This window comes from Gouania willdenowi, chromosome 18, assembly GCF_900634775.1.
Source record: "Gouania willdenowi chromosome 18, fGouWil2.1, whole genome shotgun sequence".
Classification (NCBI taxonomy): Eukaryota; Metazoa; Chordata; class Actinopteri; order Blenniiformes; family Gobiesocidae; genus Gouania; species Gouania willdenowi.
Window position 1 is genome coordinate 26,866,916 of NC_041061.1, and position 144,179 is coordinate 27,011,094.

At 37.8% G+C, this 144,179-nt stretch overlaps 3 protein-coding genes and 1 pseudogene across 8 annotated transcripts in view; 3 read left to right on the top strand and 1 right to left on the bottom strand.

Moving 5' to 3' along the window:
* Positions 1-1,140, top strand: part of LOC114480399 (dynein regulatory complex protein 11 pseudogene) — a 1,775-nt pseudogene extending 635 nt beyond the window's left edge.
* A 24,711-nt stretch (positions 1,141-25,851) lies between these two features.
* ehbp1l1a (EH domain binding protein 1-like 1a) lies at positions 25,852-87,409 on the top strand. 5 transcript variants are annotated; one of them, XM_028474503.1, is made up of 33 exons: positions 25,853-26,107; positions 38,910-38,967; positions 40,773-40,868; positions 40,953-41,006; positions 41,977-42,155; positions 46,816-46,964; positions 47,752-47,811; positions 47,923-48,126; positions 48,625-48,747; positions 50,691-50,792; positions 50,869-50,988; positions 52,109-52,231; positions 52,313-52,372; positions 52,446-52,533; positions 57,027-57,449; positions 57,527-61,057; positions 61,136-61,201; positions 65,005-67,673; positions 67,754-67,805; positions 69,566-69,763; positions 69,909-70,400; positions 70,552-72,426; positions 72,585-72,759; positions 75,993-76,147; positions 76,232-76,280; positions 79,828-80,316; positions 80,435-80,459; positions 81,719-81,762; positions 85,481-85,592; positions 85,665-85,764; positions 86,666-86,739; positions 86,909-87,023; positions 87,099-87,409. In XM_028474503.1, exons 1-33 carry the CDS (start codon positions 26,004-26,006, stop codon positions 87,190-87,192), a joined length of 12,258 nt encoding a protein of 4,085 aa, XP_028330304.1. In that variant the 5' UTR covers positions 25,853-26,003; the 3' UTR covers positions 87,193-87,409. The 5 variants fall into 5 exon arrangements, with proteins under 5 accessions (XP_028330308.1, XP_028330304.1, XP_028330306.1 ...); XM_028474505.1 differs by lacking the exon at positions 47,923-48,126 and having other exon boundaries at positions 87,099-87,192; XM_028474507.1 differs by lacking the exons at positions 57,027-57,449; positions 57,527-61,057; positions 61,136-61,201 and having other exon boundaries at positions 25,852-26,107; positions 87,099-87,192.
* A 12,986-nt stretch (positions 87,410-100,395) lies between these two features.
* Positions 100,396-119,208, top strand: rab1ba (zRAB1B, member RAS oncogene family a). Its single transcript, XM_028474548.1, has 6 exons — positions 100,396-100,705; positions 112,214-112,286; positions 112,372-112,467; positions 116,519-116,614; positions 116,704-116,835; positions 117,504-119,208. The coding sequence occupies exons 1-6, from the start codon at positions 100,692-100,694 to the stop codon at positions 117,696-117,698; spliced, it is 606 nt and encodes a 201-aa protein (XP_028330349.1). The 5' UTR covers positions 100,396-100,691; the 3' UTR covers positions 117,699-119,208.
* A 3,508-nt stretch (positions 119,209-122,716) lies between these two features.
* peli3 (pellino E3 ubiquitin protein ligase family member 3) overlaps positions 122,717-144,179 on the bottom strand; it is a 27,760-nt gene continuing 6,297 nt past the window's right edge. Inside the window, exons 2-7 of one of the 2 annotated variants that reach the window (XM_028474530.1) lie at positions 127,479-127,676; positions 126,195-126,324; positions 125,837-125,938; positions 125,546-125,770; positions 125,245-125,433; positions 122,717-123,410 (exon numbers count right to left, since the gene is read on the bottom strand). In XM_028474530.1, the coding sequence (XP_028330331.1) occupies positions 122,811-123,410; positions 125,245-125,433; positions 125,546-125,770; positions 125,837-125,938; positions 126,195-126,324; positions 127,479-127,651 (1,419 nt within the window). In that variant the 5' untranslated portion in view covers positions 127,652-127,676 and the 3' untranslated portion in view covers positions 122,717-122,810. Of the gene's footprint in view, positions 123,411-125,244; positions 125,434-125,545; positions 125,771-125,836; positions 125,939-126,194; positions 126,325-127,478; positions 127,680-144,179 lie in introns of both variants that reach the window. The other variant, XM_028474529.1, reaches the window with a different exon arrangement.

A 144,179-nucleotide genomic window follows, 5' to 3' on the forward strand; every position in this document is an offset into this window, starting at 1 on the left:
ATGAGACGAGAGCTTGATGAACTGAAGGAATCCTTGAGCGGAGAGAAGAAAGGAGCTAAGGGTGGCAAAAAAGGGAAGAAAGGTGGGAAGAAAGGTGGCAAAAATGAAAAGAAAGGTGGCAAAAAGAAGCAAGAATTGACAGCTGAGCGGACTCTGGAGTCTCTGTGTGATGAGCTGGTAGAGCAGGGTTTGTTGAAGCAGGCGAGGGATGTGAGCCTTGAGGATTACTTAGGTGACTTCAGTTACCTATTGAAAAGACTTGAAGAAGATGATACTGAGCGCATTATCAAGTTACCAAACGTCCGACACGTTTTGTCATTATACGCAGTTTTAGCGTTTGAATCAGAGATGGTGCATGAGGACGCCCCTCAGGTAAAGGCCGTCCTGCTGGCTGGGCCGGCAGGTGTGGGTAAGAAGATGTTGGTCCATGCGGTCTGCCAGGAGACGGGAGCGAACCTCTTTGATCTGTCTCCTGCAACCACAGCAGGAAAGTACCCGGACAGCGCTGGCCTCGCGTTGATGATGCACATGGTGTTTAAGGTTGCAAAGCTGAAACAGCCCTCTGTGATATGGATTGGAGAAGCAGAGAAAATGTTCTACAAGAAGGTTCCCAAAGAGGAAAAGAAGCTAAATCCAAAACGGCTGAAGAAACCTTTGGCCAAGGCTGTCCAACAGATCAAAGAAGAAGACAAAGTCCTGATAATAGGAACAACTAATGACCCAATGGTTGTTGAAAAGGCTTTGTTTAAAACATTCGAGCAAATTCTCATTATCCCACGCCCGAATTACAGCTCCAGACGTATCATATGGAGGCAACTCATCAAAAAACATCGGGGCGAAGTAACCATAGAGGAACTAAGTAGTCTAGCAACGATTTCTGATGGCTACACCCAGGGTCAGATAGTTCAGGTGATTGAGACTGTTCTCACCCAACAGCGAGTTCAGGCCAACAGTCCTTTGATGGCTGTTGAGTTTGTGCCCCACTTGGCTAAGCTCAACCCAGTTCGCGAGGAGGAAGAGAATTCCTTAATAAAGTGGTATGAACAGACACCTCATGCAGAGAAAAGGATGGAAGTTGCCTCGAGAAAAGAGGAGCCGCCAACCAAAGGCAAAGGTGCAAATAAGAAGGGAGGAAAATAACAACAGCAAATTTTATTCTTATTTTTTATTGTGTTTCTGAAGCTGTAAAATTCAAACATCTATCATCTAATTTCTTTCCTATCGATTCGTTACCGATAGGCTTCCTAGTCACTGAAAATATAGGTTTTAATATTTTTAGTCTGGGCGTCTGAGCCTTTTCTGTCAGTATGTTTCTTTTTTTTTTTAAATGGTAAAATGTGGGAAAGCTTGATCTGAAACATAATTTAATAATTGTTAACTACGTATGTGTAGAACTGTACATAGGACTGTAACATGGTTCAACAGTTTTGCGTTAAATTGACAATGCGTTAAATTGACAATGTGTGTTTTTGGAGTCAATAGCTCCCAGACGCGGTATCTGTTCGACCTAAAACCTTGTCAACGGCTTCGAAATACCTCAAGTGTGTGCATCTGTAATTTTGGAGTAATATGGTCATTTCAAAACCAATTTGGTGGTCATCTCAAAACCGATTTCAAATGACCAATCCACACTGTGGAATCAGAACACTGATGATGTCATCTACAGTGATGTCACCAGAGTTCCAATTAGATTGTTCCAACCGATGATGTCATGATAAACGCAGGTTAAACCGAACCAGTTGTATAAAAAATCGACGTGCAGAGAAAGAGCGGAAACTTGAGGCAATGCGCCAGGCACATGATGCTGAGTCACCTAAAGTACAAAATTCCTGCCTGGCCAGCAACGCTGCACAAGTGACAAGACGGCATGCAGCTCAAACTGGTGAAGAACAGTGTCTCTTCTCTATAATAGTATGTTGGATGTACATGGCATATTTGTGAGTAATTAATTTTCCCACTGGGTTTTGTGTTTTTCCTTACCGAAGGAGGGTCTAAAGACAGGGATGCTCCGGTACATCTATTATCCATTTGCTTAAGTACAACATTGGTGCAACCTTTATCAATTTATCATGCGCATAGAGAATTAAACCAGGGAAATGACGTACACTATTTTACTTTGCACCCGCAAATAAACTCCTTTAACTCTACAGAGTATGTACACCTCTTTGTACATCCAACCTTAAAACACACTCATTTGACCATAAATGACAACTCTACTTAAGGTCCCAAATAAATACATACCTCCAACGGGCACTGTACTAGTTATTGTAATTAAATTAATGATCAGTTATGTGGTTCAAATTATAATTGGCCTCAACCCTGGTGGGGGGTTTCTTACATACTGTATATAGTTGGCACCCGCCAGTGTTGTGTAGGTTAATTTCAAAATGTAATCAGTTACAGAATACAGATTACATGCCACAAAATGTAATTTGTAACCTAATCAATTACATTATTAAATCTGTATACTATAATCTGATTATTTTGATTAATTCCACATTAAATAAGAAAATTTAAGTGTAGGAAAGCAGCCGTCCTCTATAGGTGCTGATGGTGACACTACACTTAACAGTATTAATAGACCTACAGGCAGAAGCAATAATATGTATCAATAATAAATGTGAACAACCGTATCGGCATCTATACAAAAAAATAAAAAATAAATCAGTTATCTGAATTACAGTTGAACTCTCACTAATGACATGTTGAGGCATCACATTTTAATAGTGAAATGTAGAATAAGAGAAGTGTGTGATGTCCTCCTGTTACTGAACACAAAATAAAGCTTTGATTACTTCATCATGCAAACAAAGCAGCCATGGAATCATTAGCAGGTAGTAAACCGTCACGTTAAAAACACCTGATATAAAATACACCCCTACCTTTTCAGGCACATGGTTCAATCTCTGGTGTGGACATTTATGTTCTCACCGTGCTTGTGTGTTTTCTCCGGGTACTCCGGCTTCCTCCTTCATTCCAAAAACATACTTAGGTTGTCTCAGAGAACGGGCTTTTCTTTAATCTACCTTGGATCTCAAAAAGGGACTGGAGAAAAACGTGTTGAATTTAAACGTGCCAGCACCATAAAATCTGCCAGACACTTAAGTAGTCAAGCTCTTTTTATTTGATGCAATTGAGTAGTGATGGGCAGTTGAAACTTCATGAAGCCTTGAAGCCTTGAAGGCTTTCCTCCTATTGGTTCACTCTCGCACAAAGTTTAAGCCACAGCCACTATTCGTTGAAAATCACATTCCCATTACAAATAACGTTTTTCAAAGCTTCTACATGACCTACATGGCTAATTTTTGTTCAGATTGAAGTAGGACCCTTTGTCGTTACAGATTATGTTATATTTTGGAAATTTATGATAGAGTGACAATAAATCATGTATTGAATACAGAGATCTGTAGTCCGCCCAAAAAAACTACAAATTTACATCAAATATAAAGTCAATTCTCATTATCGAAGGCAATAAAACCAGGAATAATTGAACTAATGTATGGACATCAACTGCAGTAAGTTTGGTGATAATAATAAACATTAGGCCAAAAATACATATTTTTGTACAAGGCGAAAGCCCACTTTACCACAAATGTGCCAAAGTTTTCCACAAGTTTGGAAACAAGTTTATAACTGTAATCTGTCAGTCAAATTGATTCCAATTATTATTAGTCTTATGTTTGACCACTTGGTGTTGCAATTTGGCTTGAAATAAACACATATCCTTTTTTATTCATGTTTCTGTAGTGCCATGCACAATGCTGATTTTGGATCCACTCTTTGGTGCTGTTCAGCAATGCTTTGACCAATCAGAATGTTTGACACAGCATTGCATAGCTGAGAGGCTGTAGAAATTGTTGTTATAAAACACTTTGGGACCGGACTTTAGCCCTGGCCAAGCGGAGCTGGGTAAATGAGCCACCGGCCATTTTACGCACAAGCACTATGCGCCTCATTGGATGAATTTCTTGGCTGAGAAGTACTCAGATGTGTGTAATGTCTGATGACATGATTTGGATTTATCAAAATATAAAGTTTAAGATCAAGTTCAAGTTGAATTTATTTGCCATTTGCGGTGAAAAGAAACCATATTGGAATATTTGTGCAAAAATATGCCACCAGAGACAGCGGCAACAAACACCAAAATAGACAAAATAAATTAACACAGTAAAAGTTAAAAGGGAAATATTTGACACTATGAAGCGAGGTGATAAAAACACACATAAAGCCTACTTAGAACAATACAATAATAAAGCAATACAACAATAAAAGTGCAAGAACAGCCTTCAGTGCTTTGTTCAGCTGACTAACAGCTTGTGGGAAGTAGCTGTTAATGTGGCGAGATGTCCGACATCTCAACAAACAATATCTTCTCCCGGAGAGAAGGAGCTGGAACATGGCTTTACGAGGGTGGCCAATGCCAGAAGAGTCAATGATGATTTTCAGAGCTCGATTTAAGTCTGTAATCATAGAGGGCCTTTAGAACAGGCAGCTCACGACTCACAGTCCATTTTGCAGAGCAAACCACCTTGTTCAGAGCTCTCTTTTCTTTGGCTGCGATGTTACTGAACCACACAGTCATAGAGCTAACAAGCAGACTTTCTATGGTGCAGCAATTAAAGTTCAGCAGAGTCTTAGAGTTATTTGTAAATTCCCTAAGTTTCCGCAGAAAGAAAAGACTCTGACGAGCTTTCTTGACAATGCGATTCTCACATTGTGCACATTGTGTCAATACACAGAGCAACTTTTGATAAGAAACAACAAAGGTAAGACACCATTTGTCATCATTGCTGATTATTTCTGCTGTGTATTTTCTGATTTTGTGGAATTGATTGTAAGTCACATACTTGACCGGTATATCAGTGGATTCAGTTCAGGCTGTAATTTCACTTACTCTCTGTTAATTTTGTGACTCACAGCAGTGGAAAAAAGTCCCAGTTTGCCGAGTTGTCGACTTTTCCCTCTTTGAACATAATGGCCTGGTGTGTGTGCCGTTGTCTCTTGTTCTGAATGTGGGTTGGCTACAGTTTTAGCTTCTATAGTTTCTGATGATTACAGAGAGGTTTAGAATGTGTGATTTCATTCATTCTTTACAATATTTAGACACGTGAGATCCACGGAGCCTGGTGCTGCCCCCGCCGGCAGGTCTGATGGGGTTGAAGAGATTAAGGCTTAATTTGCTCTACTATGTCATCTACTGGACACTCAATGTATAACAGGCAAATATATCAGTTGATATCAATTTTGAAGTGTGTGAAACTTTGCAGAAAAAAGTCTGATATAAACTGTCAGTAAAATATAGAAGTATGCAATGCATGTATTTTTCTGTCTATGGTCATGAGCAGCATTATTGGAATGAAAAGTACCAGTATTCACTTTTTGTTATAAGTACCCCAACTCCCCTGGCACACAACAGACACTTGATTTGATTTGATTTATTTATTTTTGAACATGTAAAAACATAAACAACACAGATAAAATAAAAGGAATGTCATAAAACAAGTTAGTGTTCAAAACAAGTCAAAAATACTAAGTAAGATTTCAATAAAACATTTACACTTTTTAAAAAAGGAGTAGGAAGAAATATAACTTATCTAATCCTACCCCTCTTAAAACCAGTATAACTAATTTATCTATAAGCTACTTATATATATGCACACATACATATATATATATATATACAGATATACATACACGTATATACATAAACAACGTACATACAGTAGGGATGTAACGATTAATCGTAAGGCAGTTAAAAATCGATTCATAGGTATCACGGTTGACATCAATACTTTGAAAATTGAATCGCAGTACTTTTTTTAAACAGCATATATATATATTTATCCCTTCTCTTGTCCATCAGTGTACACGGCGGGCAGAATCTGCTATTACTTTCTTTCTAGCCGTTTTCTACTCTTAAACATGTTCATAAATTATTCCTTACCCCTTTAGCACCGAAAGAATATCTGTAATATGACCTGAATATCTTTAAAAGTCACATTTTTCTATTAGCTCTGTCTGCTAGAATAGCAGCAAGTATCTGATGTAAATACAGTTTAATGACTGTTTTTTTTTTTTTTTAAGTCCAATTGTTATGGCGCAAAATACATTTTCAGTTGCACTTTTAAAAAGAAAAAGAACTATTATGCAGTTTTGTTTACTATAGAACCAGAATTTAAATTAATAGGCTTCTTCTTCATTTGTATTATTCCTTTATTTATTTCATTCAAGATTTATTTTTAGTTAAATTGCTTTGTTTTGAATAGTTTATCAAGGGATTCTTTTGACAATGAAAAATAAAGGAAAAGGGTACAGTAATTTCTAATTTCGTCCCCCCCCCCCCCCAAAAAAGGAATATTTTTCAGTGATTTGTCTACAGTCCCATTTTGTAAAATAAATTGTGAGAGAATCATATCGTGAACCCAGTATCGTGAATCGAATCGGGGGTTGAGTGAATCGTTACATCCCTAACATACAGTAATATTATATACTAAACATATACAAGTAATAATTCTAATATAAGCTATCTATATATACTGTATATGAACACTAGAGCTGCTACTAATGATCATTTTCATCATCGATTAATCGGTCAATAAATTCATCAGTTAATCGATGAATCAGATTTTTCTTTTAAACACGATTTATCTATATCTGATACTGTATCTGAGAGAGCACCTCCATGGTTCCCTCTTGATTATCAACTAATCTTGCTTCTCAAAAGGGAATTCAGTCTAAGACCTGTCTTTTCCCCGCACCCCTCTCTCTCCTCCTGTTCTTGTCCCACTTTTCACCTAAACATGACGCAAATGGACGCTGCGGTGTGTTGATGTGTGTTCTTTCCGCAACTACCAACTTAAATTCCTTGTATACTGTTCTAAACTGTACCTGGCAAATAAAATCCTTTCTGATTCTGATCTAAATCAGTCATCCGGTATATGGTGTCACGGTTTGCTGTTGTTGTGGACCCAAATGCAAGGAGAGACGGAGGCAGGATAGACGCATAACGTTCTTGGAACCAGTCCATGTTTATTCTCAAAATCAAAATCAAAACTTAAATCCAAAAACAGGAGGGGAGCAGGAACAGGGAGCAAGACCAGACACACGAAGAGAGACCACAAACCTGACAACATAATACAACGAACCAGCAACCACACTGTGACCAAGCACTCATTAAATAGTGGAGGAGGCCTGATTAGGAATGGGCCACACCTGGGTGCAAACATGAGGGAGCTACTCAATCACCAAGCACTCACACAGACATCACTGGGGGGTGGAGCCACAAGCAGGAATCCCTGAAACACAGACAAGAGTTAACACACAAGACAAGACTCAAAATAAACAAAGACAGAATAACTAAACTTAACCAACAGAACATGACATATGGTATAATCCTATACTATGTATAAACAAAGCACCTTTTTTTAAGTCATTGTTCCTAAAGGGCATACTAGTATTAGAAGATTTATTAGACACAATAAAACAATTTAACACAATAGCTAAGAAATTTTCACTGCCTCGACAAGATTTATGGACGTACTTCCATATATGTCACTTATTAATGAATATTTTTAGCTCAGTTACTACTGTTCCTTCTAATTATAACACCCTGAAAGACATTAAAAAGGCCTTTGGGTGTGGACATGAAGTGTCAACCTACTACAAAATGTTACTAATAACATCTGATGCACACTCAAGGTCCCTTAAGTCATTCTGGAAGACAGATTTAGATGTTAGTAAAGGAGTGATATGGAATACTCAGGAACATTAAGAAAATGTCAAGGATGCTACGAACACATTTAGCGAAGTTTAAAATTGTACACATAGTATATTGGACACCTGATAGGTTGCTTGACCCACAAAGCGAGTCTGGCAGATAATCACACCTGCTGGAAATGCCAGGAGAATATTGGCACACTGGTTCACATGCTCTGGGAATGCCTGAAAGTGTAGGAATTGTGGTTGTTCGTCCATTCAGTGGTAGAGAAGGTTGCTGGTTCTGACCTCCCCTTCTGTATTAGGCTGCACATTTTCAGGGATCCTTTGTTGCTGAATATTTTACCATCGTCTCTTTCACAATGGGTACAAACTGCTATTATGCTAGTGAGTAAATTACTGGCGAGTGAGTGGAAATCCCCTTCAGCCCCTTCTGTTATTAATATTATTCAATGGCAAACCTCTCTTGGTCAACTAAGCATTAGAAAGACTATCCTACAGGTCGTTTAATAGAATCAAGGATTACAATAGTAAAGGGTCACATTATTTATTATACCTGCAACGAAGTACATACATTATGATATTGATTTGTATTGTTGAATTTATGCTGGGAAAACTATCAATATATAAGGCATCTCAATAAATCATAGAAAAAAGCTCAAACTGCCAAAATCTTGCGTCTTTTAACGTGATCTTCGAAGGTCTTAAAAGTAACAAGCTTATTTTTCAAATGTAAGGAGTAGAAAGTACAGTTATTTGTTTAAAAAAGTAAGGAGGAAAAGCAAAAAGTCACCAAAAAGATAAAATAAATACTCAAGTAAAGTACTGATACCAGAAAAAACTTAAGTACAGTAGCTTCACTCAGTCAGCTGCAAGTTTGTTGCATATTGTGGCCACAAGATGAAGCCATTAGGCAATAAATCTGTCACCTGCAGTTATAGAGGTCAAAAATACAAGATTGAGTTTGAACTAAGGGTAATGTAGACTCAAAAATGTATCTCAATAAGTTCTGGTATTTATCACGTAATGATAAAAATGACAACAAATACAAACAATAAATAAATAAATGAAACATTTCCAAACTTAACGTGTAAACAGGTTCCTTACAAACACAAATTAAATTTAATCCATCAACTCTAGAATATGCTTCAGTAATAACATTTATACATTTAAAAAAAGCTACAATAGCTGCTGACTCATAGAGCTGGGCTGATATTTTATACTATATATTAGTGCACGTGGGTCACTCTATTAGTGTTATTGTAAGAAATTCATGTATTTCCTCATTTATAATTGAATTATTTTCTAAAAAAAAAATACGAAAAAGAAGGAAAAAAAAACATGAGTGAAAAGGAAAATTAACTCCAATAGTGTTTTTACTGCTGCTGAATCTTGTTTATTTCATATGTGATTATGAGTTACATAAAGTTATTGTTGATAAATATCTCTGTGATTTCCTATTATTAAACCAGATCAGACTTGATGATTTAATCATTAATAACTGAAAGCAGAACTAACAGGATTTTTAATTGTAATAATCACAATAGTTACATTACTGTCTAATAGGACCAGCTTAGTCGGTGTACACGTTAAATATAATTATAAAATATTGGAACTAATTTATTGTTGCTATCATGGGATGACATATTCTTACCAGTGGGAATGTTTTTGATGATAATCTCCCACAAAGATATATAGAAGGTGAGATGAGCCAGTCCTCATGAAACACAATGTTCAGCTCCATCCACAGCTTGAAAAAGACGGTGATGACGTAACCGACAATTGTCAACAAATACATTTGTCGGTGACTAATTCTGTTATCAATTTTTCTCGACAATGTCGACTAATCGTTGCACCCTTAGTTAGGCTGGCTAGATTTTTAAAATTCAAATTTTGAGAACCGGGACAGTAATTTAACCAAAGACGACAGGTTTTAAAAACACATGCTTTCATTTGTAATGAAAAATGGTCACATAAGTCACATTTCTTTCATTTTGGATTAAATGTATTATTGCAACGATTGACCCAAATTTAAAGTGATCATCAGTCAAAAAAAAAAAAACCTACAAAAAGACCCGACATTTTAAGTTAAACATAAAATTTTGAATAATAAAAAAAAAACTTCTTACGGATCATATTACTCCGCTGTAAATCTGATCTAAACACCGTTAATTACCGTTACATCTTGGGCTACACTTAATGCACAATTCAGATTTATTTTCGAAAACTCCAATTTTTTTGTGTGTTATCTTTCATATTACATATTAAATAATAATATTACATATTCAATACGTCTTCAATCAGTTTGGAGTATGAACAGAATGTGACCCTGAAGTGACTCACATGCGCAGAAAAGGTCCTAAGGTGACCCATGACCCCACTGTGTATACATTAGTAAATATGGTGGCGTCCAGTGTAGAACTGTGTGTCCAACAGAAGTCAGCACTTCATAACTTTAAGGGGGGTAACATGTAAAAATCACTTTTTCAAGCTTTATATCATGTTTGTGTGTCATTCCCTCCGGAAAAACATACCTCCAGTGTTTCTCAGATTGATTCATCTATTTTTGAGTAATCTTTAAATCTCCTGCCAGCAGCCATTTTCCTGCTGTTTTGCTCGAGGGGACGAGGCTCCACCTTGGGGACGAGCCCCCTCCTATGTGCTCTTCCTTAGTTCAGCCCACAGCACCGTCTCTGGAGATTAAGTTTTTAATTTACTTATTAGAGTTTGAAGGCCATACTGGCCGTAGGAACCTATTGTTCTTGCTTTTCTTGGGTATTTTTGGCTTTGCCCCTTAGAATGCCCAAAATCTCACCAAAATTTGCATGCCCCTTAGGCCTGCTGAACAATTAGATATTTTGGCGCAATGAAAAAACTTGCTAATAAAATGTGCGCACGGCTGTAAATCTTTTCAAAATTAACATTAAAAACATGTACATATGTTTTTTAAACCTGGTTTGTTGCAAAATGTTGCAGTTTATTTTAGCATGTGCAACTTTACAATTGGCGCCCCATAAAAATGTTACCAAAAAAGGTATATACTGTATGTTACATGCCTTTTGTTACTGATTTTCTTAGACAACAATTATTACTGGAGATGTAGTAATAATATGTGTAGTGAGTACATTAAACCAATAAACGGTGCTGTTGCACTAAATGTTTTTGCCTGGAACGATGAATAAACGTTGTTAAGACGCATCCTATGTGGTTTTGATGAATGTGTGTTAGTAAGTAGGTGGGATGTTATACTCTGTGACAAAAATGGTTAAAGAAAAGACAAAAATTGGATAAAAGTGTAAAAAAAAAACAAAAAAAAAGCACAAATATATATATATATATATATATATATATATATATATATATATATATATATATATATAAGTGAAAGGAGCTAAAATCTGAAAAAACTAAAAAAAAACTGTCAAATTTTTTTTGGAAAAGGGGCAAACATCTAAACAAAGAGTTAACGGTGTTGAATAAAATGACAAAAAATGAGTAACAGGCAGCAAAAAAGAGGAAATAGTAGCTTAAATGAGCAAAATGTGCATGGCAAACAATATTGAAAAAGGACAAAAAAGGTGGAACAAAAAGGAAACAAGTGTAATTTATTGGGCTAAAGGAACTTATTTGGATGAAAAGTGGCAAAAAATAATTAAAGAAAGGACAAAAGTTGTATAAGTGTCAAAAAGAACTGGCCAAAAAAACAGTAAAAGGCAAAAAAAAAACTAGTCTGAGAAAACAAAAAAGTGTCATATTCTTGTGAAAAAGGGTCAAAATGGGACAAAGGAAGTTGCCAGGGCTTTCATTCTGACATTTTACAACTAAATACGACAAATGTTGCGAGTTGGACCGTGGCTCAGGTGGTCGTGGGTCGTCTTCTGATCGAGAGGTTGGGGGTTCGATCCCAGTACCTGACTATGTGTCGAAGTGTCCTTGGGCAAGACACTGAACCCTAAGTTGCTCCCAGTGGTCGACTAGCGCCTTGCATGGCAGTCCTGTCCCACTGGTGTGTGAATGTGAGAGTGATTGGGTGAATGAGCTGATATGTAAAGTGCTTTGAGACTGCTTCAGTGTGGTGATAAAGCACTATATAAAATCAAGTCCATTTACCATTTACCATTCAGTCAACAGCACTACGTATTATGGCAACTATGTTTGATTTCAGCAGAAAAAAATGGTTTTGGGCTTTATTAACTCTTTAAACAGCAGCAAAAATGAGCTGGAGCAGAGAAATTATTCAGATGTTTTTGTTCCACTGGGATCAGTCAAACTGGTTCTTTAGGTGTGAACTAGAATCTCAAGTATGTCAAATATGAGCCTGTCTTTGACCAGTTACAGGCTTTCACCTCTGAGCGGCGCTATACAATCAAGGGCGTCAAACTCATTTTAGTTCAGGAGCCAAACTCAGTACTTTGATCGTTTTAGGTGAAAAAAGAGCAATTTCAACATTAATGTCATCAAGTTTGCACTTTACACGCAGTATAAATGATACGTAAAGTATGTACGGCACCCACGATATCCAGGAAAATAAGTGATAGATTTCAGTCCCAGCAGGATTTTCTACGGTGGCTGTATCAGGCGCCGATTGTAAAGTTGCGCCTGCTAAAATAAACAGTAACTTTTTACAACTTTTAGCAACAAACCACATTTAAAAAAACATATGTTAATTGTTTATTTTAAATTCGATCAGATTTACAGCAATATTTATGGAATTTGATAGTTTTTTCTCGTAAAAATATGTCATTGCAAATTTTCAATCTAAAGCTAAATGTCAAAATCTAAATGTTGAATCTAAATAGTAAATCTTCAAAGTAAATCTTCAGTGTTATCTAAATATAAATGTTATATCAAAATGTTGCAGGTGAAACTACATATTTTGCTAATATACAAATTCACCAGAATGAGCTTTTATTTTGGTACTCACAGGGAATTTGCATATTAGCTATATATTTACTACTAGAACTAAGTAACTTTATCACCTTAATAAATCATTTATGTTTATGGGGTGATTGGGGGGTCTTTCATTTCCCCCTGCTGTCTCTGGCCATGAAACCACACTTGCAACTTTTCCTGCCTCTGACCCGGTGGCAAGACGTACTGCTTTACGGCAGCCCAATACAAACTAATGCTAATTTATGACCAGCCCCGTGACTGCACACGATTGTCTACAAATTCACTTTTCTCAAACTTATATCATGGCAGAGCCAGCAATAAAAACAAGGCAGAAAAGACCTTTGTCTGAGGAACGGAGCAACTCCATGCAGTGACAGCTCAGCAGCAACCCATAGCAAACACACACACTATCGTCACGGCACGCACACACACTCACAACCCAGTACTCCATCAGGCAGTACACACACATCCATCCATTTTACACATTTCCACACTACCTTCCGTATTACTCCCACATCATTCATTTAGTTTACTTGTCTCCAGTGACGTTCCGTCAGGGTAGGCAAGGTAGGCAGTGCCTACCCAAGGGTGAATTTATATTTTGATTATTTGTTTTAATTATAATATAATTATAAATTATTTATTTTTCCATTTCCAATAGCCTACAGTACCTATAAGTTTGAAAGTGTCAGCATTTTGTGCATTTCATAGCCCAAATTACTAAACAGCGCTATTTCCTGGAACAGCTGCACAGTCTCACTCCGATGTAAGGCAGAGGGAGGCCACGCCCCCTCCCAAAGGCACGTTGCTGCTCTGCCTCTGTTCCCATTGCGTGTTTTTACGTGTTTGCGCATGCGGAGTCAGTTCCCCAAGATGACAACCATTTATGTCCAAAGGCTGTGTAGAGAGCTCCCTTTGGACGTAACTGTGCTATGCTAAATGCTATACGTAAGTTCACAGTGCATTAGTGATTTGATTCCATGTGACCGCTGCTGCTACGTTCTCTAGCTAGTGGGCGGGATAACACTACAGTCAGGATGACAGCACTAGAGATGGTAGAGAAACTTTTTTTTAGGAAAAACAACAGCTTTTAAAAGATGGGAGACCAACACCTGAGTTACCAGAGCTTCAGCAAAGGTAAGGTCAGAAAATGTTTCATACTTTTCACAGTGAATGGAACAAAAGGAAGGATTGACTTTGTGGATGCGCCACACTGAGGATGTTCTACTGAGTTGTTGTTGTTGTGTTTTTCTCCATGTTTCTGTGTTTCCAACACGCGTCATGTGGATCTTGTTGGGTTTTTTCTTTCTTATTATAAATTTTATATTTTGATGAGCGCATTGAGATGACTGTTGTAAATTGCTTTATACAAATAGTTATACAAAAAGTTGATTTGAATTGAAATTGTCATTGGTGGTCTCGATTTGCAACGTGCCTACCCAACCCTAGTGGTCACGGCACGTCACTGCTTGTCTCTCTTCCTCATACTGTTCACATGGTCACATGGGATTATATGTGTGAAAGCACCCTTAGTGTCACTGATGTATTTTCAGTGATCGGTTGCTACCGTCTTGCGAGAGCAAAGGTGCACGTGTAACTGTGGGGTGGGGTAGGCGGCGGGGTGTGTGGAGTGTTTATGACAGTGACATAACCAAAAGGGAGCTTTAGGAGGAACACTAAGAGCAAGTTACTTAGTTCTGCTTTGAATGTGCTTTAAAGATGAAATTCTGATATTTTCTAAACATCATCTATAATGAACATTGAAAATGTATTTAGCAATAATTTGCTAGTATATGTTTACACTCAAACATTTTGATGCACTGAAGGATCAACTAGAATATTTGCATTCCCTTAAGAGAATGCAAGTGACGATGCAGGTGCTGGCCCGCGTTGCACGGCATTAGCTTGGCATTAATCTTGTGTAAGCATTAGCCTAGCATTAGCATTAGCCCGAGCTTTAACATTATCATTAGCCCAGCATTAGCCTAATGTTAACATTAGCATTAGCCTAGCTTTAACATTATCATTAGCCTAGCATTAACATTAACCTAACATTAACATTAGCCTAGCTTTAACAATGTAATTTGCCTAGCATTAGTGCTAGCGTTTGCCGAGTATTAGCATTACCCTAGCATTGGCATTAACCTAGCATTAGCACTAACCTAGCATTAGCCAAGCATTAACCTAACAATAGCCGAACATTCGCAATAACATTGAACGTGAATTTAATATTTATTTATTTATATTGTTTTTTTAGGTTATTGGCCTTTAATGAAGTCCATGACCCAAGTTTGGGTCCTGGTCCACAAGTTGAGAACCATTTTTGTACAGAACCATTAAAATACAGTACGTAGGTACTGTAAGTACCTATTTTTCTAGAAGGTTTAAAAACTAATTTGCTGTGATTTTCCTCAAATCATTCCACAAAATGTCCCCAAATTAAATTAAAATTGGTCCAAGATGGAGAAAATATAATGCAGCTGGAGACACGATTTTTTTCTCAGATAAAGGCATAAATAATTTAGTTGGTATCATCTAGTGAAGTTGTTGTCACCAAATGTGATGACTAACGGTGCAGCTGCAGGTGTGCCGCCGGTTGCCATGGTCAGCCAAGGTACTAGTGCGTGAGCCGCGAGGCACGCACACGATGCGTATTGTGGTTACCATGGTTACCATGAAAAAAGAGGGAATCACATTAAGCTCGTCAGACGTTTCACAGTTAATACTCCAAACATAATGATTGTTTGTCATTGTTTGCGCTTGTAGACGCTGCACTGTTCCGCCATCTTGGCCATGATGTCCCTGGCTGGAGACTGTCTCGGCCCAGCAGCGCTACGCTTCGTTGACATAATGCAAATGAGTGGATTGCTACAGACAGAGAGGCAGTCAATCCATCCAATTGCACCGGTGTTTTAAATATGGCCAGTGTTCTCAATATTGCCCTTTGGCAGATTTCCCCACTGCTTATGCTTTCGAGCCAGAAGTGAGGGGAAAAGTAGAGAAAAATCTGCATCGTCCATTGGACCAGGGAGAGCTAAACACTACGCAGATAGAAGCTAATCCAGGGTTTATTAGCTAGTATTAGCATTAACTAGATTTAACCTAGCATTAGCATTAACCTAGCATTAGCAAGCATTTGTCTTAACCTAGCATTAGCTAAGCATTTACCAAGCAACAGCTTAGCATCAGTCTAACATTAGTATAGCATTAGCATTACCTAGCACTGAATTTGCATGTGTCTAACATTAACACTAGCATAGTATTAGCCTAGCCAATGAACCCTCTTTGAAATAATCAATCAATCAATCAATCAATCAATCAATCAATCAATCAAATGTATTCTTCCATGTAATCCTATTTACAGTTTCTACATTGTAATTAATGGTCTGTACTTTCACATGTCAGAATAGGAGCATGTTGAAGACCGAGTCTTATTATACATGTTTACTTTTTGTTCAGTAAAAGAATGTCCAAGTAGATGGTCGTCGATCACTTCTGAGAGATTTTTTTTAATATTATAACAGGCACAACATTACCAAAAAACAAACAAAAAAAGAAAGAAAACAACAAAAAAACAGAAAAACAGTTTTGTTTGTGACAGATGTCAATAGTTTAACACATATTTGATTTACAGATGACTGTAGTTTTTAATCAACAACATTTTGTAAATGTGTTTAATTTGAACAATAGTGTGACAAGTTTTTAAATTGTTGTCCAATGAATTCCACAACCTAATTCCAGTGACAACAAAACCTCTGTTTGAGTGAAGTGCGAGCAAATGGTACAAAAGTTTCCTTTCCTCCTGCTGTTTTCATCTGTGATTAATATAAATTTATTATAAATGTGCTCTGGAACTAATTTTTTTTTTGATTTTCCACATGGCCAAGACAATTTTTAACTGAAAAAAAATCTGCCTTCGATGAAAAGTTCATTTGTGTGATGTCTTGGACCTTTGTGATTTATAATTCTTATGGCTTTCTTTTGGAGCAGGAAAACTTGGTCAGTGAAACTTTTGCCTGCATTACCCCAGATCTCAATGCAATATGTGAAATATGGGACAATTAGAGATGTATAAATTCTAAACATTGCTCTTTAATCAAAAGTATACTTTACTTTATGTAATATCCTAATACATTTACTTACTTTTTTCTTTATGTATTCAATGTGACTCTTCCAATTCATTTTATCGTCTAGCATGACTCCCAAAAATTTTATTTCTGAAACATATTCAATAGCTGTATCGTCAATGGTAATCTTCTGATCCCCATGGTGTTTTGTCCCAAAAATCATACTTTTTGTTTTTTTCCAATTTAAATACATATCATTCCTGTCAAACCATGTTTTTAAATATGTCATTTCAGTTCCCATATCACTAATTAATGTTTCTGGATCAGATCCGGTTTTGTACACGGTAGTGTCATCTGCAAATAAAAGAAAATCTATGTTTCATAAATATCATTGATAAATAAAATGAAAAGTTTTGGCCCAATTACTGAACCTTCTGGAATTCCTGATATAACTGCTTTACACTCAGATTTCTGATTGTTTATTTGAACATATTGTTGTCTGTTGTTTAGATAGCTTTCCAACCATTTATACACATGCCCTCTTATACCATAATTATTTAGTTTTGCCAACAATAATTTATGATTTACGGTATCAAATGCTTTCTGTAAATCTAAAAAAATACTAACTATATATTGATTTTTATCAATTGCTGCTAGTATTTCGTCTGTTAAATGGGTGAGTGCAAGAGAAGTTGATCTGTTGGATCTGAATCCATACTGGTGTTCAAAAAGTAAGTTATTTGTCTCTAAAAATGTGTCCAGTTTCTGTGTAAACCATTTCTCTATGATTTTAGAAAACTGAGACAGTAATGACACTGGTCTATAGTTATTAAATACATGATCATCACCATTTTTGAACAATGGTATTATTTTGGCAGTTTTCATTTTTTTGATAATAATGCAGAAGACATGATGACCCTTGTTGAAATATGTTGAATGATCTGAAAAATTCAAAAAAAAAAGGGTTGAAGTGGATGAGAAAATGAAACATTAAAAAGTTGAATAGATTAAAAAGTTGAAAAGTTGTTTTTTAAAAAAAATAAAAAGCCAATACATTGCGGAATGGTCATAATTTATCCTAACGTTTTGACACACACGGAAGCGGGAGCAGATTAATAACTATTATATATTTATAATAAATATATATACATATATATACAGTATATATATATATATATATATACAGTATATATATAATTTATGGATAACAATAATAACAAATGAAACATGGGCTGACTTTCAAAGGTCAGACATGTGATGTTGTGTGTCTTTGCTAATGTGTGTGAGCAGTGACAACGTGATGGACAGCTACAGGTGTAGCCACTCAAAGGTCAGGCTGGGACCATAGGCCGTGATGGCAACAGGGATCTGATTACACACATGAGGAAGACAAATATATCATCTTCCCCAAACCAAATGGTTCTCAACTGGTGGGTCAGGACCAGTGTTGTGCTAGTTACTGAAAAAAGTAACTAGTTACCGTTACTAGTTACTTCATTCACAAAGTAACTCAGTTACTATTTTAATTACTTACACCAAAAAGTAACGCGTTACTGGAAAAAGTAACTTTTGAGTTACTTAGAATTAAAGAATTTATTTTCTATGTTGGGTCATTTGTGTCCGTACAGCTTCATATCAGTGCTGTAATAATATAATAATCCACTGTTGATCAACTGCTATAAAACAATCATAATTGATGTGCATATAAAGCACAAAACAGCTGCTCCAAAATTAAAACAGTAATTTTTCAGCCTTAGCACAGTAATGTAAATTAAGCTGTGCATATTCCAGGTGCACATTCTGCTGTTGAAAATAAATGTGGAAAACCTAATTCACAGCATTTTTCTCAACTACACAATGCTAAACATATCAGGTTAATGAGCTGCTGTTAGCAGTGACTCAGCAGCAGCGACAGGCTTCCTATTTACAACAACATATGCAATAGTTTGGCTGATTTGCCCTGGATAACAGTCACAGTCCATTAAAATCCAGCCACAGCGTTAGCTTAGCTTCACTGATGCATCTTTTGGGCACAAAAATAATGCGCGTATTTCCACTCTGAGAAGCTCGTCCTGCTCTTGCATTGACTCGCCATGATTGGCGCACGTGATGTAAACAGAAACATGCTGACTATGCTTCTTCTTCTACTGTTTTACCGTGTTTCCCGCAAAAATATGTAGCGCCACTGTAAACAGGAAGTACACTGCAGCTAGCAAAGTAACAGACAAACGCACCATATTGCAACGTTAACGGCGTTATTTCTTTAGAACTATATTGCGTTACAGTGCTAGTTAGTGTCAAAAGTGACGTTGGGGCGATAATGCGTTACAAGTAACGCGTTACCGCCCAACACTGGTCAGGACCCAAACAAGTGTTTTTAAGTAGTATTAGGTGTGTCAAGAACATTTACTAAACAAATAAAAAAGTAAAATATAAGATTTTTCAGCTGAAAGAATGAAATTCTGCCACACCTGTGTGGCAGACATAAGCTTAGTTTGATATTTTTGCAAGAGAAGGCAAATTAAAAAATATAGTTAAATATATAGACCGTCTCAAGGTTGTTGTGCAACCACAGTATGTGTAGCATATGCATTAATGTAAAAAATGATTAGTAATATAATTGATAATCTTGACTACAAAAATGTGTTGATGCGTAATTTAACGTTTTAAATTGATGTTAAAATCTGACATCAGCATGAGCCTAACATTAGTTTAGCATTATCATCAACCTAGCACTGGATTAGCATATGCCAAACCATTAGCCTTGCATTAACTTAGCATTAGCATTAGCTAGCATTAGTCACATTTAGCCTAGCATTAGCATTGCCGTTAGCCTAGCATTAACTAGCATTAAACTAGTATTAGCCTTAGCTAACATTAACATTAACTAGATGTAATCTTGCATGAGCTAGCATTAGCATTAACCATGAGCATTAACCATTAACTTAGTAATAGCTTAGTATCAGCCTAACAATACTATAGCATTAGCATTAACCAAGTAATAGTATTAGCTAGCATTAACTAGCATTAGCCTTAACCTAGCATGAGCTAATCATTAACCTAGTAATAGTTTTAGCTAGCATTAACTAGCATTAGCCTTAACCTAGCATGAGCTAATCATTAACTTAGTAATAGCTTAGTATCAGCCTAACAATAATATAGCATTAGCTAACATTAGCATTAACTAGCATTTGCCACATTTAGCTTAGCATTTTCATTAACATTAACCTAGCATTAAGTAGCAATAAACTAGCATTAGCCTTAGCTAGGATTAACATTAACTAAATGTAATATTGCATTAGCATTAACTTAGCAATAGCATTAGCTAGCATTAACTAGCATTAATCCTAATCTTGCATTATCTAAGCATTAACCTAGCAATAGCTTAGCATTAGCCTAACATTTAGAACAGACGACGCATAGAGCTAATACAGTCAACATGCTAATTCTAACTACAATATTTGCATTTCCTGAAGAAAATGCAAGTGAGGATCCAGGTGCTGGCCCATGTCGTCAAACACTGCATTAGCATTAGCCTAAAATTAACTCAAAATAAAAAAACGATTATTAACATAATTGATAATGTTGACTATAAAAATTGTGTTAACACGTCATTTAATGTTGTAAATTCATGATCAAAACAGGCCAGCGACAGCTTTCTGCTTCATTTAGAAGAAGAATTCCACAACAAAAGAAGAACCAACCTAAAGTCTCAAAAGTTTGGGACCATTTTAGTAAAAACTTCTACTGCACACCTGAGGTAGACATGGAACTAACAGTAATATGTTAAAATCAAAGCAGCAGAAAACAATTTTATGAAAACAAAGAATACATTTGGGAAAACTGTAAAGAAACTTTTTGACCTCTAGCTAGCATTAGCTAATGCAAATGCAAATGCCAATGCTAATACTAATGCTAGTTAACGCTAATGCTAATTTGTGTTAATGTTAATCTAATGCAGGGTGACATGGGCCAGCACTTGCATCCTCGCTTGCATTTTCTTCAGGATTATCAAATATACTATGTGGAAAATGTTACACACATTGTGGTTGGTGTGCATTACAAGATGGTCTATATTTTATTTTGCCCTCCCGGCAAGAATCTCTAACCCCACTTATGGTAGGATTTAGTTAGAAGATAGTTCCAAAACCTCAAGTTAATCCATTAGCCCTAAGAATTTCACCACACACACACACACACACACACACACACACACACACACACACAGTGTGCCCAGTGTGAAGGTCTAATCCAAGGATTCTCAACCTTCGGGTCGGGACCCCATTTGGGGTCACGAGACACTAGGAGGGGGTTGCCAGATGCCTTCAAGAAACTAAAAATATTTTTTGAACAATTTTATCCCCCACAAAGAGTGCCCCAGGTACAGCCGGGCACCAGCCATATCCCAAAGTGGTCCAGGGGGTGACCCACCCCGCACGCCGGCCCAGAGTCCCCCGCCCTGCTGCAACAGGGAGCGGCAGCACAGAAGAGAAGCCCGCGCCTGCACCAGGACCAGCACAGTCCCACACGGCGTCCATGATACAACATCGTCCACAGGGAGGCGGCCCCAGCCCCCCCCCCCCCCCCCCCCCCCCCCCCCGACAAGAAAGGACACCATCAATTGCCCAAGTAGGGCCAACCCACCAGCCATGGACCAATAAGCAGGCAAACCCAAGCACCCCCACGCGCCAACACGAGACACCCCCTTGACCCAAGCAAAGTTTGGAGGACAGCGGGCCCCAGGCCACCAGCCCCACCCCGCCCAAGGCAGCGCGGCGCCCACAGGACCCGGTGTACCCAGCAAGCAGACCAACCGCAGCACCCGACGCGGACCAGCCAGGCCAGAAGCCACAGGCCGGGCCCCACACGCCCACCCAGCACAACCCCAAGGGAGGCCCCAGCATGGGCGAGGCCCCCATAGCACTGCACATTCACCATTTGTAATGGTTTTTAAAATCCCATTTCACCACCTCAATTTTTGATCACTTACAATCCTTTTCATTTATGATTAAAACAAGGATCTTTAAGATGATTATATACTATGGCCCAAATAATAGTAAACTTCCTGCCACTTATAAACCCTTTCCACCACTTTTCCATCTAATGTCATATGTTGATCCATTATTGTTTGTTGATTCCATATTTTGTTTATCTTTGCCAATTTAACCACATTAATGATTTTTAATGCCCATATTTTTCTAGTTTTCCCTACATTTTTTAATTCCATTACCAACAATTTCCAACTTTTAACCAATTTTTGTGGTTTTTAAAATCCTTTTTCACCACCTTTTCCACCATTTTTGTTCATTTTTACCCCATTTTATTTGTGATTAAAACAAGGATTTCCGTCTTTAAGATGACTATACTGGATATTATGCCCCAAATAACAGTAAACTTCCTGGATAACAGTGAATATATTTCAGATGAATAAATAAATGTTATTATCACAGATTCATAGAACAATGGACCATCATTTTGCTGACTTTATGGATGGACCCCCAAAAAACTCTCCCCTTTATTCCCCCTTATAGATGGTCCTGTCTCCACATGACTGCTCTTCAATGTTCATGTTTGTGTTCAACCACCTTCAGCTACAGTGGGGGTCCCCACTCTCTGGTACCTATTTTTTGGCGATCTCGGGCTGAAAAGGTTGAGAACCACTGATCTAATCAACACACCTAGAACCTCAAAATCACACAAGACATTATACAGGTCAATCCGCGACCAAACAACAATGTTCCTGCACACTTTAAGTAGTGAGAGTAATGAGGGAGGCGGGCTTTACTTAAGAAGAGAGAACTAAGAAGAGAACTGATTGGTCGCACTGAGCATGAACTTTTAATTACCTCGACTAGTGCTGTTCGATATGGAGAAAATGCTCCATCACGATATAGTTAGATTTATATCCTGATAACAATATTTATCCTGATATTGTGTTTTTTTTTAATTACATGAAATGGGTGGACAATAACTATTCATTATATATTTTAATATGTGCTGGAGGGGTGCCAAAATGCACACACCCTCAAATAAAAAAAGATTAAAAAAAAGAATTATAATAATAATAATTAAAAAATGTATAATAAACATGCAAAATACCCTTTACAATCACTGTACATGTTTTTTGTTAATTAAATATTGATATTAAAAAACTGACTAGACTAGATGGGAGCAACATTAAAAGACTTTAAGAGACTTTATAAAACAGAACCAGCGAGAATGCATGGGAGGTAAAAAATTTATTATAATTTAAAATACAATTTTAATGTTAGCAAGGCTGATACCTACAATGTAATCTATTGTCCAAATAAATTCATATATACTGTACCAATTACAGTTATCCATTTTGTTACTGACTAGAAGTAGAAATTTTACATTTCATTTAAAATTTTGATTGCACTGTTTTGCATTGCTTTTGGATTTTGCACCAATGTTGTTGTTGTTCCCTCAGGACATTTTGCACTAAACCTGTAGATGTTATATTGTATCATAGTAGTGTATTATTATAATTTTTAAAAATTGGTTGTATTTTTTTTTTCAATGGTTTTTTGTGTCACAAAATATTGCATTGTTTTGTTTTGATATTTAAAATAAATAATGTGTACACACTGTGGATTTTTTTTTTTTTTTTTTACTTTATTTATTCATTTTCATTTATTTATTTTATTTTTGGGGGTTGGCATAGCATTAGTGTCGGGTGTCAGTGGGGTGTTTAGCGTGTGCTCTCATGGATTCCCAGCTGTCACTGACGGATCTATTCATAGACTCGGGGCTGAACTTCAAAACAAAGTGTGTGCATGTGTGTGTGTGTGTGCGTGCGTGCGTGGTATTTTTTCTCGTAAAAACATAATGTCAATGTTAAATCTAAATGTTAAATATGATATTTAAATATAAATGTTTAATCTATATGTTAAATATATCTAAACATAAATTTTAAATCTAAATGTTAAATATGATATTTAAATATGAATGTTAAATCTAAATTAAAATATAAATATAATGATTAAATCTAAATCTTAAATCCTAATATTAACTCTAAATCTTAAATATAAATGTAAATCTTTGATCTGAATATAAATGTTAAGACTAAATCTAATTGTCATTAGTGAAAATAAATATTTAGCCAATATGCAAATTCTAAGGTCAATGTTTAATCTAAATCTTAAATCTAAATCTAAATCTAAATCTAAATCGTAAATGTAAATGTAAATGTAAAATCTAAGTGTAAATCTAAAATCTACATCTATATGTTAAATCAAAATGTCACGAGTGAAACTAAATATTTTGCCAATATGCAATTCTATGGTGAATTTGCACCATGGACTTTTATGTTGGTACTTCAGGTGAATTTGCATATTAGCTAAATATTTAGTTTTACCTGTGACATTTAGATTTATATTTACAATTTAGATTTATATTTAACACTGACATTATATTTCTACAAGAAAATAAATATCACAAATTTCACAAATATTGCTCTAAATCTGGTCAAAAGTGACGAAAAAATTCACACATGCTCTTTGTTGCTAAATGTTGAAAAAAGTTTCTTTTTATTTTAGCATGCGCAACTTTAGCAATACATGATAGATGCTTAAATCTTCTTTGATTTATTTATCTTTTGAGCAATTTTCATTTAATTTGGGGAGAATTTGTGGAATAATTTGAGAAAAACAACAGGATTTTGTTATTTCATTATAACAATTTACAACTAAATTATTTGGTAGTTTTACTTTAATGTATTTTAAGTATATTAACAATTTCACTAGTATATTGAAAATGTATAGCCTGCTAAAGTCACACTTTTACGGAAACACTTTAAACACACAACAAAAATGTTTTACTTTATTACACTTTATAAAAATACATTTTCCTAAAATACACTTTAAATGAAATTTATGAGTAGATTTTAAAATGTACTTGTTTGAAATTCGTTTTTACACATATTTCAAATATACTTTACAATGTATGCTTCAAACTGTCATTTTATTATTCACTGAGAGCATATTTCAGAATTAAACATTTTAATATAAATTCTGATATTAGGTCTGAACGTATTTTAAGTTACATTTGAGTCTAATTATGAAGTTATCTTTCTTAGGAAAGTGTTCAATAGTAATACTGTGAACATGCGCTTCAACCTCTTTATTAATTTACTAATTGAGCATAAATTAGTATATTTAAAATCATATACTGAAAGCATATTGAATACACTTTAAGTTGTCCCACTTTAGCACGTAAAAATACACTAAATACACTTCAAGTTGAACTTTTTGTTATTATTATTTAATTACTATTAAAATATATTTAGTACAAAATTGGTTGTCCTAAAATAGCATGCTTTAAGTTAACTAATCATAGACACACTTGATGTTTATTGATGATTAGTGTGCATGGCAAAAGTATGCTATATTTTAGTACACTTAACACATTTATTTTTCAGCAGGGAAAGTGGTTAAAGAAAGGAAAAAACTTAGATGAAAGTGTCAAAAAGAACTTGAAAAAATTTATAAAAATAAATAAATAAAAAAGATACATTTATTGGCAAAAGGAGCTAAAATCTAAAAAAAAAAAAAATAAATAAATAAAAAAAGTGTCAAATTTTTTGAAAAGGGGCCAAAATGGGACAAAGGAAGGTACATAATTAAAGTAAAAAGAGGTTAAAAAGTTTTCCCCTTTTAGGGTTTTCTGGGGAAATAACAATTAAAATGAAGACATAAAGAGCCACACATTGAGAATCACTGACTTAATAACAGCTTTGTTATGGTTTTAGTAAATTTAATTTAATAAACTAAACCCTTAGAACATGCTCACTTTTAAAATGGCTGCTCCAGAACACATAAATAAAATAAATAAATAAATAAAATAAAAAAACATGAAATGATTTTTAAAAAATTAAAAAATTAAATATAATTAATCATAATGATCATAATATAAAAGAAAAACCGCTGCTCCACCCCTGGCTGCTCCAGAACACATAAATAAAATAAATAAATAAATAAATAAATAAATAAATAAATAAATAAATAAATAAATAAATAAAATAAAAAAACATGAAATGATTTTTAAAAAATTAAAAAATTAAATATAATTAATCATAATGATCATAATATAAAAGAAAAACCGCTGCTCCACCCCTGGCCCCGCCCCCCTCCGTGCTGTTTCACTTTTTGCGTCCTCCTCCCTGCGCGCGCTCCCTTCCTTCTGCGCACGGACACGAGCACGGGCGGCTCCCCTGCTGTGGGCTGGTTCAGAGTCAGGTGTAGGTGTAGGTGTAGGTGGAGGTGGAGGTGATTCCACACGCACACGCACCACGCACACGCACACGCCATGACTTCGGTGTGGAAGCGGCTCCAGCGGGTCGGAAAGAAAGCCTCCAAGTTCCAGTTCGCCGCTTCCTTCCACGAGCTCGTCCTGGAGTGCACGGACAAATGGTGAGTAGGTTAGGCGCGTGCGTGTGTGTTTAGTGACTGTTTGTTCTCGTTTAAACTGAGTGAATAATGACACTCCATTACTTCACTTTCTTTGTTACGGTGATATCATGAGCCAATCAGAGCAGGGCTTCCTCACTCTTCTATCAGACTTATTCCAGGGAGACATACTTCTTTAAAATGGGTGCAGCAGCCTTTTTTCTGTACATATGACATATGACATGGTTAATACTAATTAATAGGGCTGCTCAATTATAGAAAAAATAATAATCAGGATAATTTTAGTCGTAATAATACGGAAGCATAGAGCTGCCTTAGGGGAAAAGATGTTTTTGTTCAATATATTGTATGAACAATATAATTATATTCTACAATCAAAATACTATATTGATCATACAATATACTATATCATATAAACATTACACTATCATGTTTGTACAATATCTTTATTGTTCGTAAAATAAATTGTTTGTACAATTTAAGTATAATGTTTGTAACAATATAATATCATGTTTGTACAATACACATATATTGCACATTTGTACAAACAATATACTATATTGTTCACACTATGTATGTACAATATAATATCATGTTTGTACAATATATTGCTTTTACAATATAAGTATATTTTTGTATGATAAACTATATCATTTGTATAATATAATATCATGTTTGTACAATATACTTAATTGTTTGTAAAATATATTGTTTGTGCAATTGAAGTACAATGTTTGTAATAATATAATATCATGTTTGTACAATATAGTGATCCATAATATATGTTGCCCAGTGGCAGCTCTAAGCTTCTGTATTATTGAAATCACGATTATTCAAACGATAATTAGTCAACCAAAAAGTCATTGATTTTTTTGTACAAAACAATGTAAAATATATTATATCAACATAAATAAAACACTGAAATCAATTATGTTCACTTTTGCACAAACCAAAAACATATAAAAATATATTTATTATTTGAATGCAAATAAATTTAAAAGGTGCAAAGTAGTAATTAAAATATTATTCAAGTTTTGTCAATAAATGCAATGGTAGAAAGAAGTCAATGCTTAATAGATTTTTACCGTTCACCATTTTTTAAAAAAAAAAAAAAAAAAAAAATATGTATGTATATTATATATATATATATATTTTTTTTAAATAATCTTTTTTCCCTTAATCACTGCATGTTATTTTTTGTAATCCTTGAGTGTGACAATCAAAATCGTAATGGAATTTTGATTAATTGCACAATTAATAATGTTCCAGGTGGTTAGCATGGCTTGTTGCTATAGCAACGGCAGATGTTGTCAAAGAGGACCAGGGTGCTGCGCTGCCTTCGTTGATATTGTGTTGCTTTCATTTATGTTGTACAATCGTTAAAAGTGTTAGTGTGTGTGTAGATCTGTGTGTACAGACACGTTCATAACACCGGCTCAGGCTGTTGTAAACAGGAAGTTACATGTTGTCACTCATTGTCGACCCTGTGTGTTTTTATTGTATCTTAGCGTTTACATATTTCTACAACTGCTACGTTGGCTGAGTGGTTAGTGGTTAATGCAGTAGTTATTGATTCATTTTCTTACTCATTGCTGTGGGATCTGTACCCGGCTGAAGCAACTTAAAGTGGCCAGTACTTCATGGTCATTAATAATAACAGAAAGTAAGCCATACAATATTCAAAAACAATTAAACGCTGTGCTAAGTGCAAAAAGGGAGGGGGGGGGGATGCTTTATGGAAGAGGAAGGTTTTATAGTCTTATTAATTAGTATTTTGTGTCCACAAATTAGCACTTCATGGTCATTAATTAGTATTTTGTGACAAAAAAATAGTATTTCACAGCCACTAATTAGTACTTTGTGGCCAAAAACTAGTATTTCATTGTGACAAACGAGTATTTGTGGCAACAAACTATTATTTCGCGACATCGTGAAGCTTGAAAACTGGAAAAATCCACAAATTAGCCGAGTCACTGTTTAAGCCGCAAGGTTCAAAGTGTGGGAAACAAGTAGTGGCTTTTAGACCGGAAATTACGGTAATATTTTGTGCCCACTATTTAGTATTTTGTGTCCACAAACTAGTATTTCATGGCCAATAATTTGTACTTTGTGGCAACAAACTAGTATTCGTGGCAACAGTTAGTATTTTGTGTCCACAAACTAGTATTTAATGGCCAGTTATTAGTATTTTGTGACCACAAACTAATATTTAATGGCCAGTTATTAGTATTTTGTGACCACAAACTAGTATTTAATGGCCAGTTATTAGTATTTTGTGGCCACAAACTAGCGTAATTTCCAAGTTATAAAGCGCACCGTTATATGGGCCGTATTCCAATAATTTTGCAATTTTCTTAGAAAAATCCACACAAAGACCGCAGTGTAACATAAGCCGCACTCTATTGGCTGATGAGGTTGCCCTACAGACGACTTGGCCAATCAGAACAGGCAGGTAGGCCGGCTGCTGTGCACATTAGGTTTAACAGAGATTTCCATGTTTCAACCAGTTTCAACTGATGAGTTTCCTTCTCCACATAAGCTCACCTCCTCAATGCCCACATTTACATATCAGTCCGTTTACAGCTTTTTATGGTCACGTTTTACTGGATCCAGACTGAGACACACCTCTCTTTGTTCTTCTACTACTCCTGCGCAGCGATCACGTCGAGTTCGGACTCTTGGACACGACCGCTTCTGAACAAACTTAAACGTGGTGATTTGGCAACGTTATGCTGTTAATCGTTACTTTTACTGTAGACGGAGCGGAGATCAGAACAGTGTGGATAGTGTATCTCCACTCCACCTCCGTCTGTCCGTCCTCCTTACGTAAGCTTCTCCATCTCCGGACACCACCCAGTGCTGGTTGGGTTGACCGTCCGCCTGACCCCACCAGGGAGTAGGGGGGGAGCGCCACCGACGCAGCGAGGTGAGCCGATCGGTGAGGAGAGGAGGGTGGCGGCTGCTCCTCCAGCCGCTGCGTGAGCCCAGCCCTGCCTCGCACTCCAGCCCGACCTACCAGGCCCTTAGAGCACCGATCACTCCTGAACAACATTAACGTGGTTAATTAACAACTTTAAGCAGTTTGTTTCTTTCTATTACAAACTGGCAACTTTTACTTTATTACTTTATGCAGGCTGCTCTGCAGCGCGCTTTCTCTTTCTCTCAATTCAATTCAATTCAATTCAAAACAGCTTTATTGACATGAGGAAACAGGTTTACATTGCCAAAGCAAGTGTGAGAACCATGTACACATGGAATGTTATAAAATAGCTAGTGTACATTTGTGCAAAACAATAAGATTATAAAATTATAAAATCGTCTCTCTCTGACAACATTTCTCCGTGTCTTTTCCATGGTGAGTGAGTGTGCATCATGACAAAATGACTCAATATGATTCAATGGGAGTGCAAACTATTTAATATAAACAGTTTCATTAGTCCACCTGGCCTAATGTGACGGAGCTCAATTTTTTTGGCATCATGAAGCTTGAAAACTGGAAAAATCCACAAATTAGTCACGTCATTGTTGAAGCCACAGGGTTCAAAGCGTGGGAAAAAAGTAGCTGCGTATAGTATAGTATTTTATGGCTAAAAACTAGTATTCCTGGCCACAAACTAATATTTAATGGCTCATAATTAGTACTCCGTGGCAACAAACTAGTATTTAGTTGCCAGAATCTTGTATCTGTGGCCGCTTATTAATTTTTGTGGTCACAAACTACTATTTCATGGCCAATAATTAGCACTTCATAGCCACAAGATATTATTTTGTGGCCACAAACTGGTATTTTCTCAAACATGATGATGTAAGAGAGGCTTACAAAGATCTGTGTGGGCCGGTATTTTGTGTCCCAGGGCCCTTTCCTGGACCCCAGCCTGGTGTTTGGGGACGCTAATAGAGAGCTACAATGTGCATGTAATGGGCCTTGTCGTGTACTGGATAAAACATCCAGTGTGGCTCTGCTCCACGTCTCTGTTCTCTGGAGGCGTTCCTTTGATTCCACCATGATGAGTCATGATGAATCATGGTAAAGTCAGTGTGTGTTTTCAAGCCTCCAGCCCTGGCTTGTGTTCCTGTACCAGTAGCAGCATGTTCATGGTCCTGTTGGATTAGAAATCAGCTGCTGACATCGGTGTATGATTTCGCTGAGTCATTCTTCTTCACGGCTAGCTAAAGCTTGTCCGCTCGTCATTAGTGACGCAACTAAGAAGTGTTTGAAGGGCCAACAAGTCGCCACAGGAACTACACTGTTTTGTATAAAGTCAGTGGATCTTATTTACGTGAATCATATCTGACAAAAATACAAAAATGAAAACCTATGTTAGCATCTGAGAATAGACGTGCTTAGCACTTCCTGGTCCTGGGTTTGATTCCTGGACTGTGGATGTAGTATGAGGACCAGGGTTGGGCTCATATATAATTGTAATCATGTAATTGATAATTAACTACAATTAGGTGTAATAATAATTGTCTGGGTATTTGTATTGATAACTTGAATTGAAGTCTTTTATTGTATGCTGATGATATTGTTTATACAAGTTCATACAAGTACCTAGGATTGATCTTTCATGACTTTATGAGTTTTCAAGAGGGAACAAAGCTTTTGTCTGAGTCAGCAGGAAGAGCTTTGGTAGGTCAAATGATAATTGTGCCAGATTTAGGTTTTTCAGTATATACACAATAGTTTGATTCTATGATCAGTTCAATTATTTTTTATGCTGCTAGTGTGTGGGATTTTAATGAATTACATAATGTTAATGCTCTTCAAAGCAGGGCCATTAGAAATGTTTTGGCTGTGGATAAGTTTACAACCAAATTAGCGGTAGATGACGACATGGGATGGGACCCATGCTTCATAAAGCAGAGGATAGAAATGTTACGGTTATGGAAACGCCTCATGCACAGGTTCACAAAGAAGATTTTCATATGGGACTGCTCAAAAGATTTCCAAAAACAATGGAAATATGGAATATACACAAAACCAAAGTTAAGATATTATATTCATTTTAAAGAGGAGTTTCAAACCTTATATACAATTGAATCCATCTAGAAAGCAGCGGGCCCCTCTGTGCGTAGCTGAGAACTGACTGCACTACCTTGCTTTTATAGAGATAAGTCTTGCATCCAACACTGCACTGTTAAAGTACTTCACATATTCATTTTTTTTATTTCAAACATATATGTTTATTTAGTTGTGTTATAAAACAATCTTGACAATAAAGTTGAATCCTTATAGATGTAAATATTCTTCTTAGCAGCCTGTTCTCTTGGATGATGTGCAACGCTTATGGAAGTTATTAAGAGTTTGTAGATGCTAATTAATTATAGCAGCTTTCATTTGTATGCCAAAAAAACGAGTTATGGTTTAATCCAACCGTCATTCATAGTCATAGCGCCACCTATTGGTGAAAGGAAATCATATGCATTATATTTGCACAGAACATTACAGAAAAGTTTGTGATATAATCCTTGAAAATGGTCAGCTACGTCTCAACACTTGAATATTTCTGCCACTTCCCAACATGCAACACACCTCAACGTGCACCACTTCCTGACATGCATGTGGTGGGGAGGGCCCGTTCAACGCTGCTTGCAGCTTTTAATTGACTTTGTAATTGTATTTCCCATGAAAATTCTATAAAAAATGTCAACTATAATTTAAGACTGTGGAACCATGTTACAGTTTTATGTCCAGTTCTACACATATTGAGTTAATAGATATTAAAATATGTTTCATATCAAGCTTTCCCACATTTTACCATTGAGAAAAATAAATAAATCTAGCGGTATACTGACACAAAAAAGCCGCCCCCTGTACTTAAGTCAGTCGCTGCGCGCCTTCATCCCAGTTGCACATTCTCCGGTGTGCGTAAGTCCTTTTTCATTTACGCTCTTCTAACCCTGGACTAATTGCAGTGCCCCCATAAGGTGAAACATTGTATTGCACTAGAAATATGGACTTAGTTACATTTGAAGCCACACAGATTCATAATATTGCAGAAGAGACTCTCAGAAAGAATCGATCCAAAGCGACACTGACATGCCGTCACGGGGGTGGGAGGAGTCACACAAGCACGCCAAAGGATTGACCATCAGTGTTACTAATATGTTCACATTTAACAGTTCTAGACGGGACAAAATGAGTTACATTTCATTATATTTTACCCGTGTGTGTGTGTGTGTGTGCGTGTGCGTGTGCGTGTGCGTGTGCGTGTGCGTGTGCGTGTGTGTGTGTGTGTGTTGCTGCTGTTGCTCGTTACAAACTCTGACAGATGTCAGGCTGATTAAACTATTTTAACACTGTGTACAACGTAAAGCCACAGTTTGCTCAGACTACAAGAGTAAATAACAAGTGAAACATTAATTACTGATGATGACGATGACGACGTTGATGATGATGATGATGATGATGATGAAGCGCTGATGAAGGAGAGAGATATTAACTGTGACTCAGTCAGACAGAATGTGGCCGATCCTCACAGTGTAATAATCTGATCAATAATCTGATCAAATCAACCTGTTATATTGTTTATCAATGAAGATGTTTCAAATTAAAAGTGAACTTTATCATTTTCACAGATTACAATGACATTTACAAGCGTTGGGAAAACTCCGTGTTCCGTGATTTCTAGACAGCCCCAAAAAAATAACATCACCGCCTCCTTTTCTTCAGCCCGCCTTCATTCACACATATGCTCTTTTTGGCTCCTTATGCGTGATGGGCGTGTCAGCAGCCTGGATATGGTAATATGTGTAGGAGACAAACGCGTAACTGCTGGCGCGCAAAAAAGGGCTTAAGTCCAGACGGGAGAATAGAGCCCAAATAATCTGCCTTGCTCTGTTGACCTTAGTTTATCATTAGTGACGATTCCTCCAGCATCCCCCGTCATTGTTAACGCCTCCGACACCGTTTGTTCGATTTTGACAAATAATCTATTAAAAAAGTTTGTGCTAATGCTAGGTCTATGCCAATGCTATTTGAATGCTAATGCTAATGCTAGGTTGATGCTAAAGCTAGGTTAATACTAACGTTAGGCTAATGCTAACTCTAGGCTCATGTTAATGCTAGGTTAATGCTAATGCTAGGTTAATGCTGATGTTAGGGTAATGTTAACGCTAGATTAATGCTAATACTAGCTTAAGGCTATGGCTAGGTTAATGTTAATGCTAGGTTAATGCTAATGCTAGGTTATTGTTATTGCTAGGCTAATTCTAATGTTAGGCTGATGCTAAATGCTAGGTTAATGCTATTGCAAGGCTAATGTTGAAGTTAGGCTGATGTTAATGCCAGGTTAGTGCTAATGCTAAGCTAATGCTAGGATAATGTTAATGCTAAGTTTGTGCTAATGCTATGCTTATGTTAATGTTAATGCTAGCTAACGTTAGGCTAATGTTAATTCTAAGCTAATACAGTGCGATGCAGGCCAGCACCTGCATCTTCACTTACATTTTCTAGTTACTGTAGTCTTCATCCAAAGGCATGACCACAACACTCACAGCGTGACATTGACGATAATGTGGAACTGGTGGATAGAACACACACACACACACACACACACACACACACACACACACTGACACCACGAGACATCCATGAAGGGAGAGCCATGACTCATGACTGGTTTACGGTGTTTAGAATCAGAATCACAAAGCAGGCTTTCTCAAACCTGAGTGCAGCAAGTTGTTAGAGAGAGAGAGAGGTCAGGTGTCTGTTGGTTGCAAACTGTGTCATTACAGCCAATATGACTCTTCAAAGCAGAATAAGCAGCAAACGTGTCCAAAAATGTTAGTGTTAATTAATCACATGCTATATATGATCTTTGATGATGGAGTTAAATTCACTACAGGTACGGTTTTATGCTATTATGCTATTTTTCAGAACCCCAGCAACATAGAATTTGAGTTTTCCATCCATCCATCCATTTTCTTCCGATTATCCGTTGCCGGGTCGCGGGGGCAGTATCCTTAGCAAGGAAGACCAGACTTCCCTCTTCCCGGCCATTTTCTCCAGCTCCTCCAGGGGGATCCTGAGGCGTTCCCAGGCCAGCAAAGAGAAATAGTCACTCCAGCGCTTCCTGGGTCTTCCTCAAAGTCTCCTTCTGGAGGGACATGCCCCGAATGCCTCACTAAGGAGGCGTCCGGGTGGCATCCTAATTAGGTGCCTGAGCCGTCATTGACGTCATTTGGAGCCAGAGTCCGCGCAGTAGGGTCCGGCGAGAGGAGCCCTGGTAACACGCCCCGCCCATTTAGCGTACTGCCCAATCATCGGCTGTCAATCATCGTAATATATGACGTCAAATCCCATTTTTCAATCTCAAATAACTTATTTAAAACAAACTTCACAGAACTTTGGCAATAACTAAGGCTCATCACGTGGGCGGCGTCGATAAACAGTGATGGGGGGGCTTGGGGTTGGGGGTCGGTGGTGGGGTGCGCTGGGTCCGCGGCTCCTTGGGTCTTTCTCGGGTGTGTATATGGGGGGCGGTGGCTGCCTCTCGGTTTGGGATCTTGGGGACGTTTGGGGGGCTGCTCGGCCGTGAGGGGGTGGCCTGGGGCTCCCTGGCCCCTGCTCTCTCTGCTGGCCTGTCTGCATCTTCGGGCCCGGGGCAGCGCTTGGGTTTGCAGTAGTGGTCAGTACATTGTACAGTGCAGTACATTGGTCTATGATGCACTGGCCTCGGACTGTGGGATAAAACTCGTAGTGGGCTTAACTTTCGACACGTTGATCCCAAATACCTGTTTTATGTATTACCACTCACTCCGTCCCTCTGTCCACAGCCACCACCATTATACCTAAGCCTCACCCTTGTCACCAGAATGGCTTGATTACACAACACAACAAGCACAATATGCACAACTACAACTTCACACCTCACTTTCACTTTAAAATAATCAACTCCTCCCCACCCTTTCCATTTCTTACCCTGACTTCCTCCTCCCTGTTCCCTTCCCTCCCACCCAGGTGTAACACTGCCCTTTCTTTTTATATTCTCCCTTTAATAAAATATTTCTTACCCTTCCTTAAGGAGGGCTAATTGATCACAATTATGCAATAAAATAAATTCATTTATTTAATTGCAATAACAAAACATGCATTGCTGTCTAAAAAAGTTTGCACTTCTTGTAGTGTTGACCTTTGCCAGCATGTGCAGACACGGTGAAAAAAAAAAAAAAATGCGACAAGTATTTTAACCTTAGTTTGACCCACATCCCATCTGTTAACAATGAGGAGGCGGGGTTTACTGCAGCCAGTTTCCATCAATCCACGCTGCCGTCTACGTCAGCGCGCATGTTCCGATAATAGGGTTTACACACTGTAATAGCAACGACGGAAGACCGAAGCAAGAGAAAGTAAAACGTACGTACATTAACAATGGTACGAACTTGTAAATTCCCAGGTTGTGACCACAAAAATGTGCCGGGATCACCGTTCAGCTTCCATCGTTTTCCAGTTTCTGATAAAACTATGAGACAGCTTTGGCTGGTTGCCATCGGCGGAGTCAGACATGTTGTCCGCGAGTCGCGCTATCAACAGCTGATGGGATTAGGCGCACCGATGACGTTGACGGCAGCGCGGATTGATGGAAACGGAAGAGAAAATAGTGCCGATTAAAACTGGAGGTATGAATTTTTTTTGTGGGCGGTTTTGTGATGTAAATGAATCAAGCTTTCAAACGCATATCTTTTTTTCTATTAAAAACGCACAGTTTTGTGGCCCCGGAAACTAACCGGGACTACTTTCTTGACCAACTTCAAACGGCCAGAACTCGGACCAGGGAGGTGACCACTGAGTGAAACAATGTGTATGCACTATAGTGCTGGTGAGGATTGCATACAACGTCATGTCTTAAATAGGCGAACTATCCCTTTAACAATCACAGAAATTGTTCATGAAATCCTTAAGGTGGTGAGAAATATGAAATTGTCATGTTACCAATTTATTTATATTTATATCTGGATATATATTCTTGTCAGGATATAAATCTACCTATATCGTGATATAAAGTTTTCTCTGTCACACAGCACTAGCCCAGCCTATATCAGAGAAGCTGGTCAAAGTCACAAACAGGATGTGACTCATATTTGACGTCCAAACGTGTCACAGTAAACAACATTTAGGTTTTGAACAGCTTCCGTCCCTGACCTTCAGCGTCTCCGTGGTGCTGCTCACTGACTCATGACTCGTCAGGTTTCAGTTGATACGTGATTCTTTGGACACGTCTCAGCTGCTGAGTTGTGTCCACATACTTAGTCTAACTTTGGAAGTCGGCTTGTTGTTGGCTCTTAGTTGCTCACAGGAGGTTCTCAACAGGATTGACTGTTTGAAGTTCTCACGTTCACACGTTTCTTTACTTCCTAAATGACTCCACTGACGTGATCCTCAGGTTCTAAAGCCAGGGGGAGACTTTCATTATCACAATTATTGGGAATCCTTCTAAACTTTTTTGGTATTTCCCACTTTGAACGAAGGTGAACTTTCAAGCCCCACCTGCACCCTTTTCCCCCCAAATAATCCTGACAAATACATTTTTTTTAGCATTTATGAACTAACTATTAAATTAATCAAATTTCAAATTTCTGCAGTCAAAAATACAGGAAATAACCAAACATGTTTTATACAATTTGTGACAAAAAAATGAAAAATGGAAATTAATTCTTAAAGTCAGTTATTGAAAGTTTGTTTATTGTTCCGCTCCACTTCACATGCCGACGTAAATCATGTCCAGATGTAATACAGTCTAATAATTTAATGCTCTTTTAATTTTGGATCCATTTTTAGGTTCTCATTATTACTTTATTGTCAATGAAAAAACTCATTTAAAGTCCTAGTGGCATGATAGAACAAGTTATTTAGGGCCCTATAAAATCCGTTTTATTTTTTCCCAAATTCCGTTTTTTCCACTTTCATTTTTTAATCATTTTTTAAAGAAAATATCAGTTTTTAACTGCTGTGTGGAAACAAAATAGATAATAAATTAAAAAAGCTCATAATTAAACAAAAATGTATGTCAAAAATAAAGTACACACAATTAAAAGGTAGATATAAGTTGTAGTGTCAAGTATTATTCTGACTTCTTTTTAATTATTTATATATTTATATATCATATAAAGATGTATGAAAACAGTATTAATGTCACCTGATTTCCTCTCAGGGATCAATAATTTACTGAATCTGATCAGGTTTATTAATTAAGTTCTGATCAACTCAAGTTTAAATTAACCTAATTTAAATGATCTTATTTTCTGTGTAATGTGGAATTTGACGTTGACTAGATGTTACACTTTGTTATTTTTGTCCCCCATAGTCACGACTAAAGTAACACCATGCAATACACTGAAGTTAAAAAACAAAAGAAAACAAAACAAAACAATGTTTTGCCATGCACTCTCTAAATAGAAAAAAAAATATTAAAATTTTCATTGCTTAATTACTAAATAAATAAACAAGTATACATTTTGATTGTTTTCATTATTGTGTTTCATTAGTTCATTTTTTATTAATTAATTATTTCTACATGCATTTTACTGTAGCTCTGATGAGATGTTGTTAGAATGTAACATTCTAATAACGTTGCTCCAACGGACTTTTATTTTGTAAACCAGAAGTTCCCACTGAAACGGTTGTAGTTGATGTAACTTGCTGACTGTGAATGTGAACCTATGAGACGGACAAAAAGCTGGAATAAAAAAAACTAAAGGACAACACGGACTGAGTTTTTCTTAGTTAACCAGGCACAACAGTTCAAACACTGAGCAGGTGATGATGATTAAAGCTGATCACGTTCTCACGGAGCACCGCTGCGCTACATGAAACACGGGCGGAGCTTCACAGGCACAGCAAAGTTAAACGGGCACTGGTGGTTCTGTATTTAGGAATCAGTGATGATTTGTGTTGTTTTAGAGGGTGTTTGTGGTGATTTAAGATGAGTTTAATGCAGCCTGGACAGGAGGAGGGACGGCGGCGCACCTAATAAGCGGTCCCCGGAAACATTTACCCATTAAAACGTTCTTTGCCCCACAGTGACGGCGTTTCATGCCGATTTTGTCCATTTCCGCGTTTAAACGTCTTTATTGGTCGATTCCGTGATTCCCTTCACGATTCCATTAACGCGGATTTGATAGGGCCCTACCCAATGACAATTTTAAATGAAGCCATGGTTAAATCCTTGTGTCAAACTCAAGGACCGGGGGCCAAATGGGCCCCTATTGATCATCCAATTTGGCCTGCGTGGAAAAAAACCCAATAATTCAGTTTTAGGTTTGGCAACCACTCTAAAATCACAAATGTGATGAAACTACACAATATTTGCAGGGGTTCTCGTTTTTATCACACGACCAGAGTCATGTTTTATCACAAAATGTAGAAAGAACTGACACTTTTTCTGAAATCTTGCAAATTTCTACCAAATTCCTATGCCAAAATTTGACACAAAATCACAGTTTTGAAGTGAAAATCCTGCAGGTACGAATATCTGTCATTTACTGCTTGTATATTGACAGTGCCTTTATATATACAGTAATTTATAAGTGCAACTAGGCCACATTAATGTTGAAACAGCTTTTTTTACCACCTAAAATGTGCGGCCCGTTTAGGATAAAGTGCTTGTATTTTGCCCTTGAACTAAAATGAGTTTGACACCCCTGCTTTAATCCATTGGATCTATTTCTAGTAAGTTTTTTACTGTTTCCAAAAGTGTGCGTTTCTTCCAGTGGGATCAATTATAGACACATTCCCTGCGTCTGTGGATAATGTTTGCTCTGTGCTAACGCTAAGCCTACATTGTTGTTCTTTCTTGTTTCCCAGGCAACCAGACAAAGTGAGAGTGGTGTGGATCAGGAGAAGCAGACGACACAGTACAAAGGTAATCCTCATCCTCTTCCTCATCCTCATTCTCTTCCTCATCCTCATGAAGGACAGCCAGCAGTGGGTGGAGTCAGTGGTTCTTTTGATGCCACTAGAAGTGTCATTGTTCTTGAAGACGTTTCACCTAAAATACAAGGCTGCTTCAGATGTAGCTCATTAGCATGCTAATGGGTCCATGCTAACGGGTCCTAGCTAAAGGATCCATGCTAATGGGTCCATACTAAAGGGTCCATGCTAAAGGGTCCATGCTAATGATTCTATGCTAAAGGGCCCATGCTAATGGGTCCATGCTAAAGGGTCCATGCTAATGATTCCATGCTAAAGGGTCCATGCTAATGGGTCCATGCTAAAGGGTCCATGCTAATGATTCCATGCTAATGGGTCCTAGCTAAAGGGTCCATGCTAATGGGTCCATACTAAAGGTTCCATGCTAAAGAGTCCATGCTAAAGGGTCAATGCATAAGGGTCCATGCTAATGAGTGCTTGTTATAGAGTCCATGCTAATGGGCCATGCCACGAGTGTTTGTGTGCGCGCGCAGTGTGTGTATGTGTGCGCACACCATGAGTGTTTGTGTGTGTGCACGCAGTGTGTGTGTGTGCACGCAGTGTGTATGTGTGCACCACAGGTGTTTGTGTGTGTATGCACCATGAGTGTTTGTGTGTGTGCGCACCATGATTGTTTGTGTGTGTGCACGCAGTGTGTGTGTGTGTGCACGCGGTGTATGTGTGTGTGCACCACAAGTGTTTGTGTGGGTGTGCACCATGAGTGTTTGTGTGTGTGCGCACCATGATTGTTTGTGTGTGGGCTCGCAGTGTTTGTGTGTGCGCACACCATGAGTGTTTGTGTGTGCACGCAGTGTGTGTGTGTGTGCACCACAGGTGTTTGTGTGTGTGTGCACCATGAGTGTTTGTGTGTGTGCGCACCATGATTGTTTGTGTGTGCACCATGAGTGTGTGTGTGCGTGGACCACAAATGTTTGTGTGTGTGTGCACCACGAGTGTTTGTGTGCCCGCATAGTGTTTGTGTGTGCGCACACCATGAGTGTTTGTGTGTGTGCGTGCACCACAAATGTTGGTGTGTGTGCACACCACAAGTGTTTGTGTGCGTGCGCAGTGTTTGTGTGTGCGCACACCATGAGTGTTTGTGTACGCGCAGTGTTTGTGTGTGTGTGCACACCATGAGTGTTTGTGTGTGCGTGCACCACAAATGTTTGTGTGTGTGTGCACCACGAGTGTTTGTGTGTGCGCGGAGTGTTTGTGGGTGTGCACACCATGAGTGTTTGTGTGTGTGCGTGCACCACAAATGTTGGTGTGTGTACACACCACAAGTGTTTGTGTGCACGCGCAGTGTTTGTGTGTGCGCACACCATGAGTGTTTGTGTGTGCGCACACCATGAGTGTTTGTGTGTGTGTGCACCACGAGTGTTTGTGTGTGCGCGGAGTGTTTGTGGGTGCGCACACCATGAGTGTTTGTGTGTGTGCGTGCACCACAAATGTTGGTTATTGTGCACACCACAAGTGTTTGTGTGCGCGCGCAGTGTTTGTGTGTGCGCACACGAGTGTTTGTGTGTGAGAGACACTTTTTTCAGCTTAATCAGCTTAAGTGGGGTTTCAATAAGCTTTACAGATAAACTGTTTTTATAAAAAAAAACTGATTAATCGATTAATTTATTGACCGATTAATCAATTATGAAAATGATTGTTAGTTGCAGCTCTAGTTTGTTGTCCAGATATGTGTGTGTGTAACTTGTGTGTTTGTTGTCCAGATGTGTGTGTGTAATGCGTGTGTTTTCTCTCCGGCAGCTCCACAGCTGGCAGCCAGGAATCAAGAACCCCTACAGAGGGCTGGTGGTGTGGCAGCTTCCAGAGAGCTTAGAAATCACCGTCACACTCTTCAAGGTACGTCATTAGCATTAGCATTCCCTTTGATTCACCTGTTGGAACAGATGTAGACTAGAGATTCAGATCTACATCTGTGTGCAGGAGCCCACTGCAGAGGAGTTTGAAGACAAAGATTGGACGTTTGTCATTGAAAATGTAAGTCCTCTTCACTCTTTGGCCTGTTGTCTATTCAGGGTTCCCACGTTCCTTAAAAAGTATTAAAAGGCATTACATTTGTGAATCTAAAAATAAGGCCTTAATTAGTGAGGATGCAGGAGCCACCCTCCCTATTGTTATCCCGTTTTTTTTTCTTCCGTCTGCGTTATTTCCTCCTACACCGTTTGTCTGATTTTGACAAATAATCTATTGAAAATTTCAGAATGTTCCTGAGATTTATGCTTGTACTTTTATCATTTGTAACTTTTAAACTTTTTGACTTATTACAATTTTTTACTTTCCTTTCATTTCTATTGGAAATTTCAGATTTTTCAACTTTTTTCAACTTATTTCAATTTGTTCAACCCATTTCAACCTTATTGCTATTATGCAGCTATTGCTAGATTAATGTTATTGCTAGACTAATGCTAATGCTAGGCTAATGCTAATAATAGGTGAATGTTATTGCTCGGCTAATGCTATTGGCTATTGGTATAGGTGGATATGGGAGGGATGGTTCTGAGGTCTGTGCTCCTCAGGGACAATGACCTGCAGAGCCTGGCCAGTCTAATGAGCTTCAAATGCAAATATTGTAGTTTATTTTTATTTGTTTATTTTTTTTATTTATTTATGGAGAAATGCATTTAAAACCCACAAAAATTTTGTCTCAAAATAAAAAATCACAAAATCTGTCATTTATTGCTGGGATGGAGATGTCATTTACATGTGTAACTTTAAACGAGGACACAAAATGTTGAAATCTCTTTTTTTCCGTCGCCTAAAATCTGCAGCTCACTAGGTATCAAACTATTTGGTGTTTGGCCCCTGAGTGAAAATGAGTTTGACACCCCTGGCGTAAGAGATTTGTGCGTAACTACAAGCACGTAAAAAGTGCAAAGGGGAGAATAGCACCCAGAGAGCAAAGAGTGAACGACTTGTTCTTCTTCTTTGGATTGTTTTGTATCACCAGGAGACTAAAGGTCATAGGAAAGTGCTAGCATCAGCTGATGTGAACATGAAGAGGTACGCTAGTGCCACGCCCGCCAACTACAGCCTGACCCTGAACTTCAAAGCTCTGTCTGTGAAGGTGGTGGAAGCCACGCTGAAGCTCCACCTGTCCTGTGTGTTTCTAAAGGAGGGCAAAGCCACGTGAGTCCTACTCAAGTCTCATTCCTCATTTCATTTTGGTGCATCCCTAATTAGAGACAAATTCAGCTCCCTGATTGGTTGGAATATTTTTGATAGCCAATGGGAAGCCTGAAATTAGTTTCCCCGCCCCTTTATTAGCATATAATGCTGACTAATAACAGTTTTTGCTTCACTAGTAAAGTCTAGTTGTGCACCAGTACAGTGGTTTTCAAACTTTTAATACCGTGACCCCCAAAATAAAGGTTCCAGAGAGTGAGGACCCCCACTGTAGCTGAAGGTGGTTGAACACAGACATGAACATTGAAGAACAGTCATGTGGAGACAGGACCATCTATAAGGGAATAAAGGCGAGATATTTGGGATCCATCCATAAAGTCAGTAAAATGATGGTCCATTGTTGTATGAATCTGTGATAATAACATTTATTTATTTATCTGAATAATATCCACTGTTATCCAGTAAGTTTACTATTATTATAGTCATTTTAGGGTGCTTTCACACATATAGTCCGGTGGACTTGGTGCAGTTCAGGAGGTGAATCTGCAACATTTTTGCATTTTAATTTGCTCCGGTCCGCTTTCACACATTCTATTTGCCGAGCGCACCAAACTTTCTGAACTACGTCATGCAGGCGAAACGGTCGGTCTTCGATTGGACAGAATAAAAAAAAGAAAAAAAAGAATACTTCAGCCGTCACGTCCTATATTTGGTCTCTCTTCCTATGTTTTCCAAAGAAAATCCTAAAACAATCCCCGCAGAAAAGTCATTAATAATAATCCAAAATAGCCCATAATCACACCATGCCACAACCTGCGCTAATGCTCTACATTAACACAGAGATGACTCCGCTCCGTCTGTCAGCGCTCAGAACCGTCATATCACTGCTAACTTACTGGTAAGGATGTGTAATATGTGAACATATGAGAATATATACGCAGATAAAACAAAGAAGTCAAATGTGCCGCCACTGCTGATCATGTGAACAGTTTGGGAAAACAGAGATGAGTGAAATAAATGAATGATGTGAAGAAATACAGAAGAGAGTGAGGAAATGTGACGTTTTTCTTTTTTTTTTGTGTGCTGACAAAGGCGACTGAAAATGGATGGATGGATGGACAGACAGACGGATGGATGAACGGATATGTGTGTGTTGCTGCTGGAGCACTGGGTTGTGAATGTGTGCTCGTGTCTGTTACCGCAACGAAAGGCATGCAGCAGCAGCACAGCGGCTATCCGAGGAAGCGAAGCATGATGCGGAGCAAAGAGGCATGTTTGAAAGCAACCTTAAAGATAGAAATCCTTGTTTTAATCACAAATAAAATGGGATCAAAGTGACCAAAAATGGTAGAAAAGGTAGTGAAATGGGTTTTTAAAAATCACAGAAATTGGTTAAAAGTTGCAAATTAGATTGGCCGGAAAAAACGGAGAGAAAAAAGTGGCAAACATGGTTCAAAGTGGCAGAAAAAGTAGTCAAGTCAAATTACATTTAACAATGAGGAAAAATCAAAACATTATCAATCAATAAAACAGAATAAAATCTGATTGAATAGTGTCACTGTTTAATTAAAAGTAGTGTTGAATAAAAATGTCTTTTACCTTCATTTAAAAGTGCTGAGAGTTTGAGCAGAGCTACAGTTTTCTGTGAGCCTGTTCCACAGATCAGGAACATAAAAACTAAACGCTGCTTCTCCGTGTTTAGTTTTTGTTCTGGTAACATTAAGCCTGTTTGTCCCAGATGACCTTTGACCTCTGTGTGGTTGATATTGGAGTAGAAAGTCTGAGATGTATTTGGTCCTGTACCATTTAATAGTCAGTAGCAGTATTTTATAGTGATTCTCTGATTGGAAGCCAGTGTAAGGATTGGAGTACTAGAGTTATATATGATCCACTTTCTTTGTGTTTGTGATTAACTGCAGCTTTTTTATTGATTTTTTAGGTAAACCTGTGAGGACAGTTGTACAGTAGTCCAGACTACTAAAGATGAATGGATGAATATTTTTTTCTCTGTCCTGCTGTGACATCAGTCCTTTGATCCTTGATATGTTTTTTTAAGTAATAATAAGTAATAAGTCTGTATGTGGAATTTTAGGTCTGAGTCCATGATGACACCATGATTTCTAGTTTTGTTTTTTAAGCTGGGTGCTAACTTTCAGTCTTTCTTCTTTGGCTCCAAAGATTACAATTTTGGTTTTGTCTTTGTTTAACTGAAAAAAGTGTAGACACATCCAATTTGATCAACGCAATTTAGGTAGGAACAATTCGTTTAAACTGGCAAATAATGGCCATAACAAATTGTGAATGTTGTTAACTTGAAAATGAAATATGATGAAAAGGGGTTTAAAGTGACAATAATAGGTCAACATATGTGATATTAGGTGGAAAAGTGGTGGAAAATGTTTATAAGTGCTGAAAATGTCTTGAAAGTGTCAGAAATGGGAGTAATGTAGCAAAACTGCTTTAAAAGGAGCACAATATGGCGAGATAAAATGTTGAAAATAAGTTAAACAGGGCCCTTTAAAATCTGTTTTATTTTTTTTCAAATTCTGTTTTTTCCACTTTAATTTTTTAAATTCCGTTTTTTTTTTGTTTTTTTTTTTATATTTATTATTTTTTAAAGCAAATATTAGTTTTTACCTCCTGTGAGGAAACAAAATAAATACTAATAAAGAAAACAACTCATATTTAAACAAAAATGTATGTCAAAAATAAAGTAAGATACAGTTATATATACAATTGTAGTGACATGGATTATTCTGACTGCTCCTTTTTAATTATGTATATGTCATATAAAGATGTATGAGAACAGCATTAATGTCACCTGATTTCCTCTCAGGGATCAATGATTTACTGAATCTGATCAGGTTTATTGATTAAGTTTTGATCAACTTAGTTTAAATTAACCTAATTTAAATTATCCTATCTTCTGTAGCTCTGATGAGATGTTTTTCGAATGAAACATTCTAATCACGTTGCTCCAACTGACTTTTATTTTGTAAACCAGAAGTTCCCACTGAAACGTTTGTACTTGAGGTATCTTACTGACTGTGAATGTGTACCTATAGACACGGACAAAAGGCTGGAATAAAAAGAACTAAAGGACAACACGGACTGAGTTATTCTTAGTTAACCAGACACAACAGTTCAAACACTGAGCAGGTGATGATGATCAAAGCTGATCACGTTCTCACGGAGCACCGCTGCGCTACACGAAACACGGACAGAGCTTTTACAGGCACAGCAAAGTTGTACTGGAGGTTCTGTATTTAGGAGTCAGTGATGATTTGTGTTGTTTTAGAGGGTGTTTGTGGTGATTTAAGATGACTTTAATGCAGCCTGGACAGGAGGAGGGAGGGCGGTGCACCTAATAAGCGGTCCCCGGAAACATTTACCCATTAAAACGGTGACGGTGTTTCATGCCGATTTTGTCCATTTCCGCGTTTAATCGTTTTCATTGGTCGATTTTGTGATTCCGTCTGCGATTCCATTAACACAGGTTTTATAGGGCCCTAGTTAAGATATGGAAAGTTTGGTGTAGTTGCAGTAAAAGGGTAAAAATTAGCGAAAATGGGCTTCTTAGTTCTTAGTTTTTTAAAGGCATCTGGTGACCCCCTCCCAGTGTCTCACGACCCCTGATGGGGTCCCAACCCCAAGGTTGAAAACAAATGCACTAGAGAACCTAAATTGAGCAATAGTAGATCTTAATAATGGTTGAACCACTGATGCTTTATTGTAATGGTCGTAGACTTTGTGAAGGCTCTGAGGTGGATGTGGAGGTGAAGGTTCTGAGGTGGATGTGGAGGTAAAGGTTCTGAGGTGGATGTGGAGGTGAAGGTTATGAGGTGGATGTGGGAGTGAAGATTCTGAGGTGGATGTGGAGGTGAAGGTTCTGAGGTGGATGTGGAGGTGAAGGTTCTGAGGTGGATGTGGGAGTGAAGGTTCTGAGGTGGATGTGGGAGTGAAGGTTCTGAGGTGGATGTGGGAGTGAAGATTCTGAGGTGGATGTGGGAGTGAAGATTCTGAGGTGGATGTGGGAGTGAAGATTCTGAGGTGGATGTGGAGGTGAAGGTTATGAGGTGGATGTGGGAGTGAAGGTTCTGAGGTGGATGTGGGAGTGAAGGTTCTGAGGTGGATGTGGGAGTGAAGATTCTGAGGTGGATGTGGAGGTGAAGGTTATGAGGTGGATGTGGGAGTGAAGATTCTGAGGTGGATGTGGAGGTGAAGGTTCTGAGGTGGATGTGGGAGTGAAGGTTCTGAGGTGGATGTGGAGGTGAAGGTTATGAGGTGGATGTGGGAGTGAAGATTCTGAGGTGGATGTGGAGGTGAAGGTTCTGAGGTGGATGTGGAGGTGAAGGTTCTGAGGTGGATGTGGAGGTGAAGGTTCTGAGGTGGATGTGGAGGTGAAGGTTCTGAGGTGGATGTGGGAGTGAAGATTCTGAGGTGGATGTGGAGGTGAAGGTTCTGAGGTGGATGTGGAGGTGAAGGTTCTGAGGTGGATGTGGGAGTGAAGGTTCTGAGGTGGATGTGGAGGTGAAAGTTCTGAGGTGGATGTGGGAGTGAAGGTTCTGAGGTGGATGTGAGAGTGAAGGTTCTGAGGTGGATGTGGAGGTGAATGTTCAGAGGTTGATGTGTAGGTGAAGGTTCTGAGGTCTGTGCTCCTCAGGGACGAGGACATGCAGAGCCTGGCCAGTCTAATGAGCATCAAACAGAGCGACATAGGAAATCTGGACGACTTCAACTGCAGCGATGAAGAAGTCAGTGACGAGAGAAAGACCAGCACCACCGGACCTGGACCAGCTACACACGTTATTGGTAAAACCATTGTTTAGTCCAAATATGCTTCTTCTCCCTTCTCATATCCTTCATTTTCTATCCTTCTTGATCTTTTTCTGTCCTTTGTACTTTTTCTCTTTCTGTCCTTTTTCTGTCCTTTCTGTTTTTTTTCTCCTTCCCTGTCTTTTCTGTCCATTTTGTCTTTTTCTGTTTTTTTTGTTCTTTTCTGTTCATTTCTGTCCTCTTCTCTCCTTTTCTGACTTTTCCTGTTCTTCTCCATCTTTTTTGTACTTTTTGGCATTTTCTGTCTTTTCTTTTCCTTGTTTGTCCTTTTCTGTTTTTTCTGTTCTTTCTGTCCTTTTGTGTCCTTTTTTGTCATTCTCTGTGCTTTTCTGTCTTTTCTTTCTTTGTCATTTTTTGTCTTTACTGTCCTTTTTCTTTTGCTGTCGTTTTTGTTCTTTTCTGTTCTTTTTGTCTTTTTCTCTCCGTTCTGTCATTCTCTGTCCTTTTTTGTCTTTTCTTTTCTTTCTGTTCCTTCTGTCCTTTTCTGTACTTTCTTTCTGTTCTTTTCTGTCTTTTTTGTTACTTCTGTTCTTTTCTGTCCTTTCTTGTCCTTTTTTATTTCTATCTTTTTTTGTCCGTTCTCTTCTTTCTGTTCTTTCTATCATTTTCTGTCCTTTCTTGTCCTTTTTGTTTTTTTCTGTCAATTTCTGTCCTATTCTCTCCTTTTCTGTCTTTTCCTGTCCTCTGTTTTTTTTGTCCTTTTTGTTTTTTTTCTGTTTCTGTCCTTTCTTGTCCTTTTCTTTCCTTTTTGTCCTTTCTAAAGCATCTGCTGGGAGAATCCCTGACCTGGCATGGAGGCCAGTGATTGATGCAGACCCCACAGGTAAAGCGTGGCTCTCCTTAAACGCAACTGAACCACCGTTTGGTGATGCTTTCTAACTTCCTGTTCCCTTCCATCTCCTGCACACTAATCCTTTTTTATTCCTCCACTCAGTCGCTTCCTCAGAGATGGAGTGGAGAAGCTCCTCCACCATCTCTGCTCCATCCTACGTTGCACCTCCTAAACCCTTAGAGCCCGCCCCCACAGGCCCCTCCTCCCAGGAGGCGCGGCCCTCTCCCTATGCCTATACTCTGCCCGCCTTTACTCGCGCTCACCCTCCAGCACTGCCCAGAATATTCCAGCCTAGTGCTGGACCAGGTACACACATCACATCAGTCAACAACACAGACACACACATTTACAATTACAATTACAATTAAACATTTCAATTTTCAATTTTCAATTTCAGTTTTCAGTTTTCAATTTTCAATTTTCAATTTTCAATTTTCAATTCTCAATTCTCAATTTTCAATTACAATTTTTATTTCAGGCCCAGACCTGCTTAGCTTCAGAGATCTAACCAGATTGGGCAATGACAGGCTGGTATGGAAGCGTAACCTTCCTCTTGTGTTAGCTTTCTGTTAGCATCTCTAATGCTAACGGGTCAGTTTGACTCATGTCTTAAATCAGCTGTAGAATACCCTAACAATATTACTATAACATGGTTCACCAGGTTTGTTCATCATCATCATCATCATCATCATCATCATCATCATTATCGATCCTCTCTAACTTTTTTTACTGGATAAACTGGTGATTAAATAGAGTCTTTCCTTGTACTTGTTGGTGATATCCCCCCTGTGCTCCCCCTCCCAGCCCCCCGAAGGCCTCAGAGCTTCCACAGCGACTTGCCCCCCAATGAAGGTTCAGAGGCCCCTCCCACCTCATTCTCTGACCCGCCTCACTGCTTTCCTTCTTCTTCTAATACTTCACGACCAGGTTTGTTGACACATTGAGTAGAGTCCCTTTAGTCCAGTGGTTTTCAACTTGTTCAGCCCCCAAAATAAAGGATCCAGAAAGCGGGGACCCCCACTGTAGCTGAAGGTGGTTGAACACAGACATGAACATTGAAGATCAGTCATGTGGAGACAGGAACATCTATAAGGGGGAATAAAGAGGAGAGATTTTTGGGGTCCATCCATAAATGACAATATTGGAACAATTAGTTTAAACTGGCAAATGATGGGTATGACAAAAGGTTAATGTGGTTAAATTGGCAAAAATAATCATGAAATATGGTGAAAAGAGGTTAAAAGTGTCAATATTGGGTCAAAATATGTGACCTTGGGCAGAAAAGTGGTTGAAAGGGTTTATAAGTGCTGAAAATGTCTTGAAAGTGGAAAAAATGTGTAGAAAAGGCATTGAAATTTGATGTAGAAGTGTCAGAAATGGGAGTAATGTAGCAAAAATACATTAAAATTAGCAAAAATATGGCTAGAAAAAGTGATGGAAATAGGTTAAATTATGGTAAGTTTGGTGTAGTTACAGAAAAAGGGTAAAACTAAGCAAAAATATGGCACATTACTGATTTTCCTCTGGATTAGATTCATTTTTTTCTAAATAATGTTGGTGTCCATTCATGGCTATTAATGTAGATGTATGTTAGTCTTAAAATAATAATAGAATAGGCTCATTCTATTTCATTTCAACAAATGTTCGCATTTCGGTCTAAAAAAAAAAATCATAATTTTTTATCAATTGTTCCATGAATATTTAATAATCACACTGTAAATGTTTAGTTTGATCTGATAAATACTTTTTGAGATATGGACAATTTAGCAAGGTAGTTTTATAACCTAAGAAAGAGGAACCTTTATACTATAAACTAAAACAGATCAGATAGAGCTGTATTAGTATACCACATTTCACTTTCCAGTGATGAGTAAAACAACAAAAAAATGAGCAACAGGTGGCAAAGAATGGTCCAAAAGTGGAAAGAAAAGAGTGAGAAGTTAATAAAATGGGCCAAAAGCAGTCAAAAAGAGGAAACAGATAGTATGTAATGGCTAAAGGTAGCTTAAATGAGCAAAACGTTGCAAACAATAGTGAAAAAGGGCCAAAATGTAGAACAAAAAGAGGCAAAATGTAGGAAGAAAGGAAACAAGTGTTATTTATTGGGCAAAGGGAATCTTATTCAAATGAAAAGTGGCAAAAACCTGGTTAAAGAAAAGACAAAAATTGGGTACAAATGGAAAAAACAAGAAAAAGGGATATTTATTGGCAAAAGGAGCTAAAATATAAAAAAACTGAAAAAGTGTCCCTTTTTTTGTTCATTTTTGGAAGTTCTTTTTGACACTTATTCAATTTTTGTTTTTTCTTTAACCATTTTTTGCCACTTTTCATCCAAATAAGCCACCCTTTGCCCAATAAATAACACTTTTTTCCTACATGGTGCCATTTTTTGTTCCATATTTTGGCCCTTTTCCACTATTGTCACATTTTGCTCCTTTAAGCTACCTTTAGCCATTAAATACCACCTGTTTCTTCTTTTTGTCAATGGTTTTGCCACTCTTGACTGTTTTTGGCCCATTTTAGACACTTTTTACACTTTTTTTTACCACGTGTTTGCTATTTTTGGACCTTTTTTTGGCTGGTTGTGATTGGCTGATCACCATTTAATCAATCTAACTGGATCGATACGTTTTCAACAATCAATCCCTCTGTAAATTAATGAGGGGGGTGATTTTGAGTTTTTATGAAAGAGCGGTTGTCATTCAAACTAAACATTTAATGTGTTATTTACAGTATGACTATTGAATAATCAGGGAACAATTAGTAAAGTGCGTGGGCCACGGAATGACTCAATAGTGATTTATCACCGTAGCCACCACCTGTTACACGTGCACAACCTGCCTTTCCTTCTTCTTCCTCCTCATCCTCAGCCTCTATCAGCTGCTTTCCTCCTGCTGTCCAAAATCATCCAAAGGTTTGTCCGTCAGAGCCCCTCACCACACCCAGCAGCCTTCCCTCTGCCCCCCCCTCAGGTAAACCACCATTGGAGGATCCAGCTTCGAGTGTTTTTCACACACATCTCCTCCTTCTTCTTCTGTCCTCACACAGCCTCCTGGCAGACAGAGTGGAGGTCCCCTCAGGGTCAGCCCTCCCTCTCTCCTCCGTCTGTCCATCCCACAGCCAGTGAAGCTGCTGAGACACACAGAAAACAAAGGGAGGAGATCACATGTAATGCTACATAATACTTGTCTAACATCATTACTCAGGGAGCATCGGAAAATAACAATTATGTTTCAAACTCATTTTAGTTCAGGGGCCAAAAACGGAGCAGTTTGACCGTGAGTGGGCTGCAGACTTTAGGTGGAAAAATAATAAATTTTTATTAGGCTGGGACTTTAATACGTTAATTGCGATTAATTAATAGCTGATAAATAACGCACTAAAAAAGTAGATTTTTTTGCACTCCAAATAGCGTAAAACCATTCACATTTCAGGACTTCCCAGTATACCCATAATACTGATGCACAGACCACAACACAAGAAACAGGAGAACCAGAGAAGTTGTTGGTGTGCTTCGTGGGCGTTAATTTATATATATATATTTTTTTTTTAAATGAATGCTAAAGCTAGCACCTCAATGCTAACCAAGTAGCAGCTAGCACATCACTGCTAAACATATAGCAGTTAGCACATCAATGTTAAACATGTAGCAGCTCGCGCCTCAATGCTCAACATATAGCAGCTAGCACTTCAGTGCTAAACATGTAGCAGCTAGCACCTCAATGCTAAACATGTAGCATCTAAGGCCTCAATGCTAAACATGTAGCAGCTATGGCCTCAATGGTAACCACACAATAATTTATTGTCTTTGTTTCTTCTTCAAAATAAATAACAATAATAATATTGTAACTTAGAGCTTGTCAACTGTGTGTAGCTTAGTAGACTCAGATAATACAATGATACACATATGTCCATTTGATGATTAAAATTACTAACTATAAACATCTAACAAAACTGTAGAAAACAAGCAAAACAAAGGTGTTTTCTGCAATTACGTAAAACAATAAAAAGTCGTGCAACTTAAAGCTTGTAAACTCCATATAGGTTAGTATATAAAATAAATTATTATGGGAATGAAAAAATATATATTATAAGGGTAAGAATAAATAAAACAGTAGAACTAATTAACAAAAAACACACTAAACTTTTTTCAGAGCTTTGAAGAAACTAAAAATGTTCATGTCCTCGTATCATAGCTTCTCAGCTATGGTGTGGTTAATGCTTTTAATACTATTATCACTTCCTCACTTCCTCCCGCTCTTCCTTCCTGTTCCTGTGTAAACAAAAGCTAAATTTCCTCTTGTTCCTGCTGTACCTGTGGATCAGAGAGGTTTAATTCCTCCTCTGGTGTCCTCTCTTCCTCCTCTTCCTCCTCCTCACCATCAAACAGCTCACATTGTGCAGGATGCAGGTAGAAAACAGCAGCGTTTCTATTTCCTTCTTTGAGAAACTCTCTGTGTAACTGATTTTTTCCTCTTTTATTTTCTATCAGAACTGAGACGACAGCTGAGCACGTTGAGTGAGGAGGAAAACCAGAGCCCCACGTCAGCCGGTGAGTAACACATGCTGCACTCATATGTCTGTATGTGCTACGGCTCAACTAACGTGTGTGTGTGTGTGTGCAGCGAGCGAGGAGAGAACAGAGCTGGGCAGAGCATCAGGGAGGAGGAGAGAGGCAGCGTTTGGAGTGGAAGTGGTCAGAGCATCAGCCAGGTGAGTTTCACCTCTACTACCCTTTTATGTCCTTCAGCAGAAGATTGACTCAAGCAGTGGTTCTCAACCTTTTTAGGCTCTAGTTCCCTTTTTTAATCCTAGTCCTCTCTTTGTCTGACTACAACATTTTGCTCAGAATACCATGAAAACTATGAACTATGAAAAACAACTATAGAGCATAGTGATGGAATGAATGAGTGATAACACACATTTTAAAGAATTTCTGTGTAATTAAGTGAACGAAACAGTATTTAGTGCAGGGGCGTCAAACTCATTTTAGTTCAGGGGCCAAATACAGAGCAGTGTATCTTAAATGGGCCACAGATTTTAGGTGGGAAAATTAGTAATTTAATCATTGTAGTGCTCTAGCTTGCACTTCCATGTATATATAAATGATCAAATAAGCAATAAGTTATACATTTCAGTCCCTGCAGGATCTTCACTTTAAATTATTTACATTTTGTGGCCAATTTGTATGTAATTTGAGGAATATTTGTGGAATAATTTGAAGAAAATTGCAGGATTTGGAAAAATGTAGTTCTTTTAACAAAAATGTGATCCATCATGTGATATAAGCATTGTGGAAAATGTGAGCCCTGCTATCAGAATCAGAATCAGAAGAGCTTTATTGACCAGGTACAGTTTAGAACAATACGAGGAATTTGACTAGGTAGTTGCAGTGAGAGGAGACACATCAACACACCGGAGCAGCCATTTGCGGCGCCCACATATTTAGGTGAAAAAAGGGATCAATAACAGGAGGAGAGGAGGGGTGAGGGGAAAAAAACTGCCAGTTTGAAACTGATTTCCCTAAACAGAGAAAGCAGTGTGAAACCAGGAAAAAAACCGCCTCTGCAAACATAAATGTAAGCATGACACAGTCAAACAACTCGAGACAAGGCATGTAGGAAGGGTTGGGTGGGAGGTTGGCTGGGGGAGGGGGTCAGGTGGGAAGAACAACAGGAGTCCAGCCGTTTGGGGACATGGGCGTGCTGCCAGTCGGCGCTGCAACCACGCCTCCATGCAGCTGCGGTTGGGAGGTGGGGAAAGATGGCCGACGAGGCATTTGAAGTTGAAGACCTGTAGCGGCGTTACTGACAACCAGATGACGTGTGGAAAAGTTCAGCATCAACAGTTCCAGGAGGAATGTAGGGAAGGAGCGGGGGGAGGGAGTGGGGGGTAAGAGCCGCCGTCTGCAGAAACTTCCTGGTGATAAGAGTTGAGACAACCTTGGCTTTAGCCTTGGCTGGCTGGGGAGCCGAAAGGGAGATAAGCAATGTGATTTGATACAGGCTATGTTAATTTCCAATAGCCTTCTGTCCTGGGTCTCTCTGCTGTAATCCAATGAGTGGCCTAGTTTCCACTTCCAAGCCGGGTCTCGAACTTCTCCCAGTTGTTATCCATAACGCGTAGACGATCCAAAAGCAGCTCTTGCTTGCTTTTGATATCGATCAACACATGAGTCTGAGTGTTCAGAGCCCTGCTACATCCTTCAGAAATCACTGGCAGCTTTTCCAGAACAGTCGCTAGCGTAGTACGGACTTTTCGATAGATTAGGAAGCCACCAGCTCCGATCAGCAGCATGCCTACTATCATTATTCCAATCATGTAGATGTCCTCCACGTCTTCCACGGAAAGGATGGACAGACACACAACTCGCCACTTGTTCCAAGGGTCAAGTGTGTATCCAGCCGCAAACGTCCCGCTTGGACATGCGGGGTCACCACCCCTGGTTCTTTGCGTCGAAAAAATCTGATCGATAGCACTGAGAGACCAACTAATTAATTCCATTATTCCGGTTTTGGATGAGTTGCAGAGAGAGGCTCTTGTTAGTTTCACAAGACCTGACAAAGCAGCAGCTGGGAGAGAGATAAGACGGAAGGGAAGGAGAAACAGAGAGTGCGACTGACCTCGTCGAGAGAAGCAAGAAGAATTGTTATGGAGTTATCTACAATTGAATTAGTTTTTTACTGTTTCGCTTTCTGCTGTGGGCCAAATTAGATACTCTGAAAGGCCAGATTTGAGTTTGACACGTATGATTTAGGGCCTCCTGAATAGATTTATTTATTTTTATCATTTCCGGTCATCTAAAGCCTGGTGTGAGTGAGACTGACTCTTGTATTTTCAGTTCATGTTCTAATCAAGATCATTTCCATCACATGAAATAAAAACTCAACAATATTTGCACTTTTCCCAGTGCATCACATGATTGCAGTCATTTTTAATGTCAAACAGTTGAAAAAAAAACTAATTTTCCTCAAATTCTTACATAATATTTCCCTTAATTCAATAGAAATTGGTCACAAAATTTAGGAAATTTAAAGTGTACTGATGTGTCACTTATTGCTTGGATACATGTTTTTAATTTTTTGTTTATGTAAAAGTGTAAACTAAAGCACAATAATGTTGAAATAACTAGTTTTCCTGCATAATATCTGTGGCACACTTCAGATCAAACTGCTCCGTATTTGGCCCCTGAACTAAAATTAGGTTGACACCCCTGATCTACATCATCATTATGATGGTTATTTACCTAAAAAATAAATATTATAAAATCCCATATTTTAATTATTTAATTTTCCACAAACTTTTTCTCTCAAATAGCCCCTGTAGTGCCATTACGTACCCCCATTTGAGAAACACTGGACTGAAGCATTGAGATAATCTGTTTGGGTTTGACTTGTGTTGTGTGGCTGCATTTGATCTGTTTGATCTGTTCCTTAACGACTTGATGACATCACATAACAACTGTAACACGTTGTTGTTGTTGTTGTTGTTGTTGTTGTTGTTGGTGGCTTGATGAACATATGTGTGGATAAAGGCTTTACTCCACTACATCAGATGCATTTTGGATTTGATGCACTTCACTCGACTGAGTCAGCATGTTTGTGTCCTGAAAAAGTCAAGTGTTTATTAGATAGGTACCCTTTCTTGACTTTAGGAAGGTATTTGACACCATCAACCACCAAGTACCACTTCAAAATCTTACATATTTAAATGTTTCTGATTCAGTGGTTTAAGTCATAACAGAACGCAATAACAGAGTGCAATACAATTTCCTTTCAGGGATTAATAAAGTAATTCAAAATATAATTCAAAAAATTCAAGACAGTGTGTTAAATCCCCTTATCTTTCCTGGTGAGATGGTGAGAGAATAAACTGACGACAATCTCAGAATAGACTTTAATAGACTTTAAACTTTCAGAGTCCACAGCAAACATTTTTCTTATGTTGCAAAAAGCTGGTCAGCATCACATGGAACATTTTTAAATCAAAGTCTCTACTGCCTACGACTGAAAGGAAGATTTATCATTTTATTGTTTATTGGTGACTATTTTTTATGTTTTCTGCTGCACTTTTTAATCGTGTTAAGCACATTGAATGGCATTGTATGAAATGCACTGTACACATAAATGTGCCGCCTTGCCTTGAGCCCAATCTCTAAAAGCTTCTGTCAAACTAAGACAGGGGCTCTCAACCTTGGGATCGTGAGACATCGGGAGAGGCTCACCAGATGCCTTCAAGAAACTAAGAATATTTTTGGAACAATTTGAGCCAATTTTCGCTTATTTTTGCTCTTTTTCTACAGATAAACAAACTTGCCATATGTTGCTCCTTTTAATGCATTTTTGATACATTACTCCCATTTCTTTCTACTTCTAAATCAAATTTCAATGCCTTTTTTGCACATTTTTTCTACTTTCAAGACATTTTCCGCACTTATAAACCCTTTCCACCACTTTTCCACCTAATGTCACACATGTTGAACCATTATTGTCACTTTTAACCTCTTTTCACCATATTTCATGATTATTTTTGCCAATTTAATCACATTCATAATTTGTCATGCCCATCATTTCCCAGTTTAAACTAATTGTTCCTACTTTTTAAATTACATTACCCCAACCCCATCCCTCCATTTCTGCCACTGTTAGGCCATTGCTCACACTTTGAATCCATTTCACCACCTTCTCCATCATTTTTTTAATCACTTTGAACCCATTTTATTTCTGATTAAAACAAGGATTTCCATCTTTAAGATGACTATACTGAATATTATGGCTCAAATAACAGTAAACTTCCTGGATAACAGTGAATATAATTCAGATGAATAAATAAACGTGTTTATCGCAGATTCATAGAACAATGGACCATCATTTTGCTGAATTTATGGATGGGCCCCAAAAAACTCTCCGCTTTATTCCCCCTTATAGATGGTCCTGTCTCCAGATGACTGTTCTTCAATGTTCATGTCTGTGTTCAACCACCTTCAGCTACATTGGGGGTCCCCGCTCTCTGGACCCTTTATTTTGGGGGTCGCTGCCTGAAAAGGTTGAGAGCCACTGAACTAAGGCATGGTTGATATGTTTAGGGCTGTCTACTGCAGTACCGTGTGTATGCTGCCTGATGAGATTCTGGATGTGTCTGAAACACTGTAGTCTTGGCTTTTCCCCAACCACAACACCACTTACGTGCGTTTGTTTACTCCTCAGACCTGAAAGTATGAGCCCACTTCTGACTCTAAGCCCCAGAACACATGTAGATGCAGAGCTGAAATATTTTGAGCTTCCTAAAACACAGATTGAGAGGAAGGAAAACAGATCGGCCCAACCAACACCTACAACCCCCACAAGGGCTGAAAAACCAAATCTTGTTTTTCACGAAACAATGTCTGCTTCAACTAAAGAGGATGTGGTTAACCCAAGAAATCGCTTGTCCCAAATCTCAATTCAGTTAGAGAATCCAATAGCTCAACTGCAGAGTGTCCAGCCTGTCCTCAAGTCTCTCACAAAGCCACAACCTACTCTGAACTTCCCCAAAGAACCATCATTGCACTTTCCGAAGATTGCTGCACCACCTGAAGGAAACTTCTTTGATGTTGCCCCAAGAAAAGAAGCTGTAACAATGGATTTTGGGTAAGTGTGGCCAAATATGTAGCTGCATTACTGCAAGTATGTTGTTTTGTGACATCATTTTTTGTTGACTTCTGTAGAGGTGACAGCAAGGCTGCGTCAGTGACATATTCTCTAAGAGATGCCAATTCTGCTTCGAATATAGTGACGAAAAACAAAACACGGTGTGGAGCACAGTCAGTAGAAGCCAAATCAGCAAGGTCTACTGCAAATTTCAACCCTGTATCAACTATGTCTATGGGTGAAGACGAAGCACTGTTGTTTCCAGGAAAAGCAGTTGTCAAGTCCTCAAGTTCTACAGACCTTCTAGATGAAAGAAGCGTTTACACATCAAAGGTGGAGCTTGGTCCACTGAGAGTGACTTCTGATTCTCAAGTGGTCCCTCCATCATCTGAAACCTCCACTGGAGAAATAATCAGAGAGCTAAGCATGATTAGGTTTCTCCCAATTTGTCCACAATATTCCAAGATTCCAGGCATGACGTCTTTACATCACTCAGAAATCATGCCTTGGCAGCAAGATGGGAGCGACTTATTGCCACAAAGGCCGAGTAGGGGTTTGCCGTTACAGCTGCTTTCAGATTACATAAGTTCACCATGCCAGGGTAGCACAAGAGCTGTGAACATGGTGGCACTAACCCCAACCTGCTCTAAGTATCCCATTATTCCTGGATTTCCTTGCCTGCTAGAACATGAGTCAGAGGGTATTCTTCTTTTACCCACATGCCCAAGCGTTTATCGGGTTCCAGGTTTAGCCTCGCTGGAGACACTGACAAATTGCCGACAAAAAGTTTGGGACAAACGTTCTCTCTGTAATAAACCTCAGCAGAAAACAGAGGCATTTGTTTCCCACTGGTCCTATGATTTAGAACAAGCTGTGAGTGATGGTAATAGACCAATCAAAATGGTGGCCCTGTTGCCGTCTTGCTCTAAAAAGTCCAGTATTTTTGGCTTTCCCTCTGCTCCTGGGAAGCAGGTCTATTTCAATCTAAGCTCAGCCAGTCTCCTCCTACCCACATGTCCACAACAAACTCTGATTGAAGGCCTACCTTTTCGACAAAGGGGTCCTTTTTGCAAAAACTGGCATAAATTGATGGAGATCATTGTAGATAAACCCCTAAAAGTTTATCATTTATGTCCGGCTCAGGAGAATGGAAAACCTTTACCACACATGGTTAACATGCTTCCATCTTGTCCTGGCAAGCAAACTATCCATGGGTTTCCTTCATTGTCCGTCAAAGAATATTGCATGAGTTCAGGTCCATTTGAACCAATTTGTGACCCAGAAGTGGAGAATTTCTTGCCAACTACTTTTCCGAGTAAAGACAGGGACATCGTTTTACCTGCAAAGGAGACAAGTGGTAATCAATGTGAAAGCAATCTTGTTTCCACAGACATTTTAGCTGAGACAAAAGTGACTAAAGGGGAAAGTGTTTTCCAACATGTCTGTCCAATTCCTGTTGAGAGCTCAGACAATTTGAAAACAATCAGTTCTATTGCATTTTCACCCTCTTGTCCCAATAAGTCTTCTTTTGAGGGAAAACCCACAAAACCCCGGCAGCAGATGCTCAGTACTGTTAGTATTGTGATTGTGTCCCCGAAACATTCCCAGATTCCTGGCATGCCATCCCTGTACCCGAGCAATTCAACAATCCAAGATTGGCATACTTTGTGGAAATCAACTTCTAGGTCATCTAAAGAAAGGAAACCACCCTACATTGTTGAGTGGACTCTGAAAAATGCAGAAATCTTTAACAATATGATAAATATGTCAATTTCTTCACAAAACGCCAAAGTCTTTGGTTTACCCTCTGCCCATCAACAGAAACCCAATATGGTCAATTTAGTTCCGTCCTGCCCCGGGAGTAGTGAAATTCCTGGTTTTCCATCACAAACTAGTCAGAATCACAGCTCTGCAGCCTTTAAAAAACAGCATACATATCCCAGTCCATCATGGGGGATTCCAGTTACCAAGAGAGAGACTCTGATTTTAGTCCCATCTTTATGTTTGGAAAGCAGCAGTTTGAACCTTATGTGGAGAATTTCACCCTCTTGCCCTGAATCTGTTAATATCCCAGGGTTCCCCTCTTCTCTGATGCGTACATACAACACAACAATGGTGAGTTTACTGCCTAGTTGTACAGAGAAGTCGGGAGTTCCTGGGATGTCGCTAACAGATAACACAGAACAATCAGAGTGGTTTACAGAGGAACTTTCTCTGCTACTTCCCAAAAGGAAGACTGTGTTTTTGCTACAATTAAAGGGTCTCTGTCATGAACATAATGAGGTGAAGAACATGGTCTCCATGTTGCCATCGTGCCCGGGGACAGCCTGCCTACCAGGATTTCCATCAGCACCTTGTCAAGTGTTGAGTACCATGTCACATTTACTACATACCTGTCCGATACGTTCCTGGGTACGTGGCTTACCCTCCAAGGTACAGGGATGGCATGATGAGCGTGATTGGGTTGTTTCTGAAAAACCGGAATTTAAAAAGCCTTTAACTAAAGCACAGCATGTATTCAGACCACACAGCCCTGAGGTCTATCTCAGGGACAAATCCTTACTCAGAATTATGGTGTCCATGTTGCCTCCCTGTCCGAAGATTTCAAATGTTACCGGAATTCCTTCTAAGGCAAAAGAGAGCTTAGCGCTAGCTTTAATGGACAATACTCCCACTATGTTAGAATTGTCTACCACCATCACAAGAAAGAGCTCTATTCAAGGTGTACCAGCAAAAAACACTGCCAGACTAAATGAAGACTGGTACTTTGCGAAACATGCTGTCTGGGAAACCCGCTCAAAAAGAAAGCAGATAGATTTTCATTGTGATTCTGAAACGAAGGAAATATCTTATTGGGAAAACAAAATAATGGTGAGTTTGGTTCCGTCATGTCCACAACAAGCAGTGAGTCTTGGATTTCCATCATCTCCGCAACACCATGCTTGTCATCCTGCTGGAGGAGTTAATCTAGGGATGGAACAGACCATGGCTTGTTACCCACGACATTCAAGAATTAGTGGCATTGCCTCAGGAACGTTGATTTTTTCAGATTTTGGAGATAGCTGGCCAATGGTGCCTAAAGAAACGCATACAATTAGTGATTCACACAAGAAGTTTTGTTTTCAAGCATCCCTCCAACCACCAGTTCTTCTGCTTGATTCCAACCAATCTCCTAAAAAGGTCAGTTTGGTGCCATTGTGCCCCAAAAAAGCATCCGTCCTTGGGCTGCCATCAACACATGAGCATCCCCCTGCCCCGGAATGGCCGATTGCAACACCAACAATGACTAATGCAGCTCAAATAATGGTCAGTAATCTCCTGTTGGTTGGACATCAATGTGTTTCTGAAGCTCCTGAGATGTACAAATCAAGCCAAGTAGAGTCAGTGAATGTTAATCAAGAGGAGGCCATCAAAGACCGGCCATCTTCACATTCTCAGATTCAGATGGATCAGTTGTCGTGTACCGATGATAAGATAGAAGTGTCAGAAGATATACCAAACACAACTGAAATCAAAGGTGAGATAAGAAACTCTCCATGTGATGTGTCCTTACCATTCAAAGAGTCTCGAGAGCAGGGGATTGGAATTCCAGATGAGGAGGAAAGAGGGTGAGTGAGTGAAAGGTTATGTATTGCTTTTAATGTGTCGATGGATTTTCAACACTTGCTTTTTGGTCCTGTTTGCAGACACTTACATTTCAGAGTGTGGCACTCCATTCCAGACTTGCCCTTATTCCTCACAGTTAGGAAGAGGTGGGTGGCCTGTGTGTGTTCACTGTGCACCCTATTGCATTTGCACCTATTGTTTAATACAGGGTTCTCAACCTTGGGGTTGGGACCCCATATGTGGTCGCGAGACACTGGGAAAGAGTCGCCAGATCCCTTCAAGAAACTAAGAATATTATACAATTTAAGCCAATTTTTGCTTATTTTTACTCTTTCTCTGCAACTACACCAAACTATCCAAATTTTAATCTATTTTCATCACTTTTTTGCTACATTACTCCCATTTATGACACTTCTCTGTCAAATTTCAATGTTTTTTCTACACAGTTTTTCCACCCTTTCCACCACTTTTCCACCTAATGTCACATATGTTGATCCATTATTGTCACTTTTAACCTCTTTTCACCATATTTCATGCTTTTTTTTTTTTTTGCCAATTTAACCACATTCACCATTTGTCATGCCCATTATTTGCCAGTTTAAACTAATTGTTCCCACTTTTTTAACTACCCCAATTTCCCCTCCCACCATTTTTACCACTTTTAAGCCAATATTTACACTTTGAAACCTTTTAACCACTTTTTATGTAAATTTGTGCCCAGTCTAAATGGTAACTTTTAACCAATTTCTGTGTTTTTAAGAATCCCCTTTCACCACCTTTTCCGCTATTTTAGCTCCTTTTAAAGTATTTTGCTACATTACTCCCATTTCTGCCACTTCACCATCAAACTTCAATGCGTTTTCTGCACATTTTTTCCACTTTCAAGACTTTTTTGGGACTTATACATCTTTTCCACCACTTTTCCCACCTGATGTACTATTATTGTCAATTGTATCCTTTTTTCACTATATTTCATGCTTATTTTTGCCAATTTAACCACATTTTCCATTTGTCATGCCCGTTATTAGCCAGTTTAAACTAATTGCTCCAATATTGACACTTTGAATCCTTTTTCTGTCTGTTTTTGGCCATCTTTAAGATGACTATAATAATAGTAAACTTCCTGAATAACAGTAGATATTATTCAGATAAATAAATAAATGTTATTATCACAGATTCTTAAAACAATGAACCATCATTTTGCTGACTTTATGGATGGACCCCAAAAAACTCTCCCCTTTATTCCCCCTTATAAATGGCCCTGTCTCCACATGACTGTGTCATGTGTGTGTTCAGCCACACTTCAGCTACAGTGGGGTCCCCGCTCTCTGGATCCTTTATTTTGGGATCACGACCTGAAAAGGTTTAGATCCACTGGTTTAATGCTAATGTAAGGGAGTGGGGCGAGGTCTTGTGATATTAACACGCCACATGGTGTCTTGTTTGTATGGTGGGGGGTTGTGGCATGCTTTTTCCTGTAGATGCTATGAATTCTGATTTGTTCGTTTGGTCATTCACCAAGAGAGCAACAACAAGTTGCCGTGGTTTGAAGGTCTTGATATGCGCTGTAGTCAGTTCTCCTGCTTGATTCGCTCTAGACATCCTGGCAAAAAAAATCCATTTTAACCGCTCCAGGATTCTTCGGTGTTAACGCAAGCATGTTAGTACAGAACATTAGAGAGAAGTGGAAACTGAACATTGTAAAATAGTTAGAATATCTGTGGATATCATGAAATAAACAGAGCAACTGATGAAGCTGATGAATTTAGTTTAGCAGTTGATAAGTTGGGTCAGACGATGCTATCTGTAGCAGCACTTTGTTCATTTGTCACTCACTCATCATTTTGGCTCTGAACTCTGTCATCTTGTCCAGTGTGGATTGGAGACACTGGCTGCTCCCACTACAACCGTTGTCCGTGCTAGCTGCTACATGTTAGCATTTAGGTGCTTGCTGCTACATAGTAAGCATTGAGGTCCTAGCTGTTACATGTTAGCATTGAGGTGCTAGCTGCTACATGATAAGCATTGAGGTCCTCACTGTTACATGTTAGCATTGAGGTGCTAGCTGCTATATGTTTAGCATTGAGGTGCTAGCTGCTACATGTTTAACATTGTGGCGCCAGCTGCTACATGTTTAGCACTGAGGTGCTAGCTGCTGCATGGTTAGGATTGATGTGCTCGTTGCTACATGGTTAGCATTGAGGTGGTAGCTGCTACATGTTTAGCATTGAGGTGCTAGCTGCTGCATGGTTAGCATTGAGGTGCTAGCTGCTGCATGGTTAGCATTGAGGTGCTAGCTGCTGCATGGTTAGCATTGAGGTGCTAGCTGCTACATGTTTAGCATTGAGGTGCTCGCTGCTACATGTTTAGCATTGAGGTGCTAGCTGAATTCCGCTGATCCACAAACTATTTCTTGCATAATTTTCACTCAACTGGGCTTTTGTTTTCCATCCAGTGTTTTTATTTAAACTAAAATTAATGTGCAGTTAGTATTATGGGTACGTAGACAGGGAGTTTGTAAAATGAGAAAGGTTCCGCGCTTTGGAGTGAAAAAAATAAGCAATTAACTGCATTTTTTATTGTGCTGTATTTTTTAAGAATTGATTAATGCAACAAAGTCCCAATTTTTATTTTATTTTGTCTTATTCAAAATATCGTATTGTATCGATCTTGTGAACACAAGAGTGTGTATCATATAGTATTGTGGACTTGTCCCAGCCCTAATAATGTACTGTGTTGTTAGTACACGTGTCAAACTCAAGCGCTTTAAAACGTCCAAATCGACCCACAGTGGATGGAAAAAATGGCTGAGAAAACAGTATAAATGACAAAATAATGTAGTTGTTGATATCTCAGTAGTGTTACAAAGGGGTGTAAAATATCTGGCAAATTTCTATGGGAACTCAAGCTCGGGAATTTTCGCAATATTAAAAAAATCGAAAGTTTTCATGGGAATTATTTATTGAAATTAAACAGAAATTGTGAGTAATTTTAAATCACTGTATCATATCCAAATATAAATATTGGTATCTATGCAAAATAGTACTTTTTAAAAAATGACATTTCAACAGTTTTAATTGGAAGTAGAACTTTTAATTATTCAAGGGGAGTTTTATTAAATTTAATGAAACTCTGCAATTTTTGCAGGGTTTGGCAGTTTTCCCATGCTTGTAGAACACAATGGAAGTAATTTTTATTCTCAAATTGTTGGAAGAAACCTAATTTTTCCAAAATCCTACTCAACCCTCAAATTATTTGAGAAAATGTCCCCAAATTTTAAAAAAAGATATAGTCACTACCTGTCACCTATCGATTAGATATTGTTGGTGCCTTATATACTAAATACTTTTAATTAGGGGTGGGCAATATAGGAAACAGCCAATTTCTGTGATTGTTGCGGCCTAAAATGCCTGATTTTGCAGCAGCTTTTTCAAAAAAAAAAAAACTGCAGCAAAAGTTGCATCAATTTGAGGTTTTATTATTTTCTATAACTTTGCCTTAACTGGTCAATTTGCCAAAAAAAACGCTTTAGACGGTACTTGTAATGACGCTCTATCAAAGATCATATATAATAGTAAAGGTTTAATCAGGTTATTTTCTTTAAAAGTCCTTCTAGAGCAGCAGGAGATCACTAAACAGTTGCGTTTGTGAGACATGTTTGATTTTATTTTGCTAAAGCTTCCGATAAAGTTTTGGTTGTTGTGCAGTCGACCGATAGACCTCATTGTGCGTCTATAAGTTGTTGCATTGACTGAAACACCCTTGGATTGACTTAACCTGTAACCTGTTGTTCATGTGACTAAAATACATTGATTTTTTTTTCTCTTTGCACTGTTTGTAAATTCCATTTTACTACTAATTACAGATGCATGCTCTTTCTATTTCAAAACGTATCACGTAAGATCTGTATCTGTCGATTTAGACTTAATTTTTTTTGCATTCTTTGTAGAGATGAACACCCATGCTGGCAGCAGCCAAAGTGGTCAATTGTTAATGATGCCCAAGAATTCTCATCCCAAGCAGAGATAGATACAGCTGAGCAGAAGATACATCTTCCATCCTCCACCATACAATGGGAGGAGCTACCAAAAGCAGAAAAAAGCCCTGCAGACCAGACCATCCAATGGGAGGAACTACCGAAGGCAACTACCAATCAGGCATCAGTCAAAGAAAAGAGCAATGAATCAAGTGGCTTTATCCCCTGGTTTTCTGGAGCTTCTTTACATATTGTTGAGGATTACGATAAAGAAAAGACAAAGACAGAGTCTAAAGTGCTGCACCCGTTACTATATTCCCCAGTGGCAAGCGACACGTTGGAGGTCACTTCTATTTTTCAGCCAGCAAATGAGTTTTCTCCTGATAGTCAAAGTATTTTGAAGACTCCATTTGAGGATGGCAATACTATGACACTCACGTCTGTTGATCTACAAATAAAGGAAGAAAACCCTCCGTCTCTTCTGTACAATGCAAAGCCTGAAACCATATTTAACCAGTTTACCGGTTCTATAGTGCATAAAGTTGCTGGCATGCCATCCAGATTCCCTGTAAAAGAAGAAAAACTGTGGTTCATAGAGCCAAAGTTATTGTACAAAAAAAAGACAAAAGGAAAAGACGCAATAACTGCAAGTTCATCAAACAATCCAGACGACACTATGGAAATGGTTTTATTGGCACCATTGTGTCCTCGGGTGTCGAGAAACCCCGGGTTTCCTTCTTCATTAAAAACCCACATTGACTTTAATTGTCAAAATGAGGAGGATTCTTCTCTTTGGTGCCTACATTCAGGTGGGATTAGTTCAATTCCTGCAAATGAAGAAAGGCCATTGATATCTGGAGGGGAACCTCTGATGGAAAATGATCACCAAAAAGAAAATGGTTGTTTACAAAATGGAGTTAAACAACATTTGGGAGGTTTGGCTCCATCCTGTCCTAATGTCTCCACTATTGTTGGTTTACCTTCAATTCACAAACCTGACAACAAAGACTGGAACACTAACCACTATCCTTTTTGGGAGAAACAAGAAAAATTCAATGCACCACTGTCCGAGAACACTGAAAACAGTGAAAACATGAAACAAATTGTTTCTCTTGCTCAATGTTGCCCAAGAGATTCGCATATTTTTGGCATTGCCTCAGTACCAAACCCATCAGTTTATGATCACACAAGAAATATGATCAGTCTTTCAAACCTATGTGCAAGAAGATCACTGATACCTGGAATGTCATCTATTCACAGTATTCATGATTGTGCATTTAGTAAGGAACTATTGCATGAACTAAATAAGAAGGACAAGCTTGTGTGGCTGACGTCTAACCTAAAAGACAAAAGAGCTACAAAAAGAATGGTTTCCCTTTTGCCATCCTGTCCCATCATGTCAAGAGTACCTGGTTTTCCATCTGCCCCCAAACCACACAATGAGTACTACAGCTACAATATAGTCCACCTGCTTCCTTTGTGTCCTTTACTTTCTGTCATTCCTGGATTTTCATCAACTGAAACCCATACCGAGGAAAGACGTCCTTTGAAAAGGGATGTGTTGATGCCCAGGCCACCAAAGAACCCACAGTTAATGATTGGCCAATTTAACGCACACACTCAGAACAATAGTATTTATTTAGTTCCCACGTGCCCAAGGAAATCAGCCATTCCAGGCTTACCGTCTGTTGCCAGATATGACATGCTGCGACTTCAGGACATTTGTAATAATGCATCTCGTTATCCAGGCTCATCATCCATTGCAGAAGTCTCACATTGGCAGTGGCTTTTTGATCGTCAATGTTTGTGGGACAATCCTCCAAAGAATTCCACCTTTGTGTTCGACGGTCCAATTCAAGATAAAGAAATGACAAAGACAATGATTTCCTTGGCATCGTCATGCCCAGAAGCCCCCAGGAGCTCTGGATTCCCATCTCGACCTCAAGTCAAAACCAGGACTGAAGTCAACATGGTCAACTTGCTCCCCTACTGCCCAGATATTTCAAGTATTAGAGGATTTGGATCCTTGACTACAATCTTAAGGCTAGAATGGCTAACTGAAACATATCCACTTTTGATTAAACCCAAGAGGAATCTGAATGAGATATGTCTAGAGCAGCCATACCACTGCAATATAAAGCACATGATGAGAATGGTGACATCGTGTCCCCAAAAAGCCAGACTTTGTGGTTTTCCATCTGCATTCATTACAAACAGAAGCCTTGACATGGTGAGCTTGTACACATCTGCTCCATGTGTTTCACGTGTTCCAGGTTTACCATCAGCTAGAAGGCATAGTGCCGAATGTGTAGATCTACCAACAAGTACAAAACCCAACAGAATTGTAGATTCTAAGCTGCTGAAAAAAACGGTTGAATTCTCTAACTTTTGCACGGACCAATACCTAAATCAAGATGAAATGAAGTCCATGGTAACAATGGCCACATCATGCCCATGTGTTTCTCAACTCCCTGGATTGCCAAGTATTGCTTTATCTAATCCAAAAAATAAAGAAATGTTAAACTCTCTAACGCTCAAATCCAATGAAATTCCTCCAATACAAGAATCAGCATACGTTGAATCACAAGACAACATGGCTCCTCCCACATCCGTCATCAGTCCCAGTTCCCAGCATGAATGTGGTGAGGCACTCGCCAGTCTAACAATAAAGTTGGCATTTCAAAACTTCTCCACTTTTTTAAAGTATCTGTAATTGTGACAGATGAGAACAATGATAATACCAAGCCCAACGTAGAGGTTCATGTGGAACAGGGGTAAGTTCTTGCATGGTCTGCTGTGAAAGCAACCTTTGGTTTTCTTGAGATGGATTTCATGCTAATGACTTTTGTATGGAACTTTAAGAACATTTCAAACTATGTGTTGTGGTACTAATGGGCAGAGTTATTCAGGAGGTAGAGCGGGTTGGTCGTTTGGTCTTATTGCTGTTTTGTTTTTAGACACTTTAACTTGTACCCGAAGGCAATGCACTTCTTTTAAATTGCAATCGGCCACAGACTGGGCTTTGACATTAAACGTTTTGCTCGCTAGCAACTGTGGTTAGCGGTTTTTCAAAGGCACTAGCTATTTAGCATTTTCATGAGCCTAAATATCTGCTGTCCTTGAACAGTGCTGACATTAGTGAGGAACATTTTAAGATAGAGAGAATCAGGGTTGGGCTCAATTACATTTTTCAATTACAATTCCATTTTCAATTATCCATGTTCAATTACAACTCAATTCTGATTATGATAACTGGCATTTTTTCCAATTACAAATAAATCATTTTTTCACTGAAAGTCAATTACAATTATGATCTCAATTACAAAGATTCAATTTCAATTTTACTAACTTTTATTCACATAGCGTTGTGACGATTGTATGCAGTTTTTTATGTGCACTATGTTGTTTTATCATCTTCACATTTATATTTTAGTGCACAGATTATAATATCTAATGTAAAAGTCCAACTAGGGACCAGAGTTGGAATTTAGCAATAGCTCTTTAAACTTTACGTGCAAAACATCAGTTACATTCACAGTTTTGTTACTCGATAAAATTCTATTATGTCCTAACTTTTACCCACTAACCCACATGTGTCAAGGCTCGGGGCCCAAATGCGGCCCTTTAGAGCATCTAATTTGGCCTGCAGTAGACAGTAAAAAGAAAAGAAAACGTCATTTATTTTGTAAATTAACAAATAATCCAGTTGTACATATTTGAAATTCCCCAATTTTATGAAACTCTACAATATTTCATTTTTAGTTTATATCACAGTCATTTTTAATTTTAATTTGTGGTAAGAATTTTTTCACACATCTTGCAATTTCTCAAAAACAACTCCACAAAATTCTTCTAAGCTCCACAGAAATTTGTTACAAAATCAAGAATTTTTGAAGTGAAGATCCGGCAGGGGCTGATATTAAAAACTAGGGCACAATTGATGTTAAAATTGTTCTTTTTCCCAGTTAAAATCTGTGACTCTATTGAGATCAAACCTGTCCATATTTGGCCCCTGAACTAAAATGAGTTTGACACCCCTGCACTAAACCTTAGTTCACTGACAGGTAGTGGCAAAACTTAATATGAAAACATTTTAATATTTGTTAACTACATAGACCTGTTTTACATTTAATTAAATTGCAATTGACAGTTTTTATTGAATTTCCATGGTAATTACAATCACAAAGTAAATAATCTTAACTCAATTATGATCATACAATATAATAATAATACAATATAATAACGGTGACAGATTTTTAAATATAACAGTTACGATTATATTTACGCTATAATTGTATTTAATTATGAATTATGTGATTACAATTATAATTGACCCCAACCCTGGAGAGAATCAGAGTTGTGTGTTTATTTGCAGAGCATGGGAATATGTACATTAAAGGACTCTTGGTTTGTGTGTGTGTGTGCGTGCGTGTGTGTTTGAACATGTATCTGCGTGCACAGTTTTAGAATAGAAATTGTGTGCTTCAAGAATTCAAGCTCTTCTTGGATGATAATTCTTTGATTGGGTCCCCAGCACATCAGAAAAAGTCCGGGGTATGATAAAGGAACCTCAAAAAGTTACGAGACTACTAGAGCCGTCTGAACCTGTGGGTGTTTTGGGTTGGGAAGTGTTGGAGGAAGATGGAACAATAGAAAAATCTGTAGAAACTTCTCATTTCGTGGAAGATTCTTCTGGATTAGTAAACACTATTGTGGGTGTCTTCAATAAAAGGTAAGTAGGCGTGGCCGGAAAACTATGTAAAAGATGCATGCAACAACTACTTAAAGGTTTAATCCCCAAATAAGTATGTTTGGAATCAATGCGTGTCCCACATACCATCCATTCACTTACCATACTATCCGTTCATTTCTTACAGTTATGAAACAGTAGCATCCATTTTGGGCCCATGTAGTTCTGCTTTAGCTGAAGGTGATCAACAACCCGACCTTTCTTCAGATGTGGGGGATAAAGCAGCAACATCCCTTGACGAGGTTGTTCCGTACACCCCCAATAGCTTCACTCTGGCACAGACACAAGAAGCTGATTTGGAGGACCTCCATGATCACCCTCCCACTGACTACCCAATGACTGTTGAGCCTTACATGTGGGATTTGGTTGATGATCGGTCAACGTCTACGTCGCCTTCTACGGACAGTGACAATAGCTTTTTAGCTGTTGCAAGCATGAAGAAATGGCCGCCCCTGACAGAGGCCGACCTCACAGAAATATCAAAGGAAGAAATTCAAGTAGAAGAAAAAGTTGCTTCCCGTGAAGGATTGGCAACTGAGCAGGGCAGCGAAAGATTGCAAGCAAGGGTAGAGCAAGATGACAATAAAGTGGTTGTATCTTCTATTGAGATGGATAAATGGTGAGTGTTAGTGTGAACATGTTTGCACGGTGTGAGGAGTTCTGTGTTTTTGATGAATATTCTTTTTTGTTGCTAAGTGTTAGTGGCATGACATAAATGAATGGCAACAGAAAAATGGGTGTTTCTGAAGTTTGTCCTTTCCCCTCTTAAGCAAACCAACAAGCATGGAAGAAGGAACTGTTGCATCTCTGCAGCAAACAACGGAAAAGTCTATCAATGCCAAAAGCCAGAACAGACAACATCGCAGTGAAACGGCAGGTGGACCAGAGGCTGATTTTGCTGTCCCTCAGCGAGGCAGAAAACAAAAACGAAATGTTCAGGACCCCAAACAAACAGGGTGCGAGCATGACCAGCCCATTGTTCCCAAACGACCACTCAGAAGAAAGGATAGTGTGTCACCAGATTACAGGAAAAACCTCAATAGCTCATCGATCAAGCCCTTTTCTAACATTGTAACCAATCAATACTTAAGCAAAGGTGCAACAAATGACATTGGTTCGACACAAGGTGAACAAAGAACATGTTGTATTGTAGAGAAACAAACTGTGCAAACAACATCTGAACCTTCTGAGAGAAGCCTTTGTGTCTCAAACAGTTTTGATGCATTACCGAACATGGAGATTCGCTTTGACTCGCCAAATTCCACAACTTCACAGATATCAGAAAGACAAGAAGTCTCTACAAAGCAACATTCACAAGAACATGTGGTTAAAATCTTATCTGTTCAGACAGAATTAGAAGTGGCCGAATCAAAGGAGTCAGAACACAAGTTGGTTGTTTCAAATTCTGCCTCATTGAGTCAGGACTCTTCCACCGTGAATCTCACTTCAAAAACAACGGAAACTAAGAGCAGGACCAAAGTTTTGGAACCAGAGGAGTTTCAAGTTTACCAACCTGCCCCTTTATCAGTTATCAAGAAAATGTGTCTTCCACACCATGGTAAGAAAATCCCCCAGAGCAAATCTGTCAGGACTGACGACGAGCCTGTGGGAGACAAAGAACCTAAGATACCTCCTGAAAACAAGGAATTAGGATACGTTGCAGAAAACATAGACAGAGAGACAGTGTCTGGCTCTATCTCATTTCAGAAATCTGTAGATACGCCTCTTACAGCAGAACAACAAGAAGAAAAAATTTCAACACATCCTGTTCCAAGACCTTGTGTTCGAAAAAGCCTGAAATGTGCTGAAATGACCAAAGACAGGAAACATGTCCAAGATCTTCCCCTTAATCCTCCTGGGGATCAACTACCTGCTGAAGAAGCAATTCAAGTTCCGTTAAGAAGAAACAAATTCACCAAAGAGGGAGGAAATGCTGATGCTGCAGATGAACTGTTGAGTGTGCCTGTACCCAAACCAAGGGTGAAGAAGTGTTTCAGTGAGTTGTTTCAGGAAGACGCAGTGATTTCTGGCCTTCCCCATTCCTGTCATTCAGAGATCTTTGGCCCAGAAAAAGGTGAAACCAATGAACAGACATGTCTGCCTGTCCCCCTTCCTCGATCCAGAAAGAGCCTGGACTGCTCTCCTTATGTAGACAAGCCACACCCCAAAGAGATGAATGAACTTCAAGTCAATGAAATCAAAGCTAGCAAAGAAACTACCAAGTGTGATTCATCACTGGAATCAAGTTTGATTTCTGAAGGCGACTTTGTCACAATCCAGCGCGTAGATGATGCTGCGTTAGAGGTGGAAATGCAAGTAATCGCTGCAATGCAGGAAGAGTACACTCCTTCAAAATGTGGAGAGACAACCGAAGCACCTTCAGAAGAAATCGTGGAAGGCTGGACCTTCACAGAGGAAGCTTCTGTTCCACGTGAAACTGAGGCAGTGTTTGAACAGGACAGCATGAAAAAGGTTCTGGAAGCAGAGGTGGAAGGATCCTTTGCTTCATCCCAAGACGACTGGCTTCATGTGGAGGATGAGAAAGTCAGAGAAGTAATGGAGTTAAAAGAGGAAGTAGGGGATGAAGAGTTGGACTTTGGATTTGTGTCAGTAATTGTAGCCGCAGGTTGTTCTGAGAACCAAAGGTAAGATTGAGACGCAGTGTGTGCTATTATAACTGAGATATTTGTGTCCATTCTTCACGTGTGGTTCCATTCGTGCTGTGGAACTAAAAAAATAACCTAGAACTGTGCTTAGAGTGACAGCAGTGCTAATCGCTAACCTCTTTCATGTTATTTTTCAGACAAACAGAGGAGGAGGGAGTACCTGGTGATCCATCAATTCCGGTTCCTCGAGGGAAGAAACGTCTGAGTGGTTCTTCTTTAGACAACACCAAGACACAATCTGATGTCATTCAGCAGTCCATTGAACCAACAACACCCCAGAAAAGACCTGCGGAGGGGACCGCAGCTCCACATGTATGTTCAAAGTAATTTCTTCTTTTTTCTGCTATGTGCTGTCTTGGAGAATCAGGTCCTATTTCCGCTGGGGGCTGTACGGAGGAAATAGGACCTCATTCATGCTTTTAATTGTTCAATTCAAGGATTCAAGGATTCAAGGTTCTTTATTGTCAAATATGCCCCATGTTAAACATACAGCACAGATGAAATTGCAATCCCCCCAAACCCCCAGTGCAAACCTGCAGTGCATAAAAAGAGCACTTAAAACACACAACAAACACACAAAAAAAAATAAATAAATAAATAAATAAAAACAACTAGCAGTACTATACAACAAATAACTTAACTAAAGACATACGGACAACAAATAACGAACAACAATGAGGTAGAATGTGGATAAATTACTATGAGGTAGAATATAAATAAATTACAGTATTAATAATATAAACAGAGTGCAGATGAAGTTAAAAAGTGAGGTAGTGTGCAAATAGCATAACAATACAATGACGGCTGTGCAGAGTTTAGGGTGCGTGAATTAGTGGAGCACGCAGGGGGTGGAGGTGGAGGGGGGTGATGCCAGGTCCTGTAGGGGCAGACTGTGGCAGGATGAAGGGGGGGGGGGGGTGGAGGGCAGAGGGGGCAGAGGGGTGAAGGAGGGTAGACAACTGAGGGCAGAGGGTGGAAGGAGGCGGAGGGGGGATGGAGGCAGGGGCAGGAAAGGGAAAGGGGATGAGTGGACGAATGGGAGGGAGAGCAGGGAGGGAGTTGAGTCTCCTGACAGCCTGGTGGAATAAACTGTTCTTGAGCCTGCTCGTTCGAGCACGGCGACTCTGCAGTCTCCTCCCAGATGGCAGCAGGCTGAAGAGGCTGTAGGACGGGTGGGTGGGGTCACCTGCAATCCTGGTGGCTTTGCGGGTGAGACGTGAATTGTAAATGTCCAGAAGGGGGGGAAGAGAGACACCAATGATCTTCTCAGCTATTCTCACGATGCGCTGCAGAGACTTACGGCAGGAAAAAATGTAAATAGTTCCATAAACTTTTACAAATGTGCTGCAGTATTTAATCAGTAATGTGATTAATTATAGGTGGATTTGACTGAAGGCAAAATAAACACAGACAAGGAACAACATTTAGTCATTTCTAAGGCTTTTTTAAAAGCGTTTCAATCATTCATTTCTTTTAACCTCTTCAGCCTCAACGGACCCACCGGCAGAGGCAGCTTCAGCTTCCGTGACTCTCACGGGTCTAAATGTTGTAAATAATTAATTAAATCACACAATTCTATACCTCTCTGTAATCCTAAAAAACTATAGAAGCTAAAAGTGTAGCCAACCCACATTCAGAACAAAAGACCAGAGCACACACACCAGGCCATTATGTTCAAAGAGGGAAAAGTCGTCTACTCCGCAAACTCACTGTTGTGAGTCACAAAATAAACACAGAACTATACAACAAGATCCTACGTGAAATTGCAAGCCAAGTTGAATACACTGATAATGCCGGTCGGGTATGTTACGTACCAAAACAACGCCACAAAATCAGAAAATAAAGAGCGGCAAAAGTCAGCAATGTTGACAAATTGTGTCTTACCTTCGTTGTTTTTTATCAAAAGTTGTTCCAATTTGCATAAAACTCCATATTTTGATAAATCCAAATCATGTAGTTAATAAACACTGATTAATTTTGATTGCTCAAAGCATTGCTAAACTAGACTAATGTGTAATAGCACCAAAGAGTGGAACCAAAATTAATATTGTGCATGGCACAGCAGAAACCTGAATAAAAATTGATATGTGTTTATTTCAGGCCAAATTGCAACACCTATTAGTCAAAAATAAAACTAACAATTATTGGAATCAATTTGATTGACATATTACAGTTACACACTTATTCACACTTATTCACACTTAGCCACAGTTGTGGCAAAGTGGGCTTCCGCCTGAACTTTTTGTACAAGAACATGTGTATCTTTGGCCTAATGTTTATTATTATCACCAAACTTGCTGCAGTTGATGTTCATACATTAGTTCAATTATTTCTGCTTTTACAGCCTTTGATAATGATAATTGACTTTATATTTGATGTAAATCTCTATGTTTTGGGCGAACTACAGAATTCTGTATTTAAAACATGATTTATTGTCACTCAGTATCATATACAGTATTTCCAAAATATTACATCATCTGTAATGACTAACTCAACTTTATTCATTTATATGGACTAATGGTCCTACTTCAATCTGAACAAAAATAGCTGGGTAGGTCATATAGAAGCTTAGAAAAACGTTATTGTTATGGGTTTGTGATTTTCAGAAAAAAGTGGCTGTGGCTTAAGACATTAAAAAAATACGGTTGTGTTTTGTTCTACCATGAGGATCTGCCAAATAAGGTCCTTTTAAGATTTGGCCGTAAACCTATAAAGCTTTCAAAATGTTTATGTTACAGAAATGATACATTTAATGATAATAAATTGATGTTTGATTCACCTGAAGAGATTTGTGTGTGTGCACAGGTGTTAGTGTGTGCGTGCACGAGTATTTGTGTGTGCACGCACTACGAGTGTTTGTGTGTCTGCGCACCACGAGTGTTTGTGTAAGCACGCACCTCGAGTGTTTGTGTGTGTGCGCACAACGAGTGTTTGTGTGTGTGCGCACCACGAGTGTTTTTGTAAGCACGCACTGCGAGTGTTTTTGTGTGTCGCACCACGGGTGTTTATGTATATGCGCAGTGTTTGTGTGTATGTGCACCATGAGTGTTTGTGTGTGCGTGCACCACAAGTGTTTGTGTGTGCGCGAACCCCGAGTGTTTGCCTGTGCGCGATCCCCGAGTGTTTGTGTATGCATGAAGTGTTTGTGTGTGCATGCAGTGTTTGTGTGTGCGCCCACCACACGTGTTTGTGTGTGTGCTTTAGTATACATTAAATACTAAATATGTAAGAAACTGACCATATCCAATCAATTGACAGATATCAGTCCCAACAGGATTTACACTTTGAAATTCCATGTTTTGTGACCTCGCCTACCCTACCTTTAAAAAAGACTGTGAACCCCTGCACATATTGTTGAGATTCATTTACATAATGATTTATATTTTTTCTGTCATTTTTCTGTTCTTCTGCGGGCCAAATTTGATGCTCCAAAGGACCACATTTGGCATCTCCATGCTGTCTGGATGCATTCTGTGTATTTTCACATTTGTGTCTTTATGACAGAGTTTGAAATCTGCCTTGTTTTTCCTGTGTGTGTGTTGCAGAGTCCTTCCTTGGTGACATCCAGCCAGTCTCTGCTGGAATGGTGTCAGGACATAACACAGGGTCACAAGGGAGTGAGGATCACTAACTTCAGCACGTCCTGGAGGAACGGCATGGCTTTCTGTGCCATCTTACATCACTTCCATCCATCAGCAGTGTAAGATAGAACACTATAGCATATAGTACACACCACTGTATTGTATTGTAGCTGCTCATTCCTGCACTTCTTCTCCTTTTCTAGAACCTTTGAGATGTTGGACCCATACGACATCCAGCACAACAACAAGAAGGTGAATTATGTAGAGTATTTATTAAGTAGAGTTGTCAATTATGGCCAAATAAGTATGTGTTTAAAGGTTGGATGTACAAAGAGGTGTAAATACTCTGTAGTGTTATAAAGTGGTATATTTGTGTGTGCGATTTCCCTGGTTTATTTCTATGAGACATGCGCATGATAAATGTTTGGTTTTTTTTACTGATTTTTATATTTCTTTTGTTTGGTGCATTTTTCTGTAATGTGTATTTTTGAAGTCATTATGTGTATTTTTGTATCTTTCTGCATTTTTTGTATAGTTATATTTTTTTTGTTGCCATTGTAGTGTGATTCTGGAGTCATTTTGTGTATTTCTTTTAAAATCTTTTTTAGTGTAGTTTTGTGCTTTTCTGTTGTCATTTCGTGTATTTTTTTGTGTATTTTGAGTAATTTTCATGTTTGTTGTTGTTTGGTGTATTTTTCTGTAATGAATGTTGTGTGTTTTTGGAGCCTTTTTGTATATTTTTGTGTATTTCTGTTGTTGTTTTGTGTACTTTTTATTTTACTCATTTAGTATTTTTTTTTATTATAAATACTGTGCGTGTGTGTGTGTGTGTGTGTGTGTGTGTGTGTGTGTGTGTGTGTGTGTGTGTGTGTGTGTGTGTGTGTGTGTGTCACACACGTACGCACGCGCGTCAGCCGCACACATGCACATAATCCGTCATAGGTTGTTGAGAGATAAAAGAGAGACCAAAGTCAACACCAAAGTCACAACTCTCTCTCTTAACTGCTCTGTGTGCATTTAGCACGTACATCCCGGCACTCTTATGCGCACGCGCATCAGCCGTGTGTGTGTGCGTGTGTTTACATTATAGCTGCTAGCATATTTCTTAGCACATAGAATAATATAAGAAGAAACACTCACCCTTACGCAGAACAAACAATAATCATAGTGGAGCCGTGTTGTGGACCCATTCGCTCACAAAAACGTTACATTCCTGTGTCTGAAGAAGCAGAACGTTTGTGATAAGGTCGGCTAATGACCGTCAGCGCAGCCACCGCCCACAGTCATGGAGACGAAAGAGGAAGTGAAGCCCGTGACCCGCGATTTAAAGGAAGTTTGGATCACGGAAATAATTCTAAATAACCATGAAATATTAACTTAAGTAACTTTTAGCGGTACAAAAACGTTTTTAATATTGACCTTCTTTTCTTTTTTAAACCCAAATGAACTGCGACACAGTGATGTCATGACCCGGAACTGGAAATACCACGCTCACTACCAAAAGGGAGCAGTAATATTAAAATTAAAATAAACGTTTTGCTACACCAAATTACTCCAAAATTACGGATGCACACACTCGGGGTATTTGGAAGCCGTTGACTAAGTTTCAGGTCGAACTCATACCGCGTCGGGGAGATATTTGCTCCACACACACACACGCACACACACACACACACACACACACACACAAACAGACCTTATTTGCTTTTATAGATAGATGACTCAGCAGAAGTGTACACCAGTGGTTCTCAGCCTTTTAAGGCCGTGACCCCCAAAATAAAGGTTCCATAGAGCAGGGACCCCCACTGTAGCTGAAGGTGGTTGAACACAGACATTAACATTGAAGAACAAACATGTGGAGACAGGACCATCTATAAGGGGGAATAAAGGGGAGATGTTTGGGGTCCATCCATAAAGTCAGCAAAATGATGGTCCATTGTTCTATGAATCTGTGATAACCACATTTATTTATTTCTCTGAATAACATCCACTGTTATCCAGGAAGTTTACTATTATTATAGTCATCTTAAAGATGGAAATCGTTGTTTGTTTCACAAATAAAATGGATCAAAAGAGACCATAAATTGGTTGAAAGTTGCAAATTAGAGTGGTCAAAAACAGACAGAAAAAGTAGTAAAAAGGGTTCAAATACCCATAAAAGCAACTCAATTACAGTATTGTGAGAACTTGTAAACCTTGACTTTCACATCAGGGTTGATTATGTCAAAGGGTTTTGGGGAACAGACCAGTCTGAGATTCAGTGAATCTGCTGCTGTACAGTTCTCTCAGGGTTATGTACAGTATGTTGTTGATAGCGTTAGTTATAACATAGCAGAGCCTCCTCAGGCAGAGACCTTGGTGAATGCTATCAGTGTGCTGTGGTATCTGACCTGCATATATTTATGCTTGTACTTTTATAATTTGTAGCTTTTAAACTTTTTGAGTTATTACATTATTATTGACTTTTCAGCTGTGATTCCATAGTTCTAGTGTAGAGCTGCTTAAACTAGACGAGCTGATCCACTATTACCTTCAAATCTATGCTAACAAATTGTCATAACTTTTTCAACCTTTTTCAACTTTCCGTCCATGTGCTCGTCCGTCTGAGGGGACAGCTTTTCTCAGAAATTGTTTAAGATACGATAACCAAATTTTGTGTGTGGCTTCAGATTATCAATACCTTGATGGAGTTTGAAAATAAGAAGTGCGCAAATATCTTGTGCCATTTTTTTTACCCTGTTTGAAGTATCTTCAAAGGGGACAGCTTTTCTTCGAAACCGTTTAAGATAGTTAGGAATTTTATATTCTGATGTGATAATATTGTCTTACATATACATCTAAGTTCTTAGATTTAGGACATTTCGGAAAAGGTTGTGAGTTATAATGACAACCAATCTAGCGGGGGATGTTGATGACTGTCTTCCCAGAGGGCTCATTGGCTAGACTAATACTCGGTTAGTGCTAATGTTAGGTTAATATTGATTAATTAGTTAATATGTTAATACTAATGCTAAGCTAGTGTAAATGTTAATGCTAGCTAATGCTAGGTTAGTGCTAATTGCTAGGTTTATGCTTAGTTAATGCTTGGTTAATGTTTAGTAAATGTTATTGCTAGGCTAATTTGAATGCAAATTTTATGCTGTTGCTCGGTTAATGCTGGGTTCATGCTATGTAAATGCTATTGCTAAGTTAATGTTATGCTAATGCTATGTTCATGCTAGATTAATGTTATGCTAATGTTAAACTAAAGCTAGGCCAATGCTAATGATAGGTTAATTGTAATATATTAGCTAAAGCTAACGCGAGGTTAATGCTAGCTAATAATGTTATGTCAATGCTAATGATAGGTTAATGTTATGTTAATACTAATGATAGGTTAATGTTATGTTAATGCTAAGTTAATGTTAAGCTAAAGTTACGTCAATGCTAATTCTAGGTTAATGCTAATGTTAGATAAAGCTGTCGATGGGTTTATGCTAGCTGATGCTAATACTAGCTAATACTTGCTAATGTAAATGCTAATGCTAGCTAATGATAGGTTAATGCTTAGTAAATTCTATTACTAGGCTAATGCTAGATTTTTGCTAGAGAATGTTATGCTAGGTTCATGCTATGCTATGCTAATGATGATATATTTACATTTCCTGAAGAAAATGCAAGTGAGGATGCAGGTGCTGGCCGCATCATTGAACATTGCATTAGCCTAACATTAGCATTAGCTTGCATTAGCATAGCATTATCTTCTCTCTCGACGTCGGACAGATTCATTCATTCATTTATTCCTCTATTCACATTCCAGGCATTCGACGGCTTCGCTGAACTCGGTATTTCGCGGCTGTTGGAGCCGTCGGACATGATGTTGCGGGCGGTGCCTGACCGCCTCATCATCATGACGTACCTGAGCCAGATCCGAGCACACTTCACGGGTCAGGAGCTGAGTGTGCTGCACATAGAGGAGAACAGCAGTGAGTCCAGCTACAGGTACGCAGCTAGCGTAGAGCCCCAGGGTGAGGACCACGAGGCAGCCGTTCGCTACTGCACCGAGAAGCTCCAGGAGGAAGGCATGAGTCTGGAGAGCACAACCCCTCCCATTGACATGGTCCCCCCTCCAAGGAACAAACGGACAGCGCCCGGCGGGGCCACCGGGGCTCAGGGTCCAGTAGCACCACCCAGGACTCATTTCCTCTCTAAATCTGGGTTTTCTCACATCAAAGACGCTGATTTGTTAAAGAAGCGACGCTCCCAGCGCAGGAGTGGGTCAGTGGAAGATGGAGACGTTCCTACTGGGGTACGATACAAACCTACTGCTGTACTATAATATATACACTAATGTACGTATATATAGTATACTATACACTTAGAGCTTTGTGTCTGTGTAAGTTTCAAATGTCTGTGTTTTTCTCTAGGCTGCTGCAGAGCACCATGAGCACAGTAAGTTAGATCTCTGATAGAGAATTACTACAAAAACAAGAACTCACAAAAGAAAAATATTTTTTTTAAAATGATCAAAAAATTTAAATGACTTTAAAAAAACACACAAACTCACAAAATCCATTAAAAAAACAATTATTTAAGACAAAAATAAACAATATAACAAAAAGAACCAACTTATAAAATATAAAAAATCCTACAAAGTAAAGAAAACAACCAAAAAAAATAAAACATCTAATATATATATATATAAACAAAATTACATTAAAAAAAGCTCATGAAGTCCAATAAAATAAGAAAAAATCCTACATAGAAAAAAAAACAACAAAAATGCATGAAATAGAAAAACTAAAAAATCTGAAAAGATCTAAAAACATATATATATATATATATATATATATATATATATAAAAAAATGAGGAAAACAACAAAAACACAAAATCCATTAAAGAAAAAGTTTTTTTAATTACAAAAATCCGAAAAAATATATATGTAGTAAGATTGAAATTCAATGATTAAAAATTAAAAATTGTTAGAAATTAGAAAACACCAAATAAAAATGACAAAAATACTAATATATATATATATATATATATATGAAAAACAAAATAACAAAAACAACAAAGGTTCACAGTCAATAAAAACAAAAAAATATAAAAAAATATTTTAAAAAAACCAAAAACACTAAAAGGAATTACTTAAAGAGACCACATCCATACTTCAACAAAAACCTCAAAAAAATCAATGAAAAAAACAAAAGAATCTTAAGACTTTTTTTTAAAAACACACAGAATATTATATTTTTTGGTTTATATATATGTTTAAACAAAAACTCAATAAGTCCATAAAAAATAAGTAATCCTACAAAGACAAAAAGACATAAAACCAACAAAATGCACAAATAAAAAACATTATATATATGTATATATATTTGTTTTTTTTTAATTTTTATGTTATTTTATTTTTTTCATGTATATATATATATATACATGAAAAACAAAATGACAAAAAGTAAAAAAAAAAAAAAAACACGAAATAGAAAATTATAAAATTTCCAAAAACATAAATGTATAATAAATAGCCTTTAAACTAATACATTACAGGAATTACACCACACTAATACTAAAACAAACAAAAAAAAAATACTATATATATATATTTATATGTAACAAAATGACAAAAAGAAATTAAAAAAATAAGAGAACAACTGAGCTCAGGCTTTTTATTTTGATAAAATGATAATTGTTTGTATTTTGCAGATAGATCAGCGGTGGGATGTGAAGAGTCAAGAGCAGAAGGACAGGTCCGTGAGGGTTTGATATGTCAAAAACATGTTCACTTCTGGTAGAAAGCATGTAAATGTGTACATAGGGGTTTTTGAGTAAATGATTAATCCATTTTTAATGGGATGACCGCCATCTGTAATGGCAATGTACAAAATATAAGACCACAACACTTTACACATGGAAAGGGTGAAATTGTGAATTATTTGCAGCCCATCAAAACATGAATTAATATATCTTAAGGCCGCAACAACGAATCGGTAAAATCCACTATTAAAAGCATTGCCCAAAAATTTCTTTATCAATTTGTTGCGTTGTGCGATTTATGTCACTGACCGTGACACAAAGAAGTTTGATTCACCTCCAGAGCTTTGTGTGTGCGCACACTAGTGTTTGTTTGTGTGTGTGTGTGTATGCACGCATTCGTGTGTGCACACCATGAGTGTTTGTGTGCATGCACCATGAGTGTTTGTGTGTGTGATAAAATAAAATTAAAAATGACTTAAAAAACAAAAACTCACAAAATCCATTAAAAAAAACAAAAAAAAAACCCTACAGGCAAAAATCCAACCAAAATGCAGAAAATAAAAAAAATTAAAAAATATGAAAAGATCTAAAAAAGAATACAGTTTATGGTATTTTAAGATTAGTAGTAGATTAGTAGGGCTGTAGTCAACCAAGGAAATGGTTGGTCCACCAAGACTATGGCACACGTAGCGATTAGTTGACCAAAAAAAACCAGAGAATGAATGAGCAGGTGCAGAGGAGGACGAGGAGAAAGAAAAAGAGAGACAAATATTTTGTTTTGGTTTTAGGTGGTGCTGAATTGCATTTAAACACAGACCATTTATGATATGAATCTTATTCAAGCTTTGACCAGAACCCGACAAAGCAAAAGTGACACCTACAGGTCTGACAGACATTAGTTATTTATATTAGAGCCCGACATGAGACGACAATTAAAACCTATGTTTTCCTCATACAAATGACATATTTATGTTTGTTTTAGTGGTAAGCCTACTTCTATTAATAAACTGTTAATGTCAACATCAGATCAGCGCACGGGGAAACAAACATATGTCAAACACTGGTGCACAGTGCGCCCCGCAGCGCCAGAGACAACAGTGGATCTATTGACATAATCCATTTATCAAATATAAGTATAATCCATGTTTTTATGCAGAAAAAGGATTGATTTCATAGTGGATGCTTGTGTTTCAAGCCTGTCTTAATTTGTTCCCTCTCTGCTCTGCTCTGAGGACAGCACACTGCGCAGTGACAGCTGAAGTGCAACACTTTTTTTTTTTTTTTTTTTTTTGCAGCGCAGCACACACTCACACACTGTTGCTGGACATAGACTCATGTTTAGGCATTAAATACACTAGTACAGTGCCAGTCGGAAGTACAGTATGTATTCATATAGTGGGAGCTTAAGTAGAGTTGTCAATTATGGCCAAATGAGTATGTGTTTGAAGGTTGGATGTACAAAGAGGTGTACATACTCTGTACTCTGTGGTGTTATAAAGGGGTATATTTGCGGGTGCAAAGTAGATTACATAGCATGTGAGATTTCCTTGGTTTAATTCTAAGGGACATGCACATGATAATAAAGTTTATTATATATTATATTATATATACTAATGTTTACTGGACTTAAGCAAATGGATAATAAATGTCTTGGAGCATCCCCTGTCCTTAGACCCTCCTAAAAAACTCAGTGGAAAAATGAATTACACACAAACATGTCATGAACATCCAACATACTACCATAGAGAAGAGACACAGAAAACTGGTGGGTTTTACACCAAAGATGCCCCTCAACACATTCTTCTCATATTCTGCCTGTGGCGCCAATGGAGCGCGCAATGTAAAGGCCACACACACACACACGCACACACACACGGGGACACACAAATAAGAAAAATCCACACACATGCCGCGGCCTAACTCAGGCCGCACCCTATTGGCTGATGAGGGTGCCCTTCAGACAACTCGGCCAATCAGAACGGGCAGGTAGGCGGGCTGCTGTACTCAGCTTAGGTTGCACGGAAATGTCTGTGTTTCAACTGATAAGTTTCCTTTACTACATGAAGTCTCCTCCTCACGGTCCCACGTCTACACATCAGTCCATTTACAGCTTTTTATGGTCACTTTTTACTGGAACCAGACTGATACACCGCTTTGTCCGCTCTTCTTACCGTGAACTATCTCCGCTATGTTTGTCCATCCTCCTAGGAAGCTTCTCCATCAGCCTCAGAGTCCAGTGATATCAACAGCCGCCAACAACTTCCGGGAACTCTTTGAAACTTCCGGGAACTCTTCCGTGTGTCGCAACTCTCTCTCTAAATGGCTCTGTGTGCGTTCAGCATCTACATCCAAAGTGCGCATTTAGTTATATAATTTGGTTATATAGCACGTGGTGAAAATATCAGCGTTTATAATGCTGTATCCACGGAGAAATTTGCAGGTCCCGCCCATCCGTCTTAACAGCGAACGGTCAAACAAACATGAAAATAAACATTTTGAAATCACCAAATAGGTCCAAAATGACGCATGCACACACTCGGGTTATGTGCAAGCTGTTCATAAAGTTTCAGTGCCCGTTGGAAGTATGTATTCATATAGTGGGAGGAGCTTAAGTAGAGTTGTCAATTATGGCCAAATGAGTATGTGTTTGAAGGTTGGATATACATATAAAGAAGTGTACATACTCTGTACTCTGTGGTGTTATAAAGGGGTATATTTGCGGGTGTAGTGTGTGCGATTTCCCTGGTTTAATTCTATGGGACATGCAGATGATAAATTGATAGTTTCCACGAATGCTGCGGTTTAGGTAGAATCTGATAAAATTCATACAAATAAAGCTATTTGCACCTTCAGCACCAGGCTGATCCAACCACGGTGCTCCTATAGAACGCCACAGGAAATCATTCCTGCCTGTAGCGATCAAACTGTATAATGCATCACTGTAACCTCACAGCTTGATTGTTGTAAATATCTCTATCATATTTGTATATTTGTATTATTATTGTTAGTATTATCTATCTTATTTTATTTTTACTACTGTGGTGTGTGTGTCTAATCCTTATTTTTAACAGTCTTTTACTTAATTATACACATACAGTATTTCACGTTTATTCTTTCTTTCGTCTTTGTTTAAAGTTTGTTCTTTTATTTGTGATATTTTCTTGAGCGGCTGTAACAAAAGCAATTTACCCCTGGGATAAATAAAGTAAAGATGATTTTTTAGCATTTAACATTTCTTAGTGCAGGGGTGCTTAACATCCAAGGTTAGTAGTTAATATACAGACAGCTGTAACTTAGCAGGCAGTGTGTTGGGGTGTGTTTAAAATTGGAGGGAGAGCAAATTGAGGTGGGAGTACCGCCCCCGTGCCACTACATGGTAGAACAAGTGGCGCCCCCCCCCCCCTACACTTAGCGCTGTCATCCAGCCCCCCAAGAGTTGGACAGGGGTGTGGTGCACAAAGTGAGTGAGCCAAACCAGCTGGGAGTGAAGTGTCCATGTAGGAGGCCATCTTGGATTTGTTGATTTTGAGTGGGAACCATTGGTTTACAGTACCAGTATGGATCCCATTAAAAATGCATTCAAGATACTCAAAAACCAATATACATGCTTTCTTCTAGAAGTGAACATGTTAGCCTAATGTTGCTACATATCTGCCAGGCTAATACACAGTAAGATGATATTCAAAGACTGTCTGAATGTGATTGGTCCAGGACCAGAGTCAGTATGTGCTGAGTCAGATGGAAGCCCTGGAGGCAGAGCAGAAACACATTGATAGCAGAGCTGCTGTGGTGGAGAACAAGCTCAGACTCCTACTGGACTCAGGTGGAAACATTGACCCAGTCCTGTGGTATCTATTTATCTAATTATGGTTTTATTTATGGTTTAATCCTGCAGGGACTGACCAGGTGGAGGAAGAGAGGCTGATCCAGGAGTGGTTCACTCTGGTCAACAAGAAGAACGCTTTGATACGAAGACAGGACCATCTACAGCTGCTGTATTATTATTATTATTATTATTATTATTATTATTATTATTATTATTATTATTATTATTATTGTTATTATTATTATTATTATTATTATTATTATTATTATTATTATTATCTACCACGATCACATTAAATAAATACAAAAATAGAAAAGCAAAATACAAAATTGTAAAAAAAAAAATACAAAAAACCCCCAGTCTATAAAAATGCAAAAATATAAAATAAATTTAAAAACAACAACAAAAACACAAAATAAAATATTATTACAATTATAATTTTTCAAAACCTATAAAAATATAGATTAAAAACTAAATGCACAAAATGAAAAAAACTGGAAATCTGAAAAGATCAAACAATACATATATTTAAAACAAAATGACAAAAAAAAACTACAAAAACCCACAAAATCCATAAAAAAACTTAAAAATTGTAAAAAAATATATAAATAAATTTAAGAAAAAACAAAAAATAACACCAGATACCAAATGGAAATAATAAAAATTACCAAAAAACTAAATATATACAGTATATGTATGAAAGACTAAATGGCAAAAGAAAACAACAGTCTCATAAAGTCGATAAAAACAAGAAATTATATATATATATATATACGAAGAATAAAAAACAACAAAAGCATAAAAATCAAAATATTTTAAAAAGACTAAAATTTTACATACAAAAATGCAAAAAGTACAATAACTAGAAATCAGAAAAGATCAAACAATATATAAAATGACAAAATCCATAAAAAAACTAATACTAATAAAAAAAAAGAAAAACCAACAAAAACCACCGTGTGTGTGTGTGTGTGTGTGTGTGTGTGTGTGTGTGTGTGTGTGTGTGTGTGTGTGTGTGTGTGTGTGTGTGTGTGTGTGTGTGTGTGTGTGTGTGTGTGTGTGTCTGATAGACTTGAAGAACAGGACTTGGAGAGAAGGTTTGAGCTGCTGAAGAAGGAGCTGAGGGACATGATGGCTATGGAAGGTGATGCTGCACTAGATCTTTATCTGCGCGTGTGCGTGAGTGAGTGCGTGTGTGAGTGCGTGCAGAAGTGAAGTGTGTGTGTGTGTGCGCGAGTACATGCATGTGTGAGTGGGTGTGTGCATGTGAGTGTGTGCTTGACTGTTTCTGACTAAGCCAATGATTGGTGCAGAGTACCAGAAGGGCCACGCCCACAAACACAGAGAGCAGCTGCTGCTCCATGAGCTGGTGTCACTGGTCAACCAGAGAGACCAGCTGATCCACAACATGGACGCCAAGGAGAGAGGGTGAGATCATACTGTAATAATAATAATAATTAAAGGATGTGATGGTGATGATGATGATGCCTGTGCTTGTCCCAGAGCTGTGGAGGAAGACGAGCGTCTAGAGCGAGGCCTGGAGCAGCGCAAACGGAAGTACGCCAAGCAGCAGAAAGAGAAGTGTGTGATGCAGTGACACTGAGCACAGAAGACGACAGAGACCACACCTCCAGGATGTTCTCCAAGCCCAGTGTGGGACGTGCTACAGCTGGTGGTTCCATATTTAATTTAAGCTGTGTGTGTGTGTGTGTGTGTGTGTGTGTGTGTGTGTGTGTGTGTGTGTGTGTGTGTGTGTGTGTGGGGTTGGGGTCTTCAATTACCCATAGTTAATTCAATTACAATTACAGTGACAGTTAAAATGATCTTTTATCCTCAGAAAGTCAATTACTAAAGTTCAATTACAATGAATCCCAATTACTTGATCTGAAACATACAGTATTTTATTAATTGTTAACTACATATGTGTAAAACTGTACATAGAACTGTAACATGGTTCCAAAGTTTTGCATTGAATTAGAATTGACCATTTCTAAAGAATTATTACACCATAATTGTAATTAATTCTCAATACTCAATACAGTGAACGATTACATTTATAAATGACCCCAACCCTGGTGTAGAACACTGCACAGTAAAGCCAAAGACTATGTGTGGAGTAGATTATAACAGTTTACTGTTCAGTGCTGCTTCCATTAAACACACAGGGATCTGAACCCATGCTGATTAAATGTTATCTTATGTTAGGTGTAGACGACCTCAATGTGTTTAACCAAACTTTTTTAATCACTTTTAATCCTTTTATTCATCTGAATAATATTCACCGTTATCCACAAAGTTTACTATTATTATAGTGATCTTAAAGATGTAAATCCTTGTTTTAATCAGAAATAAATGACCAAAAATGGTGGAAAATGTGGTGAAATGGGATTTTAAAAACTGGTTAAAAGTTGCAAATGAGAGAGGACAAAAACAGAGAAAAAGTGGTTAAAAAAAAGGGTTCAAAGTGTTGATATTGGAACAATTACTTTAAATGGTAATGGTAAATTTGGGTATGACAAATGGTGAATGTGGATGAATTGGAAAAATAAGCATGAAATATGGTGAAACAAGGTTAAAAGTGACAATAATGGGTCAACATACAGTATGCCCAAAGGAGCATTTTCGGTCTTCAGCCGAAACAATAAGCCGACCGAAACAGGATATGGTAAAGACGCGAGCAAACTAGGGATGTAACGATTAATCGTAAGGCAGTTAAAAATCAATTCATGGGTATCACGATTGACATCGATACTTTGAAAATTGAATCGCAGTACTTTATTTAAACAGCAGAGGCGCTATATATTTATCCCTTCTCTTGTCCAGCAGTGTACATGGCGGGCGGAATCTGCTACTACTTTCTTTCTGGCCGCCTTCTACTGTTAAATATGTTCATAAATGATTCATTACCCCTTTAGCACTGAAAGAATATTGTAATATTACGTGAATATCTGTAAAAGTCACGTTTTTCTATTAGCCCTGTCTGCTAGCATAGCATCCCTTCTTCACTGCTAGATTAGCTGCATGCCAACCAACCACTGGGTTACCAGCGCCCTCTGCTGGTCCAAACAAATATCTGACGTAAATCAGTACAATGACATTTTTTTTTTTTTTTTAAGTCCAATTGTTAAGGCACAAAATACATTTTCAGTTGCACTTTTAAAAAGAAAAAGAACTATCATGCAGTTTTGCATTGTTTACTATAGAACCAGAATTTAAATTAATAGGCTTCTTCTTCATTTGTATTATTCCTTTATTTATTTCATTCAAGATTTGTTTTTAGTTAAATTGCATTGTTTTGAATAGTTTATCAAGGGATTCTTTTGACAATGAAAAATAAAAGAAAAATAATTCAGTATTTACTAGTTTTCATTCCCTAAAAAAATAAAGAAATATTTTTCAGTCATCATTTGACTACAGTCCCATTTTGTAAAATAAATCGTAGAGAATCATATCGTGAATCCAGTATCGTGAATCGAATCGTATCGGGAGTTGACTGAATCGTTACATCCCTAGAGCAAACATATAAATATTTACATATTTTTAATCGATTTAGTCTTTAAAGCAACGAATCTGAACTGGTGGGTCGAGACCCAAAAGTAGGTCGCAAACCTGTACTGGGTGGGTCGGGGAAGCTGGTCCAAAATGAAAAAAATACTTAATATCTCTGGTGTCATGTCTTTTATTTTGAAAGAAACATTTCTTTTGACAGGCATGCTGTAGAATGCATGTTGCACAGGAAAATATATACATTTATGTTTTAAAAAAGATCATATATGTGTGTTTTCAACAGATATTTTTGAAAAACTACATTTGGTTGGTTGAATTCTAAAAAATGGTGTCGCGATTTAATGACCATGGCAAAATGTGGGTCCCAGGGTGAGACCATGTTGAGAACCTCTGATGTAGAGGGTTAATATTATTTTATACAATTACAGTGTTTTAATTTTAGTGGTTAATACACATTCAGAGCCATAAATGCGATGATACTAATCATTTGCATAATAATTAATTTTTTAAATTTTAACATTGGTTTTTAAACTGTGAACGTAGTGAATATTGTTCATTATTTCTTAGAGGTTTTGGCATTAAAATGCTTTTAATCACTAAGTCCAGTTAGCTGGAGAGATTTTTTTTTTACAAACTGTAAATGGAAGGGTCACTAGCCAAGATTTACTCTATTAGTAATACTTTTTTTATTTAAGTTATAATTATTTATCAATATAAAATATTGAAAATAAACTAACAAAGCCATTGGGTTCGTCTACACTTGACGTAATTGTGGGTTCATCTACATTTTGTTTTCTTTCCAATAATTTTAGAAGCAGGTGGAGTGAAGGCATGTTTTTTAGTCTCCTATAGAGAAGCTTTTCTGCTTTTTCAAAGAAAGTGTGACTTATTGATTAGTTTATAGTTTGGCTTTTATTTGGAATTTGCACTTTTGTTACATTAAAAAATGAGAAACCTTGAAAAAAAAAAAAACTCTTGGCTCTTGTGCTCCTTTCTAGATTCCACTTGATTACCTCTTTAACAAAGTGACGACATTATCTATGCAGAGCTGGATGAGGAGCGTTAGCATAGCAACGTCTATCGCTGCAGAGCGGGACAAGGAGCGTTAGCATAGCAACGTCTATCGCTACAAAGCTGGACAAGGAGCGTTAGCATAGCAACGTCTATCGCTACAAAGCTAGATAAGGAGCGTTAGCATAGTGGCGAATATTGCTGCTGAGCTAGACAAGGAGCATTTGCATAGCAACGTCTATCGCTTCAGAGCTAGACAAATTTGTGTCCATATTTTTTATACAATAACAATAATAAAATAAACTATAATACAGTATTTACATTTCCTGAAGAATATCCAAGGAAGGATGAAGGTTCCCACATTGTACTGCATTAGCATTCCTATAAGCAGGGCTGCCAAGTTTCAGAAAATCACAAGACTGAGACTTTAGTGACCTGATGCTTTCCGTTGAAAAAAAAAAAAGTGTCCTTTTTTAACATGCTTTGGCCTGTTTTAAAGTTGATTTATATCTTAAGACTGATGTCGTCACCTCCATGCCAGCGGCTCTCCCTGCACTGTGGCCTCCTAATGCTAGTTTTAATCAACCAGAAATTAGAAATGAACCAACAAGAATTTTGACAAAATACATTTATTTGTCAATATTTCCTTTCAACCAACTCTCCATCATTTATCTGGGGACATGTCTCATGTTGTAGGTGTTTGTCACAGATGTTGATGATGACAGAGGCAGGGGGCTCCCACTTAAAACACTGTGGCCCAAGGCAGTGCTACCTAAAAACATTAAAACATCAAGTGTTTTTTTATTGAATTAGTCTCTTATCAGCAGAATCAATATCCATAGAAATACACTATTACATACAAAAAGTAATCATAAGAACAGTTTGCATGAACATTATATTAGATTAGGCATTTGTTTCATTTACTATGTATTTATGCTGATATAACCTACAAGTACAATTCAGCTACTAGCAGTGTTCATAACACTGCTAGTAGCTGAATAAGAGTTTGAATTAATTTAAGTTAATGTCTAGCACAGACACACACATGTAGGAGTGGGAGATGGGAAAAAAAGTCATATCACAATTTTTTTCATTCAAATCATTTAGACTATTTTAAATCTATTTACCAATAAAACAAACTAATTCACTTACTTAAAATCATTGCACTAAATGGAAAAAAGGAATAAAAAGTCATTTTCAAAATATTTGTTTTAAATTGTATGTAAGCAATTTATCAAACTGGTTCCAAAATTAACATTAAACAAAAGGGTTGACATGTTCTTATAGTCACACAGTCTTTTTACTTTGTTTAACTAAAGTGGTGTAGCATTAGCATTAACAACACTTGCTACACAACAAGGCATCATATCAGTTTAGTGATTTCTATTTGTTATTGAGGTAACACACTCATATCAATAAAATCCTACTTTAAACAGTGTTTGAACGCCTCATTTCACACAGTTTAGACAATCATATCCTTTACAAGATAAAACGTTACTGCTTTGGTTACATTAGGCCTGGGTGATATGGACCAATATTCATATCTCTATATTTTTCCTCAAAATGGCAATAAGTGATATAAACCATTTATTTTTTATCAATAGTTTTACAAGAAAAACAATAATGGGTCAAAGTCAGTGGAGCCACAAAAACCCTTCTATTAATCACTAGCAGCACAATAACAACATTTTGTGTCACTTTTGACTTTTTCCTTCATTAAGACCTTTCTTAAGTCAAGAATCTCGGTCAGTCAATCATTTCATGGACCGGATCCTTTCAGATCCTTTCAACGCATGAGTGAATTCCAATTTATTTGGTTTTTCCCAGCAGCTCTGTCGTAAAGATTGCGATTCGGAAAGTGACGCAGTCAATGTACATGCATTGAAGGCATCTGAAAGGATCCGGTCTGCGAAATTATTGGACACTGACTATATCAATTAGTGTTAGCTAGCATTAATATTAACATCTAGCATTAGCATTAGCATTAGCATAAATTTGCTATAGCATCAGCTAGCATTAACATTAGCTTAGTATTAGCCTAGCAATAGCATTAGCCTAGCAGTAGCACTAACCTAGCATTAACATTAACCTAGTACTAGTACTAACCTAGCAATAGCATTAGCTTAGCATTAACCTAGCAAACCAACTTAGTATTAGCCAAGGAATAGTATTAACCTAACATTGCAGTTTCACAAAAAAATAATAAGTTTAAAAGTTAGAAATGATGAAAGTACAAGTATAAATCTCTGGAACTTTCTGAATGTTTTGATAGATTATTTGTCAATGTCAGACAAAAGGTGAAGGAGGAGGTAACAACGGAGAAAAAAAAACAGACAATCATCCTCACTATTACTGATTTAGAAATAAACCATGTGATTTGATAGTATATCACAGTGGGCGTGCACTGTAGCTGTTCCCACTCAACATTCTTGAAGCTAAAATACAGAGCTTAGTGCCGCTTCCAGCTTGCAAATTTGACGTCATTTGAAGCCAGAGTCTGCGAGTAGGGTCCAGTGGGAGGAGCCCTGGTAACACGCCCCATCCATTTAGTGTACTGCCCTGATGAGTTACGCAGCGCAAGAACATAAGTATCTTTCGGCTCTGCTGTTGTTTTTAGCTGCCAGCTCGCGGCATTTCTACTGTGAATGTCTTTTAAAAAAACACTTCAAAACCAAAAACTTCTACAGCGCACATTTAAGAGCAGGAATCTGATATGTATGAACCTCAGTCTCAGCCATACGCCACAGTGCCAGAATTCTCTAAGCCCCACCGGTATTAGCGTTATGTTGCTGTTTGTAATCATAACATGCAGATAGCCGCATGTTCCAGTGGCCATACTGTATGGCATAGTACCACTCTTCATGACAACGTTAGCTTAACTTGTCATTGCTGGTGTCGACATTTATGAACGTAGAAATGCTGTGAACATTCCTACTATCAAATAAAGTCTGACCAGAAAGACAATTCTGGGTTAAATTTAATTTGCTGATGCAAAATGCTACACAGGGACATTTATTAACAAACAGCTGCACAATAAATCCATCTAACTGAGCCTTACATGCATTTTGATACATAATAAGCTATTATATATATATATATATATATATATATATATATATATATATATATATATATATATAGATGTATGAAATATTGTAGTTTTCTATATTGCCAAAAAAGAAAACCTGATACATCTTGAATCTCGATATATCGCCCAGTTCTAATTCCTAAATTATAAAACAGCCTAAATAAAAACATAAATGTTTATATGAAGCACATGTGTTTATTTAATATACTTACAGTTTATATACAAGTCAACACGTTGCATATTTACTGTTAATTTCACATTGTTCGTCTTTAAGTTAGACAGTAACATTTTATTTTATTACATATTTTCTAATAATTTCTCATGCTCACCCATGTGGTTCTCTGGTATTCACTAATGACTTATTAGACACATTTGTTGCAGACTTTACATCATTTAACGTCATTCCTTCCTCTGTGGTAGACGTTAAAATCTCAGTTATTAATCTAACAGAACGTGTAACTGTGTCACATCCCGATGGTCTTTATGAAGATAAACTCTCTGTCACATTTTACAACATATTTACACCAGTTCTTTGTTTTTTTTCCACCAGAACGTCTTCATTCATCATCTCTGTTCTGAGTTGTTTCCGGGTTTGTTGCCGCTGTCAGCACTAATCTCGTGAGAACTGTCACTCAGACCATTTCAGGTGGAAGTTCTCGCCAGTGACGGCGTTCAGTTTAGTAAGGCATCTTTTAATCATTATTACATTAAAATACGGGATATTTACAGGAAAATACTAATACGGGAAGATAGCGGGAAAGAGGTGTAAAATACGGGAGTTTCCTGGCCAAAACAGGATACTTGACAGGTATTTGTTAAAATGTGTTGCAACGCGCGTTACTGAAATTTCTAATGGGTATAATATGACCGAAATTTTATTAGTAATGCGTTACATCACTGCGTTACAGCAAAAAGTAATACATTACTGTAATTGAGTTACTTTTGTAATGCGTTACTCCCAACACTGATGATTTCTGACCCGCCCGTTAAATCCTGAACACAGAAATTTGAAACACAGTTCTTGAAGCCATATCTCCACAGTTACATTATAAATGGCAAAGGTGGAAAGAGTACAGAAAAAAATCTACTTAAGTAAAATTACTGTTACTTTGATTAAATTTCACTTAAAGTAAAAGTAAAGTTAGGTTTTTTTTATTATAATAATAATTTATTAAAGAACACCATTTCAAAAATAACGTGCATGAGAACGATACATGGTGTGCTAACCTGGATAAATTAAATAAAATAAATGTTAAGGATGTCAATTGGATGAGGAAAGTGCTTGTGTCAATACATCCAATGTGTCAGAGCATCCAATAAATCAACTCTGAAAGCAAGAAATGCGTACAGTATGTTATATAAAGTTTATAAAACATTCTGGGTGGAATGAGCCGAAGGAGAAAAAAATTATACTGATGTCCCAGGGTGAAGTGTGCGTGCCTACAAATACAGTTTTATATTATTAATAATAATAATAATAATAATAATTGTAATTAAAATCACATGATCATTGCGCAAAACTGCTGATCAATTGGCTACAACACCTGTAGCTGTTATAAAAAGAAACATGCACACAATGTGTAAAGACGCACAGTGGCTTATCAGGCACTGCTGGAGGACGAGGCGCAGGGTCACAAGTAGTGAATGTAAATGGTAAATGGACTTGATTTTATATAGCGCTTTATCACCACACTGAAGCAGTCTCAAAGCGCAAACTACAGGCCTATATCTAATCTTCCTTTTATTTCAAAGATTCTTGAGAAAGTTGTGGCAGCTCAGCTCTGTGAATTTCTTCAAAACAACAGCCTGTTCGAGGACTTCCAGTCAGGCTTTAGAGCTCAACACAGCACAGAGACTGCTTTAGTTAAAGTAACTAATGATCTACTCTGGGCTTCAGATGAAGGACGACTCTCAGTGCTGGTTTTATTAGATCTTAGTGCAGCTTTTGACACTATAGATCACTATATTCTACTAGAGAGATTAGAGAAATTACTTGGAATCACAGGGACTGCCCTAAACTGGTTTAAGTCCTACCTATCTGATAGGTACCAGTTTGTACACGTGAATAATAAGTCTTCTGTGTACACTAAAGTAAGCTACGGGGTTCCTCAGGGCTCTGTGCTAGGTCCAATCCTCTTCTGTATCTATATGATCCCCCTTGGTAATGTTATGAGAAAATACTCTGTTAACTTTCACTGCTATGCTGATGATACCCAACTGTATGTATCAATGAAGTCAGGTGAGACAAATCAGCTATCTAAACTTGAGGCCTGTCTAAAGGACATTAGGGCCTGGATGGACCAAAATTTTCTTCTTCTCAACTCAGACAAGACTGAGGTCATTGTACTGGGCCCGCGACACCTTAGAGAAACCTATGCTAGCCTAACTGCCCTAGATGGCATTACTCTGGCACAAAGCACAACTGTTAGAAACCTTGGGGTTCTATTTGATCAGGATTTATCCTTCAACTCTCACATAAAACAAACTTCAAGAACTGCCTTCTTTCATCTCCGTAACATTGCTAAAATCAGATCTATCCTGTCTCAGGGCGACGCCGAAAAACTAGTCCATGCTTTTGTTACCTCTAGACTGGATTATTGTAATTCTCTTTTAGCAGGCTGCCCGAGCAAGTCGCTTAAGACACTTCAGCTGGTTCAAAATGCTGCAGCACGTGTACTGACTAAAACTAGGAGAAGAGATCACATTACTCCTGTATTAGCCTCTCTGCATTGGCTTCCCATAAAATATAGAATAGAATTCAAGATTCTTCTTCTCACTTATAAAGCCCTAAATGGACAGGCACCAGTCTATCTCAAGGAGCTTGTAGTGCCATACAATCCCCCCAGAACACTACGCTCTCAAAATGCTGGACTACTCGTTGTTCCATTCATCTCTAAAAGTAGTATAGGAGGAAGAGCTTTCAGTTATCAGGCCCCACTTCTCTGGAACCATCTACCAACCACGGTTCGGGGGGCAGACACCCTCTCTACCTTTAAGGTTAGGCTCAAAACATTCCTCTTTGATAAAGCTTTTAGTTAGGAACCAGCTCATAGCTCATAATTAAGATGCAATAGGCATAGACTGCCGGGGGGGGGGGGGGTCTGGCATGCTCGGTTGGAGAGAGGTTGGAGAGGGCGTTAAGAGAGAGGTCATTTAGGTTAGAGAGGGACCGGAGAGGGTCCCATTCCTCTTTCAAACACTCCCTCTATGTCTGCTTACTCCCTTGTGTGTTTGCTCCTGTACTCCTTCTGGCTTTTGTCTTGCAGGTCCGTGGGATCCTCAGTGTGGAGTTACAGAGTCTCAGCGGCTCTGTCTCCACCCTTTTCTCTGCACACACCCAACACAGCATAACGTGGATGGCTGTTCATCATAGGAATGGGATCCACACAAGGTTCCTGCTGCTTAACAGAAGGTTTTCCTTGCCGCCATGATGAATTCATGTTGGGTGTGGGATACATATGTATGTGTATATACGTATATATGCATATGTGTGTATCCATAAAATGAAGAGTCCGTCCTTAAGACTGCTCTACTGTAAAGTGCCTTGAGATACCATTGGTTATGATTTGGCGCTATACAAATAAAGATTGATTGATTGATTGATTGATACATATCAGCTCATTCACCCAATCACTCTCACATTCACACACCAGTGGGACAGGACTGCCATGCAAGGCGCTAGTCGACCACTGGGAGCAACTTAGGGTTCAGTGTCTTGCCCAAGGACACTTCGACACATAGTCAGGTACTGGGATCGAAACCCCAACCTCTCGATCAGAAGACGACCCACTACCACCTGAGCCACGGTAGCCCCCCCCTCCGCCTTTACCCCCCTGCCCCCCTGTGCTCCATCTCACTCACATGCATGAGCACAGCTGCTGCAGAAGAGGAGCTCAGCTCATTGATTGTATTGTGTAGAAACGTTGTTGTCTCATGTCTCATTCAGCAGTATGTAAACAATAAACTTTACCATCATATATGTTAAAAAACTTGACCAAAAACTCTGTTTTAACTGTCAGCGGTGACGCACTTTCAGTGTGAGCTTGTGCATGCGAGGGATCGAGAACGAGCAGGGAGACGTGATTGGTTAAAAAAAGAAATAGTTTGTTTTTTTCTATTGGTTGAAGTTATTACAGCAGCTACAGATGACAGATTTTCTTTGTTCCTTTTTCAGAGCGCATAAGATCTTAATTTCTGTCAGGACATAAAGACAATGTCAACCCAAAACTTAAAAAGTGTATCTGGAGAAAATCGCCAACCCTAGCTTTAATTTCAGGTATTCCACAAAAAACTTTGGTAAAAAAAATTCAATCTTCATAAATGTCATTACTAACAATTCTTTAATTTCAATGGGTTCTTCTGAACATGAATTGTCCTGAACATGAATGCAACATTGACAAACATGAACTTGGCTTCTCTTGCCTACTTCCTGCTGCCTGAGACCTGGCAGCGCTTCCTCTCACATAGCTGAGCTAAATTTGGCTTGAGGGAAGAAGTAGTCTGTGTTCATCACCAACCTTTCTCTTCACTGCAGGCTTTGAACATGACATGATGTCGGCTAATTGCTGTCACTCTCCTAATAAAGTTTTTCTTTTTTTTTTTCAAGCAATAAAGTTCAAGTCACGTGTTTAGCCAACCAGACGCATGGAGAACGTCATTGCCGCTTTTTCTTCCGGCAACCACAAGGCGGATAATGAACCACACGGCAGCAATCGCCTTTCTTTTTGCGCTCAATGTTCATGTATTTCGTGATGACATGAACATTGTGACATTTGTAGATGGTGGAAAGTACCAAGATAGAGAGTGGAAAAAGGCGATTGCCAGTGGGGCGTTTACTATCCGTCAGGACAGTGGGACATTAGCCGATTATAGCCACTATAAACCATGGGACACAGCTACAGAGGGGTTATTTACTGGCTTTTATTTTCTATAATAACCCCATAGAATCAGCTGTAAGTTCCAGCCAACACCGATGTTTTGTTGAATATAACCGAGGCGGGTAAGTCCCCTATGAGCCCCCAGCCTCGGAAGCGTACATTGCTGTAAAGTCAACGCACAATGCTGTAAAGTGCCATTCATATTGTAACAAACTGGGTATGTTACTGAGTTATGTTCCACGTCTAGTTTATTCAATGTTTAACAGGTGTTGTGGTTTCCCATGGCATTTGAAGCATCGTTACGTGCAGCTTTCTATGCCAATGTTTGTCTTTGTTTACATGTGTTCTGTGTGTTGATTGGCTGGGAGGCTGTGGAAGGGCGGGCGTAAGCGGAGAATGAGGGGTACATAATGTTTAAAGACTTCCATTAAAAGCTGATAAACCTTTGATAAAAGCTCGAGTCACGTCATTACAATACAGTATAAAACACACGGGTCGCACCAACATTACATTTTCACATTGTCCTGAGGGCCGCGAGAATGAGACCTCTGATGTAGGGGGATAATAACTAATGATCACAGCAGAGTTTAGGTTTGGAAAAACATAACGTGACGAGTATTTAAACTTTACAGTTTGACCCACATCCCATTTGTTATCATTGAGGAGGCGGGGTTTAGGCCTATACTGCAGCCAGTCAGCAGGGGGAGCTCTAAACATAAAAGCTTCACTCCACCAGGGAGCTTGTCCCGTTCATTCTTTTTACAGTTTATGAGTGATAGTATGAAAGCATGTGTAAGCTGCAGCTTGGAGCCTCCTAGTGGCTGAGGGGAACACTACACCTATACACAGTGTGTGTGTTCAATGGTTGCTATACTCCTCTGTCCTCATGACAATCATTCATTCATTCATATCAACAGACGTTTCCACTGACTGAGACTCATCTTATGGTGTGTGTGCGTGTGTGTGCGTGTGAGTGTGTGTGTGTGTGCGTGTGAGTGTGTGTGTGTGTGCGTGTGAGTGTGTGTGTGTGTGCGTGTGTGGTAAACTATAAGGTCTCCTTGTTGACTCTGACTGAGACTCTGTTCCTCTACACTTGGTATGCAGACATGTTTCAGTCCTAAATCCTTCCTGTTCACTTTAAACTGATCATCTCTGGCCTCTTCAATCCATGTACCTTCATTCTTTGGTTATTCCAATTTAAATCCAAATCTAAATAACAAATAAACTGTATGGTTATTTTGTTATACTGACTTAAATCCTAAACCGAAATATAGAAAAATCTAAACCCAGAAAGGCAGTGTTTTCTGTTTTAAAATTAAAATATTAATGGAGAAATCTTAGTTCCAATGAAATTCATATCTATATATATAATTTGTTAAGTTGAGGTTTTATTAATTCCGACAAAGTTTTTACCTACTTTTTTTTTTGATTTATGATTATGAAATGTTTGAATTAATATGATGAGACTAATGATAAAACAGCTAGTTTAGTTTTCAAAAATGAAATTAACATATTTTGGCATTATCATGGTGTTTTTGGTTGTTGTATAAAAAAAATCCTTAATGGCATCCCAGAATAATAAAGTATATGGACAGTGGTAAAACAAATGTACATGTTCCAGGGATAAATGTGATGTAAAGTTTTGAAATGAACTTCCCTGGTTTTATTAAATAAACAAAATTGAAAAAAAGACAACAACAAAAAAATTCACAAAATCCATAAAAACAACAAAGTGTAAAAAGATTTTTTTTTTTTTAAAAAAACCAAACTATTAAATTATACATAAAAAACTAAATGCACAAAATGAAAAAAGGAAAAATTTGAAAAGATATATAAAAAACAAAATCACAAAACGACAACAATGTCTATGAAAACAAGAAATTATAAAAAATATTTTAAAAACAGCAAAAACATGAAACAAAGAATTATAAAGATGATTTAAAAAAAAAAAAAAAAAAAACTATGAAAACAAAATGCACAAAGTGAAAAAATAACCCTGAAAAGATCTAAAAACAAAATGACAAAAAACCCAACAAAAACTCACAAAATTAATAAAGAAAAATTGTAAAAAAAAAAACCCAAAAAAAACCCAAAAAAAAAAAAAAAAAAATATATATATATATATATATATATATACACACACAATACATATTTTATATATACCTTTTATATACACATATACGGGGTTAATATGACTTTAATGAGTATTTTACTGCTTTGTTTCGTACCCATTTGTCACGGGGTAAACAGACTACAAGCCCCATTATGCTTAGTGTTTTTCTGTTTCCTGATTGGTCTAAAGCGACACGTCACCTTACGTCACTACCGCACTTGCGCAGCCATCTTGAACCTTCGGCAGGCGACGTCAGGAGAAAGAGCGAAAAAAAAAAAAAAAGCAAGAAACGGGTATTAAACATCGACACGGGAGCCTGTCTACCGGGATATGTGTGTAGCAGTCCGTAGTTTATGAAGCGTTGACGGTTGAGAGAGTACAGAGCCGTAAGAGGAGCACCTGGGCGCTAACGGACACGGTCCACACACATCAAAGTGCCTCGGAACCCGGACGGAGCCACAGCAGTGATCGTTGAGAGCCGCCTCAGCCCGACCGACACCATGAACCCAGAGTAGTGAGTCACACACACACAGCACACAACTGTCCTCTTCTTACTGCGCTATTCATGTCAGTAATACTGTCAGTGCTATGCTAAGCTAGGCTAGGCTAACGGCGGTGTTGTAGTGGGAGCAGGGCGCGGACAGGCGGTGTGTGTCCGTGTCAGCTGACAGCTTAGCACTCCTCACAGGCCTACGAACACGGTTAGCTACACCGATCCGAACAGGCCCACTTCACACGGTAATCCGATTCAGTGCGCTGGAAAAACAGGATGCGGCGTGAGATCAGGTGACACCGACACATCGGCCGGTGTCGGTTACCTCACCGTCACACCTACCGTCGGTCTCTTCCTGTCAACACAATGTGTTGCTTCACTCTACCTTGTTTGTTTGTCTCCGTTCTACACATTATTTTGGAGGGCTGACTGTGGGCACAACTTCCTGTGAAATATCAGACAGTGTTGTAAATGTCATACTGTTAAAATAACAATCTGCCACTACGAGATTAAAGTCAAAATTTCTAGATTAAAGTCGTAATATTTTGAGAACAAAGTTGTAATTTTATGAGAATAAAGTCGTATCTTCATAAAATCGTAATTTTGAGATTAAGGACATAATATTTCAAGATTAAAGTCGTAATATTTGGAGAATAAAGTTGACATTTTTTGAGAATAGTCGTATATTAATGAAATCATAATTTTATGAGATTAAAGTCCTGATATTTCGAGAACTATTCTATAGGTTAGTCTTAATATTTCGACATTAAAGTCATAAAATGTTGATATTAAAGTCGTAATATTTTCAGAATAGTCATAATTTGAGTATAAAGTTGTATCTATAAAAATCATAATTTTGAGAATAAATTCACAATATTTTGATTAAAGTCGTAATATTTCAAGAATAAAGTCATAATTTGATGAGAATAAAGTTGTATATTAATAAATTGGCAATTTTATGAGATTAAATTCATAATATTTTGAGATTAAAGTTGTAATATTTCGAGAATAAAGTCGGAGTAAGTCAAGATTAGTCATAATATTTTGTGATTAGTCATAATATTTTAAGAATAAAGTCATAGTTTTATGAGAATAAAGTTGTATTTTAATAAAATTGTAATTTTATGAGATTAAATTCATAATATTTCAAAATTAAAGTTGTAATATTTCCAGAATAAAATTGTAATTTTATGAGACTCATAATATCAACAGGGAATTCACTATACCATTACCAGTTATTCTCAAGAAATTACACATTTAATAGAATTATAACTTGAATCTTGACATATTGCAACTTTAATGTAATAAAATTACAACGTTATCCTCATAAATGTATGACTAGTTTTGAAATATTAGGACTTCAATCTTATAGTGCTCAGATTTCAGTCTTTTTATTTGTGGCCCACGCCGTCCCATGATGCACTGGGAGCTGAATTTAAAATTATCCTGGGACTGGCTTCAAGCTAAAAGTCAAAGATCCCTTTTTCAAAATAAAAGCATCTCTTCTTGGCTTCCTATATATATATACAACTCTTTTGTAAATAGGGCTCTTGTTTTGATAAATGTCAATTTTCTCTTCCCCCTTTTTTAAACATTTTTTACTTTCCTCCCCTCCACAATTAAATGTTTTTTTTAAAAAAAAAAACACAATTACATTTTATATATATATATATATATATATATATATATATATATAGAGTATACAGTAGAGAGTATATACTCATTGTGTTTGTAGTGTGTAGTACGGTAGTGTGACATACACACAGAGACCAGCAGCTTGATTATGAGTGTCTGATTGTTGGTTTAACTGGGCTCTTTTATTATGGTAGAACAGGAAGTGGCTTTTCAAACGTCTTTAACCCACATTCTGGACTTTTGTTGTGATAGGCCAGAAGAGGAAGTTGTTGCCTTCGAAGGCATTTCTAAATCTTTAGAAATTTTGCAAAGTGGGAATGTCCGCGTCTGTTGATCACAAGACCCTGCCCACACTCTACACAACCCGCCCTCCAAGGTCTTCTGCATCGTTGGTATCTTAATTTAGATTTAATTTTTAGATTTAATATTTAGATTAGACATTCATATTTGACTTTTACATTGAGATTTAACATTTAGTTTTAAGATTCAGATTTTATATTTACATTTATATTTTAACATGTGTACACATTTTTAACAGTGATGTAGAACATGCCGTTTTACATGAATTTGTCTGAAATGAAAGAAAAATGAGCTAATTGTTTCTAAATATGTGGCTATGAAACAATGAGTGAGTTTTTACATTCAACACCCTATAAATATCAGGTTAAGTCACAGTGAAGGGGTTAAGGAACAAGCTCATTCTACCTTTTCTAGATTGTTCTGGAGCAGTGAATGCTACTCGGTGCTAATGCTAGCAGCAGCATGTTGTTGGTCCTTTCACGTGTTATTAAGTGGTTGTGAAATGTGTGTAATAGACACTCAGATGGAGCAACATTGTTTGACATTTGACTCTGAAACCTAACCTCCTAACTGTGTGTGTGTGTGTGTGCGCGCGCGCGATCAGCCTCCATTAACTAATCACATGTTAAGGTTTCATTTATTCAGACAATTTACTTTGATGTCCTGACATGTTTCGATTGACAACTGCCAGTCTTTCTCAGAGGCTTCTGCTGAACGCTTTGATGTATGTGTAGTAATTCCAGCAAGTTAATTTTCTTTTCTTTTTTAATATGATTAAAAATATCATTTTGTCTTATTCAAAAAGAAGACAAAATGAACTTGCTGCAATTACCATGCAGATGTTTACTTAGATATATTTTTATATACATTTATTCATATACATTGTTTATAATAAAATTATATAATATATTTATGTATTCATTATTAAATAATTTATTAATTTATTATATGTATTTATAATAAGAGTAAAAGCGATACATTTATAGAATGAATATAAACACTAATATAATATCAATGAATATGATACAAAATAATTATAAATATAATAGTAAGAATTATATTTATTTATGATAAACAAAAAACGTATAAATTACCTTAACCATGACTGTACACTGACCCAAAACTTAGCCACATGTGGACAAAAATAAAACACATGCATCAGCCACTGCTTGTTGCAGAAAAACCTAATATAGACACTAAAATAAAACATTTTGCAAATATCATATCTCGAGTCACTGTCAATCTTTACTTCATACAAAACTATGGTACGCCAGTTAAGTCAACTATCAGCAGCATGTTCCCTCATGTACCAACTGAAAAGGTTTGTGTAGAGCCCTGACAGTAATGGCGACTTATATTATGTTGTGCATTGTTGGAATGCCAGTGCTAAATAAATATTTTTAATTCATTTATTCTTTAAAGAATTGATATTAATTTATACAAATGCAGTGGTTTAATATTAGTGTTTAGTCCACTTTTAGAGCCATAAATGCTATGACACTAATAATTGGCATTGGGATTTCAGTATCAGTTTTCGCCCTTGTTTTCTCATTTTCGGTTTCACTTTCAGCCAACAATTTTAATTTCCTTCCATCCCTAGTTTATTTAGTATTCTGTGAAAGGAAAACCAAAAAGGTGGTATCAGTAATAACGTGGGCTTTAAAAAAAATAATAATGAAATTTAGTTTTAATATTGTTTCCTGAATGTGTGTGATTATGGTCCAATGACAGCCAAGGTTAGTTTCACATTCACTCACATTATGGTACATGATGTAAGATCTGATCATAGCGTACGATCACGACACTATTGATCAATAAATACCAGTTTAAACGGTTTATAAACAAGGCCTGTTGTGTCCTCATAAACAGGTGGACATAGAGACAGAAATGTCAATTCTCTCTTTTTACCCTTTTTTCTTTTCCTCCTTTTGTTCTCTTCTTTAAAAAAAAAAGAAGTATTGCCAATTCTGTTCTTTTTTCTTTTTCCTCCTTCTTTGGTGTACTTGGAAATGTCAATTTTGTTTCATTCTCCTCCCCTTTCTTTCTTTTCTTCTTCTTTTTTTTTGAATAAAGGAAGTGTCGATTCTCTTTTTTTGAACCTTTTTTCTTTTTCCTGCTTTTTCCTCTTCTTTTTTTTTTAAAAAACAAAACAAAAAAGGAAATGTAAAATCTCCCTTTTTCTCCCTTTTTGTTTTGCCCCCCTTTTTATTATTTTTTTTTAAGGAAATGTTAATTTTCTTTTTTTCCTTTCCTCTATTTGTCTCTCACTTTTTTTTTAAAGGAAATGTGAATACTCTTATTCTTCCCCCTAATTTTCTTTTCTTTTATTAAAAAAAGGAAATGTCGGATTCTCTTTTTTCTTTTTGCCTTTTTTCTTCTTCCTGCTTTTCCTCTTTTTTATTAAAAAAATGACATTTTAATTCTCTTTTCCTTCCTTTTGTTCTCCTCTTTTATTAAAAAAGGAAATGTCAGTTCTCCTTTTTTTCTAACTTTTTTCTCCCCCCTTAAATCTTCTCTTTTTTCTTTTCTCCTTTTTCTCTCCTCTTTTTTCTTTTTTGTTTTTTACAACACGGAAGTATCATTTATTTTTAATTTTTGTTTGTTTTCTCCTTTCTTCTCTTCTTACACACACACACACACACACACACACACACACACACACACACACACACACACACACACACACACACACACACACACACACACACACACACACACACACTTCCATTAACGTGATTGTATGTGAGAGAGAAAACAGATGAATGTCCATCAAACGTTAACGTGAGATCAGAAGCATAAAGATGAATTAATAACAAGAGTTGACACAGTTTAATAACCAGTTGTGATGAGTAGTGTCATTAAAACAGATTAGTTTGAACTATTAAGCACTATTTATTTAATGAGGAGCAAAGGAAAGGTGACGTTACTGCAGGGTTGTGTTGTAATAATAATAATAATTCATGCTAACAGGGTTAACAATGGCCCTCCTTCTGTAAACAGGACATCATAGCCAGCTGAGCAGGATCAACACACACACACGCACACACACACTGCATTACTACACACAACAGTTTTATATTTGATATGCTTCAAACCACTGTTACGTCGCTAGCTCAATGTTAGCCACAATGCTAACCCTCAGCTACTGGTTTAACAGGAACAATCCCATAGAAACATGTGATATGATCCTTAAACCTTTAATTTCCTCCAAGCAAGATCTGGTCCAATTACACTTTTCAAATACAATTACGTCTTCAATTATCCATGTTTAATTACAGCTAAATTATGATTACAATGACTGGCATTTTTTTTCCAATTACAATTTGGATTACAAATATTTTTTCCCCCTGAAATTCAATTACAGTTATGTTCTCAATTACGAAAGTTCAATTACAATTAAACACACTAAGTGTGCCTTTAATAAATAATCCCATAAAACGTGACCTTCCTCTTGTGTTAGCTTTCTGTTAGCATCTAAAAAATCTTGTTTATCATCCAATTTAGTTTTTGTTTTGGGCGTCTGTTTCACTTTTTTAAAAATGGTAAAATGATTCTCAACGGCAGTAAGAAAAGTTGATTTGAAATATTTTAATAACTGTGTGTGTAAGCCATAGAACTGTTACACAGTTTCCCAGGTTTGTGTTTAATTAAATTGTAATTAACAGTTTTTATTCAATTTTCATGCCAATTACAAAGTCAATTGTATGAACTCAATTACAATTCAATTATGGTTACAACTTCAACTGATTTTAAAATGACAATTATAATTGCATCATAATTTTAATACATTACCAATTATGTAATTATAATAAAGCTGGAAGCGGCGTCGCAGGGTCCAAAGAAGTGGCCCAATGTTGGGGATTAGGCTGTCATTTTGTGGAAATTTGGTACAAATTGGTCAAAAAATAGCGGAGATATTGCACTTAAAATGCAGGGCTCTACACTAACTTTTCCAGTGGTGGCACAGGTACGGCTAACTTTCTCAGTTTGTTGCACCAGCACAGAATTTGGTCGTACCCTTTTTTCATTTTTTTTTTTTTTTTTTTTTTTGAGCAGGGGTGGAGAGTGTACAGCATAGACATACATGCTGATGAATAGTTGACTTAACTGGTGTATCATAGTTTTGTATGAAGCAAAGAGTGACAATGACTCGCTTTTTCAGTTGTGCAAGCAGAACATATATTAAATGGTAAATGGTAAATGGACTTGATTTATATAGCGCTTTATAACCACACTAAAGTAGTCCCAAAGCTAGGATTCGATTCACGATACTGGGTTCACGATACGATTCTCTCACAATTTATTTTCCAAAATGGGACTGTATATAAATGACTGAAAAATATTCCATTTTTTTTTTGGGGAAAATACTATACTATTTTTCATTGTCAAAAGAATCCCTTGATGAACTATTCAAAACAATGCAATTTAACTAAAGATAAATCTTGAATGAAATAAATAAAGGAATAATACAAATGAAGAAGAAGCTTATTATTTAAATTCTGGTTCTATAGTAAACAATACAAAACTGCATAATAGTTATTTTTCTTTTTAAAAGTGCAACTGAAAATGTATTTTGTGCCTTAACAATTGGACTAAAAAAACAAAAACAAAAAAAAACAGTCATTTTACTGTATTTAGGTCAGATATTTGTTTGGACCAGCAGAGGGCGTTGGTAACCCAGTGGTCGGTTGGCATGCAGATATTTTGCAGTGAAGAAGAGAGGCTATGCTAGCAGACAGAGCTAATAGAAAAACGTGACTTTTACAGATATTCACGTAATATTACAGATATTCTTTCGGTGCTAAAGGGGTAATGAATCATTTATGAATATGTTTAAGAGTAGAAGGCGACCAGAAAGAAAGTATTAGCAGATTTCGCTCGCTGCCAACACTTCTGGGTAGCGCCCTCTGCTGGTTAAAAAAGTACTGCGATTCAATTTTCACAGCATCGATGTGAATCGTTATACCTATGAATCGATTTTTAACTGCCTTACGATTAATCGTTACATCCCTACCCAAAGCGCTTTACATATCAGCTCATTCACCCAATCACTCTCACATTCTCACACCAATGGGACAGGACTTCCATGCAAGGCGCTAGTCGACCACTGGGAGCAACTTAGGGTTCAGTGTCTTGCCCAAGGACACTTCGACACATAGTCAGTTACTGGGCTCGAACCCCCAACCTCTCGATCAGAAGACTACCCTCTACCACCTGAGCCACGGTCGCCCTATTAAAGGCAGCACAGCCCATGCTGTTAGATATTTGTCAGTTGAAAGTGCTTCTGTTACCACTTTAAAGGGTTTAAGGGCCTCTTGCACCTGCAATAAATAAGTAAATATAATGCATTGATATTATAGGACAGGTTTGCATTTGTCCTGCCTTTTACTGTACATTTCATACACTATGCTTACCTTTTCCATTAGGGACCATTCGCTTGTGGTCAACTCCATTCTTGACAGTTTTTTCTCGAAGATTTATTTATTTTTATTTATTTATTCAGTTTATTTCCGACATGGTTGCATTCACAGAAGTTTTGTTATTCTTTTTTTTTTTTTTGTACATGCCGAAAAAGGAGACAAGAGAAGCAGTTTGCTTATCCAAGTCCCGTCCCCTGTTTTGTACACAGAAAATTTACATCAAAGCTTGTCTCTCTGGTCAAACAGTCTTAGGTTGTTCTGAACACAATTTCATTTTTTTTTTTTTTTGTCCTTTTTTATTTAGGATTTATTCTCATCTGTAGTCAGTGTTGTCTTTTTTCATTCCTCCTCTCCATCGTTGTTCGTGTCATCCTTGTTCCCTGCAGATTTCATTCCCCGACTTTGTTTACGTTCCTCCAGTTCAAAAGAAAACTTCATTGTCTTTCGAAGTTCCTTGTTTTGTCTCTGCATCAAGGTTATTCTAGCTGTTAATAGCTATTGACAGTGCTGTGTTTTCCAATGTTAGATTTAACCCTTTCTCGTATAAACACATTACTATGTCTTAGTTTATAAGCAGTAATTTAAATGTGACCCAATAAGGGAAGAATAGATTATCTTCAGTGTTTTGGTATGTAGTATTTGTTGTAATTTCCATAGGATGTAGTTCTGTTTTCAATGTTTTGTCTTTAAGATGTTTTTTTTATATAATGTATTTTTTTTAATTTTTTTTTGCATGTGTTTGCGTATGTTTCTGGGTGGATGTTGTCGTTAGTATTAAATATTGTAAGTATTGGTAAATGGTCGGAGATGTCATTATTAATATTCCATCTATCATTTTAGTTAGGTTCTCATTAAATATGTCTATTTTGCAATCAGGATACAAACAGCAGACACAGCATGACAGCAGACACCGCTGCTTGCTGCTCCCATGCACGGCAGATCATTTCATAAGTGCTGTTCCATCGCGTCGGACAGTCAATAATCAGCTTCTCATTTTTTAATCCCAAAAGTTGTTGTTTTTGCTGGAGGAGGTAACTGTCAGCCTAAGATTTGTTGAAATGTGAGGCCGCCACTTTCAGCCTACTAACGGGGATTTCAATGGCTCTGACCCCGAGCCCTTTACGCACAGCCAAGTTTATTGTGTGGACGACATATAGTATCAGGGCTCGAAACTGCGACCAAAACGGCCGCATATGCGAGTATATTTTCAGTGTGTGCGAGTGAAATTTTATCTGGTCTCGTCCGTGCGAGTGTGTATGGATGACCTTATTTTGGACGGAGCGGCTGAACGCTCTGTCACGTCCCACAGAGTGCACCTCTCTTTCTCCGCGCTGCGAGTGAGGAGACGGGTAAGGTGCACGTTCACGCAACTTTGCTGCGAGTAATGCGACGGTGAATGCGCAGAGTATAAACACCAATGTGCTCCATTGGAGTGCGCGCGGTCTGCTATTAACAGAGCCAGGCATAACGAGCCCTTCACTGAGTGTACGCTCACGTTGAGGGCATAAGTAAAAAAAAAAAAAGAACGTGCACAGCTCAGTGATAGGGAGGGACCAGAACTGATGAACTATGATGCCAAGCCAGATGTTCAGCTGTGGTTCTCTCCCAGGGCAGGGGTCTGCAACTTGTGGCTCTGGGGCCTAATGTGGCCCTTTGACTCTTTTGCAATGGCTCCCAATCGCTTTAAAAAAAAAAAAAAAAACCTATTGAAATAAGGAGTTAATTTTTGTAGCCTTTCAAATACATTAACTAAAAAAATTTTCTTTATGTAACATGTTCATATAAACTAAGATGTGTAAGAATTTGAAGATGCAAGATACTGGTTTATTTATTGATGTCAATTTATTGTATTTTAAACTGTTTTTAAGTTTCCATTTACATGATCAATATAAATCACATTAAATTAAATCAAACATTATTCTATATAATTTTAACTGTATATAATTTAATACACTGTATTGTCTTCATTGTGAAGGTATTTTTTGGCTCCAGGAAGACTTTAATCCGGGTGAGATTAAGCAAAATGGTTCCTTGTAAAGGTTGCAGACCCCTGACCAGGGCAAGAGGGTTAGGAGACCCCACTATCAGAGCTGGACCCTCTGACTTTAATTCCATGGGGTGAAGCAATGCAGATGCTAAGTTGGTTATGCTACTGTTAATTTAATTCAAGTACAGCATTTCTGAAAAATAAAAAAACAGAAAACATGTAACCTGTTGTTATGCTTTGCTGTTATTTAAAACAACTTGTTACGTCGTCTTTTAAAATTATATCTATACTATAATTCAAGGGAGGTCTGAGAGTGTGTGTGTGGATGTGTGTGGGTGTGTGTGTGGAGCAAATATCTCCCCGACGCGGTGCCAGTTCGACCTGACACTCGGTCGATGGGTTTAAAATACCCCGAGTGTGTGTATCAGTTATTTTGGAGTGATTTGGTCATTTCAAAATGTTTATTTTAATTTTATTTCACTTCTGGACGGCCCTGAAATGAAACCTATTCAACTTTTGACCTCAGGGTGTGAGGGGGCGCTAGACGGGCCTCACCCGGAAGTTGTATAACGGACCACCATTTAGTCCGGTTACAGTCTGTCACGACACACGTCCGTAGCGTGGTAGTGAGCTCCCGTGGACTTCTCTTTTGAGGAAACATACTTTTTACTGTTCCTTATTTGGTGATAATGTTTCAAAACGTTTATTTTCATGTTAGTTTGACCTTTCGCTATTTAGACCGGACAGAGCTCACCCAGAAGTTATTGACAGCAATGGCTGCTGTGTTGAAAGCTGCACATTTTTTCGCGGTGCGTGTGTGTGAGAACCAACGGAGGAGATTAGAGTTTCAGGTAGAGTCTCACACACACACACACACACATCGATCAGGTGGGCTTCACTATTGATCACCGTCTACGTGACATGCATGCAGGTATGTGAGTGTTGTGTGAATAACGGACCACCATTTAGTCCGGTTACAGTTTGTGTCACGACACCCATTCATAGGGTGGTAGTGAGTGTAGTGTTACGCTCTGAGTCAGATCTAAGTGTTTACATGTTGCTACATAGTGAAGGTCACCTGATTACTGCAGCTTCACTAACTACACACCTGCCACTACATCTAACTACTGACAATAGAGAAGTTTAGTGAAAGTTAGGCAGGTACACGTGGATGGACTGGTGCGCATGAATTTAGAATGAATTCCCGCCCCAACAAAAAACTAAACAATATTTATACAGGAAGTACACAAAACAACAACAGAAATGCACAAAAACATACAAAATGACTCCAAAAACATATATTACAGAAAAATACACCAAACAACAACAAAAATATGAAAATGACTCAGTATACACAAAACTAAATATTTATACAAAAAATACACTAAAATGACAACAGAAATGCACAAAACTACATTAAAAAAATACACAAAATGACTCCAGAATAACACTACAATGGAAACAACAAACAATAATTAAAACAAAAAATATAAAAATGAGTAAAAAAAACACATTCATCATGTGCATGTCTCATAGAATTAAACCAGCTAAATTGCACACGTTATTTTACTTTGCACCTGCAAATACACCCCTTAATAATGCTACAGAGTATATTATTATGTCCGTAATTGACAACTCTCCTGAAGCGCCCACTATATGAATGCATACTTCCGACGGGCACTGTACTAGTAAAATAAATGACCTGTTATTTCAGCCACTGCTTGTTGCAGAAAAACTTCATACAAAACTATGGTACGCCAGTTAAGTCAACTATTCATCAGCATGTGTGGCTATGCTGTAACTCCAACCGACCAAATTCTGTGCTGTTGCTACCACTGGAAAAGTTAGTGTAGAGCCCTGTGACAAAAAGCCCTTAAAAAAATAATGGTATATTAAATCGCAATATTGAGTAAAAAAAATCGCAATTAGAAACACACTGGTTTAAACTGTCAAATAATGGGCAATGCACATGGTGAATGTGGTTAAATTGGAAATAATAAGCAAGAAATGTGTTGAAAAAAGGTTAAAAGTGAGGAGCAAAAATATGGCAAGAAAATGTGATGAAAATTGATAAAAATATGGTGAGTTTGGTGTAGTTGCAAAAAAGGGTAAAAATAAGCAAAAATGGTGTGAAATACTTGATAAAATCATCTTATTTTGTTGTGTTTTTCTTTCTTTGTGTACCAGTGACTACCTGTTTAAGCTCCTGCTCATCGGAGATTCTGGAGTGGGGAAGTCGTGCCTCCTGCTGCGCTTTGCAGTAAGTCATCCTCCTGATACCATTTATTTTCTTTATTTAATGTGAGTGTGCTGCTGACGCTCATGCTAATGTGTCTTGTGTGCAGGACGACACCTACACAGAGAGCTACATCAGCACCATCGGAGTAGACTTTAAGATCCGAACCATTGAGCTTGACGGAAAGACCATCAAGCTGCAGATTGTAAGTGTTGTTGTTGGTAGGAGATGTTTGTGTTCTGTTTACTTCCTGTTTGAGTTAAAGGAACCAAATGTGGAACGTTTTGCAGTTTTTTTCTTTAATTTTGTCCTTTCCCCCCCCCTTTTTTTTCCCAAAAAAAATGAAAGGTCAATTCTCTTTTTTTTTTTCTTTTCCCCCCTTTTTAAAATCTTTTTTTTTTATTTTAGAAAATTTTAATTCTCTCCCTCGCCCCCTTTTTATACTTCTCCTTTTTTGTTTTTTCTGCTCTTTTTTCTTTTTTTTCCCCCGTTTTTTATTTTTATTGTACTAGTAGAATGTTTTAGTCTACTAGTACTACTAGTAAAGCCTATAGATTCACTAGAAGTACTAGTAGAATGTTTTAGTCTACTAGTACTACTAGTAAAGCCTATAGATTCACTAGAAGTACTAGTAGAATGTTTTAGTCTACTAGTACTACTAGTAAAGCCTATAGATTCACTAGAAGTACTAGTAGAATGTTTTAGTCTACTAGTACTACTAGTAAAGCCTATAGATTCACTAGAAGTACTAGTAGAATGTTTTAGTCTACTAGTACTACTAGTAAAGCCTATAGATTCACTAGTAGTACGAGTAGAATGTTTTAGTCTACTAGTAGTACTAGTTAAGCCTATAGATTCACTAGTAGTACTAGTAGAATGTTTTAGTCTACTAGTACTACTAGTAAAGCCTATAGATTCACTAGAAGTACTAGTAGAATGTTTTAGTCTACTAGTACTACTAGTAAAGCCTATAGATTCGCTAGAAGTACTAGTAGAATGTTTTAGTCTACTAGTAGTACTAGTAAAGCCTATGATTCACTAGTAGTACTAGTAGAATGTTTTAGTATACTAGTAGTACTAGTTAAGCCTATAGATTCACTAGTAGTACTAGTAGAATGTTTAGTGTACTAGTACTACTAGTTAAGCCTATAGATTCACTAGTAGTACGAGTAGAATGTTTTAGTCTACTAGTAGTACTAGTAGAATGTTTTAGTCTACTAGTAGTACTAGTAAAGCCTATAGATTCACTAGTAGTACTAGTAGAATGTTTTAGTCTACTATTACTACTAGTAAAGCCTATAGATTCACTAGTAGTACTAGTAGAATGTTTTAGTCTACTAGTACTACTAGTAAAGCCTATAGATTCACTAGAAGTACTAGTAGAATGTTTTAGTCTACTAGTACTACTAGTAAAGCCTATAGATTCACTAGTAGTACGAGTAGAATGTTTTAGTCTACTAGTAGTACTAGTTAAGCCTATAGATTCACTAGTAGTACTAGTAGAATGTTTTAGTCTACTAGTACTACTAGTAAAGCCTATAGATTCACTAGAAGTACTAGTAGAATGTTTTAGTCTACTAGTACTACTAGTAAAGCCTATAGATTCGCTAGAAGTACTAGTAGAATGTTTTAGTCTACTAGTAGTACTAGTAAAGCCTATGATTCACTAGTAGTACTAGTAGAATGTTTTAGTATACTAGTAGTACTAGTTAAGCCTATAGATTCACTAGTAGTACTAGTAGAATGTTTTAGTGTACTAGTACTACTAGTTAAGCCTATAGATTCACTAGTAGTACGAGTAGAATGTTTTAGTCTACTAGTAGTACTAGTAGAATGTTTTAGTCTACTAGTAGTACTAGTAGAATGTTTTAGTCTACTAGTAGTACTAGTAAAGCCTATAGATTCACTAGTAGTACTAGTAGAATGTTTTAGTCTACTATTACTACTAGTAAAGCCTATAGATTCACTAGTAGTACTAGTAGAATGTTTTAGTCTACTATTACTACTAGTAAAGCCTATAGATTCACTAGTAGTACTAGTAGAATGTTTTAGTCTACTAGTAGTACTAGTAAAGCCTATAGATTCACTAGTAGTACTAGTAGAATGTTTTAGTCTACTAGTAGTACTAGTAAAACCTATATATTCACTAGTAGTACTAGTAGAATGTTTTAGTCTACTAGTACTACGAGTAAAGCCTATAGATTCACTAGTAGTACTAGTAGAATGTTTTAGTCTACTAGTACTACTAGTAAAGCCTATAGATTCACTAGTAGTACTAGTAGAATGTTTTAGTCCACTAGTACTACTAGTAAAGCCTATAGATTCACTAGTAGTACTAGTAGAATGTTTTAGTCTACTATTACTACTAGTAAAGCCTATAGATTCACTAGTAGTACTAGTAGAATGTTTTAGTCTACTAGTAGTACTAGTAAAGCCTATAGATTCACTAGTAGTACTAGTAGAATGTGTTAGTCTACTAGTAGTACTAGTAAAACCTATAGATTCACTAGTAGTACTAGTAGAATGTTTTAGTCTACTAGTACTACGAGTAAAGCCTATAGATTCACTAGTAGTACTAGTAGAATGTTTTAGTCTACTAGTACTACTAGTAAAGCCTATAGATTCACTAGTAGTACTAGTAGAATGTTTTAGTCTACTAGTAGTACTAGTAAAGCCTATAGATTCACTAGTAGTACTAGTAGAATGTTTTTAGTCTACTAGTAGTACTAGTAAAGCCTATAGATTCACTAGTAGTACTAGTAGAATGTTTTAGTCTACTAGTACTACGAGTAAAGCCTATAGATTCACTAGTAGTACTAGTAGAATGTTTTAGTCTACTAGTACTACTAGTAAAGCCTATAGATTCACTAGTAGTACTAGTAGAATGTTTTAGTCTACTAGTAGTACTAGTAAAGCCTATAGATTCACTAGTAGTACTAGTATAACTAATTTTAATGAAGTAGGAGGTATTAGAACCAAATCCAGCTTCTTGATTGGTTGGAATACTCTTGAATGCCTTATTAGCATATGATGCTAACTAGTGACACTTTTTACTTCACTAGTAACATCTAATAGGGCACTAGTAAACCTAAACTAAGCACTAGTAGAGATTAATAACGGTTGATGTATCACTGTTATCACATTAATGATCAAACACATTGCATAGATGTTTTTACAGTTTATTTTAAAAAACACACTTGTGTGCAGATCTCTCAGTGGTCCACTGACGGCCCACCTCTAGTGCTAATGCTCAGACATTAGCATTAGACTATTCAGTTTGCTCCCCTCTATCACGGCTTGTGGATGTTTAATCCCACTGAGTCTTGAAGAGCGTTCAGTCCAATGTGCATAAAACTCTGTATTTTGATCAGTCTAAATTGTGTCATCAGATAAACACTGCCATTACACACATCTGAGCACTTCTCAGCCAAGAAATCCATCCAAAGAGGTGCATAGAGCTCGTGCGTAAAATGGCCGCTGCCTCATTTACCTAGCGCTGATGAGCTAAAGTCACCCACAGTGTTTGATATCACCAATTTCTACAGGCTGTGAGCTTTACAATGCTGTCAAATATTGTGATTGGTCAAAGCATTGCGGAACTAGACATCTACATAATTCCACCACAGAGTGTAACCAAAAATAGCATTACGCATGGCACAACAGAAACCTGAATAAAAATGGACATGTTTATTTCAAGCCATATTGCGACATCTAGTGGTGAAACATAAGACTAACAATGATTGGAATCAATTTGACTGACATATTAGTTACACACTTGTGGAAAACTTTGGCACAGTTGTGGCAAAGTGGGCTTTCGCCTGAACTTATTTGTACAAGAACATGTGTATCTTTGGCCTAATGTTTATTATTATCACCAAACGTACTGCAGTTGATGTTCATACATTAATTCAATTATTTCTGCTTTTACAGCCTGCTATAATGAGAATTGATTTAATATTTGATGTAAATCTCAAGGTTTTTTTGGGCGGATTACAGATCTCTGTTTTTAAAACATGATTTATTGTCACTCAGTATCATATATTTAAAAAAATTCACATAATCTGTAACCACTATGGGTCCTACTTAGTCTGAACAAAAATTAGCCATGTAGGTCATGTAGAGGTTCTGAAAAACATTATTTGTTATGGGTATGTGATTTTTGGCGAAAAGTTGCTGGGGCTTAAGAGGTTAAAGAGTGTCCAGTCTTGACTTGTCCATTTCTTTAGTCCGATGACCCTCACTCTCCTCTGTTCCAGTGGGACACTGCAGGGCAGGAGAGGTTTCGCACCATCACCTCCAGTTATTACCGCGGAGCCCACGGCATCATCGTGGTTTACGACGTGACGGATCAGGTGAATAAATGGAATGCTCTCCCAGTTCAGACCAGCATGAGACTCTTCATTGATTGATTGATTGATTGGATTATGTGACACGACTGCAGGAGTCATACAACAACGTCAAACAGTGGCTACAGGAGATCGACCGCTACGCTAGTGAGAATGTCAACAAACTGCTGGTGGGCAACAAGTGTGACCTGACCACCAAGAAGGTGGTGGACTACACAACGGCCAAGGTAACCACGAAAATAGCACAAAGCTAGCACAAACTTAGCACAACTAACACTCGCACACACATACTAACACTTGCGCACACACACAAACACTCATGGGCACACACAGTCATGCGTAAACATACTAACACCAGCGCACACACAAATATTCGTACGCACACACAAACACTCGAGCGCACTCATACAAACACACGCAAAAAAACTTTGACAATGCTCTGTAGGTGAATTAAATGGCACTGCATCACGGTCAGTGACCATAAATTGCACGATGCAATGAATCGATAATTAAATTAATTGCCAAAGCTTTTAATAGTCGATTTTTAGCAATTTTATTGGTTCATAGTTGCAGCCTTAATATTATTGCATTGGTAACCTGCATGATTTGTGTCCCTTTTTCAGTCATGGTGAGTTTCTGTGAACACTCTGATGAGTGGGTCCCTTTAAGTGTTGTTGCTGCAAAGAATTGTGGGTCATCATTATCTGGTCTCTTTTGGTAAAGGATGCATCACTGTTTCCTATGCTAAAGGAGGTTATAAAGGAAGTATTGAGCGTGTTTCCTTATAGCTTTTAGAGAATTGGAATGCTTCTTGAGGAAAAATGGATATAAAAGAAAATAGGAGGGAATTTTCAGACACAGTCTAAGAGTCTTCCTCTGTCCTCCTCCTGTTCAGGAGTTTGCAGACTCCCTGGCCATCCCCTTCCTGGAGACCAGTGCCAAGAACGCCACCAACGTAGAGCAGGCCTTCATGACCATGGCCGCAGAGATCAAGAAGCGCATGGGCCCCGGGGCCACGGCCGGGGGGGACAAACCCAACTTGAAGATTGAGAGCACCCCTGTCAGGCAGTCTGGGGGTGGCTGCTGTTAAAGCTCCATCATCTGTGTTGTTCTGCTCTGTGTTCCTCCTCATTACCTCCTCCCCCTCTCCTCACTCACTCACATTAAGACTGGGTCAGGACCAAGGGTTAGTTTCACACACACACACACACACACACACACACACACACACACACACACACACACACACACACACACACACACACACACACACACACACACACACACACACACACACGCACACACACACGCACACAGTCCGACCTGGCACTCGTTCTTAGGCTGAATAGAAAAACACACCATAGATGGGAACGGACGCTCCTTTGGTTCTCACATCTGGTTCGTGTCCCTTTGTCTCCTTTTTGTATTGTTCTCTTTTCTATTTGCAGTGACCGTTGTTTTTTGTTGATGGACTGAGACCATTATTAAAGCCTTTAAAAAGATCTATGTTCGACTAAATCTACAGATCTACACATTACAGCTCCCCACAGGAAGGATAACACATCTATACATTATAGAGCTACACGTTTATATCGACATGTTTGGAGCTACATGTTATAGATCTACACTTTATAGTTCTACACGTGTAGATCTACACTTTATAGATCTACACGTAGACATACTCGTTTAGATCTACACATAATAGATCTACATGTTTTAGATCTAGACAATATAGATCTACATGTATTGATCTATTAGTTTAGATCAGACAATATAGATCTAAACTTGTAGATCTACACGTTATAGATTTACACGTTTTAGAACTACAGGTATTGATCTATTAGTTTAGATCTATACGTTGAAGTTCATTGCTGCTCTGTCGGGTCGTTTTTTTCTCAGTTCTGTGTGTGCGTGCATGCGTGTGTGTCTTTCTTTGTTTCACCAGTTCTGATCCTGTGTGTTTAAAGGGTTAAAGGCTGTGTCTATGCGTAGGTTTCATTGGTTCTCAGGGTCAACCGGAGGTTCAGGGACTGACTGGTTCTGACCGGATATGAATTCCCGTCTCCATCTGTTCTCCCAACACGATTCCCATCGGTTCCCATCCAATGACGTCAGAGTGACACATTCCAGCATCACGAGCAGCGACATGCACACACACACACACGTGCGCACGTAAAGTGGATGTTTTTGCGCTTTGAGGATGATTTTTTTTTTTTCTTTTTAAATCTTTTTTTCTTTGAATAGGTCTTGATATTCTGCTGATTTTTTTTTTTAATGTATCCATTGAATGCTATACTGTGTTGTCTAGTCACGAAGGGGTTAGGGGCGTGTCTGTGGGCGGGGCTTGTTGCTTCTGAATGTGATTCTAATGAAATGCTTGCCACTTTTTTTCTTAGCTGTCATCTGGAATGGTTTTATTTTGAAGGGAGAAAACCTGGTTCATGGCTGTTCTTCTATGACTCTATGAAGGCACTCGCTCTTTGGCTCTTTGATATATCAAAGGCACTGGGGGCGGGGTTTGTTCACTTTTGGTGATGTTTCCTGATAACTGATGATGTTTTCTGTATATATTATAAATAAATATATAATAAAATGATGAATAGGATTAACTGATCTGTTTATTTTGCTCTACTTTTGGTTAAAATTAAACATATTTCATTTGAAGTGCAAAAAGTGAATCTGCAAATAGAACCAAATCATTTCATCACCAGCGATACATTCTGTGTTTTAAAGCAGGGGTTCTCAACCTTATCAGGCCATGACCCCCAAAATGAAGGTTCCAGAGAGTGGGGAGCAAAATGATGGTCCATTGTTCTATGAATCTGTGATAACCACATTTATTTATTCATCTGAATAATATCCATTCTTATCCTGGATGTTTACTATTATTATAGTCATCTTAAAAATGGAATTCCTTGTTTTATTCACAAGTAAAATGGGTCTAAAGTGGATGCGACACCCACACTTTAATTAAAATTAAAAATCATCCCCCTCACTTTTTACAGAGGGATTCATTGTTGAAAACATATTGATCCAGTTAGATTGATTGAATGGTGATCAGCCAATCACAGCCAGCCATTTGACGTAGGTAAACAAAGAGTTAACAGTAATGCTCAGATCTGTATATATAGAGTAGCAACAACTCCAAAAAGGGATATTTACTGGTAGGAGATAAAATCTGACAAAAAAAAAAGTGTAAATTTTTTTGGATTAGGGGCATAAATGGGACAATGGAAGTTGTAAAATGGCAGAAGTACCAACTAAACCCAACAGAGGGCAGTGCAGTCTAACTATTGTAAATACACTCCTTATTCCTTAACCCCCCAAACTCAAAGTACTGCATTCAACAGAATTGGGGTCGATTATAATTGTAATCACGTAATTGATAATTAATTACAGTTATTAGGTAATTACAAATTTATTCATAATTGAAAATATATGTTGCATTCAATAATCTAATCATTTACACTTTAATTGAATACAAAACAGGTGAAGCATGTTACAGTTCTGCTTTACACATATGTAGTTATTTATTAAAAACATGTTTTACATCACGTTTACCCCTTAGTTCTCTTTAGGATCATTTTACAATTTAAACATTTAAATTTATGGGTATAGTGACAAAAAAGGCTCAGACGCACACACTAGAAATATGAAAACCCATACAGTCATTGATTAGGAAACCAATAGATGAGAAACTAATTGATAATCGATAATATTGTAAGTAACAGATGGTCAATGTGAAGTATGCTTTCCCTCACACCTTCATTTATCAGATTAGGAAACCTTTCCTCTGATCCATTTACCCACTCTGTGAGCTTTGTTCTTCCTTTCACATGGTATTACTACTCAACCTGTTGTTTCTCCTTAAAAATCATCTTAAAAAATGTTGAAAAGAGGTTAAAAGTGACAATAATGGGTCGAAATATGTGACAGTAGAAAAATGGTGGAAAGTGTGAATGAGAGGGAACTAAAATGGAAAGTTGGTATGAAGGGAAGCTGATCCCATCCTGATAATAAAGAAAAGCCATTTTACAACTTCCATTGTCCAATTTTCAAAAAGTTTTGACACGTTTTTCAGATTTTAACTCCTTTTGCCAATAAATCATCTTTATTTCATCCAAATAAGCTCTAAATACTAAAAATATCACTTGTTTCCTTTTTTCCCCCTTACATTTTGCCTGTTTTTACTCCACATTTTTGCCCTTTTTCACTTTTGTTTGCCATATTTTGTTAATTTGAGCTACATTTAGCTATTACATACCACCTGTTTTCTCTTTATTTGGCCATTTTTGGCCACTCTGACTGCTTTTATTCACTTTACACTTTTTTCTTGCCATGTTTTTGTCACTTTTGGACCACTTTTTGGCCACCTGCTACGATGTTTGCCTCCACTCACTCTTCAAAAACCCCGTAGCGGACCGGACTACTTTGGGTCGACAGCGCATGTGAAACCAACCCATTTCGTTGTTTCATTTGTAATTCATCACAACAGAATAAAACAATGTTAAAAACACACAAAGGTTTCAAAGTGTTTAGATCACGTGTCTAATTTTAGTTCAGGGGCCAAATAAGGATTAGTTTGATCTAAAGTGGGCCCCAGAGGTTTGGAATGGAACCATTTCCATGTATAAATGATGTAAAAGTATGCAGTATATAAGGCACAGACAACATCCAACCAATAGGTGACAGGTCGGGATTATATTTATTTAATTTGGGAAACTTTTGTTAAATAATGTGTGGATTGAGCAGATTTTCTTGGAAAATTAGCTTTCTGGGAAATGGAAAAACTGAATTCTTGCAAATGCTGTAGAGTTTCATTGAATTTGTGAGAAATGTAATGAAACTTCACAATAATTGTAAAGTTCTACTTCCAAAAAAAAAAACTTGAAACGAAGTGTATTATTATGCATAGATGCCAATATTTATGTTTAGGGATGTAACGATTCACTCAGCTCCCGATACGATTCGATTCACGATACTGTGTTCACGATATGATTCTCTCACGATTTATTTTACAAAATGGGACTGTACATAAATGATGACTGAAAAATATTCCATTATTTTTTTGGGGAAAAAAAACTGCTGTTTTCCTTTTTTATTTCGTTGTCAAAATAATCCTTTGATAAACTATTCAAAACAATGCAATTTAACTAGAAATAAATCTTGAATGAAATAAATAAAGGAATAATACAAATGAAGAAGAAGCCTATTAATTTAAATTCTGGTTCTATAGTAAACAATGCAAAACTGCATAATACTTCTTTTTAAAAGTGTAACTAAAAATGTATTTTGTGCCTTAACAATTGGACTTAAAAACAAAAAAAAATCAGTCTGCACTGTATTTAGGTCAGATATTTGTTTGGACCAGCAGAGGGCGCTGGTAACCCATTGGTCGGTTGGCAAGCAGATATCTTGCAGTGAAGAAGAGATGCAATGCTAGCAGACAGAGCTAATAGAAAAACGTGACTTTTACAGATATTCACGTAATATTACAGATATTTTTTGGTGCTTAAGGGCTAAGGAATCATTTATGAACATGTTTAAGAGTAGAAGGCGGCCAGAAAGAAAGTGTTAGCAGATTCCGCCTGCCACCAACACTTCTGGATAGCGCCCTCTGCTGGTTAAAAAAGTACTGTGACAATTTTTACAGTATCGATGTGTATCGTGATACCTATGAATCGATTTTTAACTGCCTTGCGATTAATTGTTACATCCCTATTTATGTTTGGATATGATACAGTGATTTAAAATTACTCCCAATTTTTGCTTATTTCAATAAATAATTCCCATGAAATGTTTCTATTTTTTTAATATTGACAAAATTCCAAAGCTTAAGTTCCGGTGGGAATTTGCCAGATATTTTTCAGCCCTTTGCAACCCTACTGAGATATCAACAACTATATTATTTGGTCATTTACACTGTTTTTTCAGCCATTTTTACTTTCCCCTGCGGGCTGATTTGGATGATTCCAAGGGCTGCATTCAGTCCCCGGGCCTTGAGTTTGACACCCCTGGTTAAGATTGATGTTGGTACTAAAAGAAGAACAAAGCAGGTAGATTTCAACACCTTTTATTTACATGTGTTCCATACACTGTAAGCCCCGCCCATGTGAAGTCGTCCATTCTACAGTAGTTCCTGTCGGAGTCCGTCAGTCACTTCCTGGTTCTTGGCTCCTCCATCTCCCTCCCCCCTCAGGGCTCAGTCCACGGGACCTTGGAAGATGAGTTTGATGTGACCCTGCTCTCCCGTCAGCCACGTGCCACAGAAGGGGCAGGCGGCGTGGAAGGCGTGCGTGCCGTGAGGTAACGGTATCTGGCTCCACCCCCCCACCGTTTTTTCAGAGCACACGTGGCCACAGGGACAGAAGGCGTGGGTGGGCGGCCCTGCGTCCAGGTAGAGTCCCCCCTCGCAGCCTAGCCACAGCGGCACGTACGGCCCCACCCTGCGGCACATGGGGCACTCCCTCTCTCCGGTGTGGCCAGGGACCGTTCCCCCGGGGCCGGCGGGGCCCTTGTCTTTGCGGTAGCCCCAGTTGTGGTAGCCATGCACGTGGCCACAGTTGACGTAGACCCAGGGCTGTTTCTTGTCCACGATCTCACGCTGAGCCAGGCTGGGGAAGGCCAGCGTGTTGAAGCCCACGGGACACTGGGGCCGCGCCGCGTTCAGCTCCTGGCGCAGACCCTCCAGCTGCTTCAGGGTGGGCGTGTGACGGAGGCCGGCCGGAGTCCTCCACAGCAGGGTGGCCCCGCACAGGTCAATCAGAGAGCCGTCCTGCAGTGTGTTGGACTCGTTCTCAACCTGACCAGGGACAGAGCAGTGCTACGTGTTAGCATGTAGCTTAAACATGTGCTACATTAGCAAGTACCTTAAACATGTGCTACATTAGCAAGTACCTTAAACATGTGCTACATTAGCAAGTACCTTAAACATGTGCTACATTAGCAAGTACCTTAAACATGTGCAGTGTTAGCAAGTACTTTCAGAGCTGCCAAGCGTCACGCTTTGAGCGTGACAGTATTCTCACACCACATGCCACACTTGTCATTTCTCACGCTTATATATCCCCATTCAAACTCTATTTATTTTTTTCATGATAGTGAACTTTAGTCCTCGCAGCTTGCCGTAGCTGGAGTAACTCTGACTGACCGAGATAATCAATCCATGTCACCTTGTGCCTAAATCTAACTGGTTTGTTTTATTGGTAAATAGATTTAAAATAGTCTAAATGATTTGAATAAAAAAAAATTGTGATATGACATTTCCCCCCATATCTCCCACTCCTACATGTGTGTGTCTGTGCTAGACATTAACTTAAATTAATTCAAACTCTTATTCAGCTACTAGCAGTGTTATGAACACTGCTAGTAGCTGAATTGTACTTGTAGGTTATATCAGCATAAATACATAGTAAATGAAACAAATGCCTAATCTAATATAATGTTCATATGAACTGTTCTTATGATTACTTTGTATGTAATAGTGTATTTCTATGGATATTGAGTCTGCTGATAAGAGATTAATTCAATCAAAAATCACTTGATGTTTTAATGTTTTTTACATGATTATCTTTTTAATGACCTTTCTGTTGCAGACAAGGAGAGCTGAGGTAAAGGTAGCACTGCCTTGGGCCACAGTGTTTTAAGTGGGAGCCCCCTGCCTCTGTCATCATCAACATCTGTGACAAACACCTACAACATGAGACATGACCCCAGATAAATGATGGAGTGTTGGTTGAAATGACACACGGTTTCAGTTTGGACCATGGAGCGTAAACGAGATAGGAACTAATCACTGGTAAAAAGCCCAGTAAAAGTCTGGAAAACAGTCACCAGGAATAAATATTTGCTCCCTGGCAAAGACATTACCTCTAATAACAGGTAAAATAATACACTGGTGATATTACAGCCTGTGAATGCAGTACGGGATGCATTTACTCTGATCTGGGTCCTAGTGCCTGCCGTCCGGTGGCCATTGTTTGACTAATGCTATTGCTAAGTTAGTGTTAATGCTAAGTTAAAGCTATTGCTTGGCTAATACTAAGATTGTGCTCATGCTAGGTTAATGCTATTGCTTGACTAATGCTAAGTTAACGCTAATGCTAGATTAATGTTACTGCTTGGCTAATGCTAAGTTAGTGTTAATACTAGGTTAATGCTATTGCTTGGTTAATGCTAAGTTAGTGCTATTGCTTGGCTAATGCTAGCGTAATGCTAATTCTAGGTTTGTGCCAATGCTCGGATAATGCTATTAGTAGGCGAATGCTAATGCTCAGTTAATTAAACATGCTAGACTAATGTTAATGTTATTGTTAACCTAATGCTAGGTTAATGCTAATGCTAGGCAAGTCATAATGCTCAGTTAATGCTAATACTAATGTTAGGCTAATGCTATTGCTAAGCTAAAAATAATGCTAGGTTAATACTATTGTTAGGCTACTGTTAATGCTAATATTAGGCTAAATCTATTGCTAATGCTAGGTTAGTGTTATGTTAGGCTAATGCTACTGTTAGGCTAATGCTATTGTTCGATTGATGCTAATGCTAGGCTAGTGCTAATGTAGTGGTAATGCTAGACCTCACCAGTGACTTTTCTCGCCTGTTGATGTAAACGTGGCAGCATCATGGTTGCTTACCAGTTTTCCTCTCTGCTGGGCCGAGCGCGTCTCCCGCAGGGCAAACACGTTCCCACACACCGAGATCTCCCTCCAGACACCCGGGGCGGGCTCCGACACAAACTCGCCTGCCGGGTGCATCACCAGCACGCCGTTGGTGGTCAGACCGTCCATCAGGCCGTCCGACGTCCTCCATTTTGCAGCGCGCTCCTGAATGCAGCACACACAGAGCAGTGCTGTTCAGTGGCTATGACGCTATGTCTATAGCTACGAGCTAAGCTAACTCTTAGTATACACGGATACCATGGTTACCCCCACTCACCCCCAGGAAGATGTTTTTGGAGGAGTCAAAGCCAGCTGCGTAGATGCGTGCGGTGTAGGGGGCGCTGCGCTCACACATGATGCGACAGGCGTAGCGGGAGATTGTGCTCTGGGCCGACTGACCCCCGCCCCCGCCCTCACCAGCCCCACCCCCACCCTGACCACTGCTGCCCCCCGCTGTGTCTGTCACCACAAAGTCTATCATGCTCTCTGTGGAACGGCCGATCTACGAGAAACAAATTAGTCATTATATTATTTGCTTTGTGTGTGTGTGTGTGTGTGTGTGTGTTACCTGGAACATGTCAGTGTGTGTATCTTGTGTGTACTCCACGATGACAGAGTGGCTCCTGGACAGTGTGTAGGAGATGCTGTGCTGACTCTTGTTGCTGAGGGCCTACACACACACACACACACACACACACACACACACACACACACACACACACACACACACACACACACACACACACACACACACACACACACACACACAAAATCATGTGACCAGGACAAGTGAAGGACACACTCCCCTGTTATTGGCTGACACGTGCTGCACAGGGCTACAGCATCCACTGACTCAGTCCCTTTAAAGGTGTGCTGTGGTATCTGCACATATCAGTCTGGTCCCAGTAGTGTATAGCAGACCTCACCTTGGACACCAGAGGAGTGGAGACGTTGTGGATGACATCAGGCTTGACTCCATTAGCTTTGGGTCTCTTATAGAGGGCCAGACGACTTCTTCTACGACCTTTGTCCCCGTGAGCCAGGGAGCCATTGTGTCTGTGTGAGACACACAACACAGCAACACACATATCACACACACTATTCACATCATAGCTCGTTCTGAAACAATTTAAATCCGTGGATCTCTTTACATCAGGATTAAAACCTTAGCATGTTTGTTACCTTCTGTTGCTCTGTCAAAGCACACCTGCCTGTTCTTCATACTTTCAGTCTAATCAGGGGTTATTGTGGATATGCTAACTGCTTTCAGGGTTCCTGGTCCCATTGGGTTCTCAACCTTGGGGTCGAGAAACACTGGGAGGGGGTCCCCAGATGCCTTCAAGAAACTAAGAATATTTTCTGAACAATTTGAGCTCATTTTTGCTTACTTTTACCATTTTTCTGCAACTACATCAAACTTGCTTTATTTTAACTTATTTTCATCACTTTATGATGAACGTTTTTCAACCTTTTCCAACCTTATTGCTAGTATTGAGCTATTGTTAGGTTCGTGCTAATGCTAGGTTCGTGCTAATGCCAGGCGAACGCTAATGCTAGGCAAATGCCAACGCCAGGTTAATGCTAATGCAAGGCTAACACTAATGCTAGGTTAGTGCTAATGCTAGGCGAATGCTAATGCTAGGAAAATGCCAATGCTAGGCAAATGCCAATCCTAGGTTAATGCTATTGCTAGGCTAATATTAATGCTAGGTTAGTGTTAATGCTAGTCGAATGCTAATGCTAACGCTAATGCCATTGCTAGGTTATTGCTAATGCTATTGCTAATGCTTATGCTCGGCTAGGCTAATACTAATGATATGCTAATGCTGATGCTAGGCTTATGCTATCATTAGGCTAATTCTAACAGTAGCTTCATGCTAATGCTAGATTAATGCTAAGTTATTGTTAATGATAATGCTATATAATACTTAAGTATTGCAGTGCAACACGGGCCAGCACCTCTGTCCTCACTCATATTTTCTTTAGGAAATGCAAATATTGTAGTTGTCACTTTAAACCACTTTTCACTGTATTTCATGCTTATTTTTGCCAATTTAACCACATTCAGTAAGTTACAAATTATAAAAGTACAAGCATACATATCTTTGTGATTTATATTAACAACAGACAGATAACAATAGGGAGGATGTAGGATGCATCCTCACCAATTAAAGGTGAGTGAAATGAGTGAACGCAAAGTGACTCCTCACCCCAGCACGATGAGCTCGCCATACTTGACGGACTCCTTGTCCTCGGGGAAGACTCCGTCGTGGGGTTGAGAGGTGGAGCCCAGAGGGGGCGTGGCCTGGCTCTTGTGGCAGGATGGGCGCAGCTCCAGAGATGGGGGGGGACACAGCGCCTCTGAGCTGCCCTCCAAAACCATGCCCACCGGCAACAGCTGGGGCTCACTGCTGGGAGGGGGAGGTCAACACATCATTACCATCACAATCAGAGAGACCTTGTTATTAGATACGTTAATGAGACATTAAGGGTGTGCGATATGATGATATTTGATCGTTAAGGATTACAACATGACGACGATCTCCCAAATCACAGAGATCGTAGAACCGTCTGTAGTTCACATTTTAACCCTTGCGGTGCCGTGTCTGCGTCATGTCTGTGGTCCATACACAGCACAACCAAAGGTTTTTTCTCTGCCAAATCACACCATTTGTTAGTCAGAATGTCACATAACAAACACGGACACACACAGTTAGCTGTGCTGCTTCCTCCGTGTTAGCGTCTGTCTGTCAGAGGCTCAGTGCAGATGTCTGTCTGTCTGTTAAACTCTATCAGTTCTGAGTGTTGAAGCACTGAAATATGTTTGAGAAAACACTGCATGTGTTTCTCTTCTATAACAAACTGTAGCAGAGATCTGCTGCTGTAGCTAACGGGGCTGTTTAAACACTCTTAAAGAGACAGTGTCCTGAATGTGATTTAGTTTAAAACTACTTTCATCAACTCAAAGCTGCCCTGAAAAAAACAACACTACATAATTTAATCACAAATCAGCCTTAATGAAGGAAAAAGTCAAAAGTGATACAAAATGTTGATATTGTGCTGCTAGTGATTCATAAAAGGGTCTTTGTGGCATTTTTCTCCACTGACTTTGACCCATTATTGTTTTATAATTTATTTATTATTGAAAAAAATTAAAAATACAATAAATGGAGTTTATATCACCTATTGCCATTTTGAGGAAAAATATAGAGATATAAATATTGGTCTATATCACCCAGGCCTAATGTAACCAAAGCAGTAATGTTTTATCTTTAACGATATTATTGTCTAAACAGTGTGAAATGAGGCGTTCAAACACTGCTTAAAGTAGGATTTGATTAATATGGGTGTGTTACCTCAATAACAAATAGAAATCACTAGACTGATATGATGCCTTGTTATGTAGCGAGTGATGCTAATGCTAATGCTACACTACTTTAGTTAAACAAAGTAGAAAGATGTTTGATGTTAATTGTACTAGGAACCAGTTTGATGAATTGCTTACATATAATAATAATTAAAAAAAAAGATAATTACCTTGTCCTAAATTATCTTTTAATCTTTTTCTCCATTTAGGGAGATGATTTTAAGAAGGTGATTTGGTTTGTTTTATTGGTAAATAACTTTAAAATAGTCTAAATGATTTGAATGAAAAAAAATTGTGATAAAATCGTGATTTCACACAGAAAAAATCGTTATATGATAATTTTCCCATATTGCCCACCCCAATGAGACGTTTTACATCACGTTCATTCAACCAAAGTCTTGTCTTTAATTGTTGTGATGTTATGACGAGTCGACACAAATATTTGTAGTCAACATTATCAATTATGTTACTTATCATTTTTGCATTATTAGTGAGGATGCAGGAGGCATTCTCTTTATTGTTATCCATTTTTTTATTCTTTATATTTATTTTTTTTTAATTTAATTTTTTCAATTCTTGCAGAGTTTGACCCCCAGCGTTGTGATTTAAAACTGTTATTAATTTTTTTAATACAAATTTTGTAAAAAAATGTTTTGGAAATTTTCTTGTTTTAAGATTTAACAGCTTCAACTTTGAACTTCAGCGGTTCAGCCATTCTTCAACTTATTTCAACCATTCAACTTTTTAAAATATTCAGCTGTTTGATGGCTAATGCTAGGTAAATGCTAATGCAGGGCTAATGTTAGATAATGGTATTGCTAGGTCAATGCTAGGCTAATGCAAATGGTATGCTAATACGAATGCTAGGCTAATGTGAATGCTCGATTAATGCTAATATTAGGCTAATGCTAGGCAAATAATAATGACAGGAAAATGCTAGGCTTGGTTAACGCTAGGCTAACGCTTATTCTAGGCTAATCTGAATACAAGGCTAATGTTAATGTTTGCTAATGCTAATGTTTGCTAATGCTAATGTTAGACTAACACTAGCAAATGTTAATGGTAGCTAGTGCTAATGCTAGTTAATAATAGTGGTAGCTTAATGCTAGGCTAAGGTTAATACTACATTAATGCTAATACTAGCTAATGCTAATGCAGTGTTCAATGGCGAGGGCCAGCACCTGCATCCTCACTTGCATTTTATTCAGGAAATGCAAATATTCTAGTTAATATATGTTACACACATTGTGGTTGGCGCAAATCTTGAGACAATCTTAGGGCTGGTCGCTATATTGAGATTATATATATCAGTGGCGGCTGCTGGTCTTTCATGCAGGGGAAGCTCATTTTCTGCCTACTTCAGAAAATGTATCTGTTTATTTAAATGTGAATTCTAGTAGAATTCACATTTTGTTGTCAACAACTATTTGTAGATTATCACACACGCACGCGCGCGCACACGCACGCACGCGCGTAGCTGCTGCGCGCTGGAGTGTGAGTGTTTGGTCAAAAGTCTCACAATACAAGCAGTAACAGTCTCCACAAACACCAAAAACAGACACTAGGTTTGTCAGAAGTTGATTCGCTATGAGAGGATCAGCAAAGTCTCCGTGTCAACACAGAGCAACGGACTGAAATATTTGAAAAACCCGCCTGTGTGCTTACAACGTCATACTCTCTGATTGGCTCATTTCGCTGTCAATCAAAATTGAATTAGCCTGGGACAGATCATCCAATCATCATCCATTATTCCAGCGTCCGGAACAGACAGATCCAGCCCACTGCTCCATAGACCTCCTGTGAAGCCCGGCGTCCGATGGGCGGGACTAAGTGCGTCATAACCGAGCATTTATCCAATGAGCGTCTAGTTTGACTGCAGTGGATCAACCCCTAAATCCACTCCCATTGAAGTCAATTGAAGCTGAACTTCACCACTGTTTATTAACACTGTGACGCTGCGGTAATGAATGAAGAACGTCACGCTGTCAGTTTCCTGTTATAAGAAGCTGATTCTGAACTAAACATACATGTGTTCTGTCATATATTTAGTCAATGAAATGTACACACAACACTACATATTTGACCACTGATTTTAGGGGAAGCTGAGGTTCCCTTGTAGTCTTAAAGCATCCGCCATATATATACATATATATATACACATTTTTTAGGAGTCGCTGATTTGCTATTTCTCAGAACATGAAAAGCTCAGTTAGATTGATTTCTCTGTGAGTCCTAACTCACTCACACATGCTGTCCCTAATAGGAGAAAAAGTGGCACATATTGTGCAACCGTTTGTTAATCAAAGTGTCTGTGTGGCATTTTTCATCAGCAAATTTAACCCAGAATAGTTCATCTATTTTAATTAAAAATATCTAGATTAATATCGTATATCAACATTTTGAGAAAAAAAAAAAATTGATATATGAGTTTTGGCTTGTATCGTCCAGCACTATACAGCTTTTTTTTAGTGTGTGTACAGATCTTTGATTTTAGCCCTCCGATAAGGCTTGCCAGGCAGCTCACAATGTCATAACTCATGCTTATCTTTGATGATTTTATTCAAACTTCATTGACCACAGGTTATAAACCTGAAACAGCATGAATGCTTTGTTGCAACATAATCATTAAATACACTAAGCATGAGCAAAAAAAAACATATCAATTCTGTAATCTCGCTTTAAAGGTCTCATATCATGCTATTTTTCACCCAACTCTCTATGTTCTAAGAACCTTAAAAACATAGTATTTGAGGTTTATTTTCCCAAACTCACCTGTTTTCCAGAGTTTTAGCCTCTGAAAAGTCACTTTCTGAACAATTCTACACAAACAGGCTGATTTGCGGCCTACTTATGCATATTCATGAGTGGGCGTGTCTATAGACGGGACACTGACTTTCTCCTCCTCCTCCAAATTTTGTCACTGTTTGTTGAAGAACCAATATATTGTTTACTGGAATATTGCACTATAATGGTGTCACTGGTAAGAAAGACCCTATTTTTTGTTTACAGAAAACACTATTGGCAAGGCAAGGCAAATTTATTTGTATAGCGCGTTTCATACTCAAGGCAACTCAATGTGTTTTACATGATGAAACATTGAATTGTTTAAAATCAATAAGAACATTTAAAATAATCAGTAAAATCAATTAAAATCATCAGTAAAATCAATTAAAATCATCAGTAAAATCAATTAAAATCATCAGTAAAATCATCATGACATCAACAACATGACCAAAAATCTCTCTCTCAATCATATGCAGTGGAGAAAAAAAGTGCCTTTAACTTTGATTTAAAAATGTTCACATTAGATACTGACTTCAGCTCTGCTGGCAGTTTGTTCCACTTCTTTGCAGCATAACAACTAAAAACAGCATCACCATGTTTACTGTGAGCTCTAGGCTCCACTATCTGACCTGTGTCTATAGATCTGAGAGACCTGCTGGGTTCATACCTGACTAACATCTCACTGATGTATTCTGGACCAAACCCATTCATAGATTTATACACCAGCAGCAGAACTTTAAAGTCTATTCTGAGGCTGACTGGGAGCCAGTGAAAAGACTTTTAAATACACCAGCAGCAGAACTTTGGAGATGCTTATTTGTTTACATTGATATGTTGACACTTATTTACAGAAATGTTGCACTAAAATAGTGTCACTGTTCATAGGACACTTTTTCAATTTATTCTCTTTCAGAGATATAAAATAAAAATTGTATTTTTTCACTTAATCTTTTTTTTCTTGTCATGTCAGATTATCATAGATTGATTTCTGACCAATATATCGATAATTGCAGTATCGTCATATCGTGAGATAGGGATGTAACGATTAATCGTAAGGCAGTTAAAAATTGATTCATCGGTATCACGGTTCACATCGATGCTCTGAAAATTGAATCACAGTCCTTTTTTTAAACAGCAGAGGGCGCTATATATCCTCATCTAAAAGTGTAGGCGGTGGGCGGAATCTGCTACTACTTTCTTTCTGGCCGCCATCTACTCTTAAACATGTTCATAAATGATTCTTTACCCCTTTAGCACCGAAAGAATATCTGTAATATTACGTGAATATCAGAAAAACATAACTTTTACAATTAGCTTTGTTTGCAAACATAGCATCTCTTCTTCACTGCAAGGATATCTGCATGCCAACCGACCACTGGGTTACCAGCGCCCTCTGCTGGTGCAAACAAATATCTGCCGTAAATACAGAGCAGACTGTTTTTTTTTTTTTTAAAGTCCAATTGTTAAGGCACAAAATACATTTTCAGTTGCACTTTTAAAAAGAAAAGGAACTATTATGTAGTTTTGCATTGTTTACTATAGAACCAGAATTTAAATTAATAGGCTTCTTCTTCATTTGTATTATTCCTTTATTTATTTCATTCAAGATTTATTTTTAGTTAAATTGCATTGTTTTGAATAGTTTATCAAGGGATTCTTTTGACAATTAAATATAAAATGAAAATAGTACAGTATTTTCTAGTTTTTTTGTCTACAGTTCCATTTTGTAAAATAAATCGTGAGAGAATTGTATCATGAACCCAGTATCGTGCATCGAATCGTATCGGGAGTTAAGTGAATCGTTACATCCCTATCGTGAGATAATCGTTATCGTGATCCGTGTATCGCGTATCGTATCGTATCGTGAGGTACCCAGAGGTTCCCACCCCTAAGGCCACACTCTGCTATGGATTACAGGGATTAAATTACCGTCTACCACGCTGTGGATCGTTAAAGGAAACTGTCGAGTATCCTAAACAACTGGCTTCTACGCAGCCAAATGCTGTGCAGCGTACGTGTCACCAAACACCCGCAACCCGTAGAATAAACATTCCCAGCCCTCGGTATTAAGTTACAACTTACGTAAACTCAGCTTGGTAAACATTAATACTCACACACCTTAATAGTGTGATCAGGCTGTGTTAGCAACGGGCTGTGTGCTCCTGACGACGGTCTCAGTTACTCTAAAGTAGTTGCACTCTATTATACTTTTATACACTTTTATAGTGTCATTCGAAAAATGACCCTTTGATGTTAGCATTCATATTGGGCATTCAAAATAACATTCGACAATAACATTTGAAAATCACTTCTTTCATTTAATTCAGAATAATTCATACAATATTATTAATTATTTAGACCCCTTTATTTATCAAATCACCCAAACCCTTATTATCAATTATTTGGACCTGTTAATTTTATTAAGTGACTCAAACCAAACAGTGTGTGTGTGTGTGTGTGTGTGTGTGTGTGTGTGTGTGTGTTACATGTTAAAATGAGACTGAGATGAAACAAAGCAGTAATGGGGTAAGAGCAGAATTTTGAAGATGTGTGGGATCTCAATGACTCATGGTTCTAAGCCACGCCCCCTAAGGCCAGTCCAGCCTATCATTAATCAGTGGTGGGCGGGACCTCCCACACAGTGAGAAGAACTGACAAAGAGCCACGAGCGCTCGTCCTCCTCAGTTAGATAATCACCCTGGGAGCGCTAACGTCATCCCTCTCACTTCCTGTTTCAATACATCATCAGTGCTTCCCTCTAGCTTTGCTATGAGCAGATGTTAGCACCTATACAGACGTCAACATCAATCTACGGAAGAGGATTAGGGCCACAAAAAAAAAAAAAAAACAGCAAGTAGTGGAAGTAATTATTTTTTGTCTCAATTATCATAATTTTTTAAAAATTTAATTCATTTATTTTTTTAATTATATATATAGTTTTTTTGGGGGGACACACCTGAAAGCTCCTCCCACACAAAACCGGTGGAGACAGACAGTGTGTTTTTGAGTGGCTGGAGGAAGAAAACAAGTGAAAATGACTGAATTTTTGGATTTTTTTCCGTGAGCGAGGGGTTCGTACATTCCTCTGGAATGTTAGGGTTAGTCACGTGACCTAAACTGGCCAATGAGGGGCGCTGCTTACGGATAGAATGTCGGTATATTGATACGGCAACCGTACGGATAGCCACTACCTTAAAAAAAGAGCTCTGGAAAAAAAAGAAGTTAAAAAAATAAAAGCTTTGAAAAAAAAGTTCAAAAATGGAATGTTAGGGTTAGTCACGTGACCTAAACTGGCCAATGAGGGGCGCTGCTTACGGATAGAATGTCGGTATATTGATACGGCAACCGTACGGATAGCCACTGCCTTAAAAAAAGAGCTCTGGAAAAAAAAAGAAGTTAAAAAAATAAAAACTTTGAAAAAAAAAGTTCAAATATAAAAGCTCTGAAAAAAAAAGAAGTTAAAAAAGAGCACCAAATTTTTTTGTTTTTTTTTTCAATAAAAGAGCACTGGAAAAAAATAAGTAAAATAAAGCTCAGAAAAAACAAGTTAAATGACGCTTTGAATAAATAAATATCACAATCTAACACACGTCTATGCACCAAGGATTCCATTCAACATTTAAGCAGCAGCAGGAGGAGGAGGAGGAGGAAGAGTGAGCCTGAAGGGCAGGGAGAGGTGAGAGGAGGAAAAGAAAAGACAAATATATCCATATGAATGATGATGAGAGGGAAGTGAGGAAGAGGAGGGTGGAGGTGAAGAAGGCAGATGGTGATGGATGGCCCTGTTCTTCTGTTCTAATCAAGCCACAAACACAGCCACAGCCTGGGCTGGAACAAAGGGAATGTGTGTGTGTGCGTGCATGTGTGTGTGTGTGACGGAGAAAGACAAAGGAAACACACACGTGTTCCACTACATGCTGCAATATTCCTCTGCTCCACAGCAGCACAGCTCACAATTAGAAAGTCATGTAAAACCTTTACATATCACCATAACACATCTGTGCTTTATTATTATTATTATTATTATTAATAATAATAATAATAATAATAATAATAATAATAATAATAATAATAATAATAATAATAATAATAATAATAATAATGATAATATTTATGGCAACGTTCCATCTTTAACATAGCATTAACGTCTTCTTAGCAATAGCATTATCCTAGCATTAATACTAATCTAACATTAGCATTTACCTAGCTACAGTATTATGCTAGAATTAGCATTAACCTAGCAATAACGTTAACCTAGCATTAACATATGCTAGCTTTAGAATAAGCCTATCGTTAGCCCAACATTAGCATTAGCCTAACATTGGCATTACCGTAGCATTAGAAGTAGCCTAGCATTAACATTATCCTAGCACAAGCTTTAGCCTAACATTAACTTTATTCTAGCATTATATTTAACCTAGCATTAGTATTTGCCTAGCAATAGCATCATCCTAGCATTAGCATTAGCCTAGCAAAAGCGTTAGCCTAACATTAACTGTAGTTCAGCATTATAATTAACTGAGCATTAGTAATCGCCTAGCAATAGCATTATCCTAGCATTAACACTAACCAAGCATTAGCTAACATTAGCACTAACTTAGTATTAACCTAGCATTAATACTAACTAAGCATTAACCTAGCATTAGCTAAGCATTAACCTAGCAATAGCATTAACTTAGTAATAGCATTAACCTAGCATTAGCATTAACATTATCAATAAGGTTGATAAAGGTGTAAATGTGTTGAACGTATTATGTGAACATGCTAAAGGTTGAATAGATTTGAAGGTAATAGTGGATCAGCTCCTCTAGTTTAACCAGCTCTATACTAGAACTATGGGATCACAGCTAAGTTTAAAAGTTATAAATGATAAAAATACAAGTATAAATCTCTGGAACTTTCTGAATGTTTGGATGGATTATATTTATTTATTTATTAACGACGACAGAAGAACAAAACAGATAACAGTGAGGTTTCAGGAGGAATCTACGGAAACCCTAAAGGGCCACGCTGTCAAACATTTTATTTCCTCTATTTTCCCGTGATGATGATTTAATTTTCTCGTGATCTCGAGATAATGAGACTTTGTTTTCCCATGATAACGAGCTGATTTAATTAGTTTTCCTGAGATAACTTGATAATAAATGAAACAATAGTGTAGTATAATAGATCATTGCAGGAAACCATCCAGTGTAACAATATCAGTAGCATTATGCCTTGCTATTACAGATGAACTACACATTAGTGTGCGTACTGTAAAAAGATGGTTAGCAAGGCTTCAGCGTTATCGGCACTGCAGTAACGCCATCAGAGCTCGGTCGCGCTATCCCGGCTTCTAAATATAGTGGTGAGACGCAATGACTTGTGGGGGCCGGTGGTGTGTTCAAGGACAGCTCGTAAAATACTGTTGAATGATGTAAATAGCAGACCATCATATTTTTGTGTTTTGTTTTCAATAAAATAAGTATATATAGATTTATATTTTAAAAAAAGATTATATATGTGTGTTTTCAACAGCTAATTTTGGAAAACTAAATTTGGTTGGTTGAATTAAAAAAAAAAAAAAAAAGTGGGTCGCGATTTAATGACCGTGGAAAAATGTAGGTGTCAGGGTGAGACGGGTTGAGAACCCCTGATCTACAACACTGTAGCTGTGGTTGCTGTTGACACTTAGTTTTTTTTATTTATTTATGTTTAATATTGACCCTTTTCCAGCCTATATTGGAGCCTTTTTAACAGTGTTAGTTATGTTTAATTCATAGTAAAGTCTCATTAAACTTATCACAGTAATAGTAGTGTCTTCAACAGCAGCACTGTATTGTTTATTGATAACTATTAAAATATTTACGACTGTGATGGATTTTCTCCTGCTCCTCTGACATTGTTACACTGAATGATGTTTCATGTAATGATCTATTATACTACACTATTGTAGAAATGGATCCGTTAACTTGGGAAAACTAATTAAATTAACTCGTTATCACCAGAAAACAAAATCTTGTTAAGTCGAGATCTTGAGAAAATTAAGTCGTTATCACGGGAAAATGGAGGAAATAAAATGTATGAAATCATGGCCCTTCAGGGCTTCCATAGATTCCTCCTGAAACCTTACGATTGTTATCTGATTGTTTAATATTGTTTATATTATCATGTTGAAGTATTATGTGTGTGTGCTTTAAACATTCAGAGGGTGAATAAACCAGGCCGTACTCTCAGATTCACATTGAACCACGAGGTGTGTAATTCTACAGTATCTGGTTTAAGGCAGAAAGACGACACCCTGGACTGGAAGACTAGAGGACTGGGACGCAGAATAAGACCTAATACAAGAATAAGAGTGTGAGAGCTGGGATCCATAGAAATAGAAAAAATAAATAAATCTGTAAAAAAAAAATAAAAATAAATAAAAGTTACAAAAATAAAAGAGCGCTGAAAAAACAAATTAAAAAAATAAAAGAGCGCTGAAAAAAACAAGTTTAAAAAAAAAAGAAAAGAAAAACAAATTCTGAAAAAAGAAGTTAAAAAAGGAGCTAAATAAAGAAGTTAAAAAAGGACTCAGAAAAAAAGAAATTATAAGAAAAATGACTCAGAAAAAAGAAGCTCTGAATAAAGATGTTAAAAAAGAGCTCTGACAAAAGAAGTTTTGAAAAAAAAGTGCTTTAAAAAAAAAATCACATTGCCAAGAGATGGAAACATTGCAAAGAAGAAAAGAAGAAGTTCTTCTGATTGTGCTTGTATTCTAGCTAGTATTCTGATTATTCTGTTTTTATGGAAGCTAACCAAAGGCTGGCATCCTGATTATTCTGCTTGGTGGATGCTAACTAAAGGCTAGCACCCTAAATACTGTGCTTGATGGAAGCTAACTAAAGGCTAGCATCCTGATTATTGTGCTTGATGGTAGCTAGCCAAAGGCTAGCATCCTGATTATTGTGCTTGGTGGAAGCTAACTATTGGCTAGCATCCTGATTATTCTGCTTGGTGGATGCTAACTATTGGCTAGCATCCTGATTATTCTGCTTGGTGGATGCTAACTAAAGGCTAGCATCCTTATTATTGTGCTTGGTGGAAGCTAACTAAAGGCTAGCATCCTTAATATTGTGCATGGTGGAAGCTAATTAAAAGCTAGCACCCTAATTATTCTGCTTGGTGGAAGCTAACTAAAGGCGAGCATCCTTAATATTGTGCATGGTGGAAGCTAATTAAAAGCTAGCACCCTAATTATTCTGCTTGGTGGAAGCTAACTAAAGGCTAATCAGATGGAACACCCAGACTAAATGAACTGGACTAAACATGAAAACCAGGGCTGTTAAATAATGTTAACATGCTAGCATCCTGTAGCTTTAGTGCTCACATTTACCTCCCATAATGTGTTAGCATCTGTGCGCTAGTAGGGCCTTCCATTTTACATTTCCTCATCTTTCCCTGTTCAGAATGTTTTACTGACTATTATACTTCCTCGAATCCCAAACATGCTACAACTACTGTTATTTACATTTTAAATACTTCAAATGATTTAGGAAAACAGGATTATGCTGAAATTACATCACAAGATCTATGTTAGCCATAGTACTAACCATTAGCCACAGTGCTAACCGTTAGCCATTGTTTAACAGGAAAAATCCCATTGAAACGTGTGAAACATTATTAATGAAACCTTTATTTACCTCCAATAAGAGAGCACACTGTGTGATTAGAAGCTTCTTCTGTGACGCGTCACCAGGTAAACTGATCACCAGTTGAGCTACTACACCATCAGCTAAACCTGTCTTTGCACCAGAGCTTTTTCACTTTTTTTGTATGCAGTCACAACAATGCAAATCAACACATTAAAAACACATTTTAGATGAAGCTCTGCATTCATTTACAGTCACAGGATAACATGGTCACTAGGGGGGTATGTTATGAATCTAGTTTGGATTAATCTCCGTTAGCTGGCTTGAACTAACCAAACATTCCTTTCCATATATGTGCTGGACTACGAACGCTAATTGAAGCCAAGTGATTTCACCCTCGTACGTGCGCGCTTACGTGAAAGTGGTGGAGATTCTCGCTATCAGATCTGATCCATTTCATAACCTGGTCCTGATCGGTTACGTGTTGCTTAAAGGGCTCATGTTACGCTAAATCAAATTTTCTATGCTTTAATCATCATAAAGTGTTATTTGGGGTTCATACACATGCCCAAAGTGTTTTTTCATTGATTCCCTCAATCGTTAGTTAGAGGGTGATTTGCTCCTTTCTTACTGCAGGGTGAGCCCAAACACCTCGCTCCAATATGCCGACGTGTTCCCACTTTGATGACGAATTTCACACGGCCTGAGCTGGAGAAGCCACGCCCCCAGGAAGCTCTCTGCTGTGATTGACATGTAAAAAGACACTCCCACGAATGTGAGCATTTCAGCATCCTTCGTACAGTGCTATGTATGTATTTTCTACAGTCTATGTATGTACCCGAAAATGCCCCGCCCCCACACTCTGTCTCGTGTTTATAAAGCAGCATGAGCCGGCTACGGAGTGGGTGGAAGGAGGGCGGGCCGTCCTCTGGTCCTACATCACCTTGCAAAGAGAAGTCATCGTCCCGTCTATAGACACGCCCACTCATGAATATGCATAAGTAGTCCGTAAATCAGCCTGTTTGTGTAGAGTTGCTCAGAAAGTGACTTTTCAGAGGCTAAAACTCTGGAAAACAGGCGAGTTTGGGAAAATAAACCTCAAATACTATGTTTTTGGGGTTCTTAGAACAAATGAAGATGAGTGAAAAATAGCATGACATGGGACCTTTAAGTTTAAAAATATGTAATTCAGACCAAAAACACCACTGGTGCTGCAGTAAAAGCAGAAAGTTATTCATGCAGGAATTAATGTGTTAATGTTTACATTAGTGAGATTATAAACGGAGAATAAACGGACATTCTGATAAGTTTCACTTTCTCTTTTCTTTTTAACGTGTCTACTGTGGCTGTGATCCTGCATTCATACAGATCAGCCTTCATCAAATGGTGGAAAATATCTATATTTTATATTATCTACAGGACTGAGGCTCTCAGCATTACCTCCGATTACATGAATTAATGAATTAATTTATCGGTGTGAAAGCGCCCGATGCACACAGGTGTAATCAGCTGATTTAATTTAATTAATTTATTGTATCAGTTCATCAGATATAAATCTTATTTTTCCTATAGGAATCTATGGTCAGCGTCACATCAGATCCACACAGTGACGTGATCACACATCACCTTTCATTGGACAGCTCGTTTTCTAAGAGATCTGATTGGTCAGGAGGCGGGACTTTATCACTAGCTAACATGTAAGCGAGAGAAAAACTTGGTTGGGACCAGGTTCGCTGTGAAAGACTAGTTGCCATAGTGATTCAGCTTCAGCAAGCTTTGTGGTCCAGCACACACGCATTAAATCGAGGAAGTTAGCACGATTAGAGGTAATCGAGATTCGTAGCATGCCCCCCTGATGACCACATTTTGTGGCTAACATTTGTGATTGCTGTGACCTAAAATGCTGAATTTGCAGCAGCTTTTCAAAGAATTATGAGTAAAGTTCAGTTATTTTTCCATTTTAAAAGGTATAAAGAAATATAATGGGTTAAAAGTGAACAAAAATGGTGGAAAAGGTGGTGAAATGGGGGTTTAAAACCACAGAAATTGGTTAAAATTTGCAATACACAGAAAACGTACAAAAAAAGTGGTAAAAAAGGGTTCAAAGTGTCAATATTGGAACAATTAGTTTAAATTGGCCAATAATGGGCATTAAAAATAATGACTGTGGTTAAATTGGCAAAAATAATCATGAAATATGGTGAAAAGAGGTGACAATAATGAGTCAACATATGTGACATTAGGTGGAAAAGTGGTGGAAAGAGTTTATACGTGCTGAACATGTCTGGAAAGTGGAAACAATGTGTAGAAAAGACATTGAAATGTGACGTAGAAGTGTCAGAAATGAGAGAAATGTAGCAAAAATGTGTAGCCATTGTAGCCAATGGAGCTAGAGTGGATTAGATGGTTTGTGATGCACTTTTGAACAGTAAGACGTTTAAATAGTCATATTGGATATTATTATTATTATTATTATTATTATTATTATTATTATTATTATTATTATCAGCATATCTAATAACTTCCAGGAACAAATTGAGTCTACATGACTCACGTGACGGTCAAGTATTTTGAACTTCCGTTGTTGCAACACTCTCTCTAAATGGCTCTGGTGTAGATGAAAAATAAAAGGTTAAAAATAAGCAAAAATGGGCTCAAATGGTTTAACAAAAAATTATAATATTTCTTCTGCATCTGGCGACCCCCTCCCAGTGTTTTGCGACCTCAAATTGGGTCCTAACCCCAAGGTTGAGAACCCCTGTTATAAAAAAGTGCTTTCTTTTCTCTTCTCTTCTTACAGCCAAGTTTGATTTACTCACAATGTTCACTGTGGGAAAACCACCCACTGTGTGTGTGTGTGTGTGTGTGTGTGTGTGTGTGTGTGTGTGTGTGTGTGTGTGTGTGTGTGTGTGTGTGTGTGTGTGTGTGTGTGTGTAAAAAAAAAAAAAAGACTGCTGTCTGGTTCAGAAAAGAAAGAGAATAGAGCTATATATAGATTAACTCTGCAGTGAGTTACGGCGACATGACCAAAACATGCACACACACACACACACACACACACACACACACACACACACACACACACACACACACACACACACACACACACACACACAGCTAGCTTAGCCTCCATTAGTGGAACAAACTCAATGACCTCAAAGAGCAGGTGCTCACGCTGCACATGCTTTGTACGTGACTACGTCTCTTCACTCACGTACACGTACATCTACGACCTCCAGATTATTCTGATTGAGGAAAACAGACGGAAAACAAAACAAAAAAATGATAATGATAAAATGATAATGTGAATGCCTTACTATGCTATTGCTATGCTAGTTAATGCTAATGCTAAAGTTAATTCTAATGCAAGCTAATGTTAAAGTTAGCTAATACTAATGCAAATTTATGCTAATTCTAGCTAATGCTAACTAACTTTTTCAACCCATTGAAATTTTTTTCAATCTTTTTCAACCTTATTGCTAATGTTCAGCCAGGTTAATGCTTAGTTATTGCTTGGTTACTACTATAGCTAGTTTAATGCTTATGCTAGGTTAATGCTAACACTAGGCTAATGGAATGCTAATGTGAATACATTGTTAGTGCTAGGCTAATGCTAATGTGAATGCTATGCTAATGTGAATGTTATGCTAATGTGATGTTAATGCTATGCGAGCTACTGTTAACGTAAGTTAATGGTAATGCTAAAGCTAATGCTGGCTAATGCACGCTAGAGTTAATGTTAGCTAATGTTAATACAAACTTATGCTAATGCTAACTAATCTTTTCAACCCATTTCCACTATTTCAACTTAATTGCTAACGTTCAGCTAGATGAATGCTTAGTTAATGCTAGGTTAATGCTATTGCTAAGCTAATGTTAGGTTAGTGTTCATGCTAGGTTAATGCTATTGTTAGGTTAATGCGAAAGCTAGGCTAATGGGATGTTAATGCTAAGCAAAATGCTATACTAATGCTAATGCTCAGTTAATACAGTGTGACGCGGGCTAGCACCTGCATCCTCACTTTCATTTTCTTCTGGAAATACAAAATTTCTAGTTCTACTAAGAATTAAAAACCAACTCTCAACTTTAAAATAAGGCTGTAACAAAGATAAAATACAACTTTACCTTAACTTTACTAAATTTGGCACACCACGCGATCCCACTATGCTGTAAAAATTTCCTAAAACAGTAAAGTAGTCCTATTTTTCAAAGTGAATAAAATGAATATGGTGCATAATAATGTGTTTATTAGACATGAATCTACTAATAAGGACATTTAAAAGATTTTAGGCCACATTAGTAAAAACAGTGTAGGATCCCTTTAATTTATTTTACATAACCGTTGATTACAAGTAGGAATTATTAGCTCGGTTTATTCATCACCCACTTCCTGTGACATAACCAAATATTGGGACTGCTGAGTCAGCATCGACATCCTCCTTCTAATTCTGGACTGAAACAAAAGGGCGTAAACGCGTTGAGTGTTTGGTTACGGACAATCAGGGGGAGGTCACACCTCTAGAGGTCCTTTCTTTCATCATGTTTCCATGGCAACGGGTGTAGCCCACAGCTTAGAAAACCGTTATAATGTCCCTTAACAAGAAAAAATAAAATACATTAATTAAATTACACAAATAATTAAAGTAAATAAATTCAAATAAAAACTAAATAAATAATAATAATTTTAAAAAATAGTACAGAGAGGAGTAGCAGGAAGTCATCAGTAAAATCAATTACTTTCTATTTAAGTAGAAAACATTGTAATGTCCCTTAACAAGATGCAAACAAATAGAATGATGAAATAAATAAATTAAATTATATATATATATAACAAATACAAGATGCACTGCTTGCATTCAATTTCTATTTATGTAGAAAACATATAATGTACATAAAACAAGATGCAAAAAAAAAAAATCATAAAAGAAATAAATACAATTAAAATACAATAATAATGAATAATGCAATTAAATACAATTAAATACAATAAAATAAAACAAATACAATTACATAAAATACATTTTAGTGGATTGTGGTAATTCTACTTTGGAAATAGACAAAATATTTCACATTTTTCTCACTTGTCTCATTTCATCAGAAATTATGGATTTGTAAACTCTCGTTATCATTTTAAACTAGGGGTGCA

Bases quoted from the DNA above. Each gene is read 5' to 3' on its own strand.
- ehbp1l1a (XM_028474503.1), top strand. From the start codon at position 26,004: ATGACTTCGGTGTGGAAGCGGCTCCAGCGGGTCGGAAAGAAAGCCTCC. The intron at 70,401-70,551 runs GTGAGTGTTAGT...TCCCCTCTTAAG, and splicing joins TCTATTGAGATGGATAAATG to CAAACCAACAAGCATGGAAG. The intron at 80,317-80,434 runs GTACGATACAAA...GTTTTTCTCTAG, and splicing joins ATGGAGACGTTCCTACTGGG to GCTGCTGCAGAGCACCATGA.
- rab1ba (XM_028474548.1), top strand. The intron at 112,468-116,518 runs GTAAGTGTTGTT...CCTCTGTTCCAG, and splicing joins AGACCATCAAGCTGCAGATT to TGGGACACTGCAGGGCAGGA. The intron at 116,836-117,503 runs GTAACCACGAAA...CCTCCTGTTCAG, and splicing joins TGGACTACACAACGGCCAAG to GAGTTTGCAGACTCCCTGGC.